Below are 144,179 nucleotides of genomic sequence, written 5' to 3'. Positions count from 1 at the left end.
GACTGAAGAAAAAATAATAATAAAAGGAAGGAAGGGATTAGGACATTGTGATTGAGCACAGAGGCTCTGGCATCACACAGCTTGAATATGCAGTGCAGCTCTCCTCTGGGAGCTATTCAAACTTAAGCAAGGACTTGCCTGTGTTTCCCTTAGAATCAGACATTGGGAGGAAGATTCCATTGCCAGTATTTATTTAGGAAGTGATCCTAGGAAACACCAAGGGGGGAGTGAGAGAGTTTTCCCCATGTGTAAAGTGGGAGTAATCATAACAGCTCACAGGATAGCTATGGAATTAAATGAGATGATGCATAAGTGTGAGTTCACTAAATGTGAGAATTGTGAAAGAGACAAAGAGGGAAGCACATGGAAAACCCAAGAGGAATGAGTAGAGAGAAGTAGGAGGTTGTAAATAGGAAAAAAAAATAAATGTTATGAATTAAAAATACTAAACAAAACTTGTGAAAGAAGCAATATTCTTCAACAAGTTTCAGCAGCAAACAGGGTTTCCCACAAAGACCTTTCAAGAGATTTGCTTCTTGGGAGTCAGGTAGAAGGTCTGAACGGCAAAACTCTTCATTCCCTGAAGGTTGATAAATACAGTGGCAAGAAAGAAGAGAGAAGAGAAGGATCTTTTTTTTTTCTGAAATTATTCTTCTAGCTTATTTATGTCTTTAGTGGTGAGAAGAGTAATTAGTTCTTTCAATATGACAAGCATACAGGGGTTTATGCCTTTTCTAAAAGGGAAAGGAAATTGGTTCAAAATGGGGTTAGCTCTGTTTTTTAAAAATGAAATTAAAGTGCTTTTATTAATTTTAAATTAACTTATTTTATTAATTTTTTTGTAATGGGTCTGGACTCTATCTTTTTTTTCCTTCCAACAAGTCCTATAGTTAGGACCTCCTTACTGGGTCTTATATCTGATGCTCCCTCCCTAGTTTAGATTCTCAATTCAGATTGAATGCTTCATTCAACATTTATTTTTTTTAAAAGTGTTAATTTGTTTTTTGAGAGAGACAGAGAAACAGAGAGTGAGTGGGGGAGGGGCAGAGAGAGAGAGGGAGACACAGAATCCAAAGTAGGCTCCAGGCTCTGAGCTGTCAACACAGAGCCTGATGCAGGACTCAAACCCACAAACCACAAAATCATTACCTGAGCTGAAGTCAGATACTTAACTGACTGAGCCACCCAGGAGCCCCTCATTCAACATTGATTTATCCCACAAATATTTATTGCACACCTATATTGGCCCAGATACTGTTCCAGGCACTAAGGGTATCTCATGAAAAAGCTCCTGCTCTGATGGAGTTTACACTCAAATGTGGGGTAGCCATGGCGGGGGTGGGGAGGGGGAATAGAAGAAAAACAATAGAAAATTCACCATATGTGACTCGCGAGGTATCAAACACTAAGGGAGAAAACAAACAGCCTTCACTTGTGCAAAGCAGGGTTTGTTATTTTCTTTGGGTGTGGGAGAGAAGGCTCTCTAGTAAGAGACGTTTGAGCTATGACCTGCAGGGAGTCAGCCATGCAAATACCTAGGGAAGAGTATTACAGACAGAGGGGAAAAGGGGAAACAGCAAGTACAAAGGCCCTAAGGCAGGAAAGGCCCTGAGACAGGAAAGTACCTACTGTGTTTGAAGCACACAAAGGAAATTTGTGGGCTGGAATGGAGTGAGCAAACTTCAACTGGAGGCAGTTGGAGACCGTTCCCAAAGGCTGAGGTGAGGGGTGGGGGGTTGGGAGTGGCGGGCAGAGAGAGAGAGAGAGAGAGAGAGAGAGAGAGAGAGAGAAGACCAGGATGAGACTTGTAGATACTGGGGCTTTACTGAGCATGAGACAGGAAGTCAGTGGAGGAGCATGAGAAGCAGGACATGACCTGACCCATTTTAACAGGTTCTCCTGGCTGCTGCTTTGAGAATAGACTGTCCAAGAGTGAAATAGTAAGGCTGCTCTTGCAATAATCCAGGTGAGCGATCATGTGGCTTAGACCAGGGTGGTGGTGGTGGTGGTGGTGGTGGGAGTGGTAAGAAGTGGTTATGGTTCTGCATGTATTTTGAACAGAGAGACAACAGAATTCATGGAAGAGTCGGATATGGGATGTGAGAGAGGAGAGCAGAGCCAAGGAGAACTGGATCAATTCGGGAAAACGACATGTGCTGCTTGGCAGACGCCATCCTAGGCACAGCTAATAGCTAATAACAAACAAAAATGCCTGCTCTCATGAAGGTTCTTTGTAGTGGGGAAGACTGAACATAAAACATATAAATATGAAGGATGTTGGATGGTGGCAAGTGCTAAGAACAAATTCAAAGCAAGGATAGGGATAGGAAACAGCAGGAGTAGGGGTTACAGGTATAGAAGAGCTTTGGGGAAAGACTCATTGGGAGAATAAGACTGAGTAGGGACCGGAAGGAGGTGAAGGGGTGAACTATCTATGAGGTATGTGGGGAACAGCATTTCCAGCAGAGGAAACAGCAAGTTCAAAGGTCATAAGGTTTTAAACACACTGATTTTTGAGATACCAGTTAGACATCAAAGTGGAGCTGTGAAGAGGGTAGCTGCGTGCATGAAGACTCAGGAGTTCAGGGGGGGTCACTGAGCACACCTTCTACGTGGTTCTCTTGCTTTGAGCCTACTCTCCTCCAGGTAGGATAACCAACTGCCTTGGCTTCCCTGGGACCGAGGGGTTTTCCGGAATGCAGAACTATCAGTTCTAAAACCAGCGGAGTCCTGGGTAACAGTCGGTCACCATAATTCCAGGTCATCCTTCACCCTGCTGCCAGGGGGATGTTTGCAAAATATATGCCTAAAAAGGGGGTCCTAAAAATCCTTCAATGGTTCCTTCCAGCTTGGAGGGTAAAATTAAAGCTCTATAGAACTCAGCACAAAAGTCCTTTCCTACACTGGCCCCCAACATCTTTCCTGCCCCTCCCCCCCAGCACCCCGTCCCCTACTGGCCACCCCCACAGTCAACACATCTTTCCTGACAACCATCCAGCTCATTGCTTACTGAAAAAGTTAACTTATTCTCAACTGGTCTCTTTGCCCACCCCCTACCCAACCTCAACTTCTTGGTGTAGCTAAAATCCCTCTCTTACTTAAGTCTCATTTCGTGTGCCAGCTCCTGGGAGCCTTCCTGGCTGATAACAGACGTTTCATCTCCATGTCCCTGGTGCTCACTGCATCCTACCAAGGGCTGAATCCAGGCTTAGTGGGTTCTGAAGCTTATACAATTTGAGGGAACCGCTTTAAGAAAAATACTACAAAATTACGAATACAGATTTAGGCATAAAAGTGGGTATTTATTTAGAAGGGACACATAAAAATGAGGAGTCCTAGAGTCCTAAAGATTAAGATTCACAGAAAATCTCCTTCTGAGCCTATTCTTTCCACCTTGTATGGTAATTGTAGCTTCACTTGTCTGTTTCCCTCCTTAGACTGTGAGCTCCTTGGAGGCAGAGAACTTATGTGGCGTGTCTTCTCATCCTGGGTGCCTGGTACATAGAAGCAGCTCAGTGGATGTTTGTTAACTAACTAACTGAATGGCCAGGCTGGGGGTGAGGAAGAACATTGGGCTTTGCATCTGATCCTGGTTTTAGTGACCCTAGCCACTGACCAGTTGTATTACCGGAAGACAAGAAATAAGGAACTTAACCTCCTTAAGTTTAAAGACATTAGGTGATTAAAAGACATTAGGTGAGCCACCTGTGTGAAGCATCCAGGTAGGGTGCCTGGCCAGAATAGGTGCTAAGTAAATAGGTATTTACTCTCTTTTCCCATCCTGGGTTCTGTTTGCCTTCCATCAGTCAGATAGCCCCACGGCTGGGATACAAGCCAGAAAATGATGCCACTGCCTGTGAACACATGAACTTATTTAACTCTGCTGTTTCACATTTCAGAACCAAGATCAATGTTTTAGCTGAAATATTGTCCCTGCCACTCACTAGTTAACATTACTTAATTGATCTTTTGACCCTGATATTTGTCTACAGGTCAGGAGGTAGGTCTATAATGTGCCACTGCGTGCTTGAACTCAGTCCAGGGTCTGTAAATAAGGATGGGAGAGTGCTGTTTTTGCCATTTAAGCCAATCAATGCTATTGTTTTAAAGAAACCAATTTCCTTCCTTGTAAACCCAAGTATATAATAAATAAATAATTCAGCTTCCCTGAAATATTTATTACAGGCAGGTGGCTTTTCTGCTCTCTGAGAAAAGCAAGTTGTCTAAGAATTAGATGCCTTTGGGTAACAGCACCACCAACGCTAATCATAGCAACTCCATGTCCGTTGTGTTGGTCATTTGTCTAATGAGCACAGCAACCTTGGGTGTTAAGTAGAGCATCTCCATTTTAAAGATGAAGAAACACAAGAAAGAGTAAATAAGGTTACAGAGCCAGTAAAGCTCAGGAGACAGTATTCCAACTCGTCTCTTTTAGACATGCTGCTACTCTCCACGTAGGGCAAAAATTGCAGTCCATGGGGACAGTTCTTACAAGGGGCAACAATCCCTAGAATGTCTTTTCAGATGAGCCATTCTGCTTTTTATACTACCTGGACAGAATGCAGCATTTATTATACCCAGCACAGCGTTCAGTTTGCTGGGGGGTTCAGTAGCCTACATCCTGAACCAGCCTCTGATCTTTCAGGCTGAGTCATGTGTTTGGATCAGTGAAGATCTTCAGATGACATCCCTGTGTATTTCTTTTGGAAATCTCTGGTTTTAAGATGACTTAGCTCACTTTGGTGTTTGCTAAATGTTGTTTGGGTGGTTGTTGCAATCAGTCGCTGTTTTTTTCTTGAGTGGAAATCACGTGTTGATGATGGTGATGATGATGATGATTAAAGCTATCATTTATCCAGTACTTACTACATGCCAAGGACTGTGCTAACAGCCTTACAAACTTTCATTTCATTCTTTGAACAATCTTTGAGGTAGATGTTAACGTCCCCATCTTTTAAATTGAGACACTTGAGGGGCGCCTGGGTGGCGTAGTCGGTTAAGCGTCCGACTTCAGCCAGGTCACGATCTCGCGGTCCGTGAGTTCGAGCCCCGCTCAGGCTCTGGGCTGATGGCTCAGAGCCTGGAGCCTGTTTCTGATTCTGTGTCTCCCTCTCTCTCTGCCCCTCCCCCGTTCATGCTCTGTCTCTCTCTGTCCCAAAAATAAATAAAAACGTTGAAAAAAAATTAAAAAAAAATAAATAAATTGAGACACTTGAGGCCTAAGAAGTTGCAAGAAATAACTAGTTTTAGACCACACAGGTAATAAGCAACCAGCATGGCCAGGATTCAAATTGGAACCTCGAGGCTCTGAAAAACAATGTGGAGTTTCCTCAAAAAATTAAAAATAGAACTAGCCTACACCCAGAAATAGCACTACTAGGAATTTATCCAAAGGATACAGGAGTGCTGATTCATAGGGGCACATGTACCCCAATGTTTATAGCAGCGCTTTCAACAATAGCCAAATCATGGAAAGAGCCTAAATGTACAACTGATGAATGGATAAAGAAGATGTGGTTTATATATACAATGGAATACTACTTGGCAATGAGAGAGAATGAAATCCTGCCATTTGCAGCAATGTGGATGGAACTGGAAGGTATTACGCTAAGTGAAATAAGTCAGTCAGAGAAAGATAGATATCATATGTCTTCACTCATATGTGGAACTTGAGAAACTTAACAGAAGACCATGGGGGAAGGGAATGGGAAAAAAATAGTTACAAACAGAGAGGGAAGGAGGCAAACCATAAGAGACTCTTAAATACAGAGAACAAATTGAGAGTAGTGGGCATGAGGGGAAAATGGGTGATAGGCATCAAGGAGGGCATTTGTTGGGATGAGCACTGGGTGTTGTATGGAAATGATGAACCATGGGAATCTACCCCCAAAACCACGAGCACACTGTATATACTGTATGTTAGTCAATTTGACAATAAATTATGTTTTTAAAAAATTGGAGGCTCAACAATCATACAATGGGTATGCCCTTAGCCACTATGATGCTTCCAGTGGGAGAAGAGTCAGTATTAGCTATTATGTAGCATAAGCCCCAGTCATATATAGGAGCTACCTTTACTTCTAGGCAAGGGTATCCACCCATCAATCCGTCCATCCATCCATCTACCCATCCATCTATCCATCCATCCATCCATCCATCCATTAACTTATTTGCTCACAGTGACTATTCCCTTTGCCTGGAACGTTGCTCTGCTCTCCCCATATTGTGGAGCGAACCCCCTTCTCATCCTTCAAATCTCATTTATAAGTTTTACCTCCTCCTCGTGATGCTCAGCATATCCTACCCAGGGGTGGATCCAGATTTCATGGATCCTCAGTCACAAGGTACAGCCATGGAGAATGACTTTAAGGGTGATCAAGGGTAGAAGCTAGAATTAAACAGCACAAGTAGAGCTCCATTCCCCCTTCCAGTTTTGGATTTTCTGGATGCTTGATATAGCATAATCACAGTCCCCTATAGCTTAATGTCTAATCCAAGTATTCGAATGACATTTCTATAAGGTATTAAACCATTCCACTTCTGTAGATAAACCAAGGTTCAAACAGTTTAAAACTATAACTGCTGTGACTCAGATTTGAGTTGCTAAGCTTGGCAGTCAGCATCACCCAACGTTGCAGTCAATAGAGAAGCAAGAACAAGCAGAGGGACCTAAGCTGAAGCTCTGGATGCTAGCAACAGTCATCATCATTTTGGTGGTGGGATTAATTTGCAATGTGTTTCTTAGAGCTATTTTTGCTTACACACACTTTGTTAACAATCAGATCTCAATAAATGTTACACCGTATTAATGACGCATGCTGAAAATGAAAAATGTTCCTTTCTTATACACAAGAACGGGAACCCAGCAGATGTTATTACCCACGTTTTCCCAGTACTACAGAACTGAACCTGAGAGGTGTCATGTGATCCTCTCCAGGGCACACAAGCTGGTGAAAGTAGAGCAAACCAGGTTAGGAGTACAATGTAAATGTCCTTTGTACTGTGCCATACTGAATTTCCCAAGAACCAAATCAGAAAACAATCAGAAGACTCAGTTCTGCGGCTTCGGCAATCATGTTGTACATTTATGCTTCTGCGTACAAACTAGTCTCACCAGAGAATAAAAGGCAATCCAATACAGTCACTGTTTTTGCAAGTGGTGTTTCCAAAGAGCCTGTATTGGAGCCATATGAGTGTTATTCCCTCCCCTTTAATTCACTTTATTGTCATTATGGAATTGTTCCACTATTGAGACTGGAAGGTAGATGATGCCCCAAAATCTGATTTAGATGTGATCATTACTCCTATTAATACTTCAGCTTGAACCTTCTCCTGAGAAGCTCTGCTTACAAATCCCTGGGCATTCCTAAATCTACCTCTAAATTCTGGGTCCTCAGGGGTAATTAGGAGAAAGCCACAAGTTGATCTTCACAAGACCCTTTTATGCTGTCCAGAGCACAATGGCACCAAAGCAGGTTTCCTCCAAATTCTGCTTCCCAGCCAATTAAGTAAAACAACACTGTATCGTTTCTCATTTCTCCCTTTCTGTGGACCAGCTCTTTATCATTGGAATAATCAAACTTGAAATTACAGGGAGAACTCGTGTCTGCCTCCCCATTTGTTACAGCAACAAATCATATTTCTGTCCCATACATCTGTCCCCCTGTCCCAATTATTTCTAGGAAGCCGGGGCCAGGGGCACTCTTGAGCTCCCCAATACAGGATTCTGTGCTTCCTCCTGCCCCCCACGATTTCAGGCCCCATCACTGATGTCTTTGTCCAGGTCTCATCCATCAAGCAAGGCCAGTGTGATACTCCCTCTGGTGCCCACTGGGGGCACTGTCTCCATCATGCCACTGTCTGCCTTGGCTTGCCAAGGCATGGGGACCCACAAAAACTCCACCCAGATTCCTCCTGATGGCCACCATGGCTCCCACCATCTTTCATGCTCCCTGCATTGAACCCTGAAGTCTCATTGTGATGCTCACAGCTATGCTGCTAGAAGGAGGAAACGCCCTCCCCGAAGCATGGCCCAAAGTAGTGCTGACTTGTGTTCCAGACACTCACAGAGATGTGTGAGAACAGCTCTTGGGTTTTTAATTGTAGCTTTTCCTCTAGGGCTCTCTTGGGAGCACCTGGGAGGTGGACTGCATTGTACTCAAACCACTCCTGCCTCAGACCATTAGAACATTGTTCTTGGGCAGAATTTGTGTGCTGGATCTCTGTCCTAAGTACCAACTCTTTCCCAGGAAGGTCTAATAGCCCCTCAAGCAAAGAGGTTCTGCCAGGCTCACCTGCCCTTTTCCTATGCAAGTAAATCCAAATAGCAGAAAGAGATTGCTCTTTAATCAGTACCCTTAGAACCAAGGTCTGATCAAATCATCTGCTTCTAACCCTGGGTTTACCATCACTCAACCCAAAAATATACAGGAAGTTGCCGGGAAACTGGATTGGTTGATTTCTGCAAAGCATGCCCTGCAGATTCTCCCCACATGAGGTAGATTGTTCAGGCATGAGAGGTCCCTGCAGCACCCTTGCTCCCTGCTCCAGACACAACACAGAATGGGCAGAAATACATGCTGTGGGACAGCTTGCCCCAGCCAGCAATTCTGTGTCACCTCCACTGGTCTCCCAGGCCTGAAGTAAGCAAGGATATCTGTTCTTTCCTGCCTGGGGTGACCCCTTCTTAGTGGTTGCTAAGGTGCTTTAGAGCAAGAGCCAAGAAAAAAAATGCAGCAATTGTGAGGGTCTTTGCAATTCTGGAATCCCTGTGATATGCCTGAGTTGTGAAGGTGCTTCAGAAACTTCATGATTTCTTCTCTGAGAAATTTACTTTTCTGAAAGACTATTTGACACTGGTCCCTTTGACAGCAACAAATACAAGGATATTATGGGTTTTGATACATGCTGTATCCCTAAGATTCAACTTGTTTCTGGAAACCATTGCAGAAAGACAACAAATGAGACCAAAACAAATACAAATGGTAACCAAAGCAAACCAAAACACAACAAAAACAAAAACAAAAACAACCCCAAGGTTTCTCCCTGCCCCTCCCCTTTTGCACCCCCCCCCCCCCCGCCCCCAGCCTCAGGTTTAGCTTATCCTGGAAATGCCTGCTGCCAAAAATGTCAGTGCAATTAAGTTCTGCTTAGCCTCACCCATGGCTTCTCTCTCACCTGGAAAAATAATAACCTAACAAACGCTGGATACCCTCAAGACATATTCAATGCTCTGTTCATGTTGCTGCATTTATAGGACAAATGGAGAGAATATAACCAAGATGATGACAGTGAGCAATGAATACTACCTGACCAAGCACTGTTCTCAGCAAAGTCTGACTTAGTCTGCACAGAGTGAAAGAAAATTCAAGGGCACAGAGCAAATGACAGAAGCCTGACAGATACCCTAGACTTTTGTACATGTGTCTAGCATTCATCAGTTCCCTAATATGAGGCAGGCACTGCGAAGTACTTAGCTCTCTCCTTAATCTGCACAATGGGTACCCCTGAAGTGGGTATTAACATCCTTATGCATAGCCCAGGAACCGGGGCTCCTTGGTGATTTGATACGGCTTCCACAATCGCAAAGAAAAGTATCCATGAGATTCTGACCAAGTCCTTAAATCATGAGTGCATTAGTCAAAACTCAGTTGCAAAAGACAGAACCCCAACTCAAACTAGCTTGGGGGTAAGGGAGGCAGGGAATAACTTTTAGATGATCTAACTAATTTCAGACACAGCTAGATCCATGATTTAAAAAAAAATGTCACACGGACTAACTCCATCTCTCCATTGATCTGTTTATCCCAGCATCTTGCTACTGCTTCATATAGTGTGTGTGAATTTTATTCTCTTCTTCTGTAGAATCTGCCCTTTAAGATCAGAAAGATGGCCACAAGTGGGTCCAGCCAGTGTTATAGTTTATCTCATGATCCCAGGGGAAGAAAGAGACTTTGTTTTCCAGAATCCCTAATTTCTCAGGGAAGATACCAGTTCTGTTCAGGTCATGTCCCACCTATCCTCAAACCAGTCACCACAATAGGGAGGTTGAGACCCACAATTGACAGCTAACCAGGGCCACTCGGAGAGGGAAGTGGTGGCTCTTTGAAAGGAAGGTTGCTGGTCAAACAATTCAGGTATCCATCAGAAACAGAAGTGAAGAGAACTAGTTGGGACTTAATTTAGAAGCCATCCCCTATGAACTTGGGCCTGCCAATTTTCATGGTGTTAATTTCCTTTCATTTTACGTGCTCTCCATAATTGGTGATGTACTTATGAAAGTGGCAGGCAATGACAAACTTGGAAGCACCAATAAAGTCTGTGTGTGTTTAAAAATTAATGTAGAAGCCAATAATTAGTGGTTTTCTTTCTAGAACAAAAAGTTTGTTATTAAAATAGAGTTGCTGGAATCTTTTAAAAACTGTTTTTAAGAGAATGCAGCATCACCTTGCAGTGTTCTTGCCAAAAATATTTAACCCAAATTTAATCATGAAAAAAAATCAGACAAATGCACAAAAACTGGCTTGGACTCTCCAAAGATGTCAATTTCATAAAAGACGGGAAAAAAAGGCTGAGGAGCCATGCCAGATCAGACTTAGGAGACTCAAGAGTCATGACAACTAAATATAGAGTGTGATCTTTGATTAGATCCTGAATATATATATATATATATATATATATATATATATATATATATATATGGCATTACCAGGACAATTTAGGAAATTCAGTACTGAGATCTACCTATTAGATAATAATATTGTACCAACGTTACATTTTCTGAGTGTGACTGTTGTGTAGAAGGATGTCTTCGTTCTTAGGAGACAGTTTGCTAAAGTATTTAGGGATGAAAAGTCAGGATGATGAAACTAATTTTCAAATGGTTCAGGGGGAAAAATGTACCCATAGATCTAAATACAGAGAGAAAAAAAATGTGCCAGTGAATCTAGGTGGAAGGTATATGGGTGTTCATAACATATTGTACTGTAATTTTTCTCCAGGTTTCAAATTTTTCCAAATAAAATATTGATGGGAAGGGGAAAAAAATTAAGGTAAAGTCTCATAATAATGTACTCCCCACCCATAATACAGAATGAGAAACAAAACAAAAACAAAAACAAAAACAAAATCCTAAATCGAACAAATAAGGGGTCATTATTGCCAGATTGATTAAATGAGGCAAGTTTTAACAGAGCTGCAAGAGCCAAACCTGTTCTAGTCCAGGACGCTGCGCTTGGCGCCACCTGGCGGTAGTTGTCTGCTTCTGTTTATTAAAAAAAAAAAAAAGAAGAAGAAGAACGGTGGTATTCTGGGTCCTATCAGTATTGATTCCAAGAATCTCTAGGTAGTAGCCCTCATTTCCCTGACTCGATTTGGGAGTTTGGCCAGGAGTATTTTGGGAACAAGGATTGCAGGTTGAAGTGAAGACGATTTGGGTCTTCCTTTTCCTACTTCCCAAGCAGGATTGCAGGTTGAGGTGAAGATAATCTGGTTCTAGTCCACATGGGAGGTGCGGGCATCCAGAGGCTGCCTTCTGTGATAGTGGGCGTCAGGCTTAGCTGCTCTGTAACAAAGTCTCTCTAGATTCAGAAACCTAATGTCCATCAGTTCAATGGGGGAAGTATTTGGAAGAGTTTGATGCAGTGATTAGAAGTTTCCATTCTAGAACAAAAATTATCTTGTTAAAGTTGCTGGAGCCTTTTAAAAACTGTTTCTAAGGGAATTCAACAGAATGATGTAGTTCCAGGTGTTAATGACTATATTGTTTTAAAATATTTTTCATATCACCTGTGCATACATGTATATTTGAATACCGACCTGTACACATACATATATGGGTATATATACGAATACAAATACAAATACACACACACACACACACACACACACACACACACACAAACACACATACCCAGAAGGTGTTCTAGCTTGTTTCCTGAATGGAAAATTATTCATGTAGTAACATTTTTACATGCTGTATCCCTAAATACTTCATCCTCTTTTTTTATGAGGGGGGATGGGCAGATGGAGAGAGAGAATCTCAAGCAGGCTCCATCCCCAGTGTTGGGTCCAACATGGGGCTCAATCCCACAACCATGAGATTATGACCTGAGCCAAAATCAAGAGCTGGATCCTTAACCAACTGGACTACCCAGGAGCCCCTCATCTTTTTTTAACGTTGTCAATCTAAATAGTGTATATGGTATAATTTATTTACTAGTTCTATTAGCTAATGATTTATATCTTGCCTATCTTTTTTAAAGATTTGATGTGGTTGATGATGCTGACTCCCATATAAAACAGAACAATAACAAATTATAAGACTGAAAATCCATCAAAAAAAGAGACGAGCATGAACCAAGTTAAAGAGTCACAAGTTTCACTTTGGATTTCTTAGGCAACAAAGGAAACAAGATGGGCTATTGCTTCTGGATCCTCACCAGGGCGTAGTCTGGCTAGAAGGATTCCCAGGTGAGCAGGATACACGGAGACAAAGAGTCACTCAGTGGGGAGCAGCTGGAGACATCGCAACAAGGAGAGTGGCATCGTGAGGACATGGGTGAGAGATCACACTCTACAAGCCACAAGAGCATTCTGATCAGGATGACCATGCCAAGGGCCCAAAGCAGAAACTGGAACACCAAGAAGACAAAAAGTGCATCCCTTTGTAACAGCTGTTGGGCACAGCTGGAATTTCAGGGGTGGCCAAGGGGCGAGAAGGAAAGCAGCATTTCTAGGACCAGGGATATGAAGGACATAGATATATCTCTTCACCCAAAAAGAATCCTATGTTCATCTTTCATATGAGGAGCACTGAGACACATGGTGACTCTTGGTGACTCTGGATTTTGCAAATGATACAGAAATGTTCTCCTCACAAATGCTTCCCCTAATACTTGCCTACAAAAGATAGAACCCATGGTTTTAAAAAGGCAGAATGAGAGCTAAATGCATTTTGTGAAAATCAATAGCATTTCTACATACCACTGAGAAGCTATTAGGAAATATAATGAGAATGAAATCCTAGTTGCAGTAGCAAGAAAAAGATAAAGTACTTGAGAGTAATTTTTATGAGAAATGTGTATGACCTCTATAAAGAAATTCCAAAATTTTGCTGAGAGTTGAAGTACCTGATTAATGGAAGGCATACCATATTGAAAAAGTAAATAGCATAAGATGTCAATTCATCACAAATTAATTCATAGATTAATGACATCCAAAAAAAATCCAACAGGACTATTTTTATGGGGGGGGGGAGGAGAAATCTTTTAAAGTTTGTGTGAAGCAATAAACAAAGGTGGATATAAAATAACTTTCAAAGAGCAGTAGTAATGTGGGTGGGGTAGACATAGGGTGGTGAAGAGTCCTACACAGAAGATTCTAAAGCAATATTTGAAACAGTGTAGTAATCTTTCAAGATCAGACAGATCGCTGTACTAGATCAAACTTAAAAGATGTAGATCCTATCACATATAATAATTTAATATGTGCTTTTTCACAAAGCATCACCAAATAATATAGAAGAGAACAATAATTCAGCTAATGGTATTAAAATCCTTGTCAAAAATTGGCAGAAAAAATATTATTTAGATCTTTATCTCACACATACATCCCAATAAATTTCAAATGGATTCAGTCTTTATATACAAAACTCAGACCACTTTTTTCAAAGCAGAAGAAAATAAAATATTTATCAAACTTCGGCAGTCTAAACTTGCAAACTTGCAAAAGTGAGAAGTTGCAAAAGTGAGAGATTTCACTGCACACAATTTAAAACTTCCTCACATAAAAATATATAACCGAGCAAAAGACAAATAGACTGGAAAAACTATATCTGCAATAAGCACAAAGGCAGGGGATACTAGGTTTTACTTTTATGAGTAAAATTTATGCAAATTAGCAAGAAGGCCACTAAGACTGCTAAGGGTAAAAATGAGGAGGGGACATTAATAGGAGAAACTGCTCAGCCTCCGTAGTAGTCAAAAAATGAGAATGGAAAGCATAAGAAACTTTGTATTTTTAATTTATTAAGAGAGTAAAACTTAAAGAAAAAAAAAAGATTACTATCCAGAGTTGGGCAAGTGCTGTGAAAGGTTATGTTCTTATCCCTCTATAATAGTGCTAGAAAACAAGAAAACTTGTTTCAAAAGCATTTGTGATATTTATCAAGAAGTATAAAAACATTTTTTTAAACATTGACCAGTAATCCTAATAAAATTAAGGCATTTTTGACAAGTAAAAATATTTTTGATTAGTTACACTAAAGGACTCCTCATTGGTTTGCAGCCACTAGCACGTACTTATTTATAAGTTGATGTGAAACTTTTTAGACATCTAGGAAAAAAATTCCTGCCGCCACCACTTGTGTTCCCCACAGCAAGACATCTTTATTCTCCATATGAATGCATTCTCAGAAGTATTGTAAACCTGAAGGGAAGTTAGAGTAACAAGTAAATCTCAGGGTGGCTTAGAGTTCTTTCTTCTAATGTGGCCAGTCTTCCATCTAGCAAATATTTATTGAGCCCAATCTGTATGCACACCACAGGAGGGCTACATAGATTAATATGATGCAGTTTCTGCCCCCAAGAAGTTTAGAGCCTAGTAGAAGAGTGTAGAAGTCATGTTTGGGAGCATCCAAGCAAAAATCCAAAGTAGAAACGAGGACATCACTATTAGAAGGTACCAAATGCTTTTTAACACGTCTATTTTGAAATATCTACTGTATATGCTCAACATACCATATTTTCAAAGCAGGTTTCTATAAGGATATAGTGCTGGTCTCATATTACTACATTAGTAAATGAAAAAGCAAAACAAAACAAAACAAAACAAAACAAAACAAAACACCTCAAGGGAAGTTCTTTGTAGATAAGCATCCTGAGGTGAATATCCTTCTCAGAGGCTCAGATGTAGTGAGCAAAAGATGAGCGATTGACCAAAAACTCTTGACAGTTCCAACAGAGAAGCAGGAGAGGTGGAAAGATCCAGAGAGATACCAAGCTCCTCTCTTCCTTCTGGGGTTTGCTATGTGGTGTCTATTCTGGCCTGAGCAGCAATACGCTTGGTGTTCTAACGTTTGAATTTATAAGAACCAAGGTCTGCAAATACACATTCATGGTCTCACCAGCCCTGGTCCAAAGCACAGAGTCTTCTTTCTCTTATAAATTCTTCTCCATTCCCAATTGAGAGATTGCTAAACTTCTTTCTTCAGTAAAGAACCACATTCTGCCTTTATCTGTATATTTGTGTACATTTGTAGGTGTCCAGAGGTATCTAGTATATAGTAAGCACTAAACAAAAACAACAACAACAACAACAACAACAACAACAACAACAACAACAACAAAAACAGTTGGGTAAGGTTAATTTGGGCAGGCTGCATGAAGGAAGCGAACCTTAAAATGATTTTTAAGTGAAGAAGTTCATGCACAAACTGGTTTTTCCCTAAAGCCTAATGCTTCACCTTAGTTTTCATTTCTGATGCTATTTCTTAGAACCACTGTGTGTTGGTACATATTGATTTTATTTTTGCTCCTAGAGACTTAATGCAGTGAAGAGAGGTTAATTTGTTATCTGGTCCATTGATTTTTGTCCTAAGAGAATGGGTTTCATTTTCAGTATTTCCATCTATTAATTGCTACTCATATCATCAGTGGATTCTCCAAGCTGACTTCTGTTGACATTGAACGTATCTTCTGAGTCACACAATATTCCTGTGGTTATTTTAATGCCTGGTCACAATTGTTTTATTCTAATTTCCAAACTCTTTAGAGTGTTGTAGATACGTAGGAGGTCCCCAATAAACAGTAACCCTATTCTTGCTCTGAGCAAATTGGGAAGTAAAACTATGAGTAAAGATAGAAACCAAAATATTGGTGTTATTCATAATAGAAACTCAACATGAGGGTAATGTTTATGGTATTAACTGAGGGGGCCTGAGGACTGAATTAGATCAATTCAAGCACCAAATTCCAGACAGAAATGAACCACAAAAAAAACCCTGCGCTCTCACCCACCCCCTTGCTACCCCACAGCTCCTGGAGTGGCAATGAACAGAACTTTGCTGCGGGAGGCAGGCTTCCTCCCAAAAGGAATGAGGGGAGAATTCTTCCTAAATTTAGCAATCAGGTAAGGTGCTACCTCCCCAGGGTAGAGTGGGGAAAGGGAGACAGGCCCGGTGTTAGAATGACTGAGCGCCATTTATGGGAAAAGAAACATCAGGAGATGAGGAGTCCCCACTAATAAGACGCATATTGAAAAGCAATAACAGGAAATGAAAACCAAGATATTTGGCACTAGTGCTGATTCTGTCTGTTTTCCATCCATGAGGACCTGAGCAAACAGCATCTCCCTGAGCCTCAGCGTTTTCACCTGAGAAATGGAGACGACATCTACCCTTCTCATCCCTCAAAGTTTTTACAAGATAGCATAATGTAATGCAGCATAAAAGACTTTTAGCAGGAGGGTATCATATCAGCAGAGAAAAACACAAACTTCCAACTGAAACTCATAGGATCAAGAGTTTGATCTCTTACTGGATGGCTTCTTTCGCTCAGCTTTTAAGCAGCATGGAACTATTTTTAGACTTGTTTCTTAAAATGCTCCCAAGTTCCTTCACCTTCCTCCTGTGCATTTCTTATTGTAACTCTAAGATGACAAGGGAGTCCCCAGGGACCTCCTGGACATTTCTGACTCAGGCCCCCCCACTTCTCTGCCTGCAGTGTGTTAGGCCTCTGCTTTCCCACAGGCAGGGCACAGGTGAAAAGTTCTGTGCTGGTTCCCTAATGAAGCAAATGACAAACTCCTCGGAGGCCTGTTATACCTGCTCCTTCACAATAGCTTGACTCTTCTTCATTGATGGGCTGGAATTCAGAGGCAAATCTGTTTCTCTGCCAGCATCGCTGGCTCCAGAAGTGGCAACAGCAACTTCTCAGATGCTAAAACAGAAAAATCTGGGCTTCATTGTTGGCTCCTCCAGCATCTTCCATTCCCCACATAAAAATAATAGTTATCATGTATTGATACTTTCTGTGAATTAGGTGATCTTTTAAATGTTTTATGTGTCTTGTCTCTTTTAATGTCCCATTTCTTTTTTTTTTTTAATTTTTTTTAACGTTTATTTATTTTTGAGACAGAGAGAGACAGAGCATGAACAGGGGAGGGGCAGAGAGAGAGGGAGACACAGAATCTGAAATGGGCTCCAGGCTCAGAGCTGTCAACACAGAGCCTGACGCAGGGCTCAAACTCACAGACCATGAGATCATGACCTGAGCCTAAGTCGGATGCTTAACCGACTGAGCCACCCAGGCGCCCCTTAATGTCCCATTTCACAGGTGGGGAAGTTAAGACCCAGAGGGGTAAAATAACTTATGCCAGTCCCACAGCTGGTAAGTGGTCTTACTGGCATTTGAACTTCCACATTCTATCAATTGCCAAGTCCTGTATATGTGATCTGTTTTTCAGATCTGCTCCCATTTCTTTCCTCCTACCATCTTTGCCAAGTCGAGGTCTTTGTCATCTCTCCTCCAGATTGCTGCAGCTTGTAACTGAAATGCCCTTCCCTCTCTCCTTGGCCCCTGCCTACCTCTTCAAATGTATCTCCCCTAGTGCTGCTCACTCCACAGCCTCCACTCATCCTGAGTGTTTTCAGTTCCCAAAATATAATTTGTCATCTCAAGTTTGCATGGCTTGCCACTTTTTCCAGTATTTCTACTCGGCAAACACCTGCTCAATCTTCAGGACCCAGTTCAGTGTCTTCTCTTCAAAGGCTTCCCAGCCATCCCAAGCATGGTTGACCAGTCCCTTCTTTATGTTTTATAAGCATTTGTGTATTTAAGTGTTTCTTTGCCTGTTTATCTTCCCAAATCAACATGATTTCCATGATGATAGTGTCAATTGATAGTAATACAGGAAGCTCCAGTTTATTAGATGCTTATGATGTAGCAGATACACCCCTAGCACTTTATAATCTTCATCTCTACTCTTTACAACTGCCTTGCATAGCATATACTACGATCCCCATTTGACAGATGCAAAACTAAGCCTTACTGGTCTTTATAGAACTACAATTAGTACATTTCTGGGCAGAGGCATTCAATAACTGTTGAATTCAAAATATAAGTTAATGACTTCATAATCCTCAATTATTTATCTCTGGAAAAATATTACACTTAAATATGCATAACCCCAACACAGACAGAACCTCAGGTTTATACAGAAATGTCCTATAGCTATAATCTATCTGTGAATTTATTTTCATTGTGTCCTAATTAGTTCTATCTAAACATATTTCATATGTTTATCTTTTTTACAGTCTTTGATTTTTTTAATGTTTATTTATATTTGAGAGAGAGAAAGAGAGAGAGAGACAGTGTACGAGTGGGGGAGGGACAAAGAGAGCTGGAGACAGAATCGGAAGCAGGCTCCAGGCTCTGAGCTGGCAGCACAGAGCCCAACACGGGGCTTGAACTCACAAGCCAAGGGATCATGACCTGAGCTGAAGTCCAATGCTCAACTGACCTCAGTGGATGCTCAGCCACCCAGGCACTCCTGATTTAAAAAAAAAAATCAAAGAAATTAGGAGCACCTGAGCGGCTCAGTCAGTTAAGCATCTGACTTTGGCTCAGGTCATGAACTCAGGTTCGTGAGTTCCAGCCTAGCATCAAACTCTCTGCTGTCAACGCAGAGCCAGCAGTGGATCCTCTCTCTCCCTCTCTCTCTGACCCTCCCGCAGGCGCACGTGCACGCGTGCCCCTGCGCACTCACTCTCTCTCCTCTCTCTCAAAAATAAACATTAAAAAAACTTTTTAAAAATCAAAGAAATTGATTTCCAGTCACAATAGTGAAGAGCACATGGAAATCTTCCCTTTCCAGCCCAGATACATGAAAATGATAGCTTATATATTTTTACATTTAAACATAGAGTTACAATGAAAAATAAAGTCTCTATGGAACAAGAAAAGGGTCATCTATAGTGGGCAAGACCTGAGGCTACAAGCTTAGCAACTGTTTAGGTGATCCAAACCCATGAAATATAGCCAACAAACCAAACAAGTAAGAAAATGTATACTCAAAAACAAACAAACAAAAAAAATACAGCAATCCTCGAGGGACTTTTAATTATGTCTAAAATCTTGAAAGAGATAAAGGATGGGGGTTATAATCAAGAGCAAAGAATTATGAAAAACTACCAATAAAAAATTCTAAAAAATAAAAAAAGTAGTCATTGACGTAAGAAAGTAAAACAGTTGACTGGATTTAGTTTAAAAAAAATCAGTGAGTAAAAATGAATACATCATCCAAAATGCAGCACAGAGAGATGAAGTGACAGAAAATGTAAAAGTGAAATAAAGAGGTCTGAAAGAGAAACTGTAAAACTTTGACACAAGTCTGCAGAATAAAAAGATATTTCAAAGGTATGTAAAAATGTGTATCATGGCATATCAAGTAGGACAACCTGTAAAACATTTTTCCACTCTTAAATATCTTGTAAGAGCATAACTGCAGAATATCAAAAAAGAGAAAATTCTTAAAAGCCACTGGAGAAAAACTACAAAGAATGACAATCAGACTAATGCAAAATTTCTAATCAGCAGACATATGCAAGAATAAATGCACCTATGTCTTGAAAGTGCCAAGAAAAACAGTACTGAATCCAGAATTCTATACCCAACTAAAACAACATTTAGCTTACTTGCATTTTGTATCATGGGAAAGCATTCTTTATTCTCAAAGGTAAGTGTAATAAAATTTTTTAAAAGAGAAATGAAATATTTTCAGGCAAAGACTAAACTAGTTTATTTTCCAAAGATCTTCCCTGACAAAACTACTAAAAACAAAAACAAACAAACAAATAAAAACAAGAGAAAAATAAATCCACAAGGAAGATGAGGGATACAATTATTGACTATAAAATAGAAATAGTTATTGGCAGCAAAAATAAAAATAATAATTATCTTTTCTTATTTAGACACGAGATGAACCTAAACTTCTATATAATAACATGAAAAATAATGATGGGTGGGGCTAAGAGAGAAAATAAACATAGCAAATCCCTTGATTTCTTTGAGAGTTGTATATTTGTATGTGCATTCAAATGTTTAATGTAACCATTAAAAGAATGGAACCCAAATGTTCACAGACTGGTAGAAAGCAGAAGGGGGAAAGAGAACAGAAGACAGGAAAGGAGAAAAAAGAAATAGAAGAGAAAGTATGAAATAGAAACTCAGAGTAAAATAGGAGAGATAGTCCAAATACATCAGCAATCCACAATAAATGTAGCTGGATTAAATTCACATAATAAAGAAACTCCTAGATTGACTGGAACAAGCAAAATAAAATATTTGCATATGACACATTTGAGTGAAATCTTTTCATTTCCTCTGAGCTGAGTGTGTTTGTGTGTGTGTGTGTGTGTGTGCATGCACGCGTGTGCTGTGCACGTGTTCTGTGGGGGGGAGGGGGATGCTAGTTCAGTCTATATTCCCTTTGTAAAAGATTTTGGTGGCACTTAAGTTTTGTGGGCCCAGTAGCACAATTTTAACTTTTGCATATATTCTTTTACAAGGTGTAATTCAGTTAATTACACTTTTTCACTGAAAGTTCATCTGAAAAGTGCAGATTACTGAATGTGAAGCAGATCATAGTGAGTATTCAAAAAGGTATTATCTATGAGAATGATTAAGAGACACCTCCATGCATCAGCTAGTTTATTCACTGTATGAGAAATAGTTCAACATTACATGTTATTCTAAATACAGCCATTAAAATCCCAAAGAGGGGAAAAAATCACATATTACTGTTATTCATTGGATAATTTTAGCTAGAAGATCATTCTTTCCTGGAGCCTGTATAAATCAATTGTAACAAACTGCAATTATCACTCTTGCAACTGACTGCTTTGTGGCAGATTTAAATTCCATTTTGCAAGAGAGCCAAAAACTCTCCTTTGCCTCCTAAGCTCAAAAGCCAGAAAGCAGCTGAAAGATGGTCACTGCTTTGTTCTTGAATGGAGCTAATTACAGAGACGTCTGCAGCAAGATGGGCGCTCTGCAGTCAGTGTGTAAATAGGGACAATTAAAGCTCATTTCAAGCAGACATCGCTTCTAAAAAAAGAATCAGAATTTCAGATTTTAATTACTCTCATAGGAATTGTTACATTAAACAGAACCTGACCGTTTTTCTTCCTCACAATTTAGTTCAACTAACATGACAATTCTCTGTCATAAGAATGCTCTAATTTTAACATTTCTACAGATGGGTTGGTAAGAATGTGAAGTTTATTCCTCCCTCTTTTCCTCACTAGATTTATTTTAATCCTATCTCACAGTCAGTTTAAAATAATTTGCATAGTATTGAAATATGTATTTTGTTCCTATACCATTTTAGAATCATTATTTTTTAATTTTTAAAATTCAGCTATTCAGGGGCACCTTGTTGGCTCAGTTAGTTAAGCATTTGACCCTTGCTTTTGACCCAGATCATGATCTTACAGTTCCTGGAATTGTTCCCTGCATCGGGCTCCCTACTGACAGCACAGAGCCTGCTCTCTCTCCTTTTCTCTCTGACCCCCCCCCACCAAAATAAATAAATAAACTTTAGGGGCGCCTGGGTGGCGCAGTCGGTTAAGCGTCCGACTTCAGCCAGGTCACGATCTCGCGGTCCGGGAGTTCGAGCCCCGCGTCAGGCTCTGGGCTGATGGCTCAGAGCCTGGAGCCTGTTTCCGATTCTGTGTCTCCCTCTCTCTCTGCCCCTCCCCAATTCATGCTCTGTCTCTCTCTGTCCCAAAAATAAATAAAAACGTTGAAAAAAAAAATTAAATAAACTTTAAAAAATTCAGCTACTCTACCATTTATTAAATCCTACGTATATTTTCCAAGCATTGCACTCAAAGCTTTGGAAACATTTTCTGGTTTAATCCTCCTTTCTACCTTATGAGTGCTATTCTCATTTTATAGTTGAGGAATTGAGGTGTGGTTACTTGAACAAGGTCACATAACTGGTAAGTGGTTGAGCTGTGATTTAAATCCAGCTTCCAGGGCCCTTTCCTGACAGCAGAATTTAGAAAGCAGTACCAGTGTCTGCCCCCAGGGAACATGGCTAGGGAGGCATGAGACAGTCCCAGGTAGTTTAGGAACCACCATAGAAATTTTGGTGTTGTGTACAGAGTGTGTGTGTGTGTGTGTGTGTGTGTGTGTGTGTCTATCTGTTTGCGTGTCTGTCCTTCTGGAGTATGCAAGGTTATGGGTCCAGGGCTGGAAGGGGGTGGAAGTGACAGATGAGGCAGCCTGTGCTCTTGGCAGTTCTTAGGTTATGGTTCCAAGATCTGTTAGGCTTATTGAGAGAGGACTGCTTTGAGATGCTCATTCTTTTTTCTCATTTACTTTTATTATATGCCTGTTTTCTAAATATGACCTTGCAGTATTATCTCACTGATTTTGTCCTCTCTATTCTAAGAGTATTTGTTATTCACATTACACAGGTTAGTGAATTTTTTTTTAGTGATCCATATATATTGTTTTAGACTCTTTTATTTTTTTTCCCAGAGTGACACAACTCTGCTCAGATGGAATCACCTGTCTTCCTTGAATGAGTCATTTGGTGGAAACAACAAAACCATGTGCCAGAATCTTTTCTAACCCACAAAATCTCTCTATGAAAAGGTAAAATATTATCATCTTAGTATTGTTCATTGAAAATGAATCAGTGTTTCTTTTTCCTTTTTTATAGCCAGATCCTGTTTAGTCATACCTCAAATTCTGTATAGCATATAGGTTTGAGATTTTAAAATAAAATGGGATATAAGGAGGGGTGGGCAGGTGCTAAAGAAAAAATAGAGGCAGGGGAGTTATATTTGTAATTTAATTGTCCCAGTCTCTCTCTGTCTCTATCTCTGTCTCTCTTTTTCTGGAAGGACAGTATTGCAGGTCAAGTTACCCAGGGAAATGCACTCTGAGGTGGAGATTTGCATGCATCATGTTTACTGGGGAGTACTTTCAGGTCAATACCTGTAAGGGAAGGGAAGGAAGCATGATTGGGCAGAAGTAGTAGCTGGGCTGTGATGATATCACAACTGACATCTCAGCTGATCCCACAGGGAGCTCTGGAGCTGGATGGCCCTTCAGAAAGTTCCCAAATTAGGGAAAGAAGGATGAGCCTCTACACCCATGTGTCAGTCAGTCATCGACTGCAGGCTGTCCCCATAGATGAAGTGGGTCTATTCAAAGGAAGGCAATTAAGAATTGGCGAACTTCAAAACCCAGCTAGGAGTAAGATGGTGAACCTGCCAGCACTCTAGGCAGCTGGAGGAGTGAGTGCCTCAGTCCCGAAACACAGGGGTGAATCTGGGTGGCACACCACAGCATCCACAATAGGAGATTTTTTGGTTTTCATAATTATGAAATACTTCAGATATACAAATAGAGAATAATATAATAAACACCCACAAATCCATAGGCCAGTTTAAAAAAATCCAACCTTACAAATTGAGCTGAATTATATCCAGTGTAACTTTACCCAATCCCATTTCCTCGCCTCCATCAAGAGGTAATCACCATTCTAAGCTTGACATTTCTCTTTTTCAAGTAAGTGACCAATTGTCTTGGTTTGCCTGGAACTGGGTGGGGGGGGGTTCCCAAAATATAAAGCTTTCAGTAATAAAACAGTGAAAGTTCCAGGCAAACCAGGACAGTGGGTCACCCTATCAGACTTTATGCTTTTTTACATATATATCAATTCACAAATAACATATTGTATTAGATTCCATGTTTAAAGTTGATGTAAATGAGATCATGCAACATTATCATTCTACAACTTGCTTTCTTAAAAGCGAGATGTAATATTTGTAAGATTGAGTCATGTGGATAATTAGAACTCAAGTTCATTCATTTTCACAGTTCCAGAAGATTTCACTGTTTGGATGCACCACCATTTATTTACTCATTCTGCTGTTGATAGGACATTTTGGTTGTTTCTAGCTGTTCATTTCAAACAATAATGCTGCAATTGGCATGCATTACTGTATGTATGTTCCATGCAGATATCTGAGAGTTTTTCTACGTAGATGTAGAACTGCTAGAATGTCTTGCATACACATCCTCACCTTTACTAGATAACCAGAAAATTGCTCTCTGAAGTGATTGCACTGATCTTCCTCCCCACTACCATATTTGAGGGTGGCTATTGCCACACATCTTCACTAAAGTTTGCTATTATCAGATTTTGAAAACGTTGACATCTAAGGGATATAAAATTCTTATTTTCTTTTTAACAAAAAAATCTGGATTGCTCCCTACGGTTTTATGTATGTTAAAATGTAAGTATTCATCAGATTTTGATTCTCTAGGATAATGATTTCATTCTCAGTGTGAACTTGAAGGTGTACTCCAGTCCTAATCATTTTTTGAATACCCCAAAACTATCACAATGCTTGTCACATGGCAATCATTCGGTGCATGCTTGTTGACTTAACAAATGACCAAATTCACCAAGTGTTCTATTTCTTGATAATGTTATATTTCTTAAATATCTATAGGGAACCTAATAGTCATTAATTCAACAAATGTTTATCTACCAGTTTCCAACTATGGGAACATAGCAGTGAACAATAAAGGACAAAACTCCCCGTCCCTGTGAAACCCGTATTCTGATGAGTGTTATGTATTTAACTCCAAGCTGTAGTAGATGAAGGAAGATCCAGCAGATCTGGTAGACACAATGTGCTCAGAGTGCATGAAGGTGATGAAGCTTAAGCTAGCCTCGGAGGATGGTGCACTTAAGATAAATCAAGGGAAACTGCAAGGGCACTGAAGTGGAAGGGAGTGGGATTTTGCCTAATATGGAAAGAAGACTGGCAGGTGAGTGGAGGGATTCAAAGTTGGGACCATAGAGTAGATCCAACAAAGGGCCATGGAAGGAAATTTTAAAATTCATATTTGAGGAGTAAAAAACACTGACTCAAAGTTTTGGAACAAGGAAGCAACATGGCAAAAGATCTGTTCGAGGAAGATAGGTCTTGTTGTCGCCTGCAACAACAGAATATGTTTACTGTGAAAAGTCTGGAGACTGAGGATTGAATGGGGTCTGCTACAAAAAGTCAGAAACCTGGGAGCCTTCTAGACTCTCCCTACCATCCTCCTCCCCCAAACACACACACACCTGTAATCCAGGGAGCAGCCAAGTTTCTTTAATCCTGTCTCTTTAGCAGCTTCTGGAGTCACAATGCTGGAGGATGGTTTCCCTGAAAGGCAAACCCAATCATGTCAATGCTCTGTTTCACATCCATCAACTGCCTCCATACACCTCACTATAAAATCCAGGCTCTAAAACATCGTCCACAAAGCCCAACATGACCTAGTTTTGTGCACCTGTTCCCATGCCCTCAGAGCTCTTGTGTTACAAACTCTTAATCATGATTCACATTTCCATAACACAGCATCCTGCCACTCCTTCTACTCAAAACATGTTTACCCAACTATTTGGAAACTCTTGCTCTTCCTTTGAGTTCCAGCTACTGTATTAGTTACTTAGAGGAGCCTTCTCAGGACACTCATTCTCAATGAACACCTTCATACACTCATCACATTGTGTTTGCAGTTATAAATTTGTCTTCTTTGCTAAAGAGTGAAATTGTGACAGCACAATCTGTGCCAAAACATGGACACAGATTACTTTCATTATATGCAACCTCCATGAGGAGTCAACCCATATCTATTTTGTTCACCATTATCCAAAGATGAATACATATAGACAATTAATCACTTTGTTGAATTCATGGAAGATAGAAAGTACTTAATAAACATTGAATGAATGAGTTGTGTTATGTCATGGGAGGGGAGTTGGACTAAATGTTCCAAACACCTATGGACTCATACTTTTTTACTTACTGCCTGTTGATTAAACATTGTAAAGATAAGGGCATCTGGGTGGCTCAGTCAGTTGAGCATCCGACTTCAGCTCAAGTCATGATCTCATAATTCGCGAGTTTAGGGCCCACATTGGGCTTGCTGCTGTCAGCACAGAACCCACTTTGGATCCTCTGTCCTCCTCTCTCTGCCCCTCCCCCACTTGCACTCTCTTTCTTTCAAAAAATAAACATTAAAAGAAGGAAAAAATTATAAAGCTAGCCATGTTTATAGGCTAGAAACCTAGTTTATACAATAGGATGTCCCTTCTGTGACATGTCTCATGTTGTATGACTCACAACCAGGCATTTATTTGGTGCATATGTGTTGTTGACATTGGTGATGATAAACTTATCTTCAGTTTGTGCCTAAAGAAATGGAAGTGTCAAGGGACTTTTTAATATTTTTATTTATTTTTGAGGCATAGAGAGACAGAGCATGAGCCGGGGAGGGGCAGAGAGAGGGAGACACAGAATCCAAAGCAGGTTCCAGGCTCTGAGCTGTCAGCACAGAGCCCAACACGGGGCTCGAACTCCCAGACTGTGAGATCATGACCTGAGCTGAAGTCGGTTGCTTAACTGACTGAGCCACCCAGGTGCCCCTGTCAAGGGGCTTAATAACTAACTCAATCTCATCCCACCAAAATGCAAAATCTCCCTCTTGCCTTTTTAGTCCACATTTTTTTTTATTCATAGTCCGTCCATATCAGTAGCAAATAAGCTCAAGCCATTTAACTTCAAATAAAGGCAGCCAGAACCTATGACCATGAGATTTAAATCCACAAGTGAGTACAAAGTGTACCACCATGTTTATGTACTTTGTGGACACCACAGATCTCTTTTCAGACCAAACATCATTACATGGAGTGCGTTCCTACATCTTCAGAAATATTAGAATAGCCTAAAAAACGACTTTGGTTGGCTTCCTTGAAAACCCCAGCACAAGGCCCAGCTCATAGCAGATCCTCGCTTGAATGAATGAATGAATGAATGAAGCAATGCTCATTCCTAATTCCTGTTATAAGTAACAAAGATGGCAATCATACAAAATTAGGAAAAAAGCAACTCTACTGTATTTTTAATCTTTATTCTTGGGGATTGTTTCACTTTGTATCTTGATTTTGTTTGAAAAGAGTCCAAGCATGTCCTTCTTGTTTCTGACATTTTTATTGCTATAAACAAATTACATTAACTCTTTCTTTTCCTTTAGTAACTTCCCTTTTTCTTCCCAAATGAAGGCCAAATTCTTGAGCCAGGTCTTAAGGATTTATAGTGGGGACCCTATTCTCCACTGCTCCTCTGAAAGCACCTTACATTGCAGCCCAAGAGAACTCTCTGCTATTTCCATACATGCTCCAGAATTTCCACCTGTGCCTTTGCTCACACAGATGCTCCAGCAGGAATGCCCCTTCATGCTGGCTGTGTCATAGGTAGCAGGATTCACAACTTCAGCTACAGTTCAAGACAGGCTCCACCATTTACCATTGTATGGCTTTGAGTTACTTGTGCTGATGGTCTGCCTGTGTGTTCTCAGACACACCCCTCTCTCTTCCCCTGCTCCCCTCTGAGCCCTACAGGCTGTGTTTCCCAGACCCCAGGGTCAGCCAAAGGAAGGCACCAGTGGGCCACCAGAGGACAGGAAAAGGGAAAATCTGGAGTGTTTCTTCTCTCTAGCTTCCTTGTGCAGCTTCTCCGGCAGTAGCTGCATTGCCTCCTTGGCTCCAGCTACTGCCAGACAGGCCTGCTGTGATTTTAGCTTCCTGGATGGAAAGAGAGGGAAGGAATCCCAAGGATCTCACTTGAGCCCTGCATTCAGCTGTGACTGAGCAGTAGGATGTACCCTCTGCAATTCTCATTTATGTGAGCCAATACATTCCCTTTTAACACTTAAGCCATTTTGGCTTGGGTTTTTCCACTGTAAGCAGCAAATAGTCTTTTTTAATTTAATCCCTCAAGTAAGAAGTAACTTCTCACTTATCAAGTACTTAAGAGGAAAAACTATTCTTAAATCACTGTGACACAGGATAGAAAATACTACTTGGTGTAGGAAAGATGTGGGAGTTCAGAAGAGGGAGAGCGACCCCCATCCTGACGGTGGAGGGTAGAGCCAAGGCATCAGGTTGAAATGGAAAGCCAAGGCAGGTTTTTTAAGAGTGGTATGTCATGATTAAGCTGAGCTGTAGGCAGATTACTATTGGCGCAGTGTGGACCTGCAGAGCCACTGCGCTGCACAACTCCAGTGGGTACCATTCTCCTAGAATGGGACGCGCTAGAGTTGTATCACATGTGGCCTTGAGCCACAGAGAGAAGCTGAAGGTATGGTCAAAGAGCTTCTGTCCTCCATGAGAGAGGTGCCAGGAACTTGGGCAGTAGTAGAAGGCAGGGGATGGATTTAAGACACGTTCTAAAATAATTTGAAAATTTCAATGTGGGGAAAGGAAGGGGTATCAACAGAAATAGGGTAGCTGAGAGGAAGAGTAGATTTGGTAGAGATAGAAAGTTCCTTTTTAGACAAGAGATTTTTAAGGTTGTAATGGGAGGAGGCTGATGGCTGCTGACAATAGACCTGGGGCTCAGGGAAATAGGGTCGAGCATACAGATCTGGAAATCATTTGCATGGAGATGGTACTGGAAAGCACAGTTCGGAAGCAATTGCCAAGAGAGAAAGTATGTGTTAGAAGAGGGCCAAGGAATGTTTCTTAGGGACTGGCTACATGGAAAGGGCAGTGAAGGAGCATGAGTCAGAAAACTGGACTAGGGAGTGAGGGATCAGGGAATCATGAGAAAACTCAGAACCATGTCAGGAGGACCAAGGAGGAGTTTCAGAAAGGAGGGGCTGGCCATTCCCACACTCCCTCCGTAGTAATTGCTGAAGTTTTTGTCAAGATGAAGCTTCCAGCAGCCTGGGTCCCTGAGCAACCATGAGCAGCAGAGCTCCAGATGACCTAGGTGGACATCTAGCATGAGTGAGAAGTAATTTTTGTTGCTAAAAGCCAAGAAGAGTGTTTTTTTGTTTGTTTGTTTCTGCAGCAAAGCCCAGCCCATTCTGACCAAAACATGGTGGCCGCTGGGGATGAGAGAATGGGGAGAAAAGCATAATCAGAGACCTTAGCATATTTGTAGGATTAGGAGAAAAACTGGTAAAAGAAACTGAAGATATAAGAGAGGGTATAGTTGGATGGTCTTGGCTCTAGGGGAGGGTCAAGGGCTGTGTTACTTCTGTGCACACCAGCATACCACAGACCAGCCATGCTGGATATGTGGCCAACACACCAGGTCTTCCCAGGATGCCTATGGGTCCCTTGGAGCTATAGGCCAGCCAGGAAGATGCTGCAAAGGCCCTGAATGTGTCATTCTGTGATTCACAGCAATGCATTTTACAGAACAAGTTTCCTTTGTTGTCTACTAGGGCAAGGCACTGAGATGTCCAATCACAGGAAGAATCTCCTCAAAACTGTGCTCCTTGAACATGACTGAAGTGGCTGGTGGGAGGCCAGCCTTCTCACGTGCAGCTACTTTGAGAGCTCGTCTCAAGTGTGGCACACTTAAGACTGAGGTGGAGCTTAGTGGAGGCAATAGGAAGGAATCAATTCCTAGTACCACAGAAAATACTCTACAGAGTAATAGAAACTTCCTTGTGTGAGAGATGTGTGTTTCTTGATTTTAAGTAATGGCTTACCCAGAAAAAGCTCAGATTCCTTTCTGTTTCCAACCCTGTGTTTAGGACTTGACTCTTACTGCTCTATTATCTGAGTAACAGTTGACGGTAAATGTCCCTTGTTCTTGAGGCTCAGATACAAATACCAGTGCTCTGGGGCACCTGGGTGGCTCAGTCAGTTAAACATCTGACTTCGGGTCGGGTCATGATCTCACAGCTTGTGGGTCCGAGCCCGACGTCGGGCTCTGTGCTAACAGCTCGGAGCCTGGAGCCTGCTTCGGATTCTGTGTCTCCCTCTCTCTCTGTTCCTCCCCCACTTGCACTCTGTCTCTCTCTCGCTCTCTCAAAAATAAAGATTAAAAAAATACAAATACCAATTTTCCATTTTCTTTTATAGGCTCCTGATCTGAAGCAATATGAGAAGACAAGCTGTTCTTATCAAGGTATTTTATCCCATGGGTAAAATAAATCACAAGGAAAAAATTGAGCGGGCTATGGTCAGAAAGAACATCATATTTAAAAAAAAAAAAAAAAAAACACTTGAACAAAGATTGTCATCTCCTGGAGAGCAGTGAGTGGTCTTGTCACTGTGTCCCTAGCATACAGGTTAGTAACTGGCACAGAGTAGACACTCAGAAAAATTGTCTCCCAGAGGAGTAAATGAATGAACTGGTGTTTTACTGAATTGTGGTTGTATAGATTGCTTTAGAACCAATACGATTACAAGTAATACAAGGAATCTGCTGGGTTGGATCCAATGCATTTGGGACCCATTGAAGGGGCCATTGAACTGGGATAATTCATAGACCCAAGGGACACCCAGCTAACATTTTGACTTCACTCTGCTGCTCAGTGGTTGGCTTTAATTCTGCAGCTAATAGGCTCTACCAATAAACTCTCTGACCTGAGTTTTCTCATCTGTTCAATGTGAGAAGTGAATTAGTTCGCAGCAAGATCTTTATTAATCTATGTGACACTCTGGAATATTCTCTCATATCCCTGAAAATACATGTTTTTAAAGAAAAACCTAGATAGTAAGTTGGGAAGTTTCTAACACTTTTCTTCTGTGAAACTGCAGCTCTGTTATTAATGTAAGAAATCCATAACTTCAAGGCCTCTCTTACTACTGCCCTCTTCCCCTCTCCTCTCCACAAATAAGCAGGTCATGTCTGCAGACTTCTTCACACCCTACTCTGATGTATTCTCTGGAAAAAATCTACTTCACAGTAGGTAGGTCAACAACATTTAGCTAGAGGTTCCCTTACACATACTGATGCTTATTGCCTTCAGTTAAGGGGGATTTCCTTCCCTCCCTCTTTCCTTTCATAAACATTTAGGCATTAAATACAGGCACCGAATGCAGGAGATGCAACTATGAACAAGTGGGACATGGAGTTCTCATCCTAGGTTTGGTCAGGGATTTAGATAAATGGGAAATTCGTGTTTGGTGCAATGTATTGACAGGAAAGATAGAAGCTGGGAAGAAAGTACACTGGAGGAATCCAACCCAGGCTTGGAGGGTCTGAGTTTCTGGGTGAGTGATGTTTACACTGTGACATGAAGGTTAACTGTGAGCCATATGAAGGATGGGGGTGAGGGAAGGAATGGGTAGTCAAAAGAATAGTGGCTCCAATCTCCTGCTGAACTATCCTCTGGAGACACGGAACTATGCTCCCTTCTTAACTTGCCGTCTGAGCTTCTCTGATTTCAAAGACTGTAATTTTCAACAGTGTGGACTTTTTTTTTTTTAACTTCAAAGGAGACCTGAGACTTCATGAACTTCAAAAATGTTCTTGTTGATGCTTGAAGCAAACGGAAACTACTGCAAATTGCTGTTTAAGGGCACTTACCTTCCAAGGATGTGGAGAAATAGGAACAATGGTGCCCTGTTGGTGGGAATGCAAACTGGTGAAGCCACTGTGGAAAACAGTATGGAGGTTCCTCAAAAAGTTAAAAATAGAACTACCCTATGATCCAGTAATCACACTAGTGGGTATTTGCCCAAAGAATATGAAAGAAAACATGCATTCAAAGGGACACGTGCACTCCTATGTTTACTGCAGCATTATTTACAATATCCAAATTATGAAGTAGCCCAAGTGTCTATCGATAGATGAATGGATAAATAAGATGTGGTGTATATATACAGTGGAGTATTATTCAGCCATAAAAAAGAATGAAATCTTGCCATTTGCAATAACATGGATGGACCTAGAGGGTATTATGCTAAGTGAAATAAGCCAGTCAGAGAAAGACAAATACCATATTATTTCCCTCATATGTGGAATTTAAGGAACAAGAGAAACAAGCAAAGGAGAAAGAGAGAGACAAACCAAGAAGCAGACTCTTAACTATGGAGAACAAACTGATGGTTACTAGAGGGGAGGTGAGTAGGGGGATGGGTGTAATATGTGAAGGGGATTAAGAGCACATTCATCATGCTGAACACTAAGTAATGTGTAGAATTGGTGAATCACTGTATTGTACATTTGAAATGAAGACAAATTGTATGTTAATTACACTGAAATAAAAATAAAAATAAATAAATAAGGCACTTGCCTTCATCTTACCTCAGTGCTTGGGATTAAAATTTAAAATGTCACATTCCACTCCTCTTTTCAATAAACACCACAGGTTGGCCTGTTCTTTCACAGCTATTTATTGCATTCCAGAGCACCCAGTACAGTGCAATGAATCACTGAAGAGATCTACATACACAACTTTGTATCACATTTTCAGGGCTGTGTAAGAGAGATCTATTTATTCCTTTTGGAAGAAGCATATGAACCCTGCTCATTCAGAGGACAATCACTTATTCTTAAATGTTGTTGGGTTTTCTTTTGTTTTCTTAATGAAGTTGCTAAAGCCATCTACAATGTAGTATCTTCTACTAATATCTACTTGCATTGCACTGTCAGGAAACTGATTTTAATTGCTAATTTTAGTATTTTGTGCTAGATTTAACTTATTTTTCTTTTATTCATTCATTCAGCAACATTACAGAGCACCTCAACTTCATCACATTGTCCTACATCCAGTGCTTTGAACATAGTTAAGAACTTTATAAATATTAAACTAAAAACATACTAATCTTTAAACCTATTCAAGCTTAGAATACTTGAAGAGTAATTCAAAAAGCATTAAACCAAGACTTTTCTCAGAAGAAATAAAAAAGCAGGATGTGGATCTTTAAAAAGATGCCATTTAAGTCCTACTTTCTTTATCACATTAACATAAAGAACAAATCAAATTTGGGGAAAAGTGTAAATAGGCAAAAATAAATTTATCCTTCAAATAATATTCAGTTAATCAATCCTAGTAGGTATTTTTATATTTACTGTCAATTTTCTTGAGGCTTAGCATCCTCCACTACAAAAAGAGGATTCATTAATTAATTTATTAACAAATATGTACTAAATGCCTATTATATGCCAGGTGCTGGTTTAGGCTTTGGGAATATAGTGGTAAACAAAACGTGCAATTCCTGTGTTTATGGTGCTAATATTCTCATGCAGATAATAATACTAATCTCATAGGATTATTCAAAAGATTGGCTATTAATGTAATTAACTGTTTTGTGACTTGCAAAGTGCTTTGTAAATCCAAGACTCTTGAATGTGATAACTGCCTTATTCCTTCGTTCTAGCTCCACAACTCAATAGGTGTTTGAGTGGATACAAGTGTAGCAATACTATCACATTTGACCACTAGAGGTCCTCCACAGACATATCCAACATTAATCCATTCTATTTATTATATTCACTCATTCCAGTATGATAATTTACCAACAGTCATTTAAGAAAGTTGGTCATATTAAACAAAATTTATTATATGAAACACGAAGAGACTATCCACAAGAGGTAAATGATATTAACTCAGGTATCACACCATGCAGTAAGAACTGAGCTGTCCCTGGCTGAATGCTGCAAATTAAGAAAAACTATATATTGTTTTATCACAGCAGTCTTGCAAAAAACAAGCCACTTCATTACCATATATACTTCTTCTAAGACAAAGCAATGTCAACCTCATTTTTAATGACTATATGGTATTCTATTTTATGGCTATACCAATATTAGCATGTGCTATAGTTAACAACCTTATTGCTAAATCCATGCATGTATTATTTCTTCAAGATCAAGTATTGTGGTTTTTTGCCAGAATAAAACAGTGTATTTATAGGAAAACAACTATAAAATATCAGTTTACAATCTCAGATTTACTGGTAATTGTTTTTTAATGTTTTCCTAATATTCCCCCAAATTTCATAATCTCATGACTTTAAGTTTAAAATTGTACACACAGGTTTTCCTTACAAATAGTTAGGGAAATATAAGAATTTTGCCTAAGTGGAATTTTTTTGTTTTCTTTTTAGGAACATCACAAGAAATACATATTGAACACATATTGAACTACTTTTTATAATTGCTCTGATCATGAATATACAAAAACATGAGTATTTCAAGGCTATTCTCACTGTGTCTGAGTGTGTAATTAAAACAGAATTCCAAGAACTGGAAATTCCTCCTATCAGTAGCCTTCCATTAACACAATACTTGTGTAATCTACAGAACTGTGCTTTAATAAACAATAAATTATTTCTATTATCTCAGTTATCATTAAATATGAGTTTAGCCTTTACTGAGTCAAACTTCTAGGAGATACAGCAACTTAGGGAACAAAAATACTGCTATTTAACAGCAGAATCTTATAATCTCATGGGAGTACTGAAATGAATTTCATATGTGTAAAAAGGACAGTTTAAGTAGCAATAAAATCAAAACTATTCTCAAATTATGAGTGCTTAATATGTGTGATTTCTCACATGAACCAAGTGATCAGAATGTATTCACAACACACAAAAAAGCAAATGGAGAACTCGTTTACGTTTAAATTTTAATACTTGAGAAAATATAAGTTAAAATCTGATACAAACACTGCTGCACAAGAAAATGTGCACAAATTTGGATTCAAATGGAGTCATATGTGAACCTGGATGTACAAATGTATAATAACCACTTATCATTGAGGGCTTTAAGACTAATAGATTTTAAAATCAAGTAGAGATAAATAGATTACAGAAGGAAGAGCAATTTTTTCTCAAAAAATTTCCCTTATCCATTAAGAATTGTAAACTCAATATGGAAAGGAAAGTTAGAAGTCACTTAATTTATCAAGGTATTTTGAAGACATAAATCTTAAACAACTGCTGTAAGCCCAAACAATCTAAAAATGATCAGCATTTCATTTTCCTTTGAAGATCAGTTTGATGTATCAGTCATGTTAACAAATTATAGCAAAGAAAAATAAAAACTCATTCCATCCTTTTTTGAAAATACATGCTATTTCTTCTGCCAGGTGCTTTAACAATTTAAGCTTAATACTCATTTTATTAAATATGAAATATGAAAAATCTTTTAAAACCTTGTATTATGAGTAAGAAGAAATGAAAACTTTCCACCTTCGGTATTGTATTTTAAAAACTGTGAAAATGATTAGAAACACCAGTTCTTTAAAAGCATTTCAAAATATATTTGAAGGGGCGCCTGGGTGGCGCAGTCGGTTAAGCGTCCGACTTCAGCCAGGTCACGATCTCGCGGTCCGTGAGTTCGAGCCCCGCGTCGGGCTCTGGGCTGATGGCTCAGAGCCTGGAGCCTGTTTCCGATTCTGTGTCTCCCTCTCTCTGACCCTCCCCCATTCGTGCTCTGTCTCTCTCTGTCCCAAAAATAAAAATAAACGTTGAAAAAAAAAAATTTTAAAAAATATATTTGAAGAAAGTATCTTTCAGCTGTTGCTTTTTTTAAAAAATCTTTATGTTGGAAGGGTAAGCTATATATAAATAAAAATTCATTCAACATGAACATAACTGGAAAAATTCCCTACTGATGACGAACAGGGCCATTTGTAAATTAACTTCCAATTTAACAACAACAACAAAATTCTTGGAATTTGTGCCAGATGCCTGTGGGATGCTTTTATTCCTGATTACTCTCAACACAAAAGTTACTGTTTACATACTGTAAAATTTACTTGGATTCATAGGTTGGTTGTAATATCATATTTTAAGTTCTAGAAGTTACTGATAGAGAAGAATTCTTTGATCTTATGAGGAAATAAACTCCTTCTTGAAGGTAAAACTCTTCCTCGTTGACAGATACATTAAATATTTCTGATCACTAAAAATGTAAAGCTTCCAGCACTTCTTGAACTTGATTTCACTTTCCAAAGATGTAAATATTCCCTCTCAAGGCCCAGAGCAACAGAACGAAACCAAATATTTGGTGACTGTCTCTTGTAAGAAGAGAAACATCAATTATTCCAAAAACGAGCCGGCATATATCTCTGATTTTAACTATATTCCTCAGACAAAAGGTCACTTCATTTTATACAAAGTTTTCTTGCTTTATAACCTGTAGAATGTTAGTAGTCAACTTAAGATGCTTATCTTATAATTGCACCTTTGTATAAACCATTATTTTTCTTTAGACAACACATTCTAGCTTAAAATAGGGAAATACAAACCACAATTTTGAAAACAATAACCTATGATAACTGATAACACTATAAAGTTCATAAGCACACCCCCCAAACTTCTGAAAGTACATTAATACTTTTTTAAATAGTCACAATCCCTTGAAAAATTATTTTCAAAATTATTTACATTTATCTTAGATCAATGGAACCTATGCGGTCATTACATGATGTGGATATGTTCCTTAGAGAATCTGCTTACAGAGCCCAAAATGCCGCATATGTACTGTCCACTTGCCATTGAAAAACTGAAAGCAGCATGACATTATTAAAAAAATAATAATAATGTAATTGAAAGGATCTACTTAAAATTGGCATTGTGCTATCTAAAGAAAAATAACAATCACATGAGAGAATTTTTATATAGCACCACAAGATTCTTTAATAACACCTTAATTTTAAGGCTGTTAAAACATAATTCTGATGTTAAAACATTATGTTAAAATAAAAATTTGTATCTGCACTCATAGGAAACTATAATAAAAATATTTTTAATATGCTAAAAGTTACTAAATCAGTTTCCCCTTTCACATTGCACAACACCCATCTAAAAGAGGTGTACATTTTATAATGTCTTGTTTTTTTACCAAATTTCAGTTTATATTTCAATATTTTGTGTTTTTTTACCAAAAATATTACAAATTTTTTACCAAAAATATAATAAAATATTACCAATATTAAAATAAGCCAGTCAAAAATCAAAAACCTGATTTGGAAAGCTTGAAAAATTTTAAGTAATAGGATTCTACCAACCCTAGAATAATGTCCAGCTAATCAACAGCAGCAGCCACTGGTACTTAGTATTGTTCAATCAGGCAATCCTGATCAAACAATTAAATTAGGTGCCTTTTGTAAGAAAAATGCCAAACCGTTGCTAATTTTAAGATGCAATAATTAATATTTAGAGCACCACTGTTGCCATTAGCCAGTATGTAACCTCCATATTTAATACACATTAAAAAACATAGCAACTATAATTATAACTCTAGTAGTGTTATTTAACTCTACATTTCCCTTAAAGGGCAGACATTAACAAAGATGCTATGAATTGAAAATCATATAAATGTCTACTATTAATAAGAACCTTACAGCAATTTTACAACTGTCCGCCTCAAAAGGGTACCTTCTGGTGAATTCAGAAATGTGAATTCTGATGCACCTTCCACCTCCATCCCCAACCTCCAACCCCCATCTTACTGTGCCTAATGTCTGAACCTATTTGGACAAACAGGAGAAATTTTTAAGATGTGATGCTAATACATTACTCTTTGACTTTCCTGTTTTCTTAAAATGACACATTTGTGTTTACTTTCTAGGTTTCTTACTTCCAGTCATAACAAAATAATGGTCATCATCTTCCTTTTTCTTTGCAGTATGTTTTTTATCGCCGCCAACTGCTTCCTTGCCAGATGAGGGTGGTTTCCTGGTTGAGGCTGGGGCTTTGGCACTTTTTGGAAGCCCTTTAGCTAAATACTGGCTCTTAGTGGCAGTCTGTGCTGACTTTGGTACAGTCTGTGTCTTGACTGAGGACTGGGGAAGACTCACGATGGACAGCGGGGTACGGCCAGGGGACTTCGAGGAGCTGGGTCCTATCTTCTGGGATGTACCTTTATTTTGAGGCTGCTTTTTGGTAACTGAAACCATATTCTTATCTTTCGATTCCTGTGCAGCTTTTGCAGGCACAACTGAGGATACCGAGAGTGGCTGCTTTAAATTCAAGGCTGACTTAAGTTTCTGTGTTGGCATTGCTCTTGCTTGTGGGGCTCCATCATTTGGCTGACACCCCGTTCCTAGACCTGCGGTTGTAGTTTTGGAACTAGATTTTGTAACTTTTGTAGGGGAATGGAATGAAGGGGAAGGTTTAGGCCTTACATGGATATTTGCTTTAGGGAGCTTTGGACCCTTTGATGATGAATCTGAATGTGCAGCTGAGTGAGATATTGCATTATCCCTGGAAGATACATGAGTGTGTTTCAAATGCTTTGGTTCAGTTTTTCCAGAAGATTTATTTGGCAAAAGTGCAGACTCAGGCACATCTCTGGGCTTCTGGGCCATAGTAAGCTTGACCTTAGGAGTACTGGGTGATGAGATGTATTTAGGTGCAGTTCTGGATGAAGCTGGTGAGGAAGTACTTTTACCTACTGGATTTAAAGAAGGAAGTGAAGACGATGCATTGTTTGAAGGCACTGGTGGTTTCTTTACTATGCCTTTTGAAGATTTGAGCTTAAGATGAGAAGACACTGCTGGAGTATTTGGCAATTTAGGACGGACTGACACGGAGCCCAGATTCCCTCCTTTTGGGGAAGATGCTGGCAGCAGCTCAGCCGGTGGACATGTCTGCTTTTCTTTGCTCCTTGGAATACCAACTGGTGTGCCAGGTTTTGATTTTTGTTTCTGAAACATGCTAACTGCTGACAAAGGATTCATTTCAGGAAGCTGAGGTGTTCTGGCAGATGAATCAGGTATACTTTCATTAGCAACTCCTTTTTGAAATGCTAGAATTTTTTGTTCTAGTGTAGCAAACTGCAATATGCGACAGGGATCATATTTAAGCAAAAATCCTTGAAGAGTATCCCAGCCTCCACCAACACGGACCATGACGTGTTTTCCATGAAGCATCTTTCCCCCAAAAGAAAGTAAAAAGTAAAGCTGTAAAACTGAAACGTTCAGTTACAATTCATTAGCAGTCACAATTTGTGACATCTGTGATCTATGAAATTCAGAGTACTTGCCAACAGCTTCACTATAAATTGACAGTCTATTCCTTACAATATTAAAATAATCAATTTAATTCATACTGAATCATGCAACAATATACGTCTTCTAATTTGTAAGAAAAATATTTGCACATAACTTGCATCCAAAAATCCAAATTACAAATATACACAAGTGCAAGGGCAATATTATTCAATAAAGAATGAAATATTGAAGGAAGAAAAGAGAGAAGAAAGATGGAGGGATTGGAAGAGAAGTGAGGACTTACAGAAAGTAAGCATCATAAGAAAGAAAAAATAATTATGGGAGAAAGATAAAAATGACTAAAACTTGTACTTCAATTTTTTTAATGTTTATTTATTTTTGAGAGAGAGAGAGAGAGAGAAGGGGAGGAGGGAGGGAGAGGGAGAGGGAGAGGGAGAGGGAGAGAGAGAGAGAGAGAGAGAGAGAATGAGCAAGGGAGGGACAGAGAGAGGGAGACACAGAATCCAAAGCAGGCTCCAGGCTCTGAGCTGTCAGCACAGAGCCCGACACAGGGATCAAACTCACAAACCGTGAGATCATGACCTGAGCCAAAGTTGGATGCCTAACCAAATGAGCCACCCAGGTGCCCCATGTAGTTTACAATTTAAATAAATTACTTTCATGTACATTTTAGCAATTTAATATTTCAAAAACTTTGATATAATTTATCATTTATAAATATATTTATATTGTATTATATTATATTACATAATATATATTATATATTATATCATTTATAAATATATTTATCATTTCTTCTTTGTATACAAGAAAATTTTGGCTCTGAGAGATTGAGAAAATAGTCTCAAATCACACAGCCTGGCCTGGTCTCAAACATACCAGGCTGCCCAACCCAAATGGTGTTTTTGTGCAGACAAGATGCATCCTGGGTCTGCCAGCACAGCCCCAGCTGATTTTCAGGCCCCTATCCATTCAGCAGGCAAATATTCTCAATTATTTGAGATTGCCCTGCAAATTTTAACTTAAATACCATGCTCTGTGCACCATCACTGTATCAGACTGCCTTAAAAAAAAAAAAATAAAGCTAATTAAAAAGTAGAAAATGCTTGGATGTGTTTCTATGTGAGTTGGGTGGGTTGTGGGTAATGATAACATATGAAATAACAGAAAATATGGATGGTGAAATTATCTTTTAAAAACTTTTATATTATACTCCTAAATTGGGAATAAAAGAGGTCTAGTATCAGAAGTAGACAGAATGCTCAACAGGTGAAACTTCTCTTTACCAATAAAGGGGATGGCCAATCACCTGTGGGTTGCAGATGGGGCGAAGGAAGGGAATGAAGATGCATATCAGGATGGTGGTATATGCACTGATGCGGTGTCAATGCAAAAAGGTTTTACACTTAAGACCCCATCTATACAGTATTATAAGCTTCAGTGTTTCTACTTCCTTTTCTTATGACTGATATTGAAACTTACTAGATGTATTGTTTTGCTTTTTTCTTCTCATGATGGAAAATTATGCCTTTTTAGAAAATATCAAAAATGGAATAAATTACCTAAAGTATACAAATATTTTCCCCCCAAAATTATATTCAATGTCTGAGTAGTCTTAGCTATCTTGTAGTTAGGAGTTTGTTGTGTTCAAGGTATCTACCCAAACTCATTATACGCTCATGAAAGCAAGGATTCCGTATTTTTCCTGTAGAGTAAAATTCTTCCATTAATAACACCCTCTATTCCAATTTTTTAAAAATTAAAAGAGAAGCAAAAGGAATTTGGTAAAGCAATAAATCCAATTTCAAAACAAGATCTGTATGCAAATAGAGTGTAAATGGTGGACTTACTCTTATAAAGAGTATCTTATCCCCAAGTCGGTACCGTCCTTCAGATAGGTACTCAATAGAAAATCGGTGGGAACAACTACAAGGAGGGTCTTCAGCAATATGTTTAACCTAAGATTAAAAATAAACAAAATTTAGTGCTTGTGACAAAAAATATTTTATTTGAGATTAAAATGCAAGGTTATTTGATAAGAAAATCAAACTCAAAGATAAGAATTTAAAGACAGTTGAGCCATTTATCTCACCTTTACCTGTTGACATATATTGGGATATGTTTTTTGTTTTTTTGTTTTTTTTTAAGTAGCCTCTATACCCAACCTGAGGCTTGAACTCATGATACCAAGATCAAGAGTCACATGGTCTACCAACTGAGCCAGCCAGGCGCCCTGACAACTGTTGAGATTAGACATTAACTAATCTAATAAAAGCTGGCAGTGACAGTCTTTTTTTTTTTAAAGTAGACTCCACACCCAACGTGGGGCTCGAACTTAGGACCCTGAAATCAAGAGTCACATATTCTACTGACTGAGCCACCCCCAGCTGCCCCAATGATGAAGTCCTGAGTCTCTCTCTCTCCCCCTCCCACCCTACCTCTTTCCCTCCCCCTCACTCTCTCTCTGCCCAAGTGCAATCAGGATCCTAGTGCTTTCACTGACCACTGGAGAAGTTCTAAAAATGTGTACAACAGTGAAGTCAATTCAAAACACATTACAACACATTAGGAAATACATGAATTCATTTTTAAGCTTGAATTGTTTTATGCCCTTGATTAATATATCTTTGTCAAATCAAAGACAGGCCACTCAGATAAAGCTTGAGTAGGAATTCTCCCTTGTTCCTTAACACCATGCTAACAGTGAAGGGAAATATCTAGATTCTTCCAAAGTTACTGTTTGAAATAAGCAGAGGCATATTTATATCTATTCACCCAAACAGGGTGAAATTCTAAAGAATTCAATTCAAGAGGCATTTTTTCTCAAAGTGCTCACTTTGTTTCAATAGTCTGCTAAGGAGATGAGAGTTGGAAAGAAATCCCTACCTCTATCCCTCAAGGAGCTTACAGATTTTTACCTGCAGTAAACATCTAAAAAATTACAAAAACTGGAATATAAAAAGAAATTCAGGAATTTTATATTTAAAACGTGGACATTGTAATAAATTGATTAAAAATTAAAATATTTGTTAAGATATGTTTGATTGAAAAAAAGTTGCATATCAGCCACCATGGAAAATACTTTGTTTTCCTAAAATTACATTTTTGAAAAAGCAAGGCCATGAATATTTTTCTCAATTACTTGTCACACACAGCATATCTAAACAAACTCATTTAATTGAATTTAGGCATGACGTTAAACCAAAATCTCTTCCGATATGCCCAATTTAGCTGAGCACTAATAGAAATGTATGATTGTCTTCATTATCCACCCAACGTGAATAGCCACAGGTGGATTCACCAGGGCCTTATCAGAAGGGTCCAGAATTTATCTCCCTACATAATTCATTTAACAAAATAATATGATCATAAATAGAACTTATTTTCATAAGCCATTCAATTAAGTTTATCTTGTTCATAGCCTGGTATATGTGCACATGTGCACACACATAGTACATGCATAAGATGGCTAAAAACAAAGTAAGTATGGGTAAAGAATTTACCATTATTAGAACCATTTACACATTAGTTAACCAAAGTAATCTAAAAGGAGGTATTTTTTTAGTCACTACTTTCTATCCATAAATGTTTCATAGGCATACAGAATTATAGTTGAATGCAGCACTCTAAATAATGAATCAGATGATAATTGTTCCTTATTTTAAACCTGACCCCAAGATTTCTATAGACCCCATATGTATAGGTGGACACTGAATGTATTCACGTAGCACATATATATTTGGAGAAATGTGTTCCTTTTTAGTTTTCACAAGAATGTGAACATGAAAAGTCACTACTTTCTTGAAAATATCCAAATACCACTTACATTCAGCAGTAAAGATTAGCGTTGATCCACAATCTAAATAAAGGGGTAAGCTTAAAAGAAATGAGCTATGGGTAAGAAGTGTTCTCTTCTGATTTCATCTATTGCATAATTAACATTAAAACACTAAAGGACGGGGCGCCTGGGTGGCTCCATCGGTTAATGTCCAACTTCGGCTCAGGTCATGCTCTCACGGTTTATGAGTTCGAGCCCCGCGTTGGGCTCTGTGCTAAGAGCTCAGAACCTGGAGACTGCTTCAGATTCTATGTCTCCCCCTTCTCTGCCTCTCCCTCGCTCGTGCTCTGTCTCTCTCTGTCTCTCAATAATAAACAAACGTTAAAAAAAAATTTTTTAAGTAAAATAAAAAAAAAATAAACCACTAAAGGAAACAGCTAATGAAATTAAAATAATTTAAAAAGGTACTATTCTACTATCGATTATGTACTTTTCACAAATATTTTTCTTATTGCTATATAGTCTTCCAAAGGATCACATACAATGATTATTCTGTTAAGATAATGATTCTAATTCACCTACCCATTGACCTATTTGAGAATATTTACATTGCTTCCAATTTCTCACCATTATAAATAAACACAATAAATACTTTCATGCATTCTACTTTTTTATTCCCCTTCAATTACAACAAAAAGGAAAGAGAAACACTTTTGTGGTTCTTGATATCCATTTGTCAACTTGTTTTTCAAAAGTTTACATCATTTTCCATCACAAGTAGCAATCCCTAAGTATAGTTTTACCAGAATTTACCAGCACCAGATTTCATAATTTTAAAAAATTTTACTAATGAGGCAAATTGTGTGTCTTAATTCCTTGATTATCAGCAAGTTTCAACACTGTATTTTTCTCTTGTGTGAACAACAATCTTTGCCCATTTACCTTCTGGAAATGTTTTTCTTATCAAACTGTGCATGATCTTTATATAATAGGGAAATTAACACAATGTACTTCCTATTTAGTAAAAAAATATTTTGGGGCACCTGGGTGGCTCAGTTGGTTAAGCATCCAATTCTTGGTTTCGGCTCAGGTCATAATCTCACAATTTGTGAGATCAAGCCCTGCATTTGGCTCAGTGCTAACAGCACCAGAGCCTGCTTGGGATTCTGTCTGTCTCTCTTTCTCATTCTCTCTCTCAAAATAAATAAACATTTTTTTAAAACTTTACCAATGTTTTCTTCTTTATCATTATTTTAAATTATATGAAATGGAAAATGTTTTACTTTTTACCTACTACATTATCACTGTGTAACATACTGACATTGGCAGTCATCAGATAAATCAATAATATCATGTAGGTAAATATATTTTGGCCTGGTAAAGAGTATTCAGGTTGACATTTTCTTAATCTGTCTTGCAAGGATATCCAAATGTCTTACTACAGACTTTTATTACATTAAACAAAACAATCAAAGCAACACTTTCTAAATGTTTATTAGTAATGACTTATTCATTATTTCTTTTTTAAAAAAATTTTTTAATGTTTATGTATTTTTGAGAGAGACAGAGTGTGAACGGGGGTGGGGCAGAGAGAGGCGGAGACACAGAATCCAAAGCAGGCTCCAGGCTCTGAGCTGCCAGCACAGACCCAGATATGGGGCTCCAGGGGCGCCTGGGTGGCGCAGTCGGTTAAGCGTCCAACTTCAGCCAGGTCACGATCTCGCGGTCCGTGAGTTCGAGCCCTGCGTCAGGCTCTGGGCTGATGGCTCAGAGCCTGGAGCCTGTTTCCCATTCTGTGTCTCCCTCTCTCTCTGCCCCTCCCCGTTCATGCTCTGTCTCTCTCTGTCCCAAAAATAAATAAACGTTGAAAAAAAAAATTTTTTTTTAAAAAAAAGATATGGGGCTCAAACTCACAAACTGTGAGATCATGACCTGAGCGGTTAAGTCAGGTGCTTAACCGACTGAGCCACCCAGGCGCCCCTTATTCGTTATTTCTTAAATAATTGTGTACATTAAGCACTTTCATAAATACTACAGTCTGAAAAAGACCATAATTCTAAGCAACAGTGGAAGCAGAAAGAAATGTTTGCTACTCAGTTCACCTCCATCATTTACTAGACTACAGTCATTGCAGAAGACCCAGCCTGAGCAACTGCAACTCTAACTTCTACATGATGACGAACAGGTCAAGTTAAAAGGCTTTCCAGTTGAGACCCCTTATCTAAAAGTCTGCATATATTCTGTCAGGGCAACATTCACAAAAACCCCATCAATTTGCTCCCACAGCTTTTCCTCCTATATTCTTCAAGTATCAGTATACCATTTACATAGAAACCTTGGAAATCACCCTAGATTTTCTCCCTCATCAGAATTAGGATTCCTTCAATTCTACCTCTAAATATGTCCTATAATTGTTCATTCTGCTTCACCTTCACTACTGCTGCTTGAGTTTAGGTTCTCATCATCTTACATCTGGATTATTACAATAAAACCAATATAATCTCTACACGACCATGAGAGTAATCCTCATAATTTGCAAATCATATTATAATAGTAACATGTTTTAAACAAGAATTAATACATTCTTTGGCCTACAGTACCCTTCATGGTGGATTCCAGCCTATTTGCCTCTCCACTTCTCAACTACACATCCATCCCTTATCTTAAACAAGAAACAACAAATTACCTTTAACAGATAGTGCCCTAAACTCACCAGGGAATGGAAATTAGTACTGGTGTATGTTCTGAATAAGAAACATTTTCTTTTAAATGGAACATCACCTGTGGCAAACTATGAGACTTTGACATATCATAGTTAAGAGAGAAAATAGAGTGATTACTTACAGCTTCATGCAGTTCTTCATGCTGACAGCATGATTTCAGAATGCTAATGGAATCTTCAGGCCCAGAAGTATTAAGTAAGGTCTCTTCCAGTTCAATTTCTTTCTCAAGTTTTACTAATACTGGCGGCTCAATCCCGTATCTGGAAACCAATTAGGAGATCTCATTATTCAAGAAAAGTCTGACCCAAACACTTCCCTGCATATCATGATAGGTCATGTTTTATTTTTAAAGTGAAGTCCTTATGATTCTCTTCTACCAGTTGTTTCACTGGAATATCTGGAAATGCTTTTTAACGTCACATGGACTGCCAAAAATTTAAGATATAATCACATCATACTATATATTTGTACTACTGGATGCTCCCAAATTTCAACTGGGATCCCTTTAAAGTCAGCTCGAGAGTTAGGGTGACTGGGTGGCTCAGTCGGTTAAAGTCAGCTAGAGAGTAAAGACGGGGCTGAGCCAGGTATGGAGGACACCAAGCCTCCACCTTCTTATCAGACCCTCTTTGTGTCCAGAGGATTTGCCTTGCCTTGAAGTGCTAAGAGTTTTACATGCTCTTACCCTATTCTTAGTCTAAAAACTTTAAGTAACTACTTTTACAGTTTAATATTAAATGAAGGTAAAGTATATGGGTGAGCAGATGTTGACACATGACACAGCTCACACAAATAGAACAAAGTTAATATAAAAAAAAAAGGAAGAAGAAGAATAAATAAGAGATTAAGTTATTTCAATCAAAAATTCTTTTCTTTTAGGGATGCCTGGTGGTTCAGTCAGTTAAGCATCCAACTCTTCATTTGGGCTCGGGTCATGATCTCACAGCTCAGGAGTTCGAGCCCCACATTGGGCTATGTGCTGACAGCATGGAGCCTTCTTGGGATTCTCTCTTTCCTTCGCTCTCTGCTCTTTCCCCACTCTTTCTCTCTCTTTCAAGATAAATAAATAAACATTTTTTTAAAAAAGTATTTTCTTTTATTTATAGAAAATAGTGTTCTATCTAAAATAAAGTAGTTTTTAAAAAGTTTGTAACATTGAAGTTCTGAAATAATGTGAATGCATACCTTGACACAATTCGACCAATTTCTAGAAGACAAAGATACACCTGTCTTGGGTCTTTGTGCAAAACTGTGAGAAAATAAGACCACATATTTTAAAGGGCAAAATTAAATAGGGAAATGTATTTCTGGCATGGAAGAGGTAAAAGAAAAGAATAATGAAGACACTAGGTTTACTTGTATGGAGACTTAGAAAAGACATTTTTATTTTCTCTACATATTATCATCTTCCATAAATTTTTAAAAAACTGGCTAACAAGAAGAAGATGAAAACTTACCATGTACCCAAATTTGTAGCATTTTAGGTCTAAACACTTAAGATCTTAGTAACATTAAGTTATTATATTTCAGATCTCTCAATAAGAGATATTAAGAGATATATCACTTCAATTTTATTCTAAACTCTCTTTAGCTTAGGACTATGTGTTAATGACCTTCTCAAACTTTTTCAAAAACAGAAAAGAAGGAGCATTTCCTAACTCATTCTATGAGGTCAATATTACCCTGATACCAAAGTCAAATATATCACAAGAAAACTAAAGACCAGTATCTTTTACGAATATAGATACAAAAATCTTCAATGCAATCCTGACAAACTAAATCCTGGAGCAAGTGGGATTTATCCCAAGAATGCAAAGTTGGTTGAACATACGAAAATCAACCAATATAATGCACCATATTAATAAAATAAAAGAAACACACAATTATCTCAGTAGTCACAGAAAAAGAATTTGACAAAACCCAATACCCTTTACTTGAGAAGAATTAGAAGAAGGAGGAGGAGGAGAAAAGACTCAACAAACTAGGAATAGAAGGAAACTTTATAAATCTGAAAATGTACATCTTTGAAAAATCCATAGTTAACATCATTCTTAATGGTAAAAGACTTAGAATCTTCCTCCTAAGAATAGGGAGAAGATGAGGATGTCCACACTCTCCTCTTCTATTTGGAATTGTACTGGAGGTTCTAGGCAGGGCATGTAGGCAAGAAAAACAAATAAAAGGCATCCATATGGGAAAGGAAGAAGAAAAACTATCTCTATTCACAGATGACATTGTCCTTTGCATCTAAAATCCCTAAGGAATTTATTAAAAAAAAAAAAAAAGGCAAACAAGCAGGTTCAGCAAAGTTGCAGGATACAAGATGAGTATACAAAAATCATTTCACTTTATATACTAGAAATAAACAATCTGAAAATGTAATTTAAAAATAATTCAGTTTGCAATGCTTCAAGAAGAATAAAGTACTTAGGAATAAACTTAATCAAAGAATTGTATGACTTGTTTACTGAAAAGTACAAAATATTGTTGAAAGAAGATACAAATAAATGGAAAGACATCCTGTGTTCATGGATTGGAAGACATAATACTGTTAAGATGACAATACTCTCAAAACTGACCTACAGATTCAATGCAATCCCTATCAAAATTCCAATAGCCTTTTTTAAAGAAATGGGTAAGCTGATAAAATTCACATAGAATTGTAAGACAGAATAGCCAAAATAAAAACAAAGTTGGAAGACTCACATTTCCCAATTTCAAAACTTACTACAAAGCTACAGTTAAGCAAGACAATGTGTTACTGGCATAAGGATAGACATATAGACCAGTGGAATGGAACTGAGTGTCCAGAAATAAATCCAGACATTTATGTTCAATTGATTTTCAAAAACAGTGGCAAGACAACACAATAAGGAAAAGAACAGTTTTTTCAACAAATGGTGCTAGCACAACTGGATGTCTACATGCAAAAGAATGAATTTAGACCCTTACTTCACAACATATACAAAAGATAACTCAAAATGGATCAAAGACCTAAAGATAAAGGCTAAAACTATAAAACTCTTAGAAGGAATAAGAGGTGAAAATCTGTGTGGCCCTGGATTAGGCCATAGTATTTTAAATATGACACCAAAAGCACAAGTAATCAAAGAAAAGATAAACTGAACTTAATCAAAATAAAAACTTTCATAAATCAAAGGACACTATCAAGACAGTGAAAGGCAACCCAAAGACTGGGTGAAAATATTTGCAAATCATGTATTTGATAAGGGCATATTATTCAGAATAAATAAAGAACTCTTACAAGGCAACCAAAAAAGATAAAAGACCCCCCCAAAAATGAGCAAAAGATTTGAATAAGGATTTCTCCAAAGAAGACAAATAAAGGTCAATAAGCCATGAAAAGATGGCCAATATCATTGGTCATCAAGGAAATGCGAATCAGAACCATAATAAGCCGCCGCTTCACATCTCCACTAGGATAGTCATAAAAAACAAATAAATAACAAGATATGAAGGTGTGTTTCACCAGTGGGAATGTAAAATGGTGCAGTCACTGTGAAAAGTTTGGTAGTTCCTCAAAAAGATAAACATAGAATTACTACGTGATTCAACAATTCCACTTTTGGTATATCCCTGAGAGAATTAAAAACATACATTCACTCAAAAACTTGCATACAAATATACATAGCAGCATTATTCATAATGACCAAAAAGAAAAAACAATCAAAATGTCTATCAGATGATAATGTATTTTAAACAATGCAGTATATCCACACATAGAATATCATTCAGCCACAAAAAGGAATGAAGTACTGTTGAATGCTACAACATAAATGAAACATGTTAAATGAAAAAAAAAAGCCAGACACAAAAAGCCACATATGTATGGTTCTATTTATACAAAATGTCCACAATATGCAAATCGATAGAGAAAGAAAGTAGATTAGTGGTTGCCAGAAGATGAAGGTAGGCAGTAATTGGGACTACTTGTTAATAGCTATGAGTTTTCTTTTGTGAATGATGGAAATGTTCTGGAATTAATTAGTGGTGAGTGTTGCATCACACAGTGAATGTACTAAAAACCAGTTAAGTGTACATTTTGAAATGAAGAACTTTATGTTACATGAAGTACATATCAATTTTTTTAAATGCTATCAACAAAACCTATTATGCTTAAAATGGTTAAGATGCTAAGTTTTGTTCTGTATACTTTAGCACATTAGAAAATTTGGTTTGATTTTTTTTTAAAGGAACCCAAATGTTAACCTAATGGTTCAAAGATCCTTAATGAAAAACAAAGTCAGAGAAACAAAAACCCTGACCATTAGAACTCAGCTAAATGCACCAATACGGTAGTTGTGGATCATCTACCTTTCTTTTCTTGTCCTTAGAGTTAAAAATATTAGGAAACTTCTGAACCCTAATAGAATAATGGTATATGTGATGAATAATATGCATACTGACTTCCCCAATGGAAATGGCAATTGTTCTTGGATTTATGAATATTATCTATTATATAACCCAAGCACAAAGTATACTCTTCGAAAGCAATAGCAAGGCTTTATTTTAATTTAAAATTCATACCAAAAGGAATTTGTCCTGCAATTTTTATTAAACTTGTTTCTCTAAACACTTAAAAGTACCTTAAAATAGCATGTTTGCTTTTTTAATTGTTTTCCCTAGCAAAATGTAAAAGACTAAGAGTCTTATCTCTGAAACTTTTAGAAAGTAAAAACATTAGGTCATCAGTTCAATGCCTAGAAATGAATTAATGTTACTGGCAGTGCTTTATTTAGTCTGATACTGACCTTCAGGACAGTGAGAAGAAGCCATCTACTTAGAATGAGAAACATACAATTTTATATCCTTTCAGAAACAAAAATTAGAAAGTAGAGACTTCAAAGCATGCCCTCTTCCCCTTGATCTCTACAAGCTGTATAGGACATTAAATCAACCTCATTGTCAATAACAATCAGCACACCTGGATTAAAGCAGGGTGAAAATGGGGGTAAAATAGTAACTCATTACATTTTTTTTTAATTGTACAGTGAATAGGAATATCCAGAGACATATCAAATGGGTAGCAGTGGGAGCAGCCTACCCTATGTGCAGGCAACAAGGGTGTGCACAGTAAGAGAATTTATTTTGTTCTTTTTTTAGTTTATTTTCTCAGTTTATGTTTGATATGAAACTATGAACAGATGGTTACCTAATAGCCTGAGTCTTTGCTTAAGGTAGTGGAACTAGTTACTCCTTTTTTTTAAGTTCAGAGAATTTTAAAACAATAATAAAACCGTCTAAAAATTGGTTTGTTTTTTATTATCACCGTGAACCAGCAATTCTAAACAATGTCAGCGATAAAATACTTGTCTCTACCAGGGCACATTACTACTCCCATGACCCCCGCCAACCCGTGGTACACTACTGTTCCTATCAAAACATTATCAATTCTATATGTGTATGTATATACATATACAAATGCTTTGAGGAAATATATACATATAGTAATCTAAAACTTAGGTATCTAAGATACCTAACACTTTAGTCCACACAAATGCTTCTATTAACTTAAAGTACATGAAACAATATGTCAGTAATTCTTCAGTAGAACATGACTTTTTAAAATGAATTGTCAAAAACATGAATCCACTTAGATAATCAATTTGTCAGCTACTGTGTATAAGGTAAATCTAAATACCACCATGAGCATAAACTATTTGGCCTTCTGTTATTTCTGTAATTATTCAGTTAAAAAGAAATTACTAATAATTTAGACTTTGTAGAATAATTCTGAATGAAAAGATTCATTAGTAAAGGATTAGTCCAAAACCTTCCCTTGACCAACTCATTTAGGAAGTAAAATATTTCTACAGCATTCTAAATATATGAGATCTTTAACTATAAATGAAAAGCCTAATATATATGGTTTAGAATCTGATTCTCCAATTGTTTTACATATATTTAAAGTATAAATTTTTCTAAGAAAATGAGATATGGAATTTGAGTCCTTATTTGGGGAAAAAAAATTAGATGTGAGGGATACAAAATTACCCTAATAAACATTAAACACAATGATAACAACAACACTTACCTAAACCTTCAGATTCAAAGAGGTAAGTCTCATCAACCCCAATGTGCCTACACCAGTGAAGGAAGTTTGCAGTATTGTCTCTAGCAAAGAATGAACCTGAGACAGCATCTTTCTTACAGGGCACTTTTCTCATTGGAAAATTCTGGAAAAGGTGAAAGAATAATTTCAAAAATGCAGATCAAAAATATTTTTATTAGATATCCATTATGATATTACTATGTAAATGTTTGATGTATTCAATGTCACTTAAAAGTACACATTAGGAAGAAAAGATATTTTCAAAAATTATTTTATTTTACTTTAAATATATTTCAGAAGATGATTCCTAGAAAATCAATCTAGTCAAAACTAGCAGCAGGATTAAGCATCTCTAACCTCTTTCTTCTTAAAATGACACAACAGTCTTAATTAAAATAAAAAAATGACAGTCTAATAATTCCAAAGCACATCTAAATGTCTCTCCATATGCAGGTAAATACAAACACAAAATTATTGCTATGTTAAAGGTTAATGTTATGTTAACTCAGTTTTGCTCATTTCCTTATTTGCGGAGTCATAAATATGGTTCTGAGTTTCTTGGAGAAACTGTCAAATAAGGAAGTAGTAACCCATTCTTAATTCAAGTTCTTTGAAAACTGATGGTCTAAGTTTTATAGAATCCTAATTCTTTGACTATCTGGACCAAGAATAGTTAGATAATCTTGCTAAGGCGGAGTGGTTTTAGTTCTGTTTTAAATTTTTACTTGAAAAAGCAATTTATGCATAAGATTTTTTAAAATGCAATAGGCACAATAGGGTATAAGTCTTTCTCCCACTTCTATCACTCAGTTCCTCTCTTTATCTAGAGATAACCACTATTACCAGTTCCTTATATACCCTTCCTGTTGCTGTATTTTCCAGAATTAAAACAGTCTTGTGAGTTTTTGTAATTGTCAACTGAAATCTTCTCACTCACATGTTAACAAGCATTGCTATGCACAGAGTATACATATCTACACCGACAGAATGCTACATAAACATGCTAGGCTGCAATATGATTTGTGTATGTGCACATACACACTTAACAGTAGGCTGTAGGCATCTTTTGGGGTGAAAAATAACAGATTAAAATAGTCATTTCTAATGAATGGATAATACATTCCACTCTGTTTAGGTACCATAATTAATTTTTAACAATTTATTGATAAGCATTTAAGCTGCTCTTAACTTTTTTGCACACTCATTTGTGTGAATTTGTGGTTATTTTCCTAGAATAAATTCCTGGGAGAATTACGTTATGTATCAAAAGATGTGCTTTATTTTCAGTGTGCTGTCTATCACCCACTGTCTCCCAGCAAGATGATACCAATTTATATTTCTGCCAACACTGTGTGAGGGTCCAGAGCCCACATTCACAGACCTCAGATCTCATCAGTGACCAATGTCTGATGAAAAGAAGAAACCTCATCTACTTCAAATCATGAATTTAGGGTCAATGGAAGAAAAATGTCTAAAAAAATTATTATTCATTCAACCAAATTATAGAATTTACCATCAAGACGATACATATGGAGAATATGATGATGATGATGATAATGATGATGATGGTAATAGTAATGGTAATAATAATAATAATAATAGCCCCAAACTGTGTGCCAGGGACCAACACAAGCTTTTTTCTCACTTAACTCTCACAAGTGAGAATATTGTTCTCAGGAACAGCTAACTAGTTACTGGATATTAACTTACACTAAATGCTAGTGTAATACTAGATATTACTGGATATTAACTTACACTAAATGCTAAGCTAAATACCATCCATACGTTACCTCATTTAATTTCACCAAACCTTCACAAATAAATCTAACAAGGTAAATGTCAATACCTCCATTTTGCAAGTGAGAATTTTTTTTCAGATGCTCAAAAAGATTAGGTAAATTATCTAACGTCTTGTAGATACTTGGGTGGAAGTTCACAACCTTTCAGACATGATAAGAAATGTACATAAACAAACTAATATGTACACAGGTATAAAGTCACTACTGTCAAACATGTTCTTACCCCAGGATCTTCAGAGTTGCATGTTTTCACCATGTTTTGAAGAACATCAATCAGTTGGCATAGTAGTACTCCATTATCAAGTTCTTCCAATAATCGTTCTGCCTTAACTTCAATACCTAAAAACATATTTTAAAGTTAAGATCTACTAGAAACAGTAAATTCAAACAATATGGTTAAAATTTAATTAAATGTAATTAGATTATAGCTGAAACACAAAACAAATTTAGATCAGACCAAATATTCACTCTTAGAAATTACAGTTAAAATAGGTAATGCCAAACTACATGAAAGACAACTGAAACAAAAATATCTGTGATATAGAAGGAAAAATAAAATGACCATTTATTTCATTTTTAAAAAACTAGAGTGTTTTATTTTTCAATATTAACCGTTAATGTTAAGTTTTGATTCACTGCACGTTACTGCTTACACAAGAAAAATATTCTCTTTATATAAGATAGACATTGTTACGATTTTAAAATTATAGGTAATAACATAACAAACACCCAGGGAATACCATCTTTTCACCTCTCAAACCTTTCTTTAGAACCATTATTATTACATAATAAACTTTAAAAAAAATTACCAAATCATCAGGCTGATAAAAACTGTGCAGTTTTTTTTAATTATCTTGAGAAGGCCATAGATAAGCTTTATATATTCCTTTTCACAAAAACTTTAGAGTGCTACATGAAATTTTGCATTTAAAAAGAGAGCTTTTGGGGGCATGTGGGTGGCTCAGTTGGTGAAGCATCAGACTCTTGATTTCAGCTCAGGTCATGATCTCATGGTTCATGGGATGGAGTCCTATGTCAGGCTCTAAGCTGACGACACAGAGCCTGCTTAGGATTCTCTTTCTCTGTTTCTCTCTCTCTGCCCCTCCCCACTCATGCTTGTTCTCTTTATCTCTCTCTCTCAAAACAAATAAACATTTAAAAAGAGAGAGAGAGAGCTTTTTTTCTGGAGAGAAAGTTCAGAGCACTCCTCAATTCTAATTGAGTAAAGAAACATGATGCCAGATATTCTCTAACCTGACACTTCCTCCTAGGGTTTACATGCCTCTACTCCTCAATGCCTCAGAAATAGCAATCATTTTAACTACAGTATATATTCTACTCAGAATTTCATTCCTTATATAAGATTAAGGTGGGGGAGGTCAGTAATATAGACCCCAATATCAGACCTATATACTTTAAAAAAAGATTTTAACATTAACAACTGAAATGTTAACTATTCAAAGATCACTACTGACCCCTTCTGTTAAGCCTCAAACTTCCTTACTATCCAAGTCCTAAGGTTCAGGGTGAATTGGAATATTTCCCCAACTAGAATGTAAGCTTGTTGAGAACAAGAATATCATATATTTCCTTCACTAAATTATCCCCAGGCTCTGGAACAATCACTCCTCAACAAAGAGTAAGATTCTCAATAAATATTTACTAAATAAAAAATACAATTTTGAGTATCTTTTCAGGCCTTACCTAACAAACCAGATAGCCATATTGACAGATCTTCTTGCATGGGTAACAGGGTGGCTTCATGCCTCACAGCTATCCACTCATCATACTGACAAACATCAGCCAAACCTGGCCCATGTCTGGGGGTCAGAGGACTCCGCGGACTTAGAGGCAGGTCTTCTCCAAACCACACCTAGAGAAAAACACCAACCTTTTTAAAAGTCAGCATAACTCACATCTATATTTAAATGATGAATTATAGACCATATATTATATACACATATACTAAACTGCAGCAATTCACAGAAATTTATAAACTAGAAGCAAACTATTAATCTAGACACTTGAGATATTTTCAGTATTCAGTACTGTGGTAAATATAAGTAAATCCCTAATCAATGAATCGATATCAACCAACAGGATAAAGGCCAACAAATACTATTTTTCCTTCACCTGCTAGCTAAGTTTAATAAGTTACTTGCTCAGGGGCGTCTGGGTGGCTCAGTTAAGTGTCCGACTGGTTCAGGTCATGATCTCGCGGTGTTTCCTTCTCTTTCTGTTCCTCCCCTGCTCATGCTCTGTCTCTCTCTCTCAAAAATAAACAAACATTTAAAAAAATAATAAGTTACCTGATAAGACCTCAGGTTCTCAGCTCTAAAATGGGTTAAGATACATCTTTGTAGTGTCTAGCATTGGGCCTAGCAGTATTTGTTATACAATGGATAAATGAATGAATAAATGCATAAATGACATTTTATAAACTTCTGGTCATTATATAAGCATTATCTAAAAAAAATCTAAATAATCTGATTTTTGCATGGCCCACAATCTACATTTTTTTTCTAAGTTTATTTTTGAGAGAGAAAGAGCAAGCTGGGGAAGGGCAAAGAGAGAAGGAGAGAAAGCGAATCCCAAGCAGGCTCCATACTTGAATTCCAAGTCAGCATAGAGTCCGATGCAGGGCTTGAACTCACGAACCATGAGATCATGACCTGAACTGAAATCAAGAGTTGGACGCTTAACTGACTGAGCCACCGAGGCACCCTGATTTTTACATTTTAAAATGGCTGTTATATAAGTACCTACATAATAGCCTCCATTTTGCCTATTGGCTCATAAAGCCAAAAATATTTACTAGCTGGCCAATTCCTGGTTAAGAATAAAAACTGACAGAAACATACTGTCAATCCGACACTCACAAAAATTTGAAATATAATTAGATATACTTTAATATAATATTATTTAGAGAAAAGACTATCATCTCTCAACTCAGAAAGGGGTATTTGAGCCCAAGTGAAGTGATGAGGGGTTCTCACAGGAGGGAATCTTGAAATGGAGGATTAGGCCTTGAGTGAGATAAGAGAGTGTCCACAGCTGGGAAAAGCCCTGTGCACGGTATCAGAACCTGAGTAGGATGAGGGTGTCCACAGGGGAAGATGAGGGAACAGCCCAGTGCAGGGTGTCAGAGCCCAAGTGAGCTGAGAAAGCCATCAATACAGGGAGCAACAATGGGAGACTGGTTACATTCACAGGGATTTATCAAATGGGAGCCAGTTTTCTCACTGCCAAAGAAGAGAGGTATAACTCTTCTACGGAATGAGAGAAAACTAGAATGAATCCTATGATGACAGGAGTATCTTTTACCAGAAAGCAAAGAAGGGCTCAAAGAATGATCGGGACATACCAAAATGACATAGACATTAGCATAAAGGGACTTCTACTGGCTAAATCAAGAGCAATTTGAGCATCAAACAATGATATAAATGGATTATAACACATTGAGTAAAATAAAAAAACTATTCTTTCATATAGATAAAAATATATGAATAAACTTGGATTTTGATGAGGAATTAGATTTTTATATAGTTTCAAAGTACTTCCCCACAAAATGCTTATTACAAAGAGAAGAAAGAATAATTTTACAGTAGAGAAACCCGACAGATAGCAACTTAACCAAGTAACAAAGGTAAACACCATCAATAATGGGACAAATCAAAATCACATTCTACCTGAAAGGATGCAATGAGAAAACACAATATCCCTCTGTGATATTCCTGCCAAAGATGCATAACCTGAATCTAATCATGCGAACAGGCAAATCCAAACTGAGGGACATTCTACAAAATAATTGGTCTATAATATTCAAAAGTGTCAAGGTCATTAAAGCAAAGCGTGAGATACTGTTCTAGACTGAGACTAAGGGACATGGCAGCTAAATGTAGCTTGTGATTCTAAACTAGACATTATGGGGACTACTGGCAATACTTGAATATGGTCTGAATATTGATTGGATGGTAGTACTGTACCAATGTTAATATCCTGGCTCCAATTATTTTATTGCAGTTCTGATAGGAAGATGTCTTTATTTGTGAGAAATACACACTAAAGAATTCAGAGGTAGTGGGTCATTAGATTGGCAACTTATTCTCAAATGGTTCAGCAAACAAATACCTCTGTTCTACATTTAAAGCTACTTTTCAGGCTTGTGATTACTTTAAAATAAAGTTTTTTTTTATGTTTAAAAAAAGAGGTATGAGTATAGGTAATACCAAGTGAATCTAGTCCTTTCTTGATTTTTAAATGTAGATCATTTTCCTGCTAAAATATATTAAACTTATTGAGGTTTATTTAAGGCAAGTCTTACTACACCAAATCAAAATCCACACCACCATTGTTAATCCAGACAAACTTTGGAGGAAATAAAAGAAAGAAAGAAAGAGCTGCTTTCAATCTCCTATGATGAGAAACAAACACATTAAAAAAAAAAAAAAAAACCCAAAGGCAAAGAAAGAAAATGAACACAAGAGGAAAACAGGAGTAGTGAAACTCAATTAAAATATCCAAAGACAAACAAACAAACAAACAAACAAAAAACCCATAACTTATTTCAGGGCTGTTATTTCAGGAACTAAGGGTAGAGACTGGAGAATGAACTCCTAAATATATGAAGACCCTATAAAGTTTTAGGAAAAAGACAAGATGTCCTTTTTATTTGTTTCTCTGAATTCTCTTACGATTATTTCAAAGGGAGTATAGCAAAGATTTACTACCTAAATCTTCCTTTCATAAGCATGTCTTATTTCTGTTTATAATCCCAGAACTCAGTAGAAGACATAGCACATGGTACTAAGTCACATATTTGTTGACTAATCGAGGATATTAGCAAATGACTCTGTGTACCATCAAAATCAAGATGCATCTCACATTAGAGGGTATTTCATAGTCAACAGAATGTTATTTGTCTTTTAACCATTTGGCTGAGCTGGCAAAAAGGCACAGCATTTGCAAATGTTTGTCAAGGAAAGATGTGCATTAGTTAGAAAGGTGGTTTTGAAAAAAATCATCTGTGAAAATGGAGAAGTTAATATTGACAAAAGTCATTCTAATTTCTTGCCACATTAGAGAGAAGAATACTTGGATTCTCCTACTATTGCCATAGAAGATTCTATAATAACCTAGGCTGGTCAGTACCATATTAATGTTGTTAAAAGTTAGATGTAAATAGCAGAAACTGTCTGTGTAAAGGTTGTTCTCAAACATGCGAAAGCTGTCATATTGCAAAGATTCTTAATCCATAGGTAGTCTGTAGATGAACTTGAGTACATATATAAACAACTTACATTTAGGCAAAATTTTATGCCTACATACAAACGGGCCTTTTCTCAGTTCATAGCTTTTTGTCAAATTCTCAAAGGGGACTATGACACAAAAGAGATTAGGAACTATTGTTCATTTGTAGACTGTATGACTATTCACTAATCAGAATGAAGGATATAAATTAAAAAAGAGGGACAAGGAAGATCTTTTTTTTTTTAAGTTTATTTATTTATTTTGAAAGGGAGGGGGTGAAAAGCATAGAGAGGGAGAGAGAGAGTCCCAAGCAGGCTCCACGCTCAATCCCACAAACTGTGAGGTCATAACCTCAAGAGTTGAAATCAAGAGCTGGATGCTTAACTGACTGAGCCACCCAGGTGCCCCAAGGGAAGATCTTAATGTATTAAATTAATAAGAAATCAATTGACAGGTGCCTGTGTGGCTCAGTTGGTTAAGCGTCTGACTCCTGATTTGGGCTCAGGTCATGATCTCACATTTTGTGGGTTTGAGCCCCGCATGGGGTCTCCGTGCTGACAAATGTAGAGCCTGGTTGGGACTCTTTCCATCTCCCTCTCTCTCTGCCCCGCCCTGTCTCTCAAAAATAAATAAATTTTTAAAAAAAATAAGAAATCAATTAATCAGCTATCTGATGAATGTCTCCTCTCTACAAGGCACTTATGAATATGCAACTGGCTTATATAATTAGCTGAGAAAGAGGTGAAAATCCTACAAAGTTCTCACATTCATCAGAGAGAGAATCAAAAAACATCCATGAGAGATGTCAAGGGTACTCTTATAAAGAATTAATAAAGATGAATCTGTAAAATCTGGATCAGAGAAGATTTCATAGAACTTTAAAACAAAACTCTGAAGAAAATTACCAAGTTAAGAAAATATTAATGGCATTAGAATAGAATGAGAAAAACATGATCAATGTGGCAATGATATAAAGCACACCATAAGGAATCAAGAAAAAACTCATGACATTTCTGAGACTTGGGTAAAGAGGTGAAAAGAGGACAAATAGAAATAATCAGATTAAAAAATGGTATTAAAAATGGTTTTGAGTAATGAAGGAGTTTTGAGCATCCTCAGTGTGGGTTTGAGAGGACTGAGAGGGCAAGAACAAGACCTTTTGGAACACTGCCATGGACTTCCAAGTCCCAAAAGGAAAAAAGTATAATAGAACTCTTTATTAACAGAGTGGAGGATACAGCTGCATAGTACACACAGGAGGGAGTATAAGCAGGATCATGTTCAGAGTTGCTAACATTTGATAAATAAATCATCTTCTCTAGGCTTCACTCACTGCCATCTTTCTAAGAATGAAAGAAAGAAAGAGAGAGAGGAAAGAAAGAAAGAAAGAAAGAAAGAAAGAAAGAAAGAAGAGAGAAAGAGACAGAAAGAAAGAGAGAGAAAGAGAGGGAGAGAGAGAGGAAGGGAGAAAGAAAGAAAGAAAGAAAGAAAGAAGAAAAGAGAAAAGAAAAAAAATACTTTCAAGACACAAGTTTAATCTCCAGTTTTATATCTGGAGAATTTTGTTGTACCAATGATGCAACCAAATTTTGGAAGTGTCTACTATGCAACGTATATTCTAGTAGGCACTTTGCTCATGTTCTCTCATTGATTCCATTGATTTCCTCACAACGACCCTGAAACATAAGTGCTATTATCTTTACCTTGGAGGTAAGGAAGCAGAGACTCTTAGAGGCAAAATAAGTTGCCAGAAGCTCACAACCAAGAGTGGCAGACCCAGAATGAGAAATGATTGATTTTAAAGTTCTCACTCTGCAAGGCAAATTTTATTAATAGCTGCTTGCATCTTTATAGGTAGAATTTCAATGTGATTTTTATCTTTACGATTCAAGCATGTTCTATTTATATCAAAAGAAAACATTTAAAAGAATATAGAAACAATATAGCAAATACCAACTCTGGACATCATTCAAATTTAAGATTATTCTGGTTTGTCTGTTTATCTTGCCTCCCCTGACCAAAAAGCAAACAAAAAAACACTAAATTTTAAGTTTTAATGCCTGGTCATTTACAGTCATAACAGGGCACAGAGACAACTGTATAAAATAAATAATTTATAATTGTTTTCATTGATAGCTCTTTTAATTACAAACACATAATAAATTGTAAGGAGAGGGAAACTACAAAATATTCTAATTCTCTTCCCTCGGTAGTATAAGTAAGATGGACCCACAAATTCGAAGGAACTTTTGAGTCTTACAAATATTTAGTAAAAAAGTTAAAATTAAAATCTTTTCAGAACTAGAAAGTTAAAATATATTAATTCCTGTAACTAAAATTTGATATTTAAGAAACTAGTTCCTTAAACACATTTTGTGATAATTTTAATATTTTACTAATTATCATAAATTTATCAATAATCTCATAATTTAAATACATATTTTTCCAAGAAAAACACTTACTTGAATTGCAGGTTGCATGGCCATCTATGTTGAAATGAAAATGCTTTTCTGAAAATAGAACAAAACATTAATATGCAAATAGTGGTAGCTTTCCTACTCCCCACCTCCAAATTACAAGGAATCTGCTTTAATCTTCCATTTGACTGAAAACCTAAAACTTTTTCTTCTATTTGGAATAGTTTGACTGTAGGAAAATTCAATTATCACCCCTAGCTTCTCACTTACGAAAGTATTCCTCATTTAAAAGAGGAAAACCTGAAACACATTTAATATGTAGTTTCTGGCATTGATATCAAAGTAATTCTTGAAGCATCTGGCGAGTAAAATAAAACTGACAATAAAACTTAGCACATATAAAAGTCTCCCAAAAATTTCCCCTGTAAACATAATGTAAACTGTAATGCAAACATAAATATCACAACTGATACCGAAGTCAAGATAAAGAGATCGTGTAAGTTCATCTGGACTTTGTATAAAGTCACAGGCTTAACCATTAGCTTCTTCTGCCAGACAACAAGGTAATAAAGACAGACAGCAATTTTAACTATGAAACAATACTCAGGGACTTTCTATAATAATTCTTCATAAGCTATTTTATCCATAAGGTGCTAAAGACAAAAAAACAAACAAACAAACAAAAAAAAACAGAAACAAAAAACAGCAATTTTAACTCCGAAGTACTATTTTTGAAATGTATAAGAAAAAACTACAATTTAATTAATTAAGTTAGGTTAATAAAATTCTTTAATGTATTTTTAGAAAGGAAAAAAGGTGAAGAGTTTAAAAACACAATAACATAGACAATAACATATAAAATTTAGGAATATTGATTGCTTATACGAGCATAATATACTAGTCTATTTTTTATTGTAAACCACCATTAAAACATTCTAATAAAAAATATAAAATGGTTTAAAAAGCTATAATGCTATCAATTTCCAAGGAAAGTTATTTTCTCCTCTAAGTTATACCAAACATACCACTTTTCTTTCAGGAATATTTCTGCTGGTACCAAAGTTGAACTTGAGCTAAATCTAACAAAAGTCTAATATTACATCACGTTTTCTTTGCGGGAAGGCAAAGGACAGCAGAATGTCCTTTTTGATGTCATTTTTCCTTCTCTCTACCATAGCAAAAGGCCAAAGTACAATTGAGCATTACTAATAAGCTTGTTATGCTTCCCACGAGCTAATTCAGTGGGGAATACATTTTCCTTTAGCATAAATAATCCTTTGTCCTCAACAAAGATCCACAGTAAGAAGCTTCCGAGACCATTTTTTAAAAATGCAGCAAAGAAGCTGCTCCCATTAAAATAAGGAGTCCCACATAATCAGACAAGAGCTTTAACAGTTGGAACTGCCAACCCAAAACAAAAGAAGGCCTAAATTATAAGGCGTGTGCAAATCAAGAACAGTGACACATTCACAAAGAAGCTATCACAAGAATGTTTAGTAGTTGCACTTTTTATGCAAAAATCCAACAGAATTCGTTTTATGAAAGAAATCAAGAATTTGTGAACAACCTTCAGTCACTTGAACTTTAGCAGAAGAGTCTTTTGTATATATATTTTCAAAACATTCTTCTTGTATAATGCAAAGAACTACTTTTAAGATGACAAAATATGACCATCTAAATTACCTTTAAAAAGAGATTCTTTAATAAAATTGTACTCAGATAAGCTATAATGTATCTTCACATAGGAAAAATTATCACATATGCAAATATATACTTTTATTGAGAAATTTTTATAAACTGAGATTGTATCAGTAAACCATCAGTTAATTAATGAGTAGTCACCATGTCCCAGGTACTAAGAGCCAGTTGTAGATATTTTCTAGTCACTTACTATTATCTTTCTAAACCATTTTTGTGTCTCAGGATTTTAATCCCAAGGGTAGCATCTATTCTATAGTTGGCCCTGACCCCAGTCTGCATCATAATTATGATTCTTGCTTCTCACTCATTTGATTACCTATTCTTCTCTTTTCTTTCCCTAAAAGTCTCAGTCTCTATTTTTCTCATATAAACCAATTATGCTGAGTCAGCAGCATTTCTTTTTTTTTTTTTTTTTTTTTTTTTCTTTTTTTTGGGTGGGGAGCTGCATCTTAATTAGCAAATTATTGCCTTTGTTTTGTTTTGTTTTTGTCTTTCTTCCTTTTGGGGGGAGTCTATTTCTATTCTTTGCCAACTTGAGGAAGTCCTTTCCCTTAGATTTGGGCAAAAAGACCTCTCATGTGACCAAGTCCAAACTATACTGTAACACTGCTGGGAATCATTCACAAGACCAGGAGCTTATCCAGAGATCATAAGGGAAGAGTACTATACTTAACCTTTAAAATCTGGGGAAAACAAAACACAGAAGGCACTCACCTACCTGAAACTTGAATAGGATTTGTACCTAACCCACTTACTCATCTTAGAAACAAGATCAGTCATGAGGTCCTTAAGATCATTTATGGTAAGCCTCTTCATACCAATTTGGCTTCAGATCATGATTGGCAAAAATGCCAACCTGTTGAACTGATCCTTTGTCCCATAGCTGTAGGCTCTGAAACTGAGTACATTTTTATTCCTCACCCATGTTACAAGATATGGCGGGAGAGCATAAAGTGGCAAAGCTCATTCCTGGTACAAATCAGGGGGCCAATTTAAAAAAGAATGGCAAAAAAGCAAAGAAATAAGGTAAGTTTTTTTCAGAAAAATAATGATATTAACTGCACCGTACCACATATCGTACTCAGACACCAGATTATTGCCAAGATACATAAGCTAGAGGGATATGATAAATTCCAAAGTTGGGATAGTGGGATAATGTTTACTGCTTAGGAGAGGGAGGAAGATGAGATTGAGGAGAAATGGCTTTCAACTGTACTGGTAAGATTTTATTTCAAGATAAGTGGTGAGAACACAGGTGTTATACTAGTCTGTACACCTTTCTGTATGTCAAAAACCATGTCATCATTTTTCAAGGCTTCATTTAGAAAAATAGTTGTAAAAGATATCCTCTCTGATTTGTTCAGGGGGAAAATTTTTCTTAGCTTTAAAATTTTGAGTTAAATATTTTCTAATTGCCTACTAGGGAAAATAGAAATGTTATAGTCATACAAAACATATTTCACTTTTTTAATGTGTTCTAAAACAACTCACCATAGAGACACCAGCTATAGTAGTAAAAAATAGCAGACACATCTGGTTTGAATTCCAGGTCTAGCATATTAACTATATGACCTTGGGATTCTTAATTTCTCTGATTCTCAGTGTTCTCATCTGTAAAATGAGATACCACCACCTCCTTCATATGGTTATTATAAAGATTAAGTGAGATGATACATATAAAGGACCTGACAGATAACTAGCACTTAACAAATTAGTTGGTATAATTAATACTGTGATGAGACATAATTATAGTTTATTTAACATAACTTATCAAATTAAAAAGAGATAAGGCTAATAACACTCAGAAATCATTAAACATAATATGGATAACTTATTTTACTAACATAAATAAATATAGTTATAAGTGAAAGTAAAAGCTATAAAATGCCCATGTCATAATTGGGAGGATACTCACATATTAATTTATGACTCACAATTCTGTTGGCTAGAATAAAAGTCTTTAGGGATTTATCTAACATAGGCCCTTTGCTCCATTCAGCCTATCTCCTCATTGTTCTCCCTCAGTTTCATTCGTTTCTGTGGCTATACTGCGGTTCAGGCTGTATGCTTTTCCATGTGGTGTATATTCATTCATTTATTCAACAAGCATTTACTCTTCCTCTGCAGTGAACTAGCACCATAGGCAAGAGACACAGTAATGAATGTAACAGACGTGTGACTGCCCTTACGGAATGAATACACCAGTGGGAAGGTTAAAAAAAAAAAAAAAAGCAACCACACAAATGAATACACAGTGTTAAATCATGATAACTGCTTTGAAGAAAAGAACAGGGAAGGAAACAGCTACTTTAGACTTAGATTGAATGATTAGAAACGGTTTTGCTGGACGGAAAACATGAATTTGAAGAATGATAGGATTTAGCCAGAGAAAGAGAGGAAGAGTTCTAAGTATAGAGAATAATTTTTATAAAGACTTTGAAGAGAGAATGTGGCACATACCTAGAACTGAAAGAAGCAGGTATGGCTGAAGCATGGAGAATGTGTGGCTTAGGATGGGGTTGAAACATTAAGCAGCAGCCCCATCACAAAGACCATGTTGAGGAAATTAGATTTCATTTTAGGAGCAGTGAGAAACCATGGAAGAGCTTTAACCAAGGGAGAGACGATCTAACTCATAGTTTCAAAAGAACTCTCTGAGGGGGAGAGAGGAGTATGGGAGTGAAATAGTAATGGGTTTAAGAGAGAAAGTGGGAAGGAAACTGAAAGGGGAGTGGGTAGAGATGGGAAAAAGAACCAGGGGAATCAATGAAAGAAGGAGACAAAGACAGGGGTAAAAACAGTGAGACCATATAGGAAATGGGAGCATACAGGAAATGAGGTGGAGAGGTGCCTAGCAGAGGAAGGGTTAGGAATCTACTGCAGTACTGCAGTAGTTTGGTGACAAATGATGGTGACTGAACTAGAATGTGGATAGTGTCTCTACTCAAGAGAAGTGGATGGATTTGATATCCACTTCAGTTAGAACCAAGACTTGATAATGGTTAGAAATGGAGAGGTGGATAGGAGGGATGTAAGGACAGAGTGAACTATTAAGAATGACTCCCAGGTTTCTGGCTTAAGCAACTGAGCAAATAGTTAGTGGGAGATGAGGATGATGGGAGTCTGAATAGATCAAAGCAGGGAACAGAGTACTAACAGATCAAAAGTGCTGTGCTTTGGTCATGTTTAATTTGAGAAGCCTTTAAAGACAGCCAAGTGGGAGTGTCGATCTAGCAGTTGGAAATACTATTCTAGAGCTAAGAAAAAAGTTCAAGGAGGTAGAAATTGTCAGCAAATACTTGGGAGGTAAAGCCACTGAAAAGAATGAGATCATCTAAGAAAGAAATGGAGAAAACAGTGATAAAGGCCTAAGAACAAGTCCTGACAAAATCCAACATTTAGACATGAGAGGAGTTAGCAAAGGACATAGAGAAAGAAGAGTTGAAAAGATCCCTCATCTAAGATCATCTCAGCTAACCGGGCTTATAATTTATTACCTCCTCCCAGTAGCCTTCCTGACTGGTCTGAATTACTTCTGATTTTATCTTTAACTCTTGAATTCACATAGCATTTCTCAATCACGTCCTTTACACTGCTTCATACCATTTTGTATTATTTCTGTACATTGCTTCACCAACTATAAGTTCCTGGACTGCTGTTGGAAACAGTATTGAAAAAAGTATTCAAGCCTAAAGTTTAGGAAACATTTTTGGTAGGAAAAATTTCAAAATCTCTGGGGAAAACTGGGTTGTCTCCCTTCTCCACACTGCTTTTGTTGTAGAACAAAATGTGACAGTAGGTTAGAAGCAGCTACATAGTAGACAAGTATCTACTGGGAGACCATTTTTGGTATTCTTTATTATTTTCATTTATTATGTAACCTAAATTGATAAATGATTTTGCCTTTCACCCAGCATATCCAAAGTGAAATATGTACAGTGGTTACTGGTTAAGGTACCAGCAGGTCAAATGAGATGCCTTAGAATCACTAAGAAAAAGAAAACGACTAAAAATGGCATATAGGCAGAGTATCCAAGTGAAAAGGACAGAATAGCTGTGCCAAGGGGCAAGGATTGTGGAAGCAATGTGCTACTCAGGAATTTGTATGCCTCAGTAGACAGTACATTTTTATTACATCTTAAATAAACTCCACTTGTGGTAGACAGAATAATGACTCCCCAAAATGTCTACATCCTAATCCCCAGAATCTGTGTGTGAGCAAGATGTGCTTTACAGATTAAGTAAATTAAAGACTTTGGGATAACAGATGATCTTGGTGAGTTCAATGTAATCACAAGACTCTTTATAAGAAGGATGCAGAGGCCAAAATCACCGATAAACATAGATGCAAAAATCCTCAACAAAATATTAGCAAACTGAATTCAACAATACATTAAAAGGATCATACACCATGATCAAGTGGGATTTATTCAAGGAATGCAAGGATGGTTCAATATGCACAAATCAATCAACATGGTATATACCATGTTAACAAACTAAAAATAAAAATCATATAATCATTCAATAGATATAGAAATAGCATTCTAACAAAACTCAACATCAATTTATAAGACAAACTCTCAACAGACTGGGTATAAAGGGAACACTACATATCAAAGGTCATATATATCAAGCCCATAGCCAACATCATATGGTCAAAAACTGAATGCCTTTCCTCTAAAATCAAAAACAAGACATGGATCCCTACTCTCTCTACTTTTATGCAACATAGTATTTGGCAGTCATAGCCAAACCAATTAGGCAAGAAAAAATAAAAATATCTAAACTAGAAAGAAATAAAACTGTCACTATTTGTACATTACATGATATTACATATAAAACACTGTAAAGATCACCAAAAAATTCTTAGAACTAATAAATGAATTCAACATTTAGACAAGAATCAATACATAAAAATCTATTGTTTTGCTCCATGTCAGGCTCTGAACTGATGGCGCAGAGCCTGCTTGGGATTCTGTCTCTCCTTCTCTCTGTCCCTCCCCTGCTCATGTTCTCTCTCTCTCTCTCTCTCTCTCTCTCTCTCAAAACAAATAAACTTAAAAAAAAATCTATTGTTTTTATACACTAATAATAAATTATCAGCAAGAGAAATTAAGTAAATAATCCCATTTACAGTGGCATCATAAAGAATAAAATATCTGGGAATAAATTTAACCAAGGAGGTAAAAGATGTGTACAAACTGAAAATTGTAAAACATTGATGAAAGAAATTAAAGACACGAATATATGAAAAGATATTTCATGCTCTTAAACTAGAAGAATTAATGTTTTTAAAAGGTCCATATTACCCAAAGCAATCTACAGATTCATTGCAATCCCTTCCAAGATTCGAATGGCATTTTTCACAGAAACAGAACAAACAATCCTAAAATTTGTATGTAACCACAAAAGGCTCCAAATAACTAAAGCAATCTTAAGAAAGAAAAACAAAGCTAGAGACATCACTCTCCCTGTTTTCAAAACTATATTACAAAGCTGCAATAATCAAAACAGTATGGGTAGCTACACTTGCGATAAGTACAGAATAATGGATAGACTTGTGGAATCACTATGTTGTACACTTGAAGCTAAAGTAACAATGTGTGTTACATTACACTTCAATAACAACAACAACAAAAACAGTATGGTACTGGCATGAAAACAGACATACAGATCAAAAGAACAGATTAGAGAACCCAAAAATAAACCCATGTTTGTGGTCAATTTTTAACAAAGGAGCCTAAAATATGTTATAGGGAATGAACAGTCTCTTTAATAAATGGTGTTGGGCAGGGGCACCTGCGTGGCTCAGTCAGTTAAGCATTCAACTCGGCTCAGGTCTGATCTCATGGTTTGTGAGTTCAAGCCCAGTCAGGCTCTGTGCTGACAGCTTGGAGCCTGGAGCCTGGAGCCTGCTTCAGATTCTTTGTCTCCATCTCTCTCTGCCCCTCCCCCCACTCGCACTTTCTCTGTCTGTCCCTCAAAAATAAATAAACATTAAAAAAAAATTTTTTTAATGATGTTGGGAAAACTGGACAACCACATGCAAAAAAATGAAACTGGACCACTATCTTACACCATTCACAAAAATTAACTCAAATGGATTAAAGGCTTGAATTTGAATGTAAGACCTAAAACCATAAAACTCCTAGAAGAAAACATTGGCAGTAAGATCCTTGACATCAGTCTTGGAGATGATTTTTTGGATCTTACTCCCAAGGCAAAGGCAACAAAAGCAAAAATAAGCAAGTGGGACTACATCAAACTAAAAAGCTGACGCACAGCAAGAAAACCAACAACAAAATGAAAAGGCAACCTATGGAATGGGAGAAAGTATTTGCAAATCATATATCTGATAAGGGCTTAATATCCAATTCAACTCAATAGCAAAAAAAAAAAAAAAAAAGGAAAAGAAAAAGAAAAAGAAAAATCTGATTAAATAATGGTCAGAGGACCTTACCTTTACAGACATTTTCCAAAGAAGACATACAGATGGGCAGGCAGCAAGACATCATGAAAAGACAACATCACTAATCATTAGGGAAATGCAAATCAAAACTACAATGAGATATCATCTCACACCTGTCAGAATGGCTATCATCAAAAAGATGAGAAATAACAAGTGTTGGTGAGAATGTGTAGAAAAGGAAAACTCATGCACTGTTGGTGGGAATGTAAATTGATATAGCCACTATGAAAAACAGTATGGAATTTCCTTAAAAAAAAAAAAATGAAAATGAAAATGAAACTACCACATGATCCAACAATTCCATTTCTGGGTATTTAATCAAAGAAAATGAAAGCAGTGATTCAAAAAAGATATATGCACCTCCATGTTCACTACAGCATTGTTTACAATAGCCAAGATACATAAACAATGTAAGTGTCAATGATGGATGAATGGATAAAGATGTAATACACAAATACAATGGAATATTATTCAGCCATAAAAAAAGAATGAAATCTTGCCATTTGTGACAACATAGATGGACCTGAAGAGCATTATGCTAAGTGAAATAAGTCAGAGAAAAACAAATGCTGTATGATCTCATTTATAGGTGGAATCTAAACAAACAAACCAAGCTTACAGATAAAGAGAACAGATGGGTGATTGCCAGAGGGAGGACTAGGGGGTGGGCAAAATGAGTAAAGGGGGTCAAAGGATACAACCTACAGTTATAAAATAAGTAAGTTATGGGGATGTAATTATAGCATGGTGACTGACTATAGTTAATATTTTATTGCATATTTGGAAGCTGGTAAGAAAGTAAACTTAAAGGTCCTCATCACAAGAAAAACAATTATAACCATGTATGGGGATGGATGCTAGCTAGATTTACTGTGGTGACCATTTTACAAGATATACAGATATCAAATCATGTATATTGTACATCTGAAACTAATATAACATGATATGTCAATTGTGCCTCAATAAAAAGAAATACATTTTATTTTTAAAAAGGATGCAGAAAAGTCAGAGAAGGCAAAGTGAGAAGCAGAGAGAAAAAAGGAGATATCATGATGGAAAAGAGGCAGAGAGGGAGACAGATTTGGGTTGTGCCACTGAGGGCTGTGACGATGGAGGAAGGAGTCAGGGAATACAGGCATCCTCTCAAAGCTGGAAAAGGGAAAGAAATGGACTTTCCCCTGGAGCCTCCAGAAAGAAGGAAGCCCTGACAATATCTTTTTTTTCTTTTTTTAGCTCATTTCTGATTTGTGACCTCTCAAACCATAAGATCATACATTTGTGTTGTTTTAAACCACTAAGTTTGTGATAATGTGTTCTAGTAGTAATAGGAAAGTAATACACATCTTAAGTGGAGAATGGAAACTGCACCCAGAGGGTCAAGACATTTGGCCTGAAGAAAGTGATACACATCCAGAACATGATTAGAAGATATAGCGAGCCCATCATGTTTGAAGCAATGAGGAAAATGGCACCAGTTGTAAATAGTATGCTAAAATATAAACAAAACCAACCAAACAAAAAAACATGCAAAATTTATAGGTGAAACCCATTGTGCTATGCATTGTCTACCATCATCATCATCACCATCATCATCACCACCAAATGGCCCTGCCTCTGTGTAACTGAGATCATTTATTCATTTACTCACTCATTTAAACATTTACAAAAGCTTCCTGTGTTTACTACAGGGAACAGCACCAACATTCGCCAAGTTAAACAGGTCATCCATGATTCCTTCCTCTCCCATGCCTCCACCGCCTCCTTGAATCCCTCAGTCAAAACAATCTGTGACCATATCTTATTGCTTGTAGCTCTAAGTTTTCTCTTCAAGATCTATGGCCACCCCTCTAGTTCAAGCCACCATCACCTCTCTCTAGCTTTACTGAAACAGCTTCCAATCAGTCACCTTTTCTCCAGCCTTGCAAGTCTCCAACCCGCTCTTCACGTACTACAGCCAGACCGATCCTTCACAAACACTCATCTGAGGACACCTTACTACTCCCCTGCTTAAAACCCTTAATGAACCTCCAATGCCTTCAGGATAAAGCCCCAACTCCCCAACAAAGCTAACAAAGATTTACAGGTTCCCGCTAGCCTCTTCTCTTGACCCTCACACTCCAGCTATACTGAACTTCTTTCAGACCCTTTGAGCATACTCTCTCATCTCTGGGACTTTGACATGATGATCTATCTACATGCAACAATCTTTCTCCCCCTTTCCTCAAGACTCCCTCCTACCTATTTTCAGATTCAATTCCTCTAAGAAAAAAAAAACACACACACAAAAACCCTCATGAACTCCCTCCCCACTTTAGGGTACACAGCAATCAATACATGCTTCTATTTTACTCTGTACTTTATAAAATAAGAATCTTGGGGGGGGTTACATTCTCCATTTCTTCTACTACAATATAGAAATTAGTGCTAAAATTAATACCAGACTTACTCCTAAATACAATAAATGTTGCATTTATCGCTAAAGGGAACATGAAACAATAATGAAGTAAATCTGTGGTACATGCATTTAAGGAAAAAGCAGCTTCCAAAACAGATGAAGACTCAAGAGAAAGAAATAAGATTCTTAGAGCTTCATAAAAAATCACGTTATTTGCAAAATTATAAAGACTGTCCATTTGTTGGGAGTCTTTGCTTTTCTATTTGAAATTTTTCTCTTGCAATGTTTCATAGAGATTCCACCTGAATAACTTAATTTTATGTTTGATAGAACTATTCATTTATCATAAAAATTTTTAAGCAACTTACAATCAGTTAGCCTTTATATATGATAAACTAAAAGACTCTATGGAAAACATACACATACACAAACACTAATATAAAGAAATGTAAAAACAACATAAAGCATCTATTAACAAGAAGGTACTCAAATAAGTTGCAGTACATTATTCAGCCACTTGAAAAAGGAAGAGCTATAGCTACTGCTATGAAAAGATGTCTATTATACATTATGTGACCAAAAGCAATCTGCAGAGCAGTATGTATGTTATTAGGATCACAATGTTTTCTAAATTGGGGGAGGGAAGGTGTGAAAAAGAAAAACTCCTGCACAAACAAGTTTTTCAACAGCCAACTTTATTTTTAGAATAAAAAATAGTAACAAGCCATCCATCAAGAAAAAATAAGTCATTATGTTTAAAACTCTATGTAAAAGGAGTTCTTCACCATAGCTAATATTATACTATTACAGAAAAATGTATGGTGTGTGATAGTAGGCACAAGTCTCTATTAGCACTTCAGCAATATTTATCACATGACTGATGGTCTTTGTACTATAAATTCCTAAAAGCTTTCAACATCAAAGATGAAATTAACATTTAGTGCATTCGCTACATTTTATTACATTCTAGTTCTTTGGAAATTAGTGATTTATAAAATACATGGTAACTCTGTTAAAACAAACTACTCTGTAGCAAAGTAATAGCATGAGAAAACTTTTTAGAATGAGAAACACTGAAGAAATACAATTAAATTACTGCCTTATCTTGTAAGCATGGCTTCTGAGGCATTTCTCTGTGGCAGTTAAATTTCAATTAAAAATGGGGAAACTGGCAGTGGGACAAACTTACTGACAGACCAGACTCAAGCTTCCTACTCTCTCAAATTCCATGTATATCACATGGTTCATTAGGTATGTACAGGTGTATCTGATATCAAAGTATAGAAAGTAATAGGTAACAAGAAAGCAAAACACATGCACACATTCACGCAGACATACACAGACATGTTACTGTAAGAAAGTAAAATCTAACAATACATATTAACCTTAATCCCTTACTTTCCTCATCAACAGTAGGCTTGAAAATATTATTGACATAACTGAACTTTCTTCTCTTATCTCCAAACTTGAGATTTACAGGGGGGAAAAAAAAAACAATAGAGGAGTGCTGCATAGTAAAAATATAGTGAATACACAAAAGCTAAATGGAAAAATACAAATTGGGAAACATTATTTCTAAATTGGCAAATTCTCCAAACACCACTGGACTCATTTAGTGTTTTAGTAATACCACATTTGTTACTGACTTTATTCTCTTATCACACACTTTGATCTACCATCACAAATTATTTCATTATTTTTTTTTAATTAAAGAAGTGTTCAAAATAAACCTATGCCCATGGCAGAAATGAACCTGGGCCATACAAACAACTCTGTGCAGAGAAGTTATATAGTGCTGGGAATATAAATGAAGGGCGGTGTGACACAAAGAAAACCGTGGACTGAATTCCAGGAGGACTTAGTAGGTTGTTTGCTTTCTCTGAGCTTCAGTTTCCTCATCTATTACAGGGAGGATTACTTACAGGTTTAACAATAATGTAAGTTAAGCACCTAAAACACATACCTGCACATCCTAGGTAATAATGAGTCTGATAAATAGTAACAGTATTTAGTATGTGCCAGATACTATTTTTAATGCTTTACAGGCATTAAATTAATCAATGAATGAGAACTCATCACTGCCTCTGGCACTGCCTTTACCTTCTGCTCTCTCAGCCCTTTGGGTGTAGCTTGAAACTTTCAATACAAATTAAACAGCACAGAAATAATAATAGCTGTGTGCCGGGCACTGTACTAAACCATTTACATGGATTATTTCATTTAATCCTCATAACAACCTTTCCATCAATAAGGTAGGGAACTAATATTCACCTTCTTTCACAGATTAGGAAATTTAGCCTTAGAAAGATTAAACAACTTGCCTAAGGTCACACACATGGTAAAACCTGATTTCAGAGCCTGAATGTTTAGCAACTCTGCTATGCTGAAAAGAAATATTACTTTTAATTCAGTAATGTCAAAATAGCAGAGGCATCTACTATCCAAAGTCGGTTGGCTTTTAACGAGCTTTTGAAACAGATGAGTCAGACAACTTGTATCAGAATCTACGCGAGAAAATTCTCATCGGTTTCCACTTTTTCATTCAAATCCATTCCAATCTCCTCCCAAAGAAAATCTGAGGTGGTGAGAATTCCAATTCTTAACAATTTAAGCGCCAAGAGAGGTGATCAAACAGCAGTTCACTAACTGCTTATCTTCTGAGAAAGTAGTTGTTAGCGCGCTTCATCCGAGCAAAACAAAACCCAAAGCGTGACTTGGACTGGGCCTGCAAAAAAAACACCCCCATCTCTTCACTTAAAGACTGGATCAGCAACTCCACCGTGCGTCCCGTAAAGCACTCTTTTTTTTTTTTTTTCAACGTTTATTTATTTTTGGGACAGAGAGAGACAGAGCATGAACGGGGGAGGGGCAGAGAGAGAGAGGGAGACACAGAACCGGAAACAGGCTCCAGGCTCTGAGCCATCAGCCCAGAGCCCGACGCGGGGCTCGAACTCACGGACCGCGAGATCGTGACCTGGCTGAAGTCGGACGCTTAACCGACTGCGCCACCCAGGCGCCCCAACACTCTTAAATCCATAAAATTCAGTCCCTGGTTTGAAAAGATTAGTTAGGAACCAGGAGTGACTCCATGAGGAAGCAAGCTTTCCAAGTTCTCCCTGGATTTCCAGAGCAATCTACAAGTCTTCCCTTTCTTTTGCAATCCTCCCCCAAGGCAGCCCTCCAAGCTGAGGGGTGCAGGTGGGAAAGCAGAGCCCTGCCCGGACCAGAGAGAACAAGTAGGGAAGAAGCTGTCAACTCTGCCGGCAGGCAAAAAGGAAGGTCTGTGCCATTCTCTCCCCAAGGTCAGTAACTTCATTCATTCTTCCAAAGGGTGGTGTTGAGGAATCAAGTGACCCTTATCTGTGCTACGCGCTTGGGGATAAGGGTGCCCCCGGAGACCCTCAACTAAACTGCAGGCTCTGATCCCTCTCTAGATTCCAAAGCAGAGCGGTAAAGGCGGATACCTCTTTCCCCACCTACTGTGTCTGCACCTGCCGTCCCCCCGCCCCTGCACACCTGTTGCCCCTCACGCCACACACAAGGGTGGGCAGGAGAGGGCAGGGGAGGGCAGGCAAAACTTCACCTTGACAGCCCCAGGGACCAATCAGACGACGCGAACTCTGCGGCGGGCCAATCGCAGAACGTCTTGCATCCCGCAGCCCCAAACAAACCACCGCTTGGACTCCGCTGAGCGCGAGAAGGGGGTGGGGGTCCCTCGACCGGCACCTGAGGGGCAGCAGCCCCTAGAAGGTGAGGGAAGGCTCGCGAGTTAAAAAGAAGGCAAACGGGGAAGTACTCACTCGCCCTGGCGCGGGATGGTCACTTCTTCCTGCGGGGTGACATCTCAATTCAATCTGTGCGGAGCCGACACGCCCCTGACCAACCGCCGCCGCCTCCGCCTAAGCCTCCGGGCTCGCAGCGGTTCGCCGCCTGTTTCGAAAGGACCAATCAGAAGGCGGAGGGAGGGCGTGGCTGGAGGCCCCGCCCCGACCGCCGGGAGCACGCGACCGGCGCGCGCGTCTCAGTCAGCCCAGGGTGCCCCGCCTTCCTCCTCTTGGCGTCTCCCAACTCTGGTGGCCAAACCCCGCTTTTCAACCGAAAGGCAAAGTGGCTCGGTCACGGAGCGAGTCCGCGCATCTGGCCCCTACGCGACCTCAGCAGCCCCGATATTTGTCCCGATAGGCATAAGAGGTGAGGCAGCATCGCCTCCAAACATCCTGAAGAGTTGCACGGTAGAGTTCAAGGGCGTTGCCCTGAGTTTAATTCACGTCTGTGAAGAGCCCTTACCAACCCTAAGCCACTGGAGATCTGGCTGTACTGAGGGCGCCACGGTTTCCGGAGACAAACTGTCACCCAGCAGGAATGGGAGTCGCTTCCTGACAGAGGTCCCTCTTCCTGTGAGGGGTTGGTGGTGAAAGATGGAGAGGATCCTGTAACTCCCAGTCACAACTGGAAGCAAAAAGAGGATGTTGGCTCCCTCAGGAAACATACCAGGCAACGGAGTTAAAAAAAAAAAAAAAATTTAACCTTATCACAACGAGGGACGCTTATTAGCTGCTGTGAGGATTTAAATAAAGCAGAGACTAGAGTGCGATGTAGCAATAAATAGGTCTCTAACTGTAACTGGCTTGCTAATAGTGAAGAAGAAAAAAAATCAATGGCCAAAAGCCTGGAGGCCCAGATCCTTCCCCTCTTGTTGGATTTTGTCAGGTCACGTCACTTCCCCGGGCCTCAGTTTCCCACATGTAACGTGAGGGCGTTCCCCTGGAGTGAGGTTCTCTCTCTAGCGTTTATGCCTCCATTCACTCATCAAGAACAATGAGGAGGTTCTGCTGCTGCTTTGCTGAGGAGACTAAAATGAAGACAGTCCCCGCCTCCAAAGTGCTCAGCGGCCTGGTACAGGCTCAGTGAAGGTGTGCCAGAGAGGAAACCCCCAACAGTCACGGAGGGTGACCATCAGAGGTTCAAAAGGAGCTGAGTTTTGAAGGATGAATAGGAATCTGCCAAGAGCGAGGATAATTGGGGATAAGGAGTGCTCATCACGTTTCCAGAGATGTGAGAGCACCTGGAATGCTCTGGGAATTGTAATTTTGAATGACTAGAGTTTGGGGATTGGGAGATGGGTCAAGCTGGAGGCGTAGGCACGATGAAAGGCCTGATAGGTGCTCAGGAATTTAGAATTTTTCTTGCAAGCCGTTTGGGATTAGCTATTAAAGGGGTATGAGGTTTCAGAAAAAACAAAAAACAGTTTCCAAGGATTTTTGAAGAATAGAATAAGACTGGCGACAATTCCCCAAAAAAAAAAAAAAAAAGTTAGCCATCACCTAAACTAATTCAAAAGTGATACAGCTGGAGAGGAAGAGGTCTCTGGAGATACCTAAGAGGCTGACTTATCTGGACTTGGTTACCATGTGACAGCGGTGCCAATCTAAGGAATGTGGGGAAAGAAAACTGCATTTTGGTTTCAGTTTGAAGTGTGAGAGGAACATGCAGGGTGGTTAGGTCTGAAGTGGTTTAAACTGGCTGATGCAGGAGACACAGATTTGAGAAGTCAATTTGATAAATATTATCAACTACTTGCTCTGCACCAGACTCTCTCCTAGCACAAAGCGTCCTGTTCTCACAGAGCTTACGTTCTGGGGTGGGTGGGTCAGATGGCCATTCAAACCTTGACAGTCTAAGTGGTAATTGAACCTGATGCCCTGGAGTGGTTGCTCCTTTTTAACTAAAGTTAATCCCAGAACCCTTTGCTCCCCCTGACTGCAGCAGATCAATTTGCACAGGCCCTGCTGTTCAAATAAACATATGTTTTATAGTGTTTCTGTTTAAAACTAAAGGACAGTTTGTCACGTGACATCATTTAGCCAAATTTTGAAGTGGAGTTGTAGCTTTAAATTGGATTTGTTGGGGCCTAATATAAAAATCTGGCCACTTCTCTATAGAACTTTTAAGTGTTGTTTGACAAGTCGTTCTTTTTTTTTTTTTTCTTACACGCATACTATGTGCCTAAACATTTGAATACCACTTAATAAAAGTTGAAAGTATGTTGTACTCCTATATGTACTCTCTCTCCCTCATACACACACACACACACACACACACACCACTTAGTATTTCTGAAGCACATACTGAAACTGGCAGCAGGATATTTCATGCTTGCTTTCTTTTTATTTTCATTGTCTTTGTAGTTTGTCTTGGTAACTTCTGTGCCTTATAAAGATATAAGACAGTGTGGAAGAAAGTGACTCTGCAATCAAAAAGTCTATGCAGGGGCACCTGGGTGGCTCAGTCAGTTAAGTGTCCAACTGTCCAACTCTTGATTTCAGCTCAGGTCTTGATGTCACAGTTTGTGAGATTGGGCTCTGTGCTGACAGAGCAGAGCCTGCCTGGGATTTTTCTCTCTCCCTGTCTCTCTGCCCCTCCCCTATGTGCTCTCTCTCTCAAAATAAATAAATAAACATTTTTTTTAAAAGTCCATTAAATCACTTTAAGCCCATATCCTTCACTGAATAAATGTATAGATTGGGTGAGGAGTTCTCTTCTAAATTCTTTGATTCTTGGTGCTTTTCCCTTCTGTTCCCTTCCCTTCTTGTGCTTTTCCCTGCTTTTTACTTTCTGTACAAAAAGTAAGAAAGTTCTCCTGTTGCTTTCTAAACCTCACTTTTACATTAACTCCCAGTTAGTAACCCACACCCTAAGTGCACTCACCATCTTACCTATCTTGATTTTAACACTGCAATTACTAATTGAGGGTTCCACTTAATGAGGTACAATCTACTTTCATGTGTAGATTTTCTAATTAGTGGTTAGGTTAAAAGCCATATTTTAGAGGTCCTTATTTTACTTGAAATTGCCATGGTTAGAACATGTACAGCAAGTCTCACCAGTCTGTGTCCATCAGATGACAAAGTCTATTATAAGTTATGACTTTGCCAGAATTATGAAGATGTACCTACTTTAAGAAAGTACCATGCTTGGAAATCTAAGTTTTAAAAAAAGTTATTACATTAGGAATAATCATTTATCTGACTAATCAAACATCTCTACAGAATACAGAAGAACCTTCAAAATCATATGCACCTTGGATGTTGAGATATGATTTGGCTTTTTCACAGCCCTGAAAGAATGCTCTAGTGCTTAAAATATACCATAGTTGCAAAAATAAGTTTAAAATGTATTAAGAACTTAGTGTGAGACCTGAAACCACAAGAGCCCTAGAAGAAAACACAGGCAGTAATTTTTCTGACATCAGCTATAGCAACACTTTTTTAGATATGTCTCCTGAGGCAAGGGAAATCACAAAATAAATTGGGACTACATCAGCACAGCAAAGGAAACAAAACTGAAAGGCAACCTATGAAATGGGAGAAGATATTTGCAAATGACATATCTGATAAAGGGTTAGTATCTAAAATGTATAAAGAACTCAGGCCGCCTGGTGGCTCAGTCAGTTAAGTGTCCTACTCTCAGTTTCAGCTCAGGTCATGATCCCAGAGTCATGGGATTGGGCCCAGAGTTAGACTCTGCACTAAGCATGGTGTCTGCTTAAGATTCTCTCTCTCTCTCTTTCTCTCTCTCTTTCCCTCTCCCCACTTTCACTCTCTCTCTCTCTCTCTCTCTCTCTCTGAAATAAAATATATATATTCAAAGAACTTATACAACGCAACACCACAAAAACAAATAATCCAATTTATTTTTTTCAAATAATCCAATTTAAAAGATAGAAGACATGAACAGACATTTCTCCAAAGACGACATACAGATGGCCACAGACACATGAAAAGATGCTCAACATCACTAATCATCAGAGAAATTCAAAATCACGATGAGATATCACCTCACACCTGTCAGAATGGCTACAGTCAAAAATACAAAGAACAAGAAAATACAAGAAATACAAGAAACAAGAAGTGTTGGCAAGGATGTGGAAGAAAAGGAACTCATGCACCATTAGTGGTAATGCAAACTAGTGCAGCCACTGTGGAAAACATTATGGAGGTTCCTCAAAAAATTAAACATAGAACTACCATATGATCCAGTAATTCCACTACTGGGTATTTACTCAAAGAATACAAAAACACTAATTTGAGAAGATATGCACACCCTTATGTTTATTGCAACATTGTTTACAATAGCCAAATTATGGAAGCAGCCCAGGTGTCCACCGATAGACGAATGGATAAAGATGTGATACACACAGAAGCACACACATGCACACTTACATATGTATGTATATATATGTAAGTATATACAGTGGACCATTATTTATCCATAAAAAAGAATGAAATCTTGCCAGTTGCAACAACATGGGTGGATCTAGAGAGTATAATGTTAAGTGAAATAAGTCAGAGAAGAGACAAATACCATATGATTTCACTCATTTGTGGAATTTAAGAAAAAAATGAACAGAGAAAAATGGAGACAAACCAAAAAACAGACTCTTAACTACGGAGAACAAACTGGCAGTTACCACAGGGAGGTTGGAAGGGGATTAAGTGTTCACTTATCTTGATGAGCCCTGAGTAATATATAGAATTGTTGAATTACTATATTGCATATCTGAAACTAATATAACACTGTATGTTAGGTATACTAGAATTTTTATTTATTTTTCATTTTTTTAATATTTATTTTTGAAGAGAGAGAGAGAGAGACCGAGTGTGAGTGGGGGAGGGGCAGAGAGGGAGACACAGAATCTGAAGCAGGCTCCTGGCTCTGAGCTGTCAGCACAGAGCCCGACGTGGGGCTTGAACTCACAAACTGCGAGATCATGACCTGAGCCAAAGTCAGGTGCGTAACTGACTGAGCCACCCAGGAGCCCCTGAATTTTTTTAAAAATACCGTAGTTGTTGCTTGTTTTGTTTTGTTTTGTTTTGATTGATTAGTTGTTTTGTTCTGCATTTTGTGGCAGCTGCTGTTGCATTTAATGTCTTGATATTTTTGGGTGTCAATCTATGGATTATGTCTCATGTGAAGTACTGGATAAAATTTGGGGGCAATGGAAGTCTTGATTTATTCACAATCAATTAAACTACTCATTCAGCAGATAGTCCATTGAGAACCAACTACATTAAAAACAACATTTAGCTTATCTTAAAGAAATGTATATTATTATAAATATATATAAGTAATTCAATGATATAAAATGTTACAATAACAACAGTTGTGATTAATACTAAAATGTTCTATCTATGTAGTGGGTGGAATAGTGTGTCCCCATGCCCAAATTCATGTCCATCTGGAACCTCAGAATGTGAACTTATTTGTAAATAAGATCTTTACTGATGAACTCCCTCTTCAATTTTGAGATTTTGCTAGTATGGCTCACAGAACTCTGGAAACAGTTTATTTACTATTACTGGTTTCTTATAAAGGGTACAACTCAATAATAGCCAAATGGAAGAGGCACAGGGTTGGGTATGGGGGTGGGGGAGAGAACATGGTGTTTCCATGCTCTCTCCAGCACCCTGTACCCCAGCACCTTGATGTGTGCACCAACCCAAAAAACTCTCCAAATCCATCATTTAGGGTTATTTATGGAACATCCATTACACAGGCATGATTGATTAAATCCCTGGCCACTGGTAATTGACTTCTCCCCACTTCAGAGTCTGGGGATGGGGTTGAAAGATCCAGCTCTCTAATCACAAGGTTGGTTCCTCTAGCAAACATCTCCCATTCTGAAGCATCTAGATTCTGCCCCCCCCCATCACCTTATTAGCATAAACTCAGGTGTGGTTGAAAGGGGCTTGTTATGAATAACAAAAGATGCTCCTTTCACCCCTATTAGGAAATTTCAATGGTGTTAGAAGCTCTGTGTCAGGAACCAGGGACAAAGCGCCAATATGTATTTCTTATTGTATCACAGTTTTCTATGTGGCAAGCATTATTATTTGCCATTACAAGGTCTTAACTACATGAATAAATCCACACTTACAGGAGAAACTCCTAGCTCTCTCCCTTCCAGCTCATTTCTCACCACCTTCTGTACAGATGCCTTGTGATCTAGAAACACCAAACCATACTCCTTTCCTAAACTGGGTCTCATCTTTCACACATTCAGAAATTTACTTCTGTATCTTAAGTGTCCTTTCTTTACCAGCCCTCTTCCTTGGTGAGCCTGCAACTTCCCACTTGCTTTTCATTCAGGAACTAAATCCCTTGAGATGGTAGGGGCTGGTATCTTCATTTCACAATGGGGAAACCGAGGCTCAAGAAGGGTTGTGCACTCTAGATCTCTCCCCAGATTACTTGTGCTTTTTAACATCTGCACAACTCCCCACCCTTTGCTTTTGTTCCTGCCACCCCTTCCACTTTTAATCCTCCTCCCTCTCACCCTGATCCATGGAAGTCCTGGCTATCTTCCCAAGCCCAAGGGAAATCCCACCTCCATAACACTTGCCCAGTGAGCCCATAAAACTTGCCTCTGCACTTCTTTATAAACCCCTCCTGGAAGTTACTTTGTCCCTGTAGGGGTCTTTACTTAATGGGGATTCAAGTCTTGTTGCAGCAAGTGGAATCCAACTAGTACTAGCCCCAACTCATTCCTCTTTCCACTATGCTTAGGACTTCAGGGTTGCTCTAATATTTGAACACAAAAAACCTTTCGCATGCTAAGCAAAGCTTCATTTTGACTGACTTCAGGAGAAAGGGAGATATGAACCCATTACTTACAGAAGGTGTTTTATTGTGTTCACCAAAGGATAATGGGGAGAAGAATGCAACAGTATAACAATGAATGAAGGAAATGAAGGAATTCCTGCTTTGGGGGAAGCATACAACAGCTGTGCACCCAGCTGTAGGAGTGTTTTCCAAAAGCAAAACAAAACAAACCAAAAAAAAAAAAAAAAGATTAATTATATGCACTGAAGCCAATAGTGAGTACTTTTAAGAGAGAAAAGGGAATATTCCAACACTGGAGTTATCTACATACTCTGGATTTGTAAATACTGCTTCAAGACCCTAATTGTGGAAAGGGTTTGCTTGAGGGAATACTTCACTGTGAGAATCATTAACTTTTCTGTGTGCTATCTCTTTGAACTTCAAATGAAATAATCTGAGGGCTATTACAAATAAATGAATATTCACCAGAGCTTCTTCAGGGATTAGAAGAACACCATTTGTGCTGTGAGAGTTTATCCATCACCCCACCCCCGGGCCCAATATGATGTCATTGACCATTTAAAGAAATGAGTTTGTATATTTTTCAAATTTTGTTCTGGAAGAAAAGCCTGTTGCCATTATGCTGAGTTTATTGCCAAAATTGAACACAACTCTTTTATAAAATATACGCAACAAGGTAAGATAAAGAGCAAAATGAAATTTTCCCTATTTCAAAAGATAGAAGTGAAGAATGATCAGTTTGATTAGGCAAACAGGGCATGCCACTTAGAGTGAAAGAATCCCTGAAGCCATGTAAAATACAATGTAAAGAAAGTAATCCTATCTAGCTTCATATTTACAATGGTAGAAGTTACATAATTACTGCATAAATATTCATCAAAATTCTTGTGTGAAACGAGGTACAAATGAAATAAAAGAAAGTTATACATCAGATTTATATCATAAGGAAAATAAATCACTAGATGCTGTTGCTCCTGCAATGCTCATCACTGCACATCCCAGATTTCACAGAGAAGTGGGGTAAATTTGTGGTCATTTACTCTCCAAGACATCAGCATCTCGGCATGGTGATGATTGAATGTCCGCAACTCAGTCAGTCGACCCAGGAGACAGGCAAAGTGTTGAGGATTTTCAGGCTGATAAATCTTGCACAGCTTTTGTAGCACATCAAGCAGTGGTTCCTGAAGCTTCTCTACTGCCTCTCTGTCCTTTATGTATTGTCTGTCTGTTTTGAAGTTTAAAATAAGACGACAAAATAAAAAAGTAGAAAAGTATTCATTTGGCATAATAATAGCAATGGTAACTTTCTTGCAACGTAACTTACAAATGTGCACTTCTAAATGTACAAATAACGTGTTCAACTTGATGAATTTTCACACACACACGTATATATTCATGTAATCACAACTAGATCAAGATATAGAACATCTACTGGCCCACCACAGAAGCCTCTCTAAATTCTCCTTTTAATCCATGCCCCCAAAGGTAACCCATATGGTAGATATAAGCATCATTTCTAGTGGGTGTATTCTAAGTAGCAGAATTGCTAGGTCATAGGGTGCGTGCGTGTGTGTGTGTGTGTGTGTGTGTGTGTAGCTTTAGGATATATGGTCAAGAAGTTTTTTTAATTATAAGTTTTATGGTAAAAAAATTAAGTAACAACTAGTTTCTGCCTCAATATTATATATAAAAATGGTTTAAGGCTAATATTGAAATATTGGAAACATCCTGAATATCCAAACATGGTAACAATTAAGTGATTGTACATTAATATGATAAATATGATGGATACATATATTTCAACAAAGTTTGAAATATACTGCAAATATAATTTTTTAATGACATGGGAAAAAAAACTTTAAAGAAAAGATAGTATGCTCTATATTATGTTAAAAAAGATGTAGGGGCACCTGAGTGGTTCAGTCAGCTAAGCGTCCAACTCTTGATCTTGGCTCAGGTCATGATCCCACAGTTCATGAGATTGAGCCCCATGTCATTCCATCTCCACTCTGATAGTGCAGAGCCTGCTTGGGATTTTTCTCTCTCCATCGCTCCCCTCCTTGTACTCTCTCTCTCTTTCTCTCAATAAATAAATAAATACATACATACCTACATACATACATAAAGTTTAAAAAAAGTAAGTTTAAAAAGGATGTAATTTCCTTTACTTCCCTGTTCAAATTTCAATCCCTTAGAAAAGCCTTTCCTGCCCACCAATTATAACATTCTGCTGCCACTTTCCTTCCTTATAGCCTCATCTTTATAGTTGTTTTACCATTACCACCTCCTGAAAGTTATTTTTGTTTCTTCATTTATTGTCTTTCTCATCCTACTAGGATGCAAGCTCTATGTAGCTATATTTGGCCTGTTTCTTTACTGCTGTATCCTCCATTGTCTGGAACCATGTTTAGTACATAGTAGGTGTTCCAAACTCAATTATTCAATGAAAGACTTTAATGTTTACAGGAAAGGCTGGGAAGAACTACACTGAAATATTAACAATGATTCCATTTGAGTAGTGGAATTACAGGCCATTTTATTTTTTCTTTATGCCTCTGTGTCTTCTACACTTTTCTTTAAGAAACTTTATTGCTATTATACTGGAGAGGGAGGAGAATAAACAAATGGCATAAAGATAAAAACATAACAATAAAATTACCTGGAGAGAGGATAACAATTGCTGTAAGCAGAGCATACTCTTCTTGAGTCATTTTCAATTCTGCAACACTTTTATAAAAACTAAACATAGGTGTTATATACTCATCAGAGATACCTATGGGGGAAAGATGAAAAATTACAGAGGCATAGTTAAATTTTTGAATGACTAAAAAGTGAGAAACTACAAACATATATACATGCACATGTTAATATTTATGCACAAATAATGTCTATATTTTATTTGTCCAATCAAAGGCAGTTCACTGCAAAGAAGGTCATTTAACAAAATCCTCAATATATAACTTAATCAGCAATGCCTTTATTTTAGTCACTCCTGTCCAACAATAAATCATAATGTTCTTGAATCGCCCAAAGAATCTCCCAACTTCACCATTTTCTGGATGGGGTTTGGTTAATCTTTTTAATATTAATATCTATTGTGGGGAATAAGCTTAAGAATTCCCTGAGCTTGCACCAATGGGTTAACAAGGCTTAGAGCAGAAAGTGGCCACAGGGCAAAAGCGGCCCAGTGTAGAACAAAGAGCAGAGCAGAAATCTGCTTCCACAGGACTAAAGCTTCCTAGAATAGGTAAACAGGTAAAGAGGGCAAAAAAGACCTCCGCCACACCCACCCAACATGGCGGAGAAGTAGGGGGATCCATACCTCCCGCATCTCTCAAACAAAGAAGTTCTGAAGCCAAAGGACTTTGAACCCCAACAGTCTGGAAGGAAAAGATACTGAATCTACCAGGAAGAAAATGGGACAACTTGAGAAACGATAGGTGGGTGATTGTGAATTGGGGAAGATAAAACAGGCTTCGTAGACATGGAGGGGAGGGATCCCCTTCTGCGGAGAGACAAAAGGCAGAGAAGGAGTGGCTGGGGAAGTGTAGGACTGTATCTGGACAAGAGAAAAACCTCCGACTGGGACTGAGAGGGATCCTCTCTCTAACTGCAGGGTTTTCTTCAGACTGCGGCCGGGTCCCTGTTTGTGCACCTGGGGAAGAGGGGAGCCAGCCCTGGGTTTGGGGGTAGATCAGGGGAGCAGTCTGCACTAGGAGAAAGTGGCCCCCTCTCAGGAGCACTGTGGGAAAAGACAAAGCCTGCCTGCACCCACCACCCCCAGGGCCCAGCGAGGTTGGCGGGGCAGTCCGCAGTAGGAGAAGGCAACCCTCCCTGAAGTGCTGCGGCACAGACAAAGCCAACTGAGACCACATATTGTGCCACACAGAGAGGCGCTTCCCCAGTGTCAGAGCGCATGGAGCGGGTCTTTGATTCCCAGCCAAGTCCAGGGTCAGGGGAGCTGGTGGAGCGAGAAGGACAGCCCCGTCTGGGCCCATGGCACAATGAGGATGACTCAAACGGAGTCCACCAGGTCCATGGAGAAGAGACTGGGGGATTGCCATTCCCCCCCCCACCACCACCAAGGCAGGGCTTCAGGGATCATCCGAGGGTCCCACAGTGGAGGCAGGACCAGCCTACACCAAACCATGCCCCTCCACACTGGGTAACTGTGTATCTACTGGAGCAAGACAGACCCTGTTTAACCAGATGGACAGCTCCTCTAGACCAGTGCTGCAGCATTGCCTGGATTAATTCCAGGTCAATTCTGGATATACAGATATATTCTCCCCACCATTTTTCCTCCTTATCTCTTCCCTCCTCTAGGCTGGTTACCCTGGTTATTGGTTTGTCTAAACAGACAAATGAAATCAAGGGCATCAAAATTGGCAAAGATGAAGTCAAACTTTCACTTTTCACAGACAACATGATACTCTACATGGAAAACCTGACAGACTCCACCAAAAGTCTGCTAGAACTGATACATGAATTCAGCAAAGTGGCAGGGTACAAAATTAATGTATAGAAATCGGTTGCATTTTTATACACCAATAATGAAGCAACAGAAAGAGAAATAAAGAAACTGATCCCATTCACAATTGCACCAAGAAGCATAAAATACCTAGGAATAAAATCTAACCAAACATGTAAAAGATCTGTATGCTGAAAACTATAGAAAGCTTATGAAGGAAATTGAAGAAGATACAAAGAAATGGAAAAACATTCCATGCTCATGGATTGGAAGAATAAATATTGTTAAAATGTCAATACTACCCAAAGCAATCTACACATTCAATGCAATCCCAATCAAAATTGCACCAGCATTCTTCTCGAGGCTAGAACAAGCAATCCTAAAATTTATATGGAACCACAAAAGACCCCAAATAGCCAAAGTAATCTTGAAGAAGAAAACCAAAATGGGAGGCATCACAATCCCAGACTTTAGCCTCTACTACAAAGCTGTAATCATCAAGAGAGCATGGTATTGGCACAAAAACAGACACATAGACCAATGGAATAGAATAGAGACCCCAGAATTGGACTCACAAATGTATGGTCAACTAATCTTTGACAAAGCAGGAAAGAATATCCAATGGAAAAAAGACAGTCTCTTTAACAAATGGTGCTGGGAGAACTGGACAGCAACATGCAGAAGAATGAAACTAGACCACTTTCTTACACCATTCACAAAAATAAACTCAAAATGGATGAAGGGCCTGAGTGTGGGACAGGACACCATCAAAACCCTAGAGGAAAAAGCAGGAAAAAACCTCTTTGACCTCAGTCACAGCAATTTCTTACTTGACACATCTCCAAAGGCAAGGGAATTAAAAGCAAAAATGAACTATTGGGACCTCATGAAGATAAAAAGCTCTGCACTGCAGAGGAAACAATCAACAAAACTAAAAGGCAACTGACAGAATGGGAAAAGATATTTGCAAATGACACATCAGATAAAGGGCTAGTATCCAAAATCTATAAAGAACTCACCAAACTCCATACCCGAAAAACAAATAATCCAGTGAAGAAATGGGCAGAAGACATGAATAGACACTTTTCTAAAGGAGACATCCAGATGCCCAACAGACACATGAAAAGATGCTCAACGTCACTCATCATCAGGGAAATACAAATCAAAACTACACTGAGACACCACCTCACGCCAGTCAGAGTGGCTAAAATGAACAAATCAGGAGACTATAGATGCTGGAGAGGATGTGGAGAAACAGGAACCCTCTTGCACTGTTGGTGGGCATGCAAACTGGTGCAGCCACTCTGGAAAATAGGGTGGAGGTTCCTCAAAAAATTAAAAATATGTCCATCATCTGATGAATGGATAAAGAAATTGTGGTTTATATACACAATGGAATACTACGTGGCAATGAGAAAAAATGAAATATGGCCTTTTGTAGCAACGTGGATGGAACTGGAGAGTATTATGCTAAGTGAAATAAGCCATACAGAGAAAGACAGATACCATATGGTTTCACTTTTATGTGGATCCTGAGAAACTTAACAGGAACCCATGGGGGAGGGGAAGGAAAAAAAAAAAAAGAGGTTAGAGTGGGAGAGAGCCAAAGCATAAGAGACTGTTAAAAACTGAGAACGAACTGAGGGTTGATGGGGGGTGGGAGGGAGGGGAGGGTGGGTGATGGGTATTGAGGAGGGCACCTTTTGGGATGAACACTGGGTGTTGTATGGAAACCAATTTGTCAATAAATTTCATATATAAAAAAAAAAAATTAAAAATAGATCTACCCTATGACCCAACAATAGCACTGCTAGGAATTTACCCAAGGGATACAGGAGTACTGATGCATAGGGGCACTTGTACCCCCAATGTTTATAGCAGCACTTTCAACAATAGCCAAATTATGGAAGGAGCCTAAATGTCCATCAACTGATGAATGGATAAAGAAGTTGTGGTTTATATATACAATGGAATACTATTTGGCAATGAGAAAGAATGAAATCTGGCCATTTGTAGCAACCTGGATGGAACTGGAGGATATTAGGCTAAGTGAAATAAGTCATACAGAGAAAGACAGATACCATATGTTTTCACTCTTATGTGGATCCTGAGAAACTTAACAGAAGACCATGGGGGAGGGGAAGGGGAAAAAAAAAAGTTACAGAGAGGGAGGGAGACAAACCATAAGAGACTCTTACTGAGACCAAACTGAGGGTTGATGGGGGGGGTGGGGGAGAAGGGAAAGTGGGTTATGGGCACTTAGGAGGGCACCTGTAGGGATGAGCATTGGGTGTTGTATGGAAACCAATTTGACAATAAATTATATTTAATAAAAAAAAAAAAAGACCTCCACAGCAAGGCAAAATTACCTGGAGCTAATCAGTAAAAACAAAAATAAATAAATACATACATACATACATATATACATACATACATACACACACACACACATATATACACACACACACACATATACATACATAAATGCCTTGTTAACCCTGAGATAGCGTCCTCCATCTGTCTTATCCCCTAGACAAGTTAAGGTAAACAGACATGGCACCTGGCACCTGCAGTAAACAGCCGTCTGCTCGGTGCTGCAATTTTGTTTTGTATTGACTGAAATCCCTAATACCACATATCTTTGAAAACCCCTTTCTCTCACACACTTCAGTTAATGATCACTGTTTTATTATCTCTTTTTGCACATCCATCACGTTTGTAAGCCTTCTGATCCTAATAAATATGGAGCAAGGACCCTTACTCGGGGCTCTTGTCTCCTCCCGAACATTAGCCTCTCTTGTATTCAATTCTGTGTCTGCTGTCTTGCTGGACAAGAGAGAACTCCAGAGTCAAAGTCTGTGACAATCTGTAATTAAGGTATAGGTAGCATCTTAAATAATCAACAAAAAAAATTATTGTTCTTAAGCCCAGAAGTATAAACAACTTGACTTAATACATTGGCTAGGATTCTTCTCAGTTCCAGTGCTTACTAGGGCATTGGTACTTGTCTGTTCTCTTCAAACTTACATGTCTAAAACCAAAGATACCATGTACAGAACTAAACTCCTCATCTTCCTCCAAATCCACCTCTTTCCTGATATTCCCATTCTCAGTGACATATCTTTACCCATACACTTTCCACTGCCTGACAACTGAGATTTGGCCCTCTCTCTAACCCAGTTAGGTGCCAAGTCCTATGATTCAGCATGATAACTCTCCCTAGGTGTTCTTTCTCCTCTCCACAACTCCTAGAATTGACTTAGTTTCAGTCCTTATTTCTTTTCATCTGGACTGCCTCCTCAGTCTTCAGTTTGGTCCCAGAATCACAAAATTCAAATCACACCCTGTCTCCTCAATTTTTACAAATCTTCAAAAACTCTCAGTGGCTTTTGGCATAAATGTTCTTCTTTTTTACATAGGAAGCTCCAAGACCTGTACCCACCCACTACTCACCTACCTGATAATAGTAGTAATAGTAGGATCCATATTTATTGAGTACTCATTATGTATTATACACTGTTCCAAGCACTTCTTATGCTATAATTCATTTAATCTTCCTAATACCTCATGAGGTAGGTGCTGTGAGGTTATCTCATTTGCCCAGAGAACCACAGCTCATGATTGGTGGAAACAATATTCAAACCATGGATAGCTAGCAGGCTCCAGAGTCCTGGCTTTTAGCTGTCACTAAGCTGTACAATCTTTCTATCACACAGCCTTTATTCCAGCCATGTTTAGCCACTTGGATCTCCGTAAATAATTCATACTGCTCAGTTTTGTTTTTAAATTTTTTTAGTTCATCTATTTTGAGAGGAAGAAAGAGAGCACACATGAAGGGGAAGGGCAAAGAGAGAGGGAATGAGAGAATCCCAAGCAGATTCTACACTGATAGTCCAAGCAGGGCCCACAAACTGTAAGACCTTGACTTGAGCCAAGATTGAGAGCCAGTTGCTTAACTGACTGAGCCCCCTAGGCACCCCCACACTGCTCAAGATATTCTACCTGGAATATCCTCTGTCTCCTTTATCTAGATGTAACTCTTCATAATTGAAGGCTCTTTTGTGTCACTTCCTCCACTCATTCAACAAGTATTAACTAGGTGCCTGCTCCTGTGCATGGCTCCATTCCAGAAAAGTTTTGACAGGGGAATTACAGAGACAGAAAAAAAGAAGGAGAAGAAGAAGAGGAGGGTGGGGGGAGGAAAAGGAGGAAGAAGGGAAAGGGAAGGGAAGAAGGGGAAGGAGGAGAAGGAGGGAAGGATTGGGGGAAGAGGAGAAGAAGGAGAAGGAAGAGGAAGAAGAGGAAAAGGAGGAGGAAGAGGAAAAAGAAAAAAGATCATGGGTGGGCAGGGGGTGGGGAAGACTGATACGACTTATGGATGAATTAAAATGAGGATGAGATTCCCTGAATTGTTCCACACTAAAATAGAATGCTGTATCCCATCCTGAAGCAGACCTAGAGACATACAGCTTTGGTAAAACCAAACTAGAATACATTTGGATTCCAGATGCTAAAGAACATAATTATCATCTAATATTCTGCTTCATAGAATCAGAAAGTCTAAATCCTTACCTTGAGAATAATCTAAAGAGTCTTCCCAAACTGAATCCCTGGTCTTCCTCTCTTTAGTCAAAATGCCACACTTTTCTCCCTCCTTGACTTTTGATTCTTTAATCTACCCAGTGGGCTCTCTTAACAACAGTGTCTTTGTTAAGCGATTTGGGTATTACATCATGTGGAAGATTCCAGCTTTTACAGATTGATCCAAATACCCATCACTGAATTAGATACAACTTAAAAATGTAGAAGGTGAAGTATGTGATCCTGGGAATACCAGTCCTGGTTTCCAACAAACATAGAGGTTAAGAGTTAGTGAGCCAGCTCTGAGTTTGAAATTTGACCTATGATTTGATCTTAGTCACAGAACTTAAACTCCATAAACCCCAATTTCTTCATTTGTGAAATGTGAATTATAACAATAGGAAGTTGTTATATTGTATGAGATAATATGCGTGGAGTGCTTAGCATAATGCCTGGTTAATAATAAACCCTCAATAAATGTTAGAGCAAATACTAATAATAACTATTATTGTTATTCAGGAAATTGGATTAATTTTACTTCAGTAGTTCATTTTAATCTCAGTTCATCTTAATTTTAGTTAGATTAAGCTCATGTACTTTTGTGTTTACAAAGCTACATTTTTGTTTTGTTTTTATATTCTGCACTTTCCTAGAGATGAATCCAAATTGGCCGATCAGAGATTTGCTTCAGTATTTTTCTAGGTGTTAAAGCTTAACTACATCTACATTTTCTTGGCAAGGTTGTTCTATTTCACTTTAAAAAAGAAAAATGGCAGTCTTTAGGCTTTCTTCAGCATTCAGGGACTATGCCCATCATATCTGGCTACCCAAAATAGTAATTAATGATTCTGCTATTTTTAAAAATAGTTTACAAGGATATGGGGATAATATTAAAGGCAGCTGATTTGAAAATATTTAAATTTTAGAAATTATCTTTGACTACCTAATTTCCTATTTTGTCTTTCTTTTTTTAATTTTTTTAAATGTTTATTTATTTTTGAAAGACAGAGAGTAAGCAGGGGAGGGGCAGAGAGAGAGGGAGACACAGAATCTGAAGCAGGCTCCAGGCTCTGAGCCATCAGCGCAGAGCCTGACGCGGGGCTCGAACTCCCGGACCGCGAGATCGTGACCTGGCTGAAGTCAGACACTTAACCGACTGAGCCACCCAGGCGCCCCATCTATTTTGTCTTTCTAAATCCCCATTAACCTACCAAAAATGCTACCTTCATTAGTGACCTCATTATTGTTAATAGTTTTCAGGAAAAAAAAAGTAAGGATGTTGGTTATGATTGTTCATCTTGTACATGTTCTACAAGCCAACAGTGAATATACATTATAAATGTAAGAAATAGAATTTTATAAAAATAAATTTCCTACAGGATAGATCAAATATAAATCTACTTTTGGAATTAGAGTTAATAATCAGAATTAACCACAGCACCATCAACAAAGGGGTATTTTAAGTGTTTACGAACCAGCAATTTCTAACCTAAGAAATGTAACACTAACATCATTCTGAAGGGGCAGTCTTTTCTTGATTTCCTGCCTCCTCCTTTCTGGAGACTTGCTTAAAGTTTGTTTCGTTTTTTGCTCTTTTGCCCAATTAGCTGATTTTTGGTCACAAGGGGGGGCTATTTTCTAACTTAAGGACAAAGACTACTGTGGAAAAGTGCAAAGTTGTAAAAAAAAAAAAAGTTTGTTTGCACTCCTGTTTCTTGTTTTGCCTTAAAAAAAAAAAAGAGGTATGTAATTTATAAATTATTTTAAAATCAGAAATATTCCTTGAGAGAAAAACTATTTGATAGAATTAACTCTGCTATTTGCAGTTATTTTGAATGTAAATGTCTTTCACTTCCTAATTATTTTCCAAGTTTTGACTGGGAAAAAAAATAAAGCAGAGGGATGTGTATGTGTGATACAAGAATACGTATTATGTAAGAAAATTCCCACCCCTTCATTGAGGGAAAGAAGAGGAGAAGAGGAAAGGAAAGAGTGTGTGCTGACAAACAATTTCTGAGATTGATAGTTTGGACCTAACTTTAAATACCAATAAAATTATATTTGTCATGTCAAAGATCTATTTGAATGAAAACTCATAAACTAAAATCTGTTTTTTAATATTTATTAAGTTAAAAAAATAAAATTCCTGGTATTTTAAATACCTCTATCTGATATATTATAATTGGTTTGATCAAGATAGACCAAGAATCTTATTAAAAATGATACTATTTGCTCAAAACCATATAATTTGACATTTTTCTAGAAATGACGCCGCCCCATAGCATAGAAGTTAAGGTATAAGTCTCTGACATGGCACACAAAGCAATGTTTGCTTTCTGCTTTCCTTCCAAACTAAGCTCTCTCCATCTAACTACTCCATCCAGTAGTTTCCCTATGAACTAATGACTTCCACTCTTGGTTCCTGAAGCTCATTCAGGTCATTGTCTACACAGCTTATCTACCTCCCCCTGACCCTAACCTTATGGCCATGTACTATGGCAAAGACAGATTGAAACTCCAGCCCAAGGTCTAGCCCCCGTTGGCCTCATTTCTCTTGTCAGAGGTTGGTTAGTCAGCGACAGTACAATTCTGACCAATGAGACAAAGAGGAGTCTACTCAGGAGCTCTCAAGAAAGATTTCTACACTCAGAAAGAGACCATTAAGTTTCTACATTGAGTTTCTTTTTCCTTTGGCCATTGTTGCACCACATGTGATGCCTGAAAATGCTCTGGCCAGGAAGAGAATCAGCCTGAGGGTAAAGCCAATACACCAAGAATAGCAGAGCAGAAAGATGAAAAAAGACCTATGTTTCTGATCATGTGTTGATCCCTTTAATTAACCAATTTTGCTGTCACCCTTCCTCTGGGTTTTTCATTTGAGTTAATGTCCTTACTTTTTCAGGCCATATGGAATTGGATTTCCTGTGATTGTCAGCCAAGAGCATCCTAACAGATAGTTCCTCTAACACATAAGATACATTTTTAATGTTTTCATGCTTTTGGGTCTGAAGTATAAGGTAGGATCCCTGTGAGGCTAGGACACACCATTCATTTTTCAAGGCAACATTCAAATTTTGCTTCCTCTGTGGAGGTTTCCCTGTCACCGGGAAGCATAATTATTTTCTCCCTTATGTAGGTTCAATTCTATTGCATGTATCAGAATTCATATCTCTTTCCCATTAGAGTGTGAAATGCCATAAAAAATTTTTATGCCAACAGGAACTAATGCTGTATTCCCAGTGCCTGACACACTGCCTGACCACTAAATGGTGCTCCATAGATGTTTCTTATCCACCTCTGTATTCTCAGTAACTATCATCCTACTGGAGACATGGTTAAGAATAACAATTGTTTGTTAAATTGGGCAATATTATGTTTTGCTAGTTCTTTGCAATGAAGGTCACATAGTTCTGAGATGTAATGGTGGCAAGGGAGGCCATTAGACAATGGAAACATTTTCATGGTGTTAAGAGATTGGACCCTAACCTCTACTTCAACTGCTAAATTCTACCTAGTGAGTCATTTGTGCCATACTGTTGGCCTTAAGTAAAAAGCTGCCATCAGATTAGCAATTCAAAAAATAACTACTTTCAGTATAAAAGATTTAATTTGAAATACTTAATAAACACTTTCCATTAGCCCAAGTGGTTAAAAGTTATCTGGCTAAATTAGATCTTACTGGTGCTTAGGAATTGCCAGTGTCTGGATTGTCAAGTTCCAGATTCATCTCAACAAAATTCACCAATTTTTGTATGACAAATGTGTGCCATGCACTATGATAACACTGGAAATAATCTTCTAGCAGTTAATGGATTAATGGAAGGGGCAGATACATAAATAAATACATAATGTCCAATACTGGACAAGTATAAAAGGCTTAGGGAATACAGCTGAGAGCCATTGAAAAGGCTGACTCTTGTATCAATTTAACACTTTCTCTTATTTTGAAAAAGATTTTTCCTACAGTTTGAATCCCAAATTTTTCCATGCCAAAACTACCACAAGACCACTATGAAAAACAAAATGAGAGGTGTTGAGAACTCCAAATTTTGACTTACACATTTACCTTTTTTACAAATATTCTGCCATTTGTTCTTTACATTTCCAACCCTTTTTTCAAAGTCAGTATCTGAACTGATAATCAGCTTACATCTTCTTCTTTAGAAAATTTAGTTCTTCCAATTGTTTTCATTTGTTACCAAAGCTAAAGCAACAAAATCATGTGTATTTAAAGAGCAGAGACATAAGCACAGTATACTACATAGAGCACACCTTACTATGCTACTGTAAACTAGTTACAACTCTACCATGCTAATAAAGATGTCTCATTTCTCTAACCTCCTTGATCCTATTTATCATTTACTTAAAACCAATTTCAAATTGCTACTCATTGCTTATACTTTCTCTCTCAACCAAAGGGCAGGAATCTGTGTTTTACTAGGTCTTTGTATTCCCTACTAGCTGATAGTAGAGCAAATATTAGGCCATGGTGAGTGAAACATATAGAAAGAGTACTGAGCTTTGAGTTGAATCACCTGTGTTCATCTCTTGGCAATCTGCTGATTAGTTGTGTGTCTTTGGGCAGGTCAACCGGCCTCTCTAAGCCTGTTTCCTCATCTATAAAATAAAAGCGATAGCACCCACCTTCTGGGGCCACTGTGAATACAATAAGATGATGTGTATAAAAGGAAAGCATTGAAAAAATCACAAGAGATATTGTCATCCTGATAAATACAAATAAATTGAATATTTCATTTATGTCTGTTATGGGGATCAAAAAAGACCAAAATATACCATAAATTTCAGTGGTTATTTATATTTGAAGTTAATAGAACAAGTTACATTGGTCTGTGAAAAGTTATTGCTCATTCTCTTAATGTTAAAATAGAAAATCATTCAATGTTAGCAATTATAGTGTTGTCATATTTTATCATATGATTATTCCTATTGTTAATAAGTATTTTAGCTTTAAAGACTAGTTTGCATAATACTACATTAGGAATAATATAATTGAGGCACTAAAATTATATGGAAACAACCCAACCACAGATTATGTCAGATATAATGTTCTGAAGCTTCAATTAACATATATAAACACTGTAACCCTCATTAATTAAATGTATCTCAGGAGACAGTATTTTTGTGTATGTAATTGAGAAAATAATAGCAAACAAAAGAGTATGAATATGAAGAAAAAAAGAAATTTCACATTGTATTCTTTAAAGACTTCTGTAGGCAAAAACAGGGCAACTTTGAGATGTTATGTTTCTCTAGAATTAAAGGTACAATAGAAAGAATATGTTATATTTGCACAAGAATAAAAAGTTATTCTGAAAGGTCATCTTGCAAGATCATGGTTCTATGTGGTGTGTGGAAGAGGCAATGTTCTGAAAATCCACTGGGAGAAGCAAATTCATAAATATTAATAAATGGAAGCATCATTATAGATAATAAAATATGAAGCAGCATGCAAGTTTGAATGGTTTTTATTGTTACAATATGTGGTTGATGTTTGGATAAAGTAATCTATTTGTGAACTGGAGACATGCATATTTATTTATACAGTTCTTCTTATGGAAAACTTCATTCTTGAACTTTTCTGAAATTTGCAAAATCACAAGTTCTGAAACCTATGCTAATCAGGCAAGTTTTTTTCTTTTTTATTACCTATTTTTTAGCCTGCAAGACCCTCACCATTTCTCACCTAGTTTTTGCACTGATTTCTTTATAGGGACCTGCTTCTTATCTCAATCCCTCCAAACTTTCCTTCATATTACTGCTCGAAAGATCTTTCTACAGTACTGGTATGGTCATGTCACACAGGCTCCGAACATTACAGAAGACTCCCCACTATATAAGAACTACATTAAACTACTTTTGTGGTGTTCAACATGCTTAAAAATCTAGCAGTTACTACATTTCACCTTCACAAATATTATTTTTAGCAATATCAAGGTATTTGTGAGTCCTCTACATGGATGCTCTCACATACCTCCTCATCTTTGCACTTGCAATTTCTATATTATTATAATTTAATGGATATATCTCTTGGAATGCCATTCTCAGGCTTTTGTGGCTTGACAAGTTCCTAACCATGACTCACTTGTCAACTTTGCAAGCCTTTTCTGACTCACCAAGTAAGCTCACACAGAAAGGCAAGCACATCTTTATGCTTCTATTTCATTTTTCAATTTTATGCTTCTATTTCATATTTCAACATACATTCCTCGTAGTCCTTATTACACTGCACCTTGATTTGGAATCCTTTGCTTATAGCTCTTTCCCACTAGTCAGTAAGCTCCCTGAGGACAAAGACATTTCCTCATCTCCATACCCTCAATAATCACACAGTGCTTGGCACAAAGTAAGTATTCATTGGATATTTGTTGATTGGAAAGATCTCCTTTAATGTGCCTATTGATCAGTAACTTATTTTCCTATCCTAATCAATGGCCATAAAGTTTCAGTTAAGATAAATAAGTTCTAGAGATCTACTATACAACATTGTACCTATAGGCAACAATTCTGTGTTGTACACTTAAAATTTTGTTAAGAGGATAGATCCCATGCTAAGTGTTCTTACCACAATAAAAAAAAATCAAGATACTCAAGGAGCTGCCTGCCTGACTGGCTAAACCAGCAATCAGAAATATTGATTAGTTAAGAGAAGGCAACCAGTAAGACTTATACAACTAGATGGTGCCTTGGAGGTTACCTGATTCAATTCTTCTCCCTTACTCCCAGCATCCTGGACAGATGGATGGAGGGATGGATACACACACACACACACACACACACACACACACACTGTACATTCCAGAACATGTAAAATAAAATCTGTCCAGGACAGGAATCTATATTTCTTTATAATACACTGTCTTTCAAAAGGTGAAAATCTCCAACAATCTATTTCTCAGATCCTTTCCCTTCTTTCCATTTCTTCTGGCAGCACATTCGTGAAACCTTTGCCTTCTGACTGGTGTCGCTGGAAGATTTGTAAAGCATGATGTTGATGTTTTTCCTCCCCTGCTCAAAAATCTTCAGTGTCTCCCTGTTTCTTTTTTTTTTTTTAGTGTTTTATTTTTGAGAGAGAGAGAGAGAGAGAGAGAGAAAGTGAGCAGAGGAGGGGCAGAGAAAGAGGGAGACACAGAATCCGAAGCAGGTTCCAGGCTCTGAGCTGTCAGCACAGAGCCTGATGCGGGGCTCGAACCCATGAACCATAAGATCATGACCAGAGCCAAAGTCAGATGCTTAACTAACTGAGCCACCCAGGTGCCCCAGTGTCCCCTATTTCTTATAAAATAAAGAATAAAGCCTTTAGCCCAGCATTCAAGGCCCTCAACCATTTGATTCTTTTTAAGAATTCTATTTCCCTTTAATGTAACCCTTAATCTAAATAAACTCAACTATTCATTCTTCTTTGGATGCATAACCTGGGCTTTCTTGCTTCAATCCTTTGCTTGGGTTGGTCCTTCTTTCTTGTACCTCTATCCTGAATATCCACATCTAATATCATTCAAGGCCCAGTTTGCCAGTGAAATCTTCCAGAGCCCTACCAACTAGGAGTCACCTTTCTCTCAGTTCTCTTCCACATTTTTTTTGTAACTACCTATGTAAAGTTCATGTCTTCCTACTAGACTATAAGCTTCATAGGAGAAAGAACACATCTGATTCCTCTCTTTACTGCCTCCATAGTCGCTTGCCCTTAAGTACATGTTAAACTAGTAAATCAATGATATATACAAATAATGCATATTTTAAATGTATATTCTTTAAATCTATCAATAATGATAATTATACTTTCAGTGTTTAAAAAAACACAATGACTATGGGATGGCTGCTTTTAAAAAATAATTTCCAATTTTTCAATTATTTTTCTTATATAACAAATGCAGAACTTCCTAAAAACTTTCCTTCCAACCTCTGTTCTAAAACACTGATTTTATAAGTACCTAAACTTTGTTCTAGTCTTTCATAGAAGGATACTTTGGGAAGAAAGGATCTTGAGACATCATTTCTTCTCATTCATCTCTCCCCTCCCAACCCATATAGAAAGTATCTCAGGAAAACAAGCACTTATCCTATTTTAAGACTATTTTATCCTATTTTAAGACTATTTTATCCTATTTTAAGATAAACTGCACAGAATTCCAGGAAATTTATTGCAATGTCTCTTAACCCTTTCTGTCGCAGTATTCCTCCATAATAAGTTCAACTCATACTATTATTTCATTTTGTCTCTTGAGAGACATGTAGCATAGTGGCTTAGACACACAGCTTCTGAAGTCAGACTTCCTGTCTGTCTCTGGGAAAGTTATTAACCACTCTCTGTGTCAGTTTCCTTATCGATAAATTTTGAATAATAATGGTACTTATTTCATAAGACTTTGCAAGATTCTGATGAAATCATGTATGTAAATTATTTAGAACAGTGTCTAAAACCTAATGATAATGATATATAAATTAAATGATATATAAATGTTGCTATTAGTAATTCTTTTTATTTTGCTTTGAATAGAGATGGATAATAGTTTGAGCCACAGTCTTTCATACATGAAGATTTTGAACAAGTGAATCTTTTTTTCAACTGAATAATCCCAACTCCTTTATGCTATGTTTTTCTATCTAATTTTCCAAACTTCTAAAAATTCCTCCTTTGGCCCTTAATCTTAGTATAGGACAAAGAGTATTTTTAGTATTTTGCTACTACAAGGACATGTGAAGCAACCGTCTAAAAGCCTCATCTAAGGGCACCTGAGTGGCTCAATCGGTTAAGCGTAAGACTTGAGCTCAGACTTCATCTCAGGTCATGATCTCACTGTTCATGAGTGTGAGCCCCACATCAGGCTCTGTGCTGACAGCCCAGAGCCTGGAGCTTTCTTCAGATTCTGTGACTCCCTCTCTCTCCACTCTTGCCCCACTCACACTCTATCTTGTCTCTCTCTCAAAAATAAATAAATATTTGGGGCGCCTGGGTGGCGCAGTCGGTTGAGCGTCCGACTTCAGCCAGGTCACGATCTCGCGGTCCGTGAGTTCAAGCCCCGCGTCAGGCTCTGGGCTGATGGCTCGGAGCCTGGAGCCTGTTTCCGATTCTGTGTCTCCCTCTCTCTCTGCCCCTCCCCCGTTCATGCTCTGTCTCTCTCTGTCCCAAAAATAAATAAACGTTGAAAAAAAATTTTTTTAAATAAATAAATATTTAAAAAATTAAAAACAAAAAGCCTCATCTATTTAACACATATCTTTTTAGAGTCATTAACCATACTAGTCACAATGCGAATGTAACTTTGCATAAGATAGGTAAGAAGCCTGCCTTCATGGAATGCTTACTTGCAGGAGCAAACTCTTTACCATTAACCAAATCACATACCACTCCTCCGAATTCTTTCTTCCAATAGGTCAGCATGTCCAGCTGGAAGCTTCTTATTGAAAATCTCAGCTGAACGGAGGAACATAGCTTCTACTGCAGACCCTTTCAGCAAAGCAATTTGATCTTCATGGTCCAAAGTCTGAAATCCTGGATGAAGATGATAATCAAATCAAGTATCAAGGAACTGTGAATGCTATATAACAATATTTCATCATTATCATCCCCATTGATAAAACATTTCCATAAAGTTATTTTGTAATTGTTTTAAGATTGGGTAGTCAGGTTGAGTCACTAAAAATCGATTTTTCTGTCCCAAATAGAAGCTGACTTTTATCTTATTGAGTAGGATTTGTTGTACAAGTTGGGTAAAAAAGAATGTCCTATCCACACCAGAAATACATATAATGGCAGTAAAGGCTGATTCAGATAAAGTAACTCAGAAGTTAGAAGCAAACAGATTCTCTTTTAGCCATTATATTAGTCACATCTGGTGATACAGGGTCAACTCTGAAGAATGGAAGCATCCACAGACCAGAAAAAAATCTTTACATGTATCCAGCCATGGGAAGGAATTGACAACCTGAAGGAATATAACACCACTTGGAAAATCCAAAGTCCTTATCCAGGCTTGTATGCCACAGTCTCCAGCAGCCTCTCTGACATCATTTCCTCCTCTTCCTTTCTCTCACTCACTGTGTTCCAGCCACACTGACTCATGGCCCTGCTGTGAACATACAAGTTTGCTTTGCCTCAGGAGTAAATGCCCTTCCCCAGCTATCCAAATGCTTTACTCCCCCCACTATATGCAGAGACCCTATATTCAAGGTGACCCTACTAAAATAATACTACTCCCCATAACTCACTAGCCCCTATCTGCTTTATTTTTTTAATGTTTATTTATTTATTTTTGATAGAAAGTGTGTGATCAGGGGAGGGGTAGAGAGGGAGACAGAGAATCTGAAGCAGAGTCCACACTGTTAGTACAGAGCCTGACGCAAGGTTCGAACTCATGGACGCAAGCTGAAGTCAGACACTTAACCAACTGAGCCACCCATTAACCCCACTAGTTGCTTTGTTTTTACTCATAGAATTTACCACTACCTGACATAAATTTATCTGCATATTTGTTCATCGTTTGCCACCTCAAATAGAGTATAAACTTCATGAGGGCAGAGACTTTGCCTGTTTTGTTCACTTTTGTATCCCCAGTACCTGGCACATAATTAATATCCAAGACTTATTTGTTGAATAATTGGATAACTGAATAAATGGGAAACAAACATAAGCTCCTATGCACATGTATACATACACATAACACACTTATGAAGATAAACTAATACCATCAGGGTCCAGATGGCTTAGAAAAGTATTAAATAGAAATGGGAGTTTAGAGAAGAGAGTAATGTTAAGGTTTAAGAATCACCATCTTAGGGGTGCCTGGGTGGCCCAATCATTTTAGGCATCCCATTCTTGATTTTTGCCCAGGTCATTATCTCAGGGTTCATGAGATCGAGCCCCGCATCATTTGTTAGGCCCTACTGACAGCATGCAACCTGCTTGGGAAATTCTCCCCCTCCCTCCCTCTAACTAACTAACTAACTAACTAACTAGATAAATAAATAAATAAATAAATAAATAAATAAATAAATAAATAATTCAACTTAAAAAAAAAAAGAATCACTATCTCAGAGCTCCTTTGAAGGCAGAAGCCATTCCTGCAGGGTCTCCAGCACCCTGGACAGTGTCTGGCACAGGTCATGCACCATGAACTACAAAATGAAATGATTCATCTCTTTAACCCACACGATTTCCTTATTGGTATTATATCACTATTACTGTTATTTTTATTAATGTTGTCATTTCCATAATTACTGTTAAAATATTAATTTTAACTATATTACTAGTACTGTTAAAATTTCTTTCTCAGGAGTTTTGGTCTTTTATTTCCTATTGTATTTTTTTTCCTTCTGTTTTCTCATTTTTAAAAGTTTATTTTTAAGTAATCTCTACAGCCAACATGGGGCTTGAAACTCACAACCCCAAGATCGAGTCACATGTTCTCCCAACTGAGCCAGCCAGGTCCCCCTGCTTGACTCATTAAACACACATTAATTATACTCTTTCTTCCCCCTCAGGAACTAGTCTAAGCACTGGAAATAAAGAGATGTGTTAGATATTGCTGTTGCTTTCAGATAAGCTACCTTTTATGAACAAGATTTTTTTCTTCAATTATTTTGTGGTTCAAGACCAATAGACCATTTGAACTGAAAACCTCTCTTTTCACAAACAACCAAAAATATATTTCTCCCTTTCCCAATTCCTCCTCCCACACCTTTCACTCTTGTATAATCTTGTTTTTGATCAAGATTCCCCTCACCTTAATTAGCATATAACAAATTAAGTTCCTCTTTCATTGTAATAAAGAAATGAGAGAATATTAATGTTAAAATGAAAATGAGAACTTCCTCCTCACATGAGTTTATGAGTTTATGTAGGCTTATGTCTATTCATGACACTTTAATAAAATAATAGCATGATGCTGGCCAAAGAAGACAAATTAACCTAATTAAAATCTTACATCAGAATTTACCTTCTATAATTTAATATTACAGTGCTGTGCTGTTATACAAGGTATTTATTATACTCTTCCAGTGCCTGGCTAGCTCAGTCGCTAGAGCATGAGACTCTTATTATACTCTTCCAGATCATAGAATTCTATTGTACTAATATATTTTTAAAACACCGAAACAACTTAAATCTATTGGCTGAGATAGCATTGATAATGTAGCCAAAGGAATTGGGAAGCTGAGAGATACGAATCTTGAATTCCAGTTTCTGTACTGGCCCCATCCAAATGACTATAGATAAATTCCTCTCCCTTGTCCCACAATATATTGTTCAGTAAGCTCTACTGATTTTTGAATCTCTCTTCATTTTGTTTCCTCTTCCATCTCCCAGTGCTGTTGCTTTATTTCAAGCCTTCTGCCTTGACTGGTGCAGTGGCATCCTAAATGATCCTAAATGATGCCTCTGGTCCCTCCTCGTTCAAATTCATCTTATACAAAACGGAACAAGTCATATCTGTATTAGCATAAATCCCATCACTTCCCTCTCAATATAAACAACAACAAAAAACCACCAAAAACTCTTTACCATTCAGGGGATGAAAATTAAATTCCTTACTTAAGCCCTTGTTAATTTGACACCAACTTAACCTTATGCCTAACCAAGGAGTCTACCACATTATGCTGTGGCCACATTGAATTTTTCCATCTCTAATAATCCTATTTTTGTCCATGCCTCATTATATTTTCACAAGTAGATCTCTCGACTTGGAAGGTTCCTTCTATTCCATACCACCAGGACAACTCCGTTTTCTTTTAGACCCAATTAAAATATGATTTTCTTTGAGGTCTCCCTGTCTTTCTCAGGTACAAATAGCAACAACTTCCTCTCTGTTCAAACAGCACTTTGTATATAATATTTTTATTATAGCCTTTCTTAAATCACTTCCCTTGAAGACACTAGCTACATGCTTAGTATAGAATACGTATCAACAAGTGCTTGTTAAATGAATAAATGCATGAATGACAACTTCACAAAGTCTCAATTTCTTAGTCTATCAATCTGGAAAAATTATTATAAGTGATTTGAAATATCCTATCTGGCTCTAACCATTCATGTCTATAGTAGTTAGACATATTAATTTAAATCAGATGTGAGATAATTTCTACTTTACGACCAACAGACCTGACTTTCTCAGTGTCACAAGAATATTGCACAGTATAGCATATACATGTAAAAAATACCTGGAAGTTTTTTTGTGAATTCTACGAGAATCTGTACATGACTGGTAGCCATTTCAGTTAAAATGAGAAAATTTTCTTCTGCACTGAATTCTTCTTTTAACTAAATTTTAAGAAGAAAAGCAAATGATTAATAAGTAGATAAAAGGATAAATCAAACACAAAATCATTAGACTAAAGAATAAGATTTGGATAATAAAATTTAAGATCGAGCTTATATTTTTCAGTTCCTTGGAGAGCAGTTACTATTACCAAGATAGATATGAAACGTCTGTTCTTTGTCTAATGCTGCTAAAAGTTTAAATGCATAACTTAAATTCTCAGCTCTAATTATTTCAAAGTAACAAATTCATATATAATTTATATAGAAAATATTAACTTTCAACCTATGCATTTTTAGATATTTGTACGTACAATTTTATTTGTTATTTCCTGAGGCATCCTCTGTTTGCTATATGAATCCATAATATAATGAAGAAGATTCTGTTGATCTGGGGTGAGTTCAGTTTTCTCCTACACTGGCAAAAAAATAAAAGGTATTAGGGAGGGTGGTTGTAATGTACTTTTCCTATATGCACATTCATCTGGAGCAAACTAATCTCAGAAATTATTGATAAAAGCCCTAAATATGGCAGGAACTATGCACTCTGATACAATGTGCACTGTAATGGCTTACTCTGGGTCCTTGGTCAAGCATATCACAATTCACTAAATGGGTCCCAAATTGTTCATTTTTCTATCTGTAAAATAGGGATAACAAAATATTCATTTCATGTATATCTTGGGGATAGAGAATAGTCTAGATTTGAACCCTATCAACCCCATTCATAGAGAAGTTCAGTGAAAGTTCAAGGTTTAGTCACTAAGGAAAAGTTCCCACATATAAAATAGAGAATCCAATTAAGAGCATTCATATAGGGCAGGAGTTGACAAACTATGGCCCATCTACCAAATCTACCTGACTCTACTGGAACACAACCACGTTCATTTGTTTATGTGTTATATACGCTACTTCTACACTAAAATAGCAGAGTTCAATAGTTGTCATGGAAACCTTGTAGCCAAAGCCTAAAATATCTGACCGTTTACAGAAAAAAAAATGTTTACCTAGCTCTGAAATAGAAAGTCATCAATCTGGACAATTCAGACACCAACTATCACTTTCTCCTTTACTAGCACATTTTGAAGAGTGTGGATAATTGTGTCAGCTCTTTGCTTCCTTATACCAAAAAGTGTTATTGATGAAGTACTATGGCGAAATAACACTTTGATATACAATTATTTTTTTCTCAAATGAATGCAAAATACTATACTTGGAAAACTAAATGTGGATGAAGTTTTCCTTGTTAGTAGTACAACCAATATTAAGAAGAGTGACTTAAATAATCATGGATTTTTGTTTTCTCAACTAATGGCAAATTAAAGTTCCTCCATATACCCTGTGGATTATCACAATGTGTTTAGTTAATCATCCAAGATGCTGTTCCTCTATTTTGTCTCAAGTTGTTCAAAGAACTTCTTGCATAAGAAATTTGAGCATAAGAAAATTGTGAATTCATTGGGAAAGGCTTCTCTCTGTTGTTCCACAGATGTGTATCCACCCAATTTTACCCATTGATAGGGACTAATCAGCAAACCTCTACTGAGTACATCTCCTTCCCACTGTAGGCCTCCCTTCTCAATGACAGGAAAAAGAAAAAGGTCATCAAAACTCAACCTGAAAAATCCATTCTATACACTGAACTAATTCTACTGGCAACCTCTTGGTAGTAGGAGTGGAATGGAGCCAGAGAAATGGAGAGCTTTCACTTTTTTACCTGATTAACTGCTATTATTTGAGTTTCTAGACCAAAGCAGGTATTACTTTCTTGATTAAAAAGAAAACTATTTAATACACAATTGAAATGAAATTCTGCTTGTGGCTGTGGCTCTAATTTTAAAGCCTCCCAACCAGATCACTGATGTGGATAACAAAGGCAAAAGAAATATAGAAAAAATTAAATTTCCTTTGCAGCCCATTGACAAGTACTTGGGACAGGCAAGGTAACCTTCCTCCAGGAACTCAACTGCCTCAATGTTAATACTTCACTAGAGGCAAAAGGCAACCTTTGCTTGACATTAGCCCGACCTCCAGGATCCTGTAAGTCTTCTTTAACATATAAAAATCCCTTTGGAAACTTCCTTTATCTCTACCCACCCCCAAAGATATACGTTAGCAATCAACCTCCAAGCATTTGCCCACTGATATACATCTGAAGGGTCTCATGACAAAAGTTTACTAGACAATATAAATGACCCCTGGAGATCCTGGACACTTGCTTACAAATTCCTTAGAGACTAACCTTATCTCTAACCCTCTCCCAACTTGAAAGTGTATAATCAGTCATTTCTCATAATCCCAGTGCTGCTCTTTGTGCCCACAGGTCCTGTCCCCATGCTTTAATAAAACCACCTTTTTTTGCACCAAAGACGTCTCAAGAGTTATTTGACTGTTCACTCCCAAGCTGCAACATTTCACATTAATCACTACGTGCCAGAAGCTCAGCTCCTTCTGGCTTTAGCCGACACCATTGCATGGTATTACCCTGCATGACTTAGTCGTCGAGGTCACTTGTCGCAAATCTCGACCTTCACTGTCTTCATTAATGGTCTGATCTGCATGCTGCTTCACATTTTTTCTTAGCCGTTTAGATTTACACTGAATTTCAGTTAACAAGCCTGACAAAATAAAAAACAGAGACTTCACCATGAAGTTCTAGTGGGTGCGTGGTCATGAGGCAGCTGATGTGTAGTCTGCTCACATCTGTGCAATTTGGCACAGAGCTAATTCTAGCCCTTTTGAATTTTAAGACTTGGACTTGAACAAGAAATGTATCCCTCTGTGAGTCCCACTTTCTTCACTTGTAAAACAGAAGTAATATCTACCTAAGAGTTTTGTGTAGATTAAGTATAATTGGGTCTTCTTTAAAAAAATGTACTTTATATAAAGAATTTGTAATACCAAAGCATTGTAGAAATGCAAGATATTCAGTAAATAAAAAGGGAATGACACCCTCCCTATTCCTAGCCTAGTGGGCCCTGAAAGCTAGTGTTTCACAACTAATACTATTCTCATCCATGTTTACATAACTGTACCATAAAAAGCATATTCAGTTTCACATTAAACACACATAAGTAAACACGTGCTGTGTAAAACAAATGTCAACATCCTTCAGAGAAAATTTTTAAATCTTGTTAATTTTCAGAACTGTATAAATTATTGAGGACATACAGATGAAAGTAAGTCAAGGGGACTTTGAAATTTTCTTCTGAATAATTATGCAATATCATCATTAATTTACACTTAACAGAGCTATAAAAAATAATGCAAAACAATCTTCCATAGTCCCATTTAACCTCCATATTCTCCAATGTTAATGAGAAATTCCAGGAATTTCTTTGTCCAGGGCATTTATTTTACAAGATCAGATGAAAGCTCTGCATCTGTTACTGGACAAGTTTGTGTTCATAAATAATATGATAGACTTCTATAAGTGGAGTGTTGAAAAATGTCCTCAGTGCTTCCATTGGAACAAGTTCATATTTAAGTGATGAGCAACATGAACCATCCAGTATCAAAGTAAGCGTTTCCATTGCAGGATTGGATTCCAGCAGTCATCCCTCTTGCATTCTCTTGTTTCATATGCTAAGAGGAGATAGTGATCATCTACTATAAAACTTTCATCCACCAGAGCTGGATTATTTACACTGACCTATTTTTCCCCCTCATGCACACATTATTTCTCTGGGTCCATCCCAGTTGCTTGTACAGTTTGGGAACAATAGAATTGGAGTCACCTTCCAAAGGCTTTTTATTCCATGTGGCATTCCCTCCCTGAATGTTATCATCCCCTTGGTGACATTTGTTTGTCATTTGTTTTTTGAGGAGGAATGGGCCATATCTCAAAATCTGAGTGGTCTGTAGAATTTGCAGAATGAAAAATTAATACATTATATACTAGCATGCATTCCAAATTGATGAAGATTATGGTTCCTCACAAAGCCAGCAGTTAATACAGTGTCTCTTTATCAGATCAAAGGGCCAAATTATATTAAAACTCACAGTAGTTAATTTCCTGTGTAAACCTATACAAATTGGTTCAAAGCTGCACTAAGAGAAGAAGGACTACTAATAAAATGACTTGGTTTAAAACTCTATTTAGACAATTCAGAGGCAGTTATACTTTATAAAGCATTCTTAATCTTTCCCACAACTGTGAATGTTTATGCTAATTAAACAATAAGAAAGATATTAAATCACATTTGGAGAAAACTTTTAGACTGCTATCATTCTTGGAAGCTACTGTAGATTAATGCCACCTCACTCCACATATGATTCCTTGCAACAATGAATAACAAAAAACTGTTTCTTTCAGGTGAACAAAATGCTCTTTAGCTGACACTTTGGACAATTTCAGTGGTTCATTACCCTTTTCAAGAACTTTGATGGCTTAGTAAATCCCTTCTTTAATATGTGAAGTACCATTCTAATCATGTGAGTTACCTGCCATCTGCCTCCTTAGATTTTTAGTGGAATTTAATTGCTTGATGTGAATACCTGTATACATACATTCAGCCAACATTCCCATCTCTTTGCATTTCCTTAGGCGACACTCTTGGCACTTTCTTCGCATGTACATGTCCATCACACAGTTGCCCCCATTTTTACACTTGTACACGGCATTTTTGGTAATGCTTCTCCTGAAGAAACCTGTGAAAGAAACACAGAAAGGAATAAAAACTATCCTAACAACTTCCACTCAGAAAAACATATTAGGATTAAGGGATGCCAGAGCATTTTCTCAGGAACCCCCGGCAAACACCCAGGCAATCTTCAGGTGGACTGGTGACAGATAACTTCAACTGCACTGTGACTTCCAGAAGCCTGCTCTTTTCAATCTCTATCTCAAAGATAAAGACGTGTTTGAACTGTAGCCTCTCTTAGAGAAAATCTTGCTTTTTTTTTTAAGAATGGTTACTTTCATTACATCTTTACTGGAAGACCATTGTGTTCCAGTGAGCTCTAGATGCTGGTGGTCCGAAGGTGAGTAAGTCATCCCTGCCCTCTTTGAGTTTACAGCCTAGTGGAGGGCAAAGCCATGCAAGCAATCAAACAAGTGAAATTAGGTGTTCCTGGTCTGTGCTGGGACTGAAGAGGGAGGGAGAATGGTCCGTTCTGGTGAAGAGATCAGACTTGGAAGCAAGTGTTGTGCTAATCCTTGCAAAACAAGTTGCTGTTTACCAGGCAGACTGGGAGAGGTCACATTCAAGGTTTCAGTTCAGTTCTTAACATGCCCAACCTAGTGCAGTAATACAAATGCCAATCTTGATTTAAAAGCAAACATCTCCCCTGAGACGGTGGAGCCACCATTGCCAGCCTGCAACAGTTAAGCTGCAGGTGGGGAGGGAACACAAATGCCTTTCTTTCAGTTTCTTTTTTCTCCCACTTTCTACTTTTACTCTTCATCCTCCACCTGGCTAACCATAATTTCTGACACTTCCAGACTCAAGGTGGAGTGTGAATAAGGAGAGGATTTGGGGAGGCATGGGAAGAAGTGACAGGAAAGTGCTTACTTGGCTGGCTTGTGCCCCGCAAGTTTCTGAAATTGACTCCTTCTCTCTTGGAGTTGGGTTCTTTAGAGAATGCCCACCACTGGGACCCATTCCTTTGCAAGTCCTCAATGAGGACAAGTACATCTCTATTCTAGCCCGGGGCTTCTATCTCCTTCTTCTGCATGTAGGAATTTGGCAATTCACCACCATCCTCTGTACTCTGGGTCCCTCCATGTTGCCTTCTTGTCATGAGCTGATGATAATGACCCCTTGCCAGCTTTTTTTGGTCCAGCAAACTGCTGGGAGGAGAAATCTCTCCCACTTACCCATAAGCAGTCAGCCACCATACCTCCTGCCCTTTCAACTTCTCAGGTGAAAGTCAGATGCCAGTCTCCTGTGTCCCTCAGCCGTAAGGGATACGTATCAATCTCCTCAAGGGATCCTATTGAAGACCCTTTCATTGCGCCTGGGGCAGGAGGGCCTCCTTACTGTATAGATTACACCTGAGAAGGGTGGGACACGTTCTCCTAATTCTCACAAAAGTACCATACTTTCAGTGGTGGTCCCCAAGGCAGACATCTGTATCCCATCTGCCCACTCCTTTGCAGTGGGGAATGGGATCTATAGCACACTAGTCACATGCTCCAAAATCTTTAAAGACTATACTCTAGAATTTCCAACTCCTGCACACTTCATACCTCAAACTAGGTGAGGTTTTAACCATTTCTTGACTACTGACTACAAGATGGGCTCACTTTGGATGTAGCTACTAGTGCCAAAACTGAGATAGCAAGAGTCTTTCCTATTTTAACAGCCTGTCAGAATAATAGCTAACATTTATTAAGCACTCACTAGCTTTTGTTCTATTTCACCTGTATTTAGTTATTTAAACTCCATATCAATTTTATGATGAAGATAATATTATATGTCCCCATATTACAGTATGTGGGGAAAACGCACAGAGAAATTAAGCATTTTGGCCATGATCACATGGTTAATAAGTGGATTAGGAGGATTCAAACCCAGGCAGTCATGGACCAAAGGCCACACTCCCAACCACTATATCATAATTGTCTCTCTTAGGTTACAAGAGAATAGAATAACAATATTAAGTACCTACCACCTGAAAGCTACATTCTCCAACCTGGGAGACGTCCAGATAAATAAGACAACCCTTGTCCTCAGAGTTTCCAACTTAGAAGACAGAGAAGAAGTACATTTACAGCATAATATAAGATAGAGTGATAGGATAGCTAATTAAGTAATAAATAATTGGAATGTAGATGAAAAAGTGATCATTTCAAGGCCACATTATATGCTTATGAACATACTGTCACATTCAGAGGAGGCAGCAATTCCATCACAGACATGGAGATTTGTATATTTGTTATGACAATTTTTCCTGCAGAAGGCAATAAAAATTTGTTCTAGTAAAATAAATATGACAATGTCTCAACACCTAGAAATCAAGTGTCTTGAGAGGAAAAGGCATTATAGGGTCTAGGAATGGCCCTGATTAATTCCAGGTAGGGGAAATCAGAGAATTCAGGAAGGAGTAGAATTTGAGCTGGATGTTGAAGAATAAGTAGAGTTTTGAAAGATGGACTGTGAGGGAGGAAGCACAGTCTGGGAAATGAGAAAAGGCAACAAGTTATGGAAATTCCAGGGAAGAGTGGATAGTCTATTTTGGTGGAAGGGTAGAATGAAGGGAGAATTAGTGAGAGGTGGGTGAGGGCATGTAGTGGGACAGAATATAAATGCCCTTCAATGCCACAACTGAGTCTTTACCATGCAGAAAGAGAGAAACCATTAGAGGATTTTGGAAGAAGAGAGTGTGACCTAACCTCCATGTTGGGAAGAATCCTTGGTGCAAGGTGAAGAAAAGTGGACCAGTCCAGAGGTTATTAGTGCCTGAACTGGCTGGAGGGTGAGAAAAGAGAAGAGGAAAGGGAGGAACTCATGACTTGGTAACTAACTCAACATAAAAACAGAAGCAGAAGGAAAAGTTAGAGATAGCAAGGTTAAAAAAAAGTCATAGACTTGCTTGTGAAATTGTCAGCTGGTGTAACTTTCAGTAGGAAAGATCTTACCATTTTCCTAAATGTCAAATCCAACCACACAAAGTCTAAAAAAAGATTTTGTGCTTCAGATCAACATTGATATTGGGAGTGCAAATACCAAAGCATGTATTTTAAAAGAGACTCTAGGCAAGGGAAGGAAGGAAGGAAGGAAGGAAGGAAGGAAGGAAGGAAGGAAGGAAGGAAAAATGTATTTCCTGGTACCAAATCATTGAGCTCAATGACCGTATTAGTCGACCTGAGTCAGTCTTCCACAAATATTCAGCCCTTCCCAGGAATGATTCAATTTAAAACCACCATAGATACTGATAGCTCAATAGTTAACAGAAATAAACCTCCTTATTCCAAGATGAATCAAAGGAACAGTGCTAGGACAATTCTGCAGGTTTTTTTTTAACTCTGGTATTAACTGAGAAAGAAATCATTATCATCTCAATAGCTGAATTAATTAGCTTTCACTCTTAGGTGGCAACACAATACTATCATTATATCACTTAAATATGGGTACATATACTGTATTTATACTTATGCAAATCATCCATACACATACCTCTGCCTCTATCTTGTGCATATTTAACAATGCCCAGGAAAGTCATTTGAAAATGAATGGAAAGGAAATTCACTGAGGAACAGAGGCTTCCTGGTAATGAAAGATGAGTAGACAGACCTGGCATTGTCATCTGAGGAATGTGTAGTGCTGGGGGATTCCTGGAGAATGTCTATAGGATAGTAAAATGGATCCCTCAAATATGCATAATATTGCACATTCTGCTTCTCTGCTTCTTTATACAGATATAACTCACATACCATAGCCTATTCACAACTCCTATATACATATGTGTAAGTGTGCACACATATGTGCACACAGTGCACATGTACACATCAGACTCTAGTGACTGACAGTAGCTACCCATTACTTTGAAATCAATAAAATATTGGCTGTTTAAAACTTTCAGGGTTCCCACACTTTTTACACAGCAACAAATGCACAGAGCTGAATAACTAGTGATCTCTACATCCAATATGGCTTAAATAGAGTCAGGCTTTAGGTCTATCTCAGCACACTGTAGAATAACAAGGACTCCTCCACCCTCTTATATAGAACTTACTTTGTATCAGGCACTGTTCTAAACACTTTGCTTATGGTGATTCATTTACTATTCATAACAATCCTATGAAATAGATTCTATTATTATCTCTCTCTCATAACTAAGGAGACTGCGTTACAGAGAGATGAAGCACTTGCTCAAGGTTCTACAGATAATAAACGGTGGAACTTACCTGATAGGTTCAGTTCCAAACTCTGTGTTCTTAACCCCTCTACATTAGGCTGTCTTTCTAGTAAGGAGTTCATATTGCTAAAAATGGTCTTTAGACATTAATCTCCCCCAATCCCACACCAAGTGTTAAGTGCTCCATGGTTTCTTCTCTATATCCAAAACTGTTCAAAACACCCTATTCTCCCTCCTCCAACCCAGGTGTCTTTTCCACCACAGATTCATTATTAGGAAACTATGCAATGGCCACAAACTAGAGAGGAGGGAGCCGATATAAAAAGGTAAGCTTTGGTCTCCATCACACAATTTCTTAAAGATCTCAGCGCTTCTCCTTGAGCTGCTTGCTGAAATTTTTAGAACTTGATAATAGACTCCTGATCACCTAGTAGGAGCTGTTTCAGACTATTATTTTTGAAAAAGCAACCCTCACACTTCTGAAATGAAATTGATGAAAATTACTATTTTTTAAGCTTTCTTTTAATTCATTAGTTAACATACAGTGTTATATTAGTTTCAGGTGTAGAATACAATGAGTCAACACTTCTATACATCACCCAGTGCTCAGCATGACAGGTGCACTCCCTAATCTCCATCACCTATTTCACCCATCCCCCACTCCCTCCCTTCTGATAACCTTCAGTTTGTTCTCAATAATTAAGAGTGTTTCTTGGTTTCTTTTTCCCTTTGATCATTTGTTTTTGTTTCTTAAATTCCACATATGAATGAAATCATATGGCATTTGTCTTTCTTTGACTTATTTCACTTAGAATTATACTCTCTAGCTTCATCCACATTGTTGTAAATGACAAGGTTTCATTATTTTTTATGGCCAAATAATATTCCATCGTGTATATATACATATATATATATATATATATATACACCACATCTTCTTTATCCATTCACCTATTGATGGACAATACATGGGCTGCTTCCCTATCTTGGCTTTTGTAAATAATGCTACTATAAACACAGGGGTGCATGTATCCCTTTGAATTAATGTTTTTTTTTTTATTTTTTTGAGTAAATACCTAGTAGTGTGATTACTGGAACATAGCGTAGTTCTATTTCTAACTTAAAAAAATTTTTTTTAATGTTCACTTATTTTTGAGAGAGAGACAGAAAGTGAGCAGGGGAGGAGCAGAGAGAGAGGGAGACTCAGCATCTGAAGCAGGTTCCAGGCTCTGAGCTGTCAGCACAGAGCCTGACACGGGGCTTGAACCCACAAACTGTGAGATCGTGACCTGAGCCAAAGACAGATGCTTAACTGACTGAGCCACCCAGGTGCCCCTATTTTTAGCTTTCTGAGGAATCTCCACACTGTTTTCTATGGTGGCTTCACAAGGTTGCATTCCCACCAACAGTCCAAGAGGTTCCGTTTTCTCCACATCCTTTCCAACACCAGTTGTTTCTTGTGATGAAAATTATTGACTAGTTAATGCTAATAGTAATTTTAAGTTTTTCCCCCTTTAATCTGTTGGGGAGCCACACACAGGCAAAAAAAATTCATCTGACTTTTCCAACACTTACTTTTACCAACTACAATCCCTACTGACTTTTTTTCTTAAATAAATTTTTTAAAGGACTGACTTTGAATTACTTGGGGAAGTTGCCTAACATCCTTTCAAAGTAGTCAAATCTACAAACAACTTAGTAGCCAAAGGACATGCGTCAAACTTCTATACTCCCTTCAGTCAAAAATACCACAAAGTAAGAAAAGTTCATGAAACAGCAGTCTCTAAGAGTTAGAGTACAAATCCCTCAGTGTATAAAAAATGTTGATGAATCTCTGAAAGCTAGGAAACAGAGTAAATTTATGAATAAACATTGCCCAAGACAGGTGAAGAATGTAGGATTAGGAGTAATGGAGGAAACTCCAAGTTCAGATACAAGATGCTCATGGCCTATAAGCATTCAGAAGGAGTCCTGTACTAAGCCAGGAGTTAGCTAACCACAACATGAAGGGAAAATTCCACCCCTTGCTTATTTCTGCATGTGCTGCAACCTAAGAATGGCTTTTACATGATTAGTGGTTGGAGAAAAGAAAAGTATTTTGTGGTATGTAAAATTTTTGACAAATTTTAGTGTTCATAAATAAAGTTTTATTGGAACACAGCCAAGCTCATTCATTTATATGCATGTCTGCTTTCACATTACAATGACAGTCAAATAATTGTGACAGAGACCTTAGTACCCATGAAGCCTAAAATATTGACTATCCGGCCCTTTACAAAAAGTTTGTCATCCATCTAAGCCATGGATGGTAGTAGTATTTGCATGCAGTCTCAAGCAATGATATAAACCAGAGTGGGAGGGCGATGCTCAGGAGGAATGGCCTAGAAGACAAGGACTGAAACATTCTATCCAACACACATCTTATCCTCCCTCCAGATTGCTAAAAGCAGGCTGCACAAACACAAACAGCTTCCTCAGAGGGGTGAACAGGGAATCTCAGAGACTCCTTAATGATATGACTGTCCTTTCTAAAGTCATTTGAGAAGTGCCTTTGTGGGAGTTTGCCTGGGAGGCAACTCTTGAGTCTATTCCTCCTTTCACCTTAACCTATTAATAGAAGGTACAGGGTCAAAGTGTAAGACACTGCAAGGCAAGCTTCCACAAAGGCCCTTCTTAAATTATATATTTTAATGCTCTTGTATATCACAATTAGAAATGAAGACACTTAGATGCTTCATTCTTCATTTTTTAAAAGTGATATGACTAGTGATTGTCACTTCTATGTGTGCAAGGGGCTAACAACCCTACTTAGTTACTCAGAGGATGGTCTATTTTGGGGTGCCTGGGTGGCTCAGTCAGTTGGGCATCTGACTTCGGCTCAGGTCATGGCTTTCACAGCTTGTGGGTTCGAGCCCACGTTGGGCTCTGTGCTGACAGCTCGGAGCCTGGAGCCTACTTTGGATTCTGTAGGATTCTGCTCCTCCCCCACTCACTCTCTGTCTCTCTCTCTCAAAAAGAAATAAACATTTTTTTAAAAAGAGGATGGTCTATTTTGTACACAAGTGAGTGTTGTTCAATGATTCATAGTTGTGAGTGCTTTGGGAAAGTATATTGGTGGAGAACACCAGGAGACCATTCTGTCAAATGACCAATGGGTTTAGATTCACCATCATCTAAACCCTTTGTTGGTTTTCTCTTTGTTGGTGTGTTTTTTCCTTAAACACAGAACCAACTTTTGAAACACTCATTTTCCTTGCATATGCTTTAGTGTTGAATGTCTTCAGAAAGTCACTGACAAAAGGATACAAGGAAGGACAGCACAGAGGGCAAAGTATAGCTCAGGAGTCCTGGAGATTTGACTACCCATTCTACCCCAATCTTTTATAGCTGTGAGGCCTGGAAAAGTCTCTGAGTGTTGGTATCTTTATTTGCAAAAAGGAAATGATAATACCATCTATTGGAGCCATTATAAAGATAAATGAAATAAACAGTCTATAACAGAATGCCATAACAGAAACAAAGTCATTATGTTCCCCAATTTGTTTGAGCCCATTAATGTATATTTTTTCAATAATTTTAGCAATGTTAATATGAAAGGATAATTTATTGAGTGATTCCCAAGTATGCTTTGTTCTTGCTCCTGTTGTTTTTTGGAGTCTGTTTTTTTGTTTTTTGGTTTTTTTTGTTTTGTTTTTGCTGCTTTGATTCCTCTCTCTCTCTCTTTTTGCTTTTCTTTCCCATCTCAGGAGGAGAAAAGATAGGTAGCTATCTTTCTACATTTACTTAATAAAACAAAAGGTAAAGCCCCTCTCTAAAAAAAGAGATAACTGTCACATAGAGTTTTTTTCAACCCCTCATTGAAAGGGTTATACTTGATCATCTCAAAGATGATAGAGGTGGAGGTAAGCGCTTTTACTGGGAAAATGAAGGGGGGGGTAACAATGCTCTGCGTTAGCTTGCTTTTCCGTCTTTAAGAGCCATATAGACTCCAAGGTAGGCAAACTCCAGGAGTTGAAGTCTTATGCCAGCTAGAGGGTTTTTTTAGTCCTACTTTCATATTTACATATTGCTTATGTATTTAGTTTAAACATTTTTCCTTGTTTAAATGTAATTTTTGTCTTAGGTTTGTCTTGCATCATTGCTATATATTTATTTGAAATTTCCATTTTTGCCCACTGGAAATCATCATATTACTATTTAAGGATGTTCTTTTTGATACTATTTCATTGCTTTTATATTTTTTAATCTTTTTTTTCTTTCTTACTGTTTTCTCTTTTTGTCTATTTTACATAAACTGTTTCCTTGCTTTGCTTTAAAATGGTGATGAAGAGAACTGGAATTTTGTCTGTTTTGTTCACCATTGCATCTCCTATGCTTAGAATAGTGCCTGGCAGGGGCGCCTGGATGCTCAGTCAGGTAAGTGTCCGACTTCTGCTCAGGTCATGATCTCACGGTTCGTGGATTCGAGCCCCACATCATGCTCTGTGTTGACAGCTCAGAGCCTGGACCCTGCTTTGGGTTCTGTGTCTCCCTCTCTCTGCTCCTCCCCCACTCACTCTCTGTCTCTCTCTCTCTCTCCCAAAAATAAATAAACATTAAAAAAAATTAAAAAAGAATAGTGCCTGGCCTATGGTTGCTGAATAAAGAATTGAATTAATGAATTCAAACTCTCAGGAGCTGGGGACTTAACTAATTAATTAATAGGAGGAGAGATAGTTTTGAAGATAGTGTATGATCAAAATTTGGGAGGCCAGATGAATAGAATAACAATAATAAAATAGTAAGAATTCACCAATAAAGCAGCAATAACTAAGGCTTACTGAGCACTCAAGTGTGCCAGGTACTGAGCTAGATATTTCAAAAACAATGTCTCATTTTTTTTTTCTTCACAACTCAATGATAATAGTAATAAGAGTGGACATTTACAGAGGGTTCACCATAGGCAAGTACTATGTTAATTGCTTTACACACATTATCTTCTTCAATCTTCCCACCAGCCTCTAGGTGCCTACCTCAAAGGGATGTCCCAAAGATTAAATGAGTTAGTACATGCAAAGCCTCCAGATAAAGCCTGCACATAATAATCATTTAATATATCTTATCTATGAGCAGCATCACCATCATCCTCCTCTCAAGGTCTTCCTCCTCCTCCTCCTCTTTATTATTATCCTCATTTTATAAGTGAGAAGTCTGAAGCCCAGACATATTCAGTAACTTGGAACAGCTGGGAAGAGAATCAGCCATGGGGGAAGCGTCGGATGATATCCAGGTCATCTGCTGTCAGAATCCCACTCTTGTGATTTTTTAAAAAGTTTTATTTATTTATTTTGAGAGAGAGCGAGAGTGGGGGAGAGGCAGAGAGAGAATCCCAGGCAGGCTCCATGCTGTCAGCACAGAGCCTGACCCAGGACTCAAACTCATGAACCATGAGATCATGGCCTGAGCCGAAATCAAGAGTCAGATGCTCAACCGACTGAGCCGCCCAGGTGATTTTTAGAACACTTATTACAAAAGGCTTCCAACACAGTAAAATAGCATAAGCCCCACCCCCTTGCATCACATTCTAGTTTGACCTATAGAGTTCATTAGGGTTATTATCAGATCTCATAAAATCAGACCCCAAAGTCAAATAGGATTTCAGGAGGTTTGTGTGTGAATCAGGGCACCTCAGCCCTGACCCATAAACAAAGTGCCCACTGGAAACACTCTGCATCTATTCTACATACCATAATAGTTTCTGTAACTATCGAGTCTTTTCTACAACTTCAGAACTAAGTCAGAATGTATTCGAAAGGACAACAGGTTACCCATTTACTCATAAAATGCCTTTTAAGAATTCTTTCAATCTCTCATTGATAGATGCAAACTCCTGGCCTGGAGATGAATGTGACTGACAGTGACCTATTTAAAAATGCGGTCATTTGAAATTTCCAGTCAGATGCAGATCAGTTTTGTTAGTTGAGGCTTGAAGTTTGAATCAAAATTCATCCCCAGACATTAGCACATTTTTGTATGTTCCACTGATAACTGGGGGAAAAGAAAGCTCTTGATTTAATCTAGTGCTGAGCAAATGGCAGTTATTGTCAATGCGTTATACTTGTGTTCTTGCAATTATACTTTTAAAAATGTATTGCAATGACTCTCATTGATGCCATAAATATCTACAATAAAACATACATTAAAATTAAAATATTTCTAACAGAAACAGATATAGAGACCAATGAAATCAGGATGTTAACCATGATCTTTGCTTTGTTTTTAAGTTTTTAAAATTTTTCTCGTGTGTGTTTGTGTGTGTGTGTGTGTGTGTGTGAGTATCACAAGTCTGACAGGTCTGCAGTGAAGTCTTAAAGGAAGAGAGCTCCCAGGATCTTTAAAATATAAAAATCTGGGGTGTCTGGGTAGCTTACTCACTTAAATATCTGACTTTTGATTTCAGCTCAGGTCATGATCTCACAATTCCATGAGTTCGAGTACATCAGCCTCTGTGTGGGACTCGGGCACAATGCCTGCTTGGGATTCTGTCTCCCTCTCTCTCTGCCCCTCCCCTGCTCTCCCTCTCTCTCTCTCAAAAATAAATAAACTTTAAAAAATCTTATAAAATATAAAAATTTAACTGAATTCTACAAAGACCCTGTTAAATTGATATTATCATTCTTTGCAGATTGGAGGCTCAGAGAAGCAAAATAGTCCATAAACTAAGGATTGGCTAGCTGGATATCCACTGTACCTACTTCTAATCTATCTTACATTCTCTATCATAAAGGCAAGAAATTGGACACAATCTTTCCCAGACTCCCTTGCAGCTAACATTGTGCATATGATTTAAGCTCTTCCAGACAGATGCCCTTATAAGACTGTTGTTTCTGCTGGCAAGTAGGATTGTGGAATTGTGCAGCAATATTGGGTTCCAGCTGCTAGCTTAGAGGATGTTGAAAAGCAAGACACAGGGCCTTCATCATGCACATGTACAGATTTAGCTGGCACGCCATGTCTCTAGAGCCAGTGATTATGGTGGAGGCAGCTTCCTGGTCCCAAGATGGCAGCTAAGGTGGTGTCTTTCTGGAACCAACAGTTCTGTGTTAGCTTCCTGTTTCCCCATCTTGTTGACTATAGCAATGGCCCAGGCAGGCCAGTTCTGCAGTGTGTGCACTAAGCATCCTCTTGGAGACTCAGCATAGAACCTGCTCCTCTGCCCTTCCAACTTCTTCTGCATTCATTCCTTACTGCTTGAAGTTTTGGTTTCTGTTTTATTTCACTGAACTCTGACCGATATATTAAGTAACTTGCATACTCAGCCAAGAATTACAGAGTCTAGATTCAATGCATGCCTGTGAACCCCCAAAGTTCACACATTCCCTTTGATGGAAAGTTAAAGAGTAAAATTCACTTTGTATCTTGTAAGCACAGACATGCAAGGGGTGCCAGGTGAGGGGACTGGGTTGGCCAAGCTGTTAGGCCTTCCTGGCATAGGCTCCTGCTTCTTCCCCTTGTACTCTACCCTATGCTGTGAACCTCCTACCTATCCACTAAGCCAGGATCATTTTCATTTGTTTCCTCAGGAGAACATATACAGAGCACAAAGGAGCTCATTATTGGTTTTTAGTCACCACAATCTGAGCCTTCAGATCCTAGACACTAAATTTCCCCAAGTTGGGAAGGGTAAATAAAGAAAGAGGAAGTTAAAAAAAAAGAGTCAAGACATATATTAGATACGTGAAAAGCCCTGAGTTCTGTCCTTCCCCTCTTCACGCCCAGACTGCATCCTGGGATGCTTGTATTGAAAGATTATAGAAACTCCATGTCATTCAGGAGTTCTAGAACAGAAAAATTCTTGCACCCTTCCCGGGAGACAGCCCGGAGAGGCACTGGGTGTTGCCTGCACACAGGGTGGCAGGGGAGCAGATGAAATGGCTTCATGTTTTCTCTGAGCAGCCAGGTCTTCCAGCACGACACTGCAGGAGCATCGGGAACCCACCCCACCTGAGTTGCAGGACAGCAGGCAGGCCAGATAGGAAGGAGGAATGTACTCAAGACCCCAGGATGGAGCCTCAGAGACCTTTCCCACTGGTCACCGCAGACCAGCTAGAACAACACCCAGCAGATGCTGGACTGTGTTAACAACACTGGAGACCAGAGTCCCACCTGCAGTGCCCAATCCCTCCCTGACCCTGGATAATCACAGAATTTAGACAAAACCCGAGAAATGTGAGAGTTTTTTTGGTGGGGGTGAGGGTGAGCAGAATAATCCTAAATTAAATGAAATAAAGGCTCCACGAGGGCTTGAAACTGAATTCAACCCAGCTACACAAAATGAGTTTATGTTTCCTGTATACATGCCCTGACTCTTGTGCTCTCTCACTATATAGCTTCTAGTTAATAGGCTGATACTCACCCTCAAGAGTCATTGGTCCAGAACAAGGTCAGCAAACTACAGGTAGGCCTATGAGCCAAATTCGGCATGCTGCCTGTTTTTTTTTTTTAATTTCCTTACCTATTTTTGTAAGTTAAATAAAGCCATGGCTATGCCCCTTCTTTATGTGGCCGTGTTTGCAGAGTTGAGTAATCGCAAGAGAGACCGCTAAAATATTTACTCTCTCTTTACAGAAAAAAAATTGCGTACCCTAATGTAGCACACGGGCTCATCCTGGCCCCATCTCATCTCCTCCCTTGCACTCTGGTCCTTTTGCTCGTACCACTGGGGCAAAGTCTCAAGTCAAAATCAATGAAAAAGCTCTGCTTTTTTTTTTTTTGCTCTTAAAAATTATATCTACATCCAGCTCCAGCTTTTCCTTCCTGAACTTGCCCAAGGACAAGTTCTCTTTTGACCACTTTTCTGTCCCCTTCTGTCCTATGACCCTGTACTTTCCTGGTAGCCCCCCCCCCCATCTCTGGCTTTCTTCTATACCCTTTAGGGGATTCTCTTCCCCTGCCTGCTTTTAAAGTCAGTGTTTTTTAGGGTTGTCCTAGGCACGCTGGTTTCACTCCAGTTACCCTGGATGCCCCAGATTCTTCTCAGGAGGACCAGGTTTCTCTAAGTGCTCATCTGTAAGGAGTTGAGCCGACCCAGGTTACTGACTTCAGGAGTCTATTTCCTTGGCCTAGACAATACCAATACTTTGGCCACTGAATTAGTCAATACTAGCCTTGACCAAATAGCTCAAAGAGTAGAATGATCATTTAGTAGGCAAGGATTAAAAGACATGGTAGCCAAGTGGTTAATAGCAAATGCTCTGGAGTTAGATTCATAAGCTATACTTTTGAAGCTCCACCTCTAATTAGCTGTGAAGCCTTGAGTAAGTTGATTAACTTCTTGTGCTGCACTTTCTTCATCTGTAAAATGGGAATGAGCATGAGAACTAATAAGTTTACTACTGAGGTATAACAAATACATTATATAATAAAGTATTATTCTCCTTGATCTTAATTTTAAGAAAAGGAAAAGAAAACAACCTAAGGCACCGGGTGGCTTGGTCAGTTAAGTGTCCGACTTCAGCTCAGGTCATGATCTCATGATTCGTGGGTTCGAGCCCCACATGGGGCTCTGTGCTGACAGCTCAGAGACTGGAGCCTGCTTTGGATTCTGTGTCTCCCTCTCTCTCTGCCCCTCCCCCACTCACACTCTGTCTCTCTCTCTTTTTCTCTCAAAAATAAACATTAAAAAAATTAAAATAAAAAATAACAACCTCCCACCCCTATAAAACCCACAATCCATAAATTCTTTTTAACCATGTGTAAGGTTATAAATAGGAAATAGTTTGTTTATATATAAGCTAAATGCTCTAAAAAGGCTTTTCCTAGAAATCTGTAACAGGTAGGAGCAGAGGAGGAGAAAATGGGAACTTATCTGGGAAAAGGGAAGAATCCAGTCTGAGATATCTCAACAACCAATACAGTAAAACTTGAACAAGGAGAAAATGACCAACCAAAGAAGCTTACCTTTGCACCCCTCACAGGTCAGCGCATTATAATGGTATCCAGATGCTCTGTCTCCACAAACAACACATAATTCATCCCCTTTTATTCTCCCCGTTGTTGTACCCATTCGAGCCTTTTTTGTTACAGGAATCTCTGCTACCTCAATCTCTCCCTGGTAAAGAGTCTCAGCTGGCATTCGCCTGAGTTCATATATTCCAGGAGAATACCACTCTTCAGGCTGCTGGGGGTAGAAACCCAGGTTGGAATAATAGGACGATGAGGAAATCTGTGGTTGAACTTGGGGAAATGGAACATTGTTGTATTGTGAGTATGGTTCCACTTCTAGATTCTGTCCCAAAGGACCTGCTGCTTGTTCTGTTAGTACACCTGAACAAGAGTAACAAAACTGGAATTAAGAAGAGACAAAAATTTAACTATATAAATATTAACAACTTTTTTTACAGCCCAAAAACACCGTAAAAAGGATTTAATGACAAATTACAAGCTCAGAACAATATCCACAACATAAAAGACAGACAGAAGACTCATATCATTAATATGTAAAGAGCACTTGAAACCAATAAGAAAAATTCAACAGCCTCATGGAAAGAAAGGATAGAGGATATGAATGGACTGCCTGTTTTTAGAAATACAAAGTGTTTTTATAAGCATACAAAAATGCATTCACCCTTACCAATAATTAAATTTAAATTTAAATTTAAATTTAAATAATTCTCGGATAATTTCAGATGTGTGATGCTTTAAAGCATGATAGTAAATACTTTTCTCTTCCTCCCTTTGGACTTCCCTTGGTTAGTCCAATATATAAACTGCAATATAAAATATGATCATGTTCATCCTCAAATGAGTAAAGGTTAAAAATGCTCGACAGAACACATTCTTAGAAAAGCAAACGTTCTTGGAGGGTAATTTTTTAATATCTTTCAGCATCTAAAACTCTAATACTCTTTTAACCCAGCAATTAGACTGCAAGGAATTTTTTATTTTATTATTTCATTTCATTCATTTCATTTCATTTCATTGAGGGAGAAAGCATGCAAGTGGGGGAGAGGACCAGAGAGAGAGAGAGAATCTTAAGCAGGGGCTTAAGATGCGGGGCTTGATCCCACAACCCTGGAATTATGACCTAAGCTGAAATCAAGAGTCAGATGCTCAGCTGACTGAACCACCCAGGCACCCCAAGGAAATTTATTTTAGAGACAGGTTTGCATCTGTGTGAAATGTTTCTGTAAAGATGTCCATTTGCAGGAACATCTGTAAGAACTATAATCAGAAACAATTTAAATAGCCACCAATAGGAGTCTGGTTTAATGAATTACACGATGTGATGCACTGAAATACTATGTAAATATGAAACAATGATTTAGATCTATATGTATTGATAAAGAAAGGTTTCTGTGATGTGCTACTATTTGAAAAAATTAAGCTGCAGAATAATGCATAGATTTATGTGGGTATTGAAAAAATAATGTGTGTGGTGTATGTGTGTGTGTACAAGGCAGATTTCTGTATGATACAAAAGAAACTGGATGATGGGGACTGGAAAGTGAGATTGTTGACTTGTTCTTTGGGATAGGAGATTGCATAGTATTTATACTGTTTGTACTTTTGCCAAATATATTTGTATTTTAATCATTATTTTAAAAAAAGGAGGGGCTTTAAAAAAAAAAGAAAAGAAAACAATGCAGTGCCTGGAATTGAGTATGGTTCAAATACCAGTCCTGTTACTTACTTTCTGTGTGCATGTTGACAATTTATTTAATGTCTTTAAGGATCAAATTTCTCTTCATAAAATAGGGAATAATACCTATCTCATTAGTTTGATGTAAGAATTAAACAAGATAATGCAGGCCAAGCACTTTGCTAAATGTTGGGCACACAAGGAGTGCCTGATAAGTTATAGTTGCCATTAAATTATTATTAATAATAATCATTATTCCTACCACCATTATTACAAAATGAGACTTTTATCTATAAAACCTCTAGGTATTAGAAAACTATCAGGTTGTGAAAATGCTTCTATTTCCTAGAAGCATAAACTATGACTCTTTAGAAAATAAAAACATTTAAACTATGCAAAGCACTAAAAAATTTAATAAACATAAATAAGATATGAGAGTGTACAGATGTGTCTGATTCTTCAAAGCATAGTCAGGCAATCCTAGACTGAAATTCCAACTCCATCTCCTATGAAGAGCGGGACTCTCAGGCACTGATGAACCCCAGTTTTGATAGCAGCAAGCCTGAGATGAAAATATCTCTATCAAGAGTTTTGCTGAGGAATGAATGACATAATACAGATTCACAGTTCTTCACCTGAAACTCTTGCTGTCATATGTGTTTTGGAATTCAGAATTGTTTGTGTTTTGGAACAGAATATAGTGCTATTTTTCCCAGCGTGGTCTGGGACAGAACTCAGAATCAAACACAACACTCTTTTCCAGAGTGAAATGTACACATATTCATACTAAGGAATAAAAAAATGCCATAAATATCCTCACATCCGTTCAGGTCAGGTTTTGCCACCAAAGAAGTTTGTGTCAAACTTTGGATAAAACGTTTGGTTTTTAGAGCATTTGGAATTTAAAATTGTCGGTTAGGGACTGTGGATCTATGTATCTATACATGTGGAATATTTTGTGCGGTGCTCAAAAAATGGTTGTAGATGTGTTATTATTACTGCTACAACCACTACTGTCAGAAAACTCTTAGAGCCTCCCTCCTAATGCCAGGCACTTGTGTATTTTCATCTCTCTGTCACAAAATCTTAGGAGGTGAGTAACATCATTATCCTTATTTACAAATGAGTAGCCTGGGGCACAAAGAAGTTAGGCAACTTTACTCCTACCTACCCGAATAGCTAAGATTTGAACTTTGGTAGTCTGACTTCAAAGCATCACTTGTCTCGGATAATTTCAGATGTGTGATGCTTTAAAGCATGATAGTGAACAGTTTCTCTTCTTCCCTTTGGACTTCCCTTGGTTAGTCCCTTCAATGCCTCTGCTTGCAAGTAAGCTGCAACCAGGTGTGCAAGGCTCTGCATGATCCTACCTCTTATTTTCCAGCCATTTATCATGTTTTGACTTCTCTATTCCTTGAATGTATTGCTGCTTCCAGACTCAGGACCTCCCTTCTCCTCACCCCTACCCTTTCCCCCCGCCCCCCCACCCCCACACAACTCTTTCCTGAGCCTGGAAACTTCTGCAACACAGCCATCTGCTCACAGAGCTTCATCTCACTATTCTCCACTTATCTCTAAATTTCTTTTTCAGTATAAGCTTCTCTTGGGAAGTCTTCCCTGACTTTCTGCTCCTGGGCATCCTGAATCTAGTTACATGGTACTTACCTATCCTCTCTGGGCTGCCCTTTGCTCATCTGTAAAGAAAAGACTTCATGTTGGATGACCTTATAGTTCTTTATATCTAAAATCTCCATAAGTATATGACTAATAGCCTATAGGCATAAGAATTCAGGGATCTTCTACAATGGCAGTGGGGAATATATGCATAACAAAAGTTTGTTAAAAAGAATGCTTTCTGCATTGACTCAGAAAAAGATTGCTGAAGCACAAAGTATACACTATCTGGGCAAAAATTAACTTCCTGTCTTTTATGCCTGACTTCTCCATATAAAACTAGCATTGAATCAGTATATCTGACAGACAAAAAGTTTCGGCAGTGGTGCTTTGTCTTATTACCACAAAATGGAAGAATATGAAAATATGATATTATCACAGCAAAAAGAAAAGATAAAATATAAGCAAAATCCTGATCTATTTCATAACCAAATATGACTAAAATTTGTAGAATGAATAGGTTTGAAAAGAACTGAGAAGCATTAAAAGCATTAGTTTCACTTACACTTATTCCTAGATTTTGTCCTCCAACTGATCTTACCCCAAGTCAATTACCTGTCCCCAGCCCCAGCCCCTCTCTTCCTGTAGGTCCAGCAAGGTTGAGCAATTTGCCTGAGGTCAAACAACCAATTAATGATAGAATCTGGATTTTACAAAATCCAAGGAAATGTGTAGTTTTTTTTCTCCTCAAGTGACAATTGCAAGATCTCTGAGCACTGTTTCAATAAAACTAATATTCTTGTAATCAATAGACACAATATACTCCCAAGTAAAGTCAGAACATGGAATCAGTGTCAAATGTCTTTGGAATCATTTCAAGTAAAATGGAAAGTTTTCACAAAGACATTGATAATATTACACGAAAACAATGAAATGTAATATGAGAACAGCACATAATATTATTAAATAATGTTTCTATTCTCAAAGCACATCTACTTCTAGTATTTCAGTGTCCCCACCAAATCTTGACAGAAGAGAAACAATCAGTATGCAGGCAACTTATAATAAAAAACCCAGCGTGGTCAACATAACCCAAAATAGTGAGATTAGAACAGCTTCCATCATGAACTCACTGACAGGCTTCAAACAACTGCCTAACATTTTTCTTTTTCATTTTTTTCTGGGACTATTAACACCCAACCTTGCTATCTCATAGGTAATCCTGAATATAAAATAAGGTAGTTGAGAAAATGTTTTGATATGTTGAATGCCATAAAAAGACATGTTTGCTTCTAAAAGAACCTAGCAAAATCCTGATTTTAATGATAGTTGACTGATAGTTAATTAGTAATTATTAACACTTAGTCTGTTTTAATAACATAAGTTATAGGATACTTCTTTCATTTATAAATATATACTGAACACTTGTTATTTGACAGGAACTGTGCTAGACCCTGAGGATACAACAGTGAACAAGATAGAGATAATACAGACACAAAAGGCCCATCCCTTCTCTGTGCATGTGTTTGTGTGTGGAGAGATGTCAAGGGACAAAAACAAGTAAATGAATACCAGAACTTTGTGATAGGACTTTTCACATCAGATGTGGAAGGGGCAGAGAGGTAAGTCAACTTTAAAATATGCTTTCTAAAAAGGTGCATTTATTTCTACTTTAATACAATTTAAAGGGAATATATATGTATGTGTGTGTGTACTATACATACATACATACATATATATGTATTTGTATGTACATGTATATGCGTATATATATATATATATGTACATATGTATGTATATAACACATATATTTGGATTTATCAGTGCTTTTCTGGAATCAGTCTAACAAGGAGAGGGACAATTTGGATTCCTTTATGACAGGGAATGTTCCCTGAGAGTTTAGAAAGAGCTTTTAAATGGCAACACATGAATAGACATCAGGGGAGTCTGAGATCCCCTGCAAAAGGAAAGCAAAACTCTTTTGGGTAGAGTCTTTAGCATTTAATAGTTTTTCTAAAGGAGTAGAATCTGACCGAATTTTGTGAGATGATGGAAATGTTTTATACCTACCAATATGGTAGCCACTAACCATATGAGAATGTGGCTAGTGATATTGAGAAACTGAGTTTGAAGTTGTATTTAATTTTAAATAATTGAAATTTAAAAATTTGTGGCCACATGTGCCTAGTGCCTACCATATTAGACCGTACCTCTCCAAGGAGTGTGTGATTGAATCCTTGGGTGCCCAAATGGGAGAATCAGGTTCATGTAATAATGATGGCACTTTGCCATGATCTCAGTTTGTTTCTGAAGAGCCTGGAAAGCATTCACATTATATCCATTATTTTACTCCTGGCACTATTTTACTCTTGACCATAGTAAACATTTCATGACTGCTTGTTAAAAAGTTTCATGCATGGAAAAATTGCCTTCTATGCCTTCCTTTATTTCCTAATCCATTGTTTCTTAACTAAGATGATATGGCTTCATTTGTAAGCTGTCTGCCATTCCTGGCCTTTGTGATGTTGGTGCCTTTCCCTGGCTTGCCAGCTGATCACCTCCTCTGTGAGGCCTGTCCTAGCTCCCCTCGATTAATCTCCCCTAGAATTAATCTCACCTACTGTCTGTACACACCTCTATTGCAGCGCTTAGAAGCATGGACTATTGTTTGACTTGTTTACAGGCTTATCTTCCACGCTAAACTTGAAGTTTAGTGACATACAGGTTTACCAGGGCCCTTCTGCATGCACAAATCTGGATTCAATTCACCTGCAATTTGCTAGATGTATGAACTTGGGAAAGACATTGAACTTTTTTAAGCTTCTCTTCCTTCCTTTATAATGTGGAATAAACAACCTGGGTGAGAGGTTGTAGTATAGGTAAGCTAAGGCAAAGAACATAAACTGCATAGGGCTGGATATAGCATAAACATTCAATACATTTTTTAAATTTTTTTAATGTTTTATTCATTTTCTGAGAAAGAGAGAGAGAGAGAGAGCGAGCAGGGAAGGGGCAGAGAGAGACAGAGGGAGACACAGAATCCAAAGCAGGCTCCACGGCCCAGAGCCTGATGTGGGGCTCAAACTCATGAACCATGAGATCATGACCTGAGCTATAGTCAGACATTTAACTGACTGAGCAACCCAGGCACCCCTCAATACATTTTTTATTGTTGTGGTTAGCCAGTGAACTCTTTGGGGAATATATTAGATTATATTCCTCTCCTCTTTTTTTTTTTTTCATTCCTGGCACCTTACACAAAGCCTGACACAGTACGCCTAATAAATGTCTCTTAAATGGAAATAGTGGGAAATTTGCTTCTCCTGCCTTTCAACTAACTTCCTAAGTACAATGCCAGTCACTTTTGAACATCATATTTAAATAAAATGTTATGCTGCCATGTCTACAATCAGAAATAGGCTCAAAATTATAATTATTGTAAAAATGATTAGAGTTTCTCTTTTAACTGAAAATTTAAAAGGTAAGATTCTGTTTTGAGAAGAATATTAAAATAGACAATATTACATTATACAGTCTATGTTTTAATTATAATCTGTGTTTTGCTTCAGAGAAAACAAACAGCCTAGGCCTAAAGCTGAACTCTTTACTCATCTAATTTTCCACAGACTTGGGAGAAATCAGCTGTGAAACTAGTTCAGTACATCGATGTTTCTCAATCTCTTTTTATTTTTCTCACCACAACAATAGTTTGAAATACATCTTATATCATGACCCCTGTATACACATAAACATATGTAGAACTAATTGAAACAAAATTTCCATGAAATAACACTTACCCCTACTTCTTAAAGTACACTCTGACATTTCTATTCTATTCTACTCCTATTCTATTCTAGTCTAGTCTACTCTAATTTTCAATACTGGTTATAAGCCCCAAATAGACTTCATGATCCACTGGGGTCTAAGACATGCCATTTTTAAAACACTGCATTAAATAATGCACTTCAAAGTGTTTTTTCAAGTGTCTACAGGCATTATTGTTAGAACTGTCTAGTGTTTAACTTGAAAAAATCTTGCTCATTTTACATAATATTCAATGAAGAATCTTAGGAAAAAATACTTATATTTTATCTCAATGAGATATTCACCTGCCTCGAATCCTAAAAAATCACCCCACCCCAACTTCTCACCCCAGTCTTCTGACTCTGACTGAGACATCTTTGACATAGATCTGTTGCTAAAATCTCAAACAAAAGCCCCCACACTTGCTCAGCCCAGTTGTGTAAATTTGACCAAGAGCAATTGTGAACAGTATCCTACCTTTATCAGGCTTCATGCTCATCATTTCCATGACAAATCCTGATGATGTGTGGCTATGGCGAGGACTACTTTGAATTGGATATTCTAACCCCTGAAACTGCATTACCATTCTTAGCTTATTCACAGCAACTGAAAATGAGACCAGGTAAGGAGTGACAGAGGCCAGAGGTTGTATGGTTTACTGATTAACTTCATTACAGAGCAGAATATTTGTAAATGTTTATGAGAAAAGTCCTCGATGCCAAGTTGCCTAGTAAACTGGAAACCAGTCTCTTAGCTTAATTTTGGGGAGTACTTTCCAGTTTCAGAACTTAATATGTAGAATAGATTTCTGGTCAGTGGCCCTAAAAGTGGATTTGGGATCAATTGCCATGCTCTAGGTCTTGACATTTGTTCCTATCAAAAGACTACAGAATAATTTAATTTTATGTCAGGAAACAATAAAGCATAATGCTTAACAGTATAAGGCCAATTGATCTGGGTTTATATCCAGTGTTATTGGTGGAATTGTGTCCCACCCCCCCAACAAATTGGTATGTTGAAGTCCTAACCTCATCATGTGACATTATTTGGAGAGAGGGTTTTTATAGAGGTAATCAAGTTAAAAATGCAATCATGAAGGTGATCCCTTATCCCATATAACTGGTGTCCTTATATAAATGGGAAATTTAGACACAGAGACAGTATGAAGAGACACAGGGATCTACAAGCCAAGGAGAGAAACCAGGAACACACCCTTCCCTCACAGCCTCCAGAAAGAATCAACCCTGCCAACACCTTGATTTTGGACTTTTAGCCTCAGGAATAGTGAAAAATCCATTTCTGTTGTTTAATCCACCCAGTCTGGGACTTCATTAAAGCATCCTTAGCAAACTAATACATCCAGACTCCCTTGGTACTCACTAGCTCCGTGGACCATGGACCAGTTCCTGAACCATTTTCTGCCTCCATTTCCTCATCTATAAAGTGGGACTTATAACCATAAAATCTCATAGAGTTAGTATGAGGATTAAAGAAGATAATATTGATGAAATGCTTAGCACAGTGGGTGGATACCCACCATCATTACATTGATGTTATGATTCTTCATCTTTGGACTCAGGTTGTAGGGTGGCTTGCTTACTGAGTAGAAATAGTTTCTACAGCACAACTGGTGGATATCAAGCTTGTGGCTGTTGCTTATTTTTTGGAAGAGAGGGCTCTAGAATAGGAATTGGTAGGACTAGGGTTAAGCTCACATTTAATGCAATCAGACACCCTGTATAACCTTAGGCCAGTCTCTCAGCTTCTCTGGGCCTCATTTGTCTACATCAACAGATGGTAAAACATAGATAATAATTCCTGCCCTACTTCCCTCATAGACTTGTTGTGAAGATAAAAACGCAATAAATATGAAAGCTGTTTCAAAGGCAATAGTGATCTGTACAAATGCAGTCATCATTGCCAAGACATTTCAACAGCTTTCACGTGTTTACAAAGTAGTTCCACATGCATTACCTCATTTGATCCTTCTCACATCCTCTGAGGAAGGTATTATATCTGAGGCCCACTATCTTCTACCCTATTTTACAGACTCTACAAGGCAGTAACATTCAGTGATTTATCTAAAGTCATGCAGTTAGTGAGGGATGAAGTTAGGACTTTACCCCAGGTCTTCTGACTCAAAACCCCGTGGTTGAAAAACTGAGGCACACTTGCCCTAGTTGCCAAGAAAGGGGAAAAGAGTGATAGTGCATGGGTATGTTTCAGTTCAGCTTGCCAAATCACTTACCATTTGCAAAGCTATTCTCACTCCTCAGTCTACTTCTGATTTCATTCTCCTCTCCTCACAACCCCAGAACTTGCCTTGAGAGGATCCTGGGTGGAAGAGCTACCCAAAGGATTTAACCAGGACAAATTATCTCTGAGTTTTCAATTTTAATAATTCTCTACTGACTTTTTAACTGCTCAAACAAATGGGCTTCTTGCCCTCAGAAACTGCTATACTAACAAGGAAATGAGTAGGACAATTTAGCTGATCGGGGAAACAGCGGTTGCTGAGTGACATTCACACACGATATTCTCATAATAAGACTGGTTGAATCCCTTTGCTTCTTTCTCAGTGATGACCAACTGCCTCATGTTATTTTTTTTCTAAAAACACATTATCCCCCTGCTTTTCTGTGCACTGAAATAGTAGCCACTAGTCATATATGGCTACTTAAATTAAAATTAATTAAATTAAATTAGAATCAATTCCTCAGTTACACTCGTCTTATTTTAAGTGTTAATATGTGGACAGTAGCAACTGCATTGGACAACGTAGATCTAGAACATTTCACCATCACAGAAAGTTCTATTGGTCCTATTGCATAAGGTACTTGGGAACAATGTGAATGATATATCCTTCCTGGTAAGTCGGAGAATGAGCTATGAAGCCTTGAAATTAGGTAGTCCCAGGTTTTCTGAGAACTATCCTTTAGAGAAGACTTGACCAATAGACTCTGGGTGATGTAATCTCATTGGAAAGACCTCCCCTGAGAAGGCGAATGTGAGTGTTCTCTTAGCCTGGATCCTTAACCATCCAATTCTAATTCCTTGTCTTGATTATATTTTGGTTTCCACTTAACTACCTATGGAACTTTAAGCAGATTATTGAACTTTTTAAATCTCCATTTTCTCACCAGTAAAAGGGGAATAGTAATGGTATACACCTCATAGGAGTGTTGTAAGAATATTAATGGTGGGGCACCTGGGTGGCTCAGTCGGATAAACATCCAACTTGGGCTCAGTTCATGATCTCATGGTTCATGGGTTGGAACCCCACATCGGGCTCTGTGCTGACAGCTCAGAGCCTGGAGCCTGCTTCAGATTCTGTGTCTCCCTCTCTCTCTGCCTCTTCCATACTCGTGCTGTCTCTCTCTCTTTCTCTCAAAAATAAATAAAACATTTTAAAAATTTTTAATAAAAAAATAAAAGAATTAATACTAATGGCAAATAGTTATAGAGTACTTGTGATGTGCCAGGCATTCTTCTGAGAACTTGATTAAATAAAGCAAGTCACTTGCATAAAGTTAAAGGACCACATACCAGTAAATGACAGAGATGGACTTGAATGCAGGAAGCTTGCTAACTAATATAGAATAAGTATGATATCTGACATATAGAAAGCACTCAAGAAATAGTAGCTGTTACCATCAGCACAATTCTTTTTATCCCTGTAAGTGTATACATTTTCAATCTGATTTTATATTCAATCTTTCTCAGCTTGGTTATTCTGAGTGCCCTTGAGATTTGTTTCTTAGCCTACAAGGTTGAGCGCAAGGCCCTGGATGGCAATGGAGTCACCCACCAGTTAGCCACTTTGTAATTCTTCATCCCACTGCATGCCTTCGCCAAACTATTCAGCCCTATCAGAAGAAGCACTGTTTTGTCTACTCTATTTTGTAATAAGGAAAGTCCCTGTCAATACTTGTTTACCATCTTCCATTTCTAAACTCCACCAACAAGGGTTACCAGATCTGAGATTCCTGGGAGTGCAAAATCCAAAGCCATAGTGAATTAATAAAAACTTAGATATTGCATAAATCTGCAGAAAAGATATGGGTAAGAAACAGTAGTGACACAATATTTACATTACACTAAAACAAAGCTCCCAATTTGTCTGAGCCAATGGTATCTTTTCATCTTCTGGAAACTTTCAGCTTCAATTTACCCATCACATCAGAACTACATTCACTTTAGTTGAACTCAGTGAGATTAAAAAAAAAAACCTGAAGTGAAATGTCAGAAATATTCCACAAAACTGCATCTTAAGACCTTTAATTGTATTTTAAAACATCTGACTGACTCTGTAACATCTGAAAGATTCTTTTAATTTAAGCAAAAGACATAAGCAAGAATAAGATTCTAAAATGAATATCTTTTAATAAAAATAGAACTACCCAGGGGCACCTGGGTGGCTCAGTCAGTTAAGCATCCGACTTCGGCTCAGGACATGATCTCTCAGTTCATGAGTTCAAGCCCTGTGTCTAGCTCTGTGCTGCCAGCTCAGAGCCTGGAGCCTGCTTTGGATTCTGTGTCTCCCTCTCTCTCTGTACCTCCCCTGCACACACTCTGTATCTCTCTTTCTCTCAAAAATAAGTAATCATTTAAAAAATTTTTTTCAATAAAAAAATAAAACTACCCAGAGAAAATGGACATAAACAGCTAAGGGAAGCACAAAGTAATGAAAAATAGCTAAAGGAAAGGAATTATTTGGGATATGCCTCCTGCCACTTGCTGATCCTCATTCAAAACAGGGCTTTGGAAAGACTATTAGATACAAATATAAAAATTAATATAAAAACACAGATTCCATAGCTATTGTTAGCAAAGCCATAATACCAAGATGAGACAGAACAAGTGTTTCCTTCCTTAGGGCACCTGGAAATTTATTTCCATGCTGTTGGGTTTTGTTGGCTCCTTGAAGATTCTTTGCATTCAACAATGTTAAGATAAATAGCACTTCCTTCCCTTAATGAGTAGGGCGGTGTTTATCATTTCAACAATTTAAATAGTAACAACTACCTTGAAAACTCTGGATTAATTATGTTGTGTGATGCCTTCAGGTTTACAAAAACACTTTCAACACAGCCATTCAATTCTCCCAACAAGCTGTAATGTGTCATTATTATCCCCATTTACAAGGGAGAAAACTAAACTTCAGAGTGTCTCAATTGCCTCTTAGACTTTATTTCTTTAAATTTCATTGCTTATTTCCACTCACAATCAGTGAACTTTTCCCAATATCACTGAGCCAAAAGAACCAGAATTCACTGCACTAAGAACATTGGATATTGGAGCGTAAGACAGTACCTTCTCTTGCTTATGCTATCCTATTGTTAGAATGCTTTTTTATTCATCTGAAATTTTGTGATTTTTTGAGTTCTTAAGGCACAGTTTGGTAAAAGAATACATAGGTTTTATATAACATACCTATTCACCATGTCAAACTGTGGGAAGCTGTGGACTTTGTCATGATTACCTTTTATTGTGCACTAATTGCATAAAGATCCTGCCTTCTTCATTCATCAGAGAAGCCTTTCTCAACCCACTAAATTAATCTTTGACCAAGTTTCCTGGCTTGTAGGATGTCCCAAAGGAAAGGAGACTTATCTCTTTTGGGTCACCATGTCCTTCCATTCCGAGTCCTATATGTGGATTGAGTTACCAATGAGCTAGATTCCCATCTGGATTTGTCAGGGATGTGTGGTAGCAGAATAAATTAAACGACCTCAGAAAGTGATTCCAGTCTCATCTCTACAATTCCATTCTGTCCCAGCTTCTTTCCTTCTTTTCTGCAAGAACCAGTTTAAGAAAACAGAATCTATAGAGCAAATCTGCCCCATCCCCCCTCCAAATCTTAGCCTTCCTTTGAATATTTAAACTGATTTAGCGGAAAAATCACATTAATACTGTGTGGCAGACCCCTCTGGTGGCAGTGTCACATCCTGAAGCCCACCCCTCATTTCAGCTGTAGCCACAGCAAGTGATCACACATGAGCTCAGACTCACCTCATACTTAGTCTGTCATTTCAGGATCATGCTGCATATCTTTTTGCTTTCTGCTCAGAACTTCTCCAACACCATAGGAGGGAGACCACTTGGCCTGATTCCACTGGGAGTAATAAAGGCACAACCCACAAGTGCCAGGGAGTTCATGCCCCCAGGGGTGACCCTGTTAGTAACTGCCCCAGTCCCTGGTTCCTCAGAAGACAATCCTCTGTGCTACTCTCAGGGGAATCAAGATCCCCTTGTCCACAACAGGGACCCTCGTAACTCATCTCATGTTGGTTTTCCTCTGTCCCCGTTTCATGACTCCAGTCTTTGATTTCTACAACCCAGGATCACCTCTCACATAAACTGCCTGTGTGCAAGTCCTTGCTTCAGGCTCCTCTCTTCAGGGTAACCATTTATACATGAGGAGATGCGCTCCCATCACCTTACCCAAAGCCTTCAGAGAGTAAGGGGTCCATAGCCATCTCTAGAAGAGGCTGAAAGTTCTCACTGCAGAGGTAATTAGTGTCACCAGTGCCCATTAGTAAGTACTTATCAGTATTTGCTATATAATCTTACCAGCACCTTCCCACTGTCTTAACATTGGGATTTCATTATGGCCTTTATAGTAACCTGCAGGGAGGAGGACCATGCCCAAGGCCACCTTAGAAGTCACGTCATGTGCCAGATAAGTACCACTGAGTCCAGGTCACTGCTTTCTAGCACAACTAGAGCAATTTGTGGATTCAGATGTTAAAACTAGACAGTGGTTGGGGCGCCTGGGTGGCTCAGTCGGTTGAGCGTCCGACTTCAGCTCAGGTCACGATCTCACGGTCCGTGAGTTCGAGCCCCACGTCGGGCTCTGGGCTGATGGCTCAGAGCCTGGAGCCTGCTTCCGATTCTGTGTCTCCCTCTCTCTCTGCCCCTCCCCCATTCATGCTCTGTCTCTCTCTGTCCCAAAAATAAATAAAAATGTTAAAAAAAATTAAAAAAAAAATTGACAGTGGTTCTAGAATTCTCCATCTAATCATCTCCTTTTACTCATGTTGGTTAATGGGGATGCAGGGTCCAAAACCAGTTGTCTAGACTCTTTCAATGACCCTAAATAAAAATGAAAAGACAAGGCCTTAAAGTCCATTGCAGACTTTGGGCTTTTGCACTTACTATTTCCTCTGCCTAAAATGTTCTCCTTGGCTTCTTGTCTTTCAGTCTCAGCTCAATTGTCAACTCCTCAGAGGCTTTCCTTGGCCACACCAGTTAGAGCAGTCCCATCCTTCCAGTTACTATGATATCACCCTGTTTTATTGTTTTCATAGCACTTACCACTACCTCATGTTATTTTGTTTATTTATTTATTTGTATGCTTATTGTGAGTCTACCCTCCACTAGGATCTTGCCTGTCTTTTTCCCTGCTTTATTCCAATGCCTGGTATATAGTTGGTACTCAATATTTGGGTGGAAGAAATGATAGCTATCCATATGCTATACAATTAACCTCACTTTCCTTTGTTGTAACAACATGATAGCTGGTTTTCATTACACAGACCATTGGAAAAGAGTTTCACTCTCCAGCTAGTTGAGTCCATTGGTTAATACTTCCGAGTCTCTAGCATATCTCAAAATCCAGGAGTGGTGAGTTAGGCACTGTGGGTTACTCATCCATGGGCCATAGTCTTTTCCCTGGTGCTCCGAATCCTAAGCTCAGGATGGGAAGCCCAAAGAATCCACCAGGCTCATCAGGAGACAAAAGAAGATGGGAGGAGGAATAAGGAAATTAAAATGAAAGTCTCCATCCACCGCTTTGGTGTACCTTTAGCTCAGGTATGTTGTGTGGAGTGAGACTGAGCCCCCAGGAGGAAAGAGATGTGATAAAAATGCTTAGGGCCAGCTCTAGAACTTAATGGAGAAAAGGAAAGTGTGTCCCAATGGCCACACTGGATATTAATTTACCAGGAGAGAAGACCAGATGAAGATTTGAGGAAACTGCTCCAGTCAGGAATAACAGCTGTGCTGGTGGCTCATGTGTCTTATACTATGTATTCTCAGAAATCTTAAATGACTGTGTTAGGAAACAAATTAAGAATGTGGTCTAGCAAAGGAGAGCTGGAGGAAAAGCAACACTGAAAGCGTGAGTTACAGTGCTTCCTCAAGCAATCATTTCCAGATGCTTCTAACGTGACAGCACCTTCACAAATTTTTCTCTATCTGCTCACATCTTTTTCACCTCATGGCTGATGAGGTGAGCCTTCAATCTAATAATGTGCTTTCTCAGAGATCCTACCATGCAATCATAAAATTTCAGTGAAGTGAAAAAATAATCGTAAGTGGAATTTTCCTTAGTCTACGATATACATGTACAGTTTTAACTATCCTGTGAGTTCTGATTAGTAGGACAAAAATTATAAAGATGTCTATGCAGGTTGTTTTCAGGACTCATAAAAGGGTAGAACAGAAGTAAATGGTCATGTAAATGGACATGGAAGTAGGCACCGTTGTCTTTGAATGCATCCATAGGATGAAGAAACGCCAAATGGAAGAAATAAGATACAGCACTTATGTCCCAGAACTGGCATTTCATAAATAATTACTGCTGCCTTTGGTCTCTCTGAGAGTTACTGATAAATATCTCTTTTTCTCCCTAAACCTCTTTTCTCCTTCCCTTTTATTATTTATTAGTTGGTTCTTATTTAGCAAGTGCATACTAGGATTAGTAAAATATGGTCACTGCCCTTAAATGCTCTTATACTGTATGGTACAGGTAGATATGTAAACAGGTAATACAAATAATGACCTCTCCTTGGAAATGACCTGCTAAACCATTACACACTAAGATGCTAATGACTACTAGGTAATAGCATAAGCTATTAATTAATATTGTTCAAGGTTGTCTGCAACCAAATAGGCAAGGATGTCATGCCTCCAAACATTGCATTTTGTGGAATTATAAATGTTTGCATTTTCACTATCAGAGTCCATGGTCCATACTTTAATGTAGAGTAAAAAACTGGGAGCATCCAAGCCTCCCAGAAGGGCTATTATACAGAAGGGAATTATTTTAAGAGTGGCAGAAAGCTTCCCTGCCCCATCTAAAATATTGCTGCTGTCGAGTCTTTGCTGATGTTCTCAACTGAAACTATAATGAGAAGTTTTTTCATAAATGCATAAAGTGAAGCATTATATCATTTTATGGTATCATCTAGTTACAGATCTACTGAAAACAACTTAGTACAGATTGTCCTCAATCCAATTTAAATGACTAATCATGACACTGTGCCATATATCCCCCAGCATGGGAAGAAGAGTAGAAAGGAAACTTATTGCAGAACTATAACCTAAGCAACCCCAACCTTTTATAGGTATAATATTAAACCATAAGAAGCATGATTTCATACTCTAGTACATGCTATAATAATATCAGAATTAGCCTGGAACAGGAATCTGTTTCTACTCCCAGCTCTGTTAATTATCTAGCCTCATGGCCTTGAACAAGTCACAAAGCTCTCTTGCCTTGCAGCCCTCGACTATAAAAAAGAAGACCATCAGGCTCAATAAATCCAAGGTGTGATCTGCCTCTAACCTGGCATGGTATCTAACCTGGCATGTTTATTGAGTACTTAGATGGAACAAAAACTTTTCTGGGTTCTGTTGGATTCATCATCTAGGCTTTTTTCTCATGTATTTCCAAGTTGCACTTTATTTTCACTTATATTCAAATGAACTTGACAACTTACCAAATAAATTTTCAGAAAGAGAAAATTCATCCGTGACAGGTAAGTGGGAGTGTTCGATGAGATTCATTTTTGATCCCATCCAAAGTTCTATTTAAAATATCCCTTTGTTACGGTAGTCTTCAAAAGAAAACTCTGAAAGACAAATAAGTAGTAGAGTTTGAGGAAGGGTGGGGGCATAGATATTTAGTTAAAAGAGAGAGGGAGAAAGGGAGCAAGCTTATACACAAAATAGCAAATGGATCTGTTTGTAGACATTTTGCCAGAGCCTTTCTGTACATATCTGTTCTCAGTATTTATCATTTTTACCCCTCATTTGAACTTACAAATGCCCAGGATATGTGCTTTCAAAAGAGACACTCTGTAATGGATCTGGGAAAACACCATATGTTTTCATTTAAATTTCAGCACTTGAGAAATTTGTACAAGATTTGATGACATTTTGGTTGTGTCTTTATTTCTTTTACAAGTAGAAAAAAACAGAAACAAATAGAAAGGCTTTGATGAAAAATGGGATAAATCAATGACTTAATCTCTTAAACCTTATTCCTAAATTGAACAGGTATTTCCAGACACAAAAGTGATTTAAGACCATTTCCTTCTGGAATTTTCTTTAGTAGGCACTATAGCAGCAAATCAAAAATTCACTAAATGTTCTCACGGGATCTTAATTTTTGCTTTTTAGAGAAAATTTCAGGGGCTTGCATTTTCACTCTCAGGGTCTATCATGGTCTTATATTTACATGGGATAGAAAAAAAAGTTATGGTAAAAGGAAAAATAATGTTAAATCTCACCAAAGTGTCTGAAGTTTCATACTGAGTAATGTCCAGAATGAATCCAAGAACCCAAGGGAAGCAATGTCCACTTTTAGTTATATCTTTAGGCCTTCCTTCCTTCCTGCCTTCTTTCCTTCCTTCCTTCCTTCCTTCCTTCCTTCCTTCCTTCCTTCCTTCCTTCCACTATGTTTCCTACTTTCCTGAAGAGATAACTTGAAAGGTCAAGTAATGAAAAGTTATACAATCAGAATTTCTTCTCCAAGGCTGTTTTCTAAGGATGACTTTTTAGACCTTTTTATCATGTCTCTACTAAGAAATCATTTTGTTTACAAATAAATATTTACATTTGCTATTCAGGAAGAGCATATAGAGTTTCTGTTGGACAAATTTATTTCATTATAATGTCCCTACTATTTATGTCTCTATTTCTTTCTCTTTCACTCAGCAGAATGTTCCAGTTCAAGCAGAAGTGAGTTTCAGATACACTAGGCTTCTGGTAAGGTAGTCTACCGGACTATGCTGATACATTCAGTTATTTATTCATGCTTGCAAAAAACATTTATTGAGGATTTATTCTGCATTAAGCTCTGGGCTGGATCTTTGGCGCTAAAATGGTAAAAAGAAAAAAAAAGTATCCACGATCTATGACATCAAGCTTAATAAAGAGATTAAAAATCATCACACATCGGGGCACCTATGTGGCTCAGTATCCAACTTTGGCTCAGGTCATGATCTTACAGTTACTGAGTTTGGGCCCCGCATCTGGCTCTGCACTGACAATACGAAGCCTACTTGGTATTTTCTGTCTCTCTCTGTCTGCCTCTCCTCCACTCTCTCATACACGCTTGCTCTCTCTCTCTCTCAAAATAAATAAATAAACTTAAAAAAATCACACATATACACAGACAATTACAGATTGTCATGAAAGCTGGTGATAAAGCCTAAGATCAGTATGCTCTAATAGAGAGGTTGGGGCATGAAAAGGTGCCAAGATAGGGAAGTAGCTGATGAAGAAGTGGTTTCAAGGGCAATTTTTATAGAGGGGGTGGCTGTAGAGGCAAGAAAGAGAGAACCTCCTGCTATAGGATACAAAGCCCACTGTGGGAATGCAGACAAATCTGGGTCCATCTGGTGAACCAATGGCATGGCCCTACCAGAATCTACTCTCCAGAAAGCTAAGGGGCCTGTTGGGGGGAAAAAAGCCCATTCTAAAGTCAGAGGGAGCCAGGAACCTTCATCCTAAAGCAAACCTTAGTCATGTCAGAAATGTGTAATTCTCAATGTAGCACGGTTTGGCCAAACCATACTGGATTCAAAAGGCCTTCCTGCCACCCTAAGGTGAGAGGAAAGGCTATAAATAAAAATGAAATCTAGAAGCATTGAAGTATAAAGTAGAGGTAGATCCTTCCAACAGAATGCAACAAGTAAGAGAGACTACTCACCCTCATGCAACTCTGGCACATATCACAGTGGAACTTTGACCCCAAGACGACCAGGGCCTTTCTGGGGCAATTGTGAAATAGCAGCAGCACCCTAGGTATCACCATAACCCATGGAGAAGGAGAGGAACTGTGACTGCTGGTTGGGCACTACTCTTACTCATGGACACAAGAGGTAATGGAAGAGACAGTCAGAACAAACCTGATCATGAACAAACATGAGGAGACCCTAAGGCACTTCTGAAATACTTGGACTCTGATAGAAAGCTGAAGGTCCTGAGTAATAAACCAGTAAAAGATGAGTTGTCACTATTTATAAGACCTCATTCATACTAACAAGCCAGTTGTGGACTAGGAAAATTCAACTTTTTTTTTTTTTTTTAATTTTTTTTTTTTTTCAACGTTTATTTATTTTTGGGACAGAGAGAGACACAGCATGAACGGGGGAGGGGCAGAGAGAGAGGGAGACACAGAATCGGAAACAGGCTCCAGGCTCCGAGCCATCAGCCCAGAGCCCGACGCGGGGCTCAAACTCACGGACCGTGAGATCGTGACCTGGCTGAAGTCGGACGCTTAACCCACTGCGCCACCCAGGCGCCCCGGAAAATTCAACTTTTAATATGTGTGTATGAATTGTTTAGGTATATATTCACTGTGTATATATTAATACATAAATTAATTGTGTATGATCATTATGTATATGTGCCTGCATATTGTATAATAAATGGATTGAAAAGCCTCCCCAAAATTCAAGCAACTATTCTTCTAGATAGAGTTCCTCCTCTGAAATAGGAAATTCCACAGTTTCCTTCCCATAATAATAGTTTTCAGGAACCCACAATATAGAGTTAGGAATTTCTCCTAATTTTCAATCCAAATGTATACTCTGTAATAACATAAGACCCTTTTCCTCTGGTCTTTAAAAAAGGGGGGGGAAGATTTTAGTTCTTTGACTCTTCCCTTACATTTCCCTCTGTGCTATGTTTTTCTCATATTTGTCTTTTTCAACCTTCAGTCATGTTCATCAAGCTCCCTCATACCACATGATAGCTCTGTAATATTTTCCAGGTATACTCATCTTTATTTTGGATTCTTATATTTTCCTTCTTATATTTTACTCTGTATGTTCATATAAACTTGGTATCTTTAGTTCAAGTACCTGGCACATAATAGGCCCTCAAGAAATGTTGGCTCAATTAAATGATCTGTATTAATTGCTTCTCCCGCTTAGTTCTGCCAAATTCCCTGCCATTTGGCATGCTCTTCCTGGAGAAATGGTACAAGATAAGGAAGAGGTTCTCCTATTAGCACAAAGGACATAATTTATCAATCTCTCACCCAAATGAAAGTCCAATTCCCCAAATTCTGTAGCACTTGAGTCATTACCCCTGGCTGGAGATCCACAATATGGGTGCCCCTGAGTAGCTAACAAGAGAGCCCTCTAGAATCTGGAAACAGTTGGCAGAGTCTGCTCAAACCAGATTTGTTGGGTTTATGATTCCTCAAGGGACTTAAAGAAAAGGACACTCTTTAATTTTTGAAATGGTAATGCAAGCATGTGGTAAGCAATTCAAACGGTACACTGAAAAATTAGTCTTCCTTCTAGCTCTGTTACCCATTTCCGTTACCAAAATTCAACTACAATTGCCAGTTTCTTGTGTATCCTTCCAATACTACACCCACTCTTAGCATAAAGGGCCCTTAAACAGTGCCTTAAATCAGGGTTTGGCAAACTATTGCTCACAGGCTAACACTGGTCTGCCATCTGTTTTTATACAGACTGCAAGCTAACAATGGTACTATACTTTTGGATGGTTGAAAAAAATCAAAAGAAGGATGTTTCATAAGACATAAAACTTATATGAAACTCAAACATAACTATTCATAAAGTGTAAGTGGCACATAGTCACATCCATTTGTTTATGGAATATCTATGGCTTCTTTCCCCCAGAAAAGAAGTTGGGTAGTTGCAACGCATACTGTATGGCCCACAAAGCTAAAAACATGTATTACCTAGCCCTGTGCAGAAGTTTGTTAATCCCTGCCTTAAACAAATAAC

At 38.0% G+C, this 144,179-nt stretch overlaps 2 protein-coding genes across 6 annotated transcripts; both read right to left on the bottom strand.

The window, feature by feature from the left end:
• Positions 1-36,766: 36,766 nt before the first annotated feature.
• Positions 36,767-54,980, bottom strand: GAS2L3 (growth arrest specific 2 like 3). The gene is made up of 7 exons (XM_047066436.1): positions 54,867-54,980; positions 53,386-53,501; positions 51,346-51,487; positions 46,476-46,539; positions 45,412-45,550; positions 40,640-40,747; positions 36,767-38,708 (listed from the first exon to the last, which is right to left on the bottom strand). Exons 1-7 carry the CDS (start codon positions 54,904-54,906, stop codon positions 37,395-37,397), a joined length of 1,923 nt encoding a protein of 640 aa, XP_046922392.1. The 5' UTR covers positions 54,907-54,980; the 3' UTR covers positions 36,767-37,394.
• A 28,023-nt stretch (positions 54,981-83,003) lies between these two features.
• NR1H4 (nuclear receptor subfamily 1 group H member 4) lies at positions 83,004-139,986 on the bottom strand. 5 transcript variants are annotated; one of them, XM_047066846.1, is made up of 9 exons: positions 139,908-139,986; positions 123,084-123,449; positions 108,840-108,992; positions 106,827-106,960; positions 104,657-104,755; positions 104,246-104,345; positions 100,437-100,583; positions 84,677-84,790; positions 83,004-83,242 (listed from the first exon to the last, which is right to left on the bottom strand). In XM_047066846.1, exons 1-9 carry the CDS (start codon positions 139,984-139,986, stop codon positions 83,004-83,006), a joined length of 1,431 nt encoding a protein of 476 aa, XP_046922802.1. The 5 variants fall into 5 exon arrangements, with proteins under 5 accessions (XP_046922802.1, XP_046922803.1, XP_046922800.1 ...); XM_047066847.1 differs by having other exon boundaries at positions 108,852-108,992; XM_047066844.1 differs by lacking the exon at positions 139,908-139,986 and adding an exon at positions 130,660-130,768.
• Between the last annotated feature and the right edge of the window lie 4,193 nt (positions 139,987-144,179).

Source organism: Lynx rufus, unplaced genomic scaffold, assembly GCF_022079265.1.
Source record: "Lynx rufus isolate CCGP_SWC_20201006 ecotype Redwood Valley unplaced genomic scaffold, mLynRuf1.p SCAF_7, whole genome shotgun sequence".
In the NCBI taxonomy this organism is placed as follows: domain Eukaryota; kingdom Metazoa; phylum Chordata; class Mammalia; order Carnivora; family Felidae; genus Lynx; species Lynx rufus.
This window is presented reverse-complemented; position numbering and strand designations above follow the sequence as displayed.

Coding starts and splice junctions, on each gene's coding strand:
- GAS2L3 (XM_047066436.1), bottom strand. CDS start 54,906: ATGCAAGAAGATCTGTCAATATGGCTATCTGGTTTGTTAG. Junction 53,502..54,866: donor ATGGCTATCTGGTTTGTTAG/GTAAGGCCTGAA, acceptor ATATGTTTTTAG/GTATTGAAGTTAAGGCAGAA. Junction 51,488..53,385: donor GCAACTCTGAAGATCCTGGG/GTAAGAACATGT, acceptor CACCTTTTCCAG/AATTTTCCAATGAGAAAAGT.
- NR1H4 (XM_047066844.1), bottom strand. CDS start 130,768: ATGGTAATGCAGTTTCAGGGGTTAGAATATCCAATTCAAAGTAGTCCT. Junction 100,584..104,245: donor ATTCACAAAAAAACTTCCAG/GTATTTTTTACA, acceptor ATCTTCATCCAG/GATTTCAGACTTTGGACCAT. Junction 84,791..100,436: donor AGAAAGAATTCGGAGGAGTG/GTATGTGATTTG, acceptor TTTCCCCCATAG/GTATCTCTGATGAGTATATA.